The sequence below is a fragment of the Eschscholzia californica genome, unplaced genomic scaffold (assembly GCF_041429995.1).
Source record: "Eschscholzia californica isolate CP2 unplaced genomic scaffold, dmEscCali1.0.p SCAF_4, whole genome shotgun sequence".
Lineage (NCBI taxonomy): Eukaryota > Viridiplantae > Streptophyta > Magnoliopsida > Ranunculales > Papaveraceae > Eschscholzia > Eschscholzia californica.
In genome coordinates this window covers 9,284,270-9,412,892 of record NW_028238461.1, presented here as the reverse complement: position 1 = coordinate 9,412,892, position 128,623 = coordinate 9,284,270, and the positions used below count along the sequence as shown (strand labels likewise).

The 128,623-nt window shown below is 36.3% G+C and overlaps 16 protein-coding genes and 1 non-coding gene across 22 annotated transcripts; 7 read left to right on the top strand and 10 right to left on the bottom strand.

The window, feature by feature from the left end:
* Positions 1–2,939: 2,939 nt before the first annotated feature.
* On the bottom strand, positions 2,940–4,658 carry GILP (GSH-induced LITAF domain protein). The gene is made up of 3 exons (XM_086637486.1): positions 4,145–4,658; positions 3,397–3,523; positions 2,940–3,243 (listed from the first exon to the last, which is right to left on the bottom strand). Exons 1-3 carry the CDS (start codon positions 4,420–4,422, stop codon positions 3,160–3,162), a joined length of 489 nt encoding a protein of 162 aa, XP_086493612.1. The 5' UTR covers positions 4,423–4,658; the 3' UTR covers positions 2,940–3,159.
* A 13,945-nt stretch (positions 4,659–18,603) lies between these two features.
* On the top strand, positions 18,604–22,270 carry LOC147542407 (uncharacterized). Of its 2 annotated transcripts, none has more exons than XM_086634293.1 (4): positions 18,604–21,055; positions 21,469–21,548; positions 21,631–21,787; positions 22,055–22,270. In XM_086634293.1, the coding sequence occupies exon 1, from the start codon at positions 19,084–19,086 to the stop codon at positions 20,959–20,961; it is 1,878 nt and encodes a 625-aa protein (XP_086490419.1). In that variant the 5' UTR covers positions 18,604–19,083; the 3' UTR covers positions 20,962–21,055; positions 21,469–21,548; positions 21,631–21,787; positions 22,055–22,270. The 2 variants fall into 2 exon arrangements, with proteins under 2 accessions (XP_086490419.1, XP_086490420.1); XM_086634294.1 differs by having other exon boundaries at positions 18,876–21,301.
* A 6,452-nt stretch (positions 22,271–28,722) lies between these two features.
* LOC147542406 (protein TIFY 9-like) lies at positions 28,723–31,844 on the top strand. Its single transcript, XM_086633291.1, has 6 exons — positions 28,723–29,032; positions 29,130–29,280; positions 29,409–29,514; positions 29,620–29,743; positions 29,858–29,915; positions 31,524–31,844. The coding sequence occupies exons 1-6, from the start codon at positions 28,939–28,941 to the stop codon at positions 31,594–31,596; spliced, it is 606 nt and encodes a 201-aa protein (XP_086489417.1). The 5' UTR covers positions 28,723–28,938; the 3' UTR covers positions 31,597–31,844.
* Positions 31,845–34,030: 2,186 nt separating this feature from the next.
* LOC147542405 (Sterile alpha motif (SAM) domain-containing protein) lies at positions 34,031–35,247 on the bottom strand. Its single transcript, XM_086633290.1, has one exon. The coding sequence runs from the start codon at positions 35,148–35,150 to the stop codon at positions 34,182–34,184; it is 969 nt and encodes a 322-aa protein (XP_086489416.1). The 5' UTR covers positions 35,151–35,247; the 3' UTR covers positions 34,031–34,181.
* A 6,149-nt stretch (positions 35,248–41,396) lies between these two features.
* On the top strand, positions 41,397–45,013 carry FUS3 (AP2/B3-like transcriptional factor family protein). The gene is made up of 6 exons (XM_086634292.1): positions 41,397–42,015; positions 43,258–43,347; positions 44,020–44,120; positions 44,222–44,268; positions 44,381–44,457; positions 44,556–45,013. The coding sequence occupies exons 1-6, from the start codon at positions 41,671–41,673 to the stop codon at positions 44,847–44,849; spliced, it is 954 nt and encodes a 317-aa protein (XP_086490418.1). The 5' UTR covers positions 41,397–41,670; the 3' UTR covers positions 44,850–45,013.
* Positions 45,014–46,592: 1,579 nt separating this feature from the next.
* On the bottom strand, positions 46,593–52,028 carry LOC147542403 (Glycosyltransferase family 29 (sialyltransferase) family protein). 2 transcript variants are annotated; one of them, XM_086634953.1, is made up of 12 exons: positions 51,697–52,028; positions 51,508–51,584; positions 50,769–50,858; positions 50,492–50,569; positions 50,202–50,302; positions 49,634–49,826; positions 49,450–49,540; positions 49,308–49,372; positions 48,567–48,721; positions 48,405–48,486; positions 47,841–47,950; positions 46,593–47,140 (listed from the first exon to the last, which is right to left on the bottom strand). In XM_086634953.1, exons 1-12 carry the CDS (start codon positions 51,782–51,784, stop codon positions 46,951–46,953), a joined length of 1,320 nt encoding a protein of 439 aa, XP_086491079.1. In that variant the 5' UTR covers positions 51,785–52,028; the 3' UTR covers positions 46,593–46,950. The 2 variants fall into 2 exon arrangements, with proteins under 2 accessions (XP_086491079.1, XP_086491078.1); XM_086634952.1 differs by having other exon boundaries at positions 46,593–47,143; positions 51,697–51,976.
* On the top strand, positions 52,021–52,093 carry TRNAK-CUU (transfer RNA lysine (anticodon CUU)). Its single transcript has one exon. It is a non-coding gene; the product is annotated as a tRNA-Lys (tRNA).
* A 3,193-nt stretch (positions 52,094–55,286) lies between these two features.
* LOC147542401 (uncharacterized) lies at positions 55,287–58,249 on the bottom strand. Its single transcript, XM_086634291.1, has 8 exons — positions 57,380–58,249; positions 57,074–57,253; positions 56,799–56,864; positions 56,642–56,710; positions 56,287–56,370; positions 55,974–56,174; positions 55,626–55,727; positions 55,287–55,549 (listed from the first exon to the last, which is right to left on the bottom strand). The coding sequence occupies exons 1-7, from the start codon at positions 57,887–57,889 to the stop codon at positions 55,638–55,640; spliced, it is 1,200 nt and encodes a 399-aa protein (XP_086490417.1). The 5' UTR covers positions 57,890–58,249; the 3' UTR covers positions 55,287–55,549; positions 55,626–55,637.
* A 1,639-nt stretch (positions 58,250–59,888) lies between these two features.
* On the bottom strand, positions 59,889–67,217 carry LOC147542400 (mitochondrial phosphate carrier protein 3, mitochondrial-like). The gene is made up of 6 exons (XM_086634290.1): positions 66,792–67,217; positions 65,638–65,999; positions 65,497–65,540; positions 64,278–64,492; positions 64,047–64,171; positions 59,889–60,277 (listed from the first exon to the last, which is right to left on the bottom strand). Exons 1-6 carry the CDS (start codon positions 67,071–67,073, stop codon positions 60,199–60,201), a joined length of 1,107 nt encoding a protein of 368 aa, XP_086490416.1. The 5' UTR covers positions 67,074–67,217; the 3' UTR covers positions 59,889–60,198.
* Positions 67,218–69,880: 2,663 nt separating this feature from the next.
* LOC147542399 (protein NETWORKED 3A-like) lies at positions 69,881–71,062 on the top strand. The gene is made up of 2 exons (XM_086635300.1): positions 69,881–69,968; positions 70,215–71,062. The coding sequence occupies exons 1-2, from the start codon at positions 69,881–69,883 to the stop codon at positions 71,060–71,062; spliced, it is 936 nt and encodes a 311-aa protein (XP_086491426.1).
* A 2,879-nt stretch (positions 71,063–73,941) lies between these two features.
* LOC147542398 (coiled-coil domain-containing protein SCD2-like) lies at positions 73,942–81,173 on the top strand. Of its 2 annotated transcripts, none has more exons than XM_086634288.1 (18): positions 73,942–74,670; positions 75,319–75,488; positions 76,107–76,188; positions 76,394–76,435; positions 76,527–76,589; positions 76,938–76,987; positions 77,068–77,095; positions 77,315–77,389; positions 77,503–77,613; positions 77,698–77,758; positions 77,880–77,996; positions 78,155–78,276; positions 78,489–78,558; positions 78,939–78,980; positions 79,673–79,713; positions 80,232–80,358; positions 80,544–80,702; positions 80,778–81,173. In XM_086634288.1, the coding sequence occupies exons 1-17, from the start codon at positions 74,326–74,328 to the stop codon at positions 80,681–80,683; spliced, it is 1,686 nt and encodes a 561-aa protein (XP_086490414.1). In that variant the 5' UTR covers positions 73,942–74,325; the 3' UTR covers positions 80,684–80,702; positions 80,778–81,173. The 2 variants fall into 2 exon arrangements, with proteins under 2 accessions (XP_086490414.1, XP_086490415.1); XM_086634289.1 differs by having other exon boundaries at positions 73,983–74,670; positions 76,113–76,188.
* Positions 81,174–85,014: 3,841 nt separating this feature from the next.
* Positions 85,015–87,491, top strand: LOC147542397 (transcription factor ICE1-like). The gene is made up of 4 exons (XM_086634287.1): positions 85,015–86,402; positions 86,646–86,870; positions 86,960–87,130; positions 87,251–87,491. The coding sequence occupies exons 1-4, from the start codon at positions 85,269–85,271 to the stop codon at positions 87,332–87,334; spliced, it is 1,614 nt and encodes a 537-aa protein (XP_086490413.1). The 5' UTR covers positions 85,015–85,268; the 3' UTR covers positions 87,335–87,491.
* Positions 87,492–89,164: 1,673 nt separating this feature from the next.
* On the bottom strand, positions 89,165–94,228 carry LOC147542396 (auxin response factor 2A-like). 2 transcript variants are annotated; one of them, XM_086634285.1, is made up of 15 exons: positions 93,775–94,228; positions 93,542–93,654; positions 93,251–93,346; positions 93,105–93,161; positions 92,838–92,993; positions 92,681–92,765; positions 92,278–92,368; positions 92,029–92,193; positions 91,747–91,866; positions 91,544–91,619; positions 91,296–91,464; positions 90,262–91,169; positions 89,990–90,180; positions 89,669–89,851; positions 89,165–89,518 (listed from the first exon to the last, which is right to left on the bottom strand). In XM_086634285.1, the coding sequence occupies exons 1-14, from the start codon at positions 93,929–93,931 to the stop codon at positions 89,698–89,700; spliced, it is 2,538 nt and encodes an 845-aa protein (XP_086490411.1). In that variant the 5' UTR covers positions 93,932–94,228; the 3' UTR covers positions 89,165–89,518; positions 89,669–89,697. The 2 variants fall into 2 exon arrangements, with proteins under 2 accessions (XP_086490411.1, XP_086490412.1); XM_086634286.1 differs by having other exon boundaries at positions 89,674–89,851.
* An 8,621-nt stretch (positions 94,229–102,849) lies between these two features.
* Positions 102,850–104,562, bottom strand: CCL (CCR-like protein). The gene is made up of 3 exons (XM_086634283.1): positions 103,416–104,562; positions 103,175–103,336; positions 102,850–103,046 (listed from the first exon to the last, which is right to left on the bottom strand). Exons 1-3 carry the CDS (start codon positions 103,589–103,591, stop codon positions 102,971–102,973), a joined length of 414 nt encoding a protein of 137 aa, XP_086490409.1. The 5' UTR covers positions 103,592–104,562; the 3' UTR covers positions 102,850–102,970.
* Positions 104,563–105,746: 1,184 nt separating this feature from the next.
* On the bottom strand, positions 105,747–107,859 carry CRN (Protein kinase superfamily protein). The gene is made up of 2 exons (XM_086634282.1): positions 106,460–107,859; positions 105,747–106,216 (listed from the first exon to the last, which is right to left on the bottom strand). The coding sequence occupies exons 1-2, from the start codon at positions 107,365–107,367 to the stop codon at positions 105,907–105,909; spliced, it is 1,218 nt and encodes a 405-aa protein (XP_086490408.1). The 5' UTR covers positions 107,368–107,859; the 3' UTR covers positions 105,747–105,906.
* Positions 107,860–109,898: 2,039 nt separating this feature from the next.
* Positions 109,899–119,214, bottom strand: SFC (ARF GTPase-activating protein). The gene is made up of 19 exons (XM_086634281.1): positions 118,320–119,214; positions 117,353–117,429; positions 116,602–116,702; positions 116,409–116,479; positions 115,850–115,912; positions 115,092–115,136; positions 114,894–114,959; positions 114,754–114,801; positions 114,532–114,627; positions 114,396–114,437; positions 114,076–114,291; positions 113,728–113,862; positions 113,387–113,614; positions 113,151–113,237; positions 112,686–113,024; positions 112,434–112,579; positions 112,266–112,359; positions 111,153–111,649; positions 109,899–110,702 (listed from the first exon to the last, which is right to left on the bottom strand). Exons 1-19 carry the CDS (start codon positions 118,362–118,364, stop codon positions 110,588–110,590), a joined length of 2,511 nt encoding a protein of 836 aa, XP_086490407.1. The 5' UTR covers positions 118,365–119,214; the 3' UTR covers positions 109,899–110,587.
* Positions 119,215–120,084: 870 nt separating this feature from the next.
* Positions 120,085–128,083, bottom strand: LOC147542392 (putative alpha-mannosidase At5g13980). 2 transcript variants are annotated; one of them, XM_086634279.1, is made up of 29 exons: positions 127,605–128,083; positions 127,428–127,511; positions 127,245–127,333; positions 126,980–127,154; positions 126,774–126,893; positions 126,556–126,642; positions 126,390–126,461; positions 126,112–126,225; positions 125,585–125,685; positions 125,395–125,488; positions 125,126–125,293; positions 124,951–125,040; positions 124,749–124,814; positions 124,599–124,655; positions 124,076–124,295; positions 123,821–123,966; positions 123,593–123,649; positions 123,381–123,440; positions 123,234–123,305; positions 123,043–123,090; positions 122,778–122,897; positions 122,393–122,458; positions 122,185–122,297; positions 121,965–122,049; positions 121,737–121,847; positions 121,559–121,654; positions 121,237–121,284; positions 120,581–120,649; positions 120,085–120,477 (listed from the first exon to the last, which is right to left on the bottom strand). In XM_086634279.1, the coding sequence occupies exons 1-29, from the start codon at positions 127,803–127,805 to the stop codon at positions 120,274–120,276; spliced, it is 3,033 nt and encodes a 1,010-aa protein (XP_086490405.1). In that variant the 5' UTR covers positions 127,806–128,083; the 3' UTR covers positions 120,085–120,273. The 2 variants fall into 2 exon arrangements, with proteins under 2 accessions (XP_086490405.1, XP_086490406.1); XM_086634280.1 differs by having other exon boundaries at positions 123,821–123,960.
* Positions 128,084–128,623: the final 540 nt, after the last annotated feature.

Below are 128,623 nucleotides of genomic sequence, written 5' to 3'. Positions count from 1 at the left end.
TCAGAATACGAAGTGACACCAGCACCTATCATATTCAACTTTGGTCTAACCTAGCCCTCCCCACCATCTACATTGGGACGTTTTCACATTAGAGTGTGACAATTCGCAATGCAACTATGGTGTCAAATTTTATTCAACATGGAGAGACCTTAACACAATAAATTTGAACGCACACGTATAATTCAGACTCCCAACTATCTCTCAAACAACGTGAGACTATTACTGGTTCAAGAATCTATATATATACACACGAGTTTAAAGTTAGATCAACTAATCAAAGCAATTTAACTATTGTTATACCGGGTTCATATTTTGTGGTTCTGAGACTGGGATGCTTTTGATCCAGATCTGTTTTGTTTGCAGTACAAAATGGCACCGGATCCAAATCCTTAGCTCACATTCCCAAGCACCAATAATGCTAGTATAGCATTAGTTTATAAACTTCTTAGTTAGCTCCAATATTCTGAGCATTTCTTCTATTTGATCCCTATATTTTGATTGTTTTTTTTTTTTTTTTGTTGAAGATGATTGTTTTTTTTCTTGTTGAAAGTATATTTTGATAGTTGATTCTTGATTGTCTGAGTTTTTTAATTAACAAATTTTAAGGAAATCTGTTGATTTTTTGAACTTCTAATTTTATCCCTTTGTACATCATTAATTATATTAAACAATATATTTCAAGATCTTTGAGATCTGACTTTTTACAAATGATTTACGCCGACGGGACACCAGTAGTTTTTTTTCGTTGAAAACGCGGACAACCAATAGCTAGTGGCACCTTGTTAAATTTGGACTTTAGAACATCGTTTAGTTGGCCTTTAGGCCTCTTCTTGTTAAATTTGACAATATCGTGCTTATCACATCTTTGATGTATCAACGCTATTGTATTGACTATCTTACATCGTAATCACTTTCCAGAAAAATAGCTAGTGTGTAATAAAAAACAATTAGTTTAAACGAAAAAAACATTTTAATAATTTGTTATGGAACAAGATGGTCATCAATATATAGTATATTTATCCAGTGGCAAAATCATATCCAATTGTAACTAAATCTAGTTTTAATTTAATCTTGGCTTGGATCTATAAATTTTGACATCTTTTGAGATAGTTTTTATGGTAACTTGAACAGAAGAAAGAAATATATATATATTAGAGAAGTTTGAGGGCTGACAGCATGGGATCACAAACATTCTTCAAATCACTACTACTACAATTTCCCATGTTAATACATGACCTCACAAGGTTTAATGAATCTCTTCTTTACCTCTTATCTTCTTCCACTATTATTGGCTAAGTAATACCATGTGGTTGTTTGAGCCATGTCATGCCTCTCCTAAATTTAGAGAGAAATTCAAAGAATCTCATAGAAAGATTAAGTACCATTAAGAACACCTCGTAAGTCATAAAACTTTTTTTTTTACTGTTAACAAGTTAAAGTTCGACTGTCTAGTTGATTATCAAAATGGTAAAATCAGAATGTTAATTTTTCCAATAGAACAACATACATTTTGCCACTCAACTAAAGTAAGCTTTACAGATTTCCTTCGTATGTAGTTCGTAATTTATTTGCAGTGTCTTTCCCCGTGGGATTAGGCTCGCAAGATTCTCCCATGAAATGAAATAAGGGGAATCAAATGTGAAAAAGTACATCCCAAGTTAAAAAAAGATGGATGAGATTATGTCACATTAACTATGCTCCATTGGCATATATGCAAAAGCAAGTGTTGACTGAAAAGAATCCAATTGACAAAAGTGAGAGTGGCCAAGAGCATGGACACTTGACACATCCACCTGTCCACCATTCCATGAAGATCAAAACAAAGTACAACTTATCTCTTCTTATTCCCCATTTCCCATCAAAAAGAGAGAGGGTATAGAGAGGAACAACTAAAGGATATAAAGGTGGTGTGAAGGGATTGATACTTGAATGAACTCACACACACACACACACACACACACAATGAACAAGTTTGGATGACATTAGATTTAGTATAGATGTTGTAAGACTAATCCCAAAATTGACTTCCAATCTAACACTAGGTGCATGCCAATTGGTGGAATAGTACTGCCTTGGTGATGAAACTTGAAAGCAAAGTAGGATTGATAATTTATCATTCTAACTAATCTCTTTCTTAAAGGGTACCCTTAAGTCAACAATAAACAACATTCTCTATTAGCTTCCCTCTCAAGATTTTGTTTTAACAAGTCAACAGTTATACACAGGTACCTGGCAGGAGGGAATGTCAATATACCTATTCTGGTCCATGCAAATTGGAGATGATTAAGAATATCAACACATTCTTTGACATGAGATGCTTATAATCAATGTGAAAGAAGAAAGTAATCTGAGTACTATAAATAGATGTAAATGGCCAAACTGAATAGGTATCTCAGTTCAAGTTCGAATTATAGAGCAGAAGAAAGAGCAGAGGCCTTACATGAAGATAAAGAGCTTTAATTCGTTTGGTCGCCAAGGATGACTTGCCTATATCTTCCTCCCATTCCTCTCTCTCTCTCTCTAGGTTTTTCGAGAAAGACTTAGGGGGGTTGTTATATATAGGTGAGCATCCTGGCGAATCTAACTGGCTCTTATCTTTCATGCTAGACCAACTACTCTTAATTGCTTAGGACTCGGTTGAGGGTCGGCCGTTATCTATCTGGATATGCTACCTAGCCTCTGAATCATAAATGTCAACTGGAAAGGTAATGATTTAGTACTCAATTTCTATCAAACTAACAAAGATCGATCTTTTATGGGCCGGGGGAGCAGAAGGCGACCTGATGGCCGAGTTCACTGTCGAGAAGACTCGGCAGGGCTCTTAGGCTCAGGAGTCGGTGTGTCCCGGGTTCTCAGTCAATGGTCTTCGTAATTTTTCAAGAACCCAACTACTTGGATAAAAGAGCAGTAAACACAAATTGCATAACAAATTGAGCATATAATGCAAACAAACACACTGTATAACAAATTTATTTCAGCTTGTAGTTTCAATCACTGTACGCATGTCAAATTTAGCACTTTTCACACTATGCAAACTTCTATATTAAGAGAACAACTTTTTCTACATAACTTCTCAACAATACTCTTTTTAGCTATCTCAAGAAGGAAAAGTAAAGAACAAGAAATTACCGATCACATTTTTTAACACTGAAAATGTATCTAAGCAGGCACTGCGAAACTTGGCTGCTTCCAAGATGTAGCATCAACCACCAAGCATGGGTCTGATTTCTCGAAATCAGCAACCTATGAAGAGGTAAAGATTTCAAATGAAGTTTCACTATAAAATATAAATAGCTTTGAAGTAGTCATTCTACAATCTACATTACCAACTTACTAATCGAAAACATAAGTGGGGTGGAACGAAACGAAACGAAAAAAGAGATGGATTATTGTTACCTTTTCGTTGCAGTGTGGGCAGTAGTGATATTTATGCCAGAGGCAATCCATTGAAGGACAAAGGAAGCATACTCCGAGCATGAACGGCATCATACAACCTACAACTGCTGCTAGACTTGGTTTTGACCTGTCAGTTCATCATTAACTCGTACCATATCAACACCCACACAGGTAAATTGGGATTACAAACTATCGAAGAAAAATCTGAGTGAAACTATAGAACGAGAACTATAAAAAGATATAGAGCATGGAACTAAAAGAAAAGCAATTTAAACAGATTTAGTTGATAACATGTCAAGAGGCTAATCTAACTTACAAACTCTCCGACGAGTTTATGGTTCAGAGGTTGAGTAACATAAAGATGTTAACTTGCAAGTCCAATCAAAACCCTTTTTTTTTCAGAAATCAAACACATCATCTTCCACAGCAAAAAAAGTCTCATGAAATTGGTCATCAAGTTAATTATGTTTAATCTCAAACTTAACACTGAAATCTCCCTTTAGAACAATAAAAGCCCAAAGAGAATCAACCTTCAAGAACTCTCTACTTAATGGAAATCCTACAAGATCTCAAGTGTTTTCTCAATCCTAATTTTGTGAAGACTACTAATTATGTTATAATTCCCCCAAAATTTCAGTAAAAGTTTATCTTTTTATGGTAAATAAGAACAAGTTAGTCTAATAATTGAAGAAAATGAAACCCTAATTGAAGTTGGAAATAAATTGGGGGAGAAGAGAAAGGTCCATACTTGACGATGGTGACACCAGAACTACCACAGTAAACGCAACAGAAAGGAGCAGGAGTATCTCTGAACATAGTCTGTTGGATCGGAATCCCCTTTGGGTCAACGAAAATGGCGTTCGGTGGGATCATTCCGACCTGGTAAGGGTTTTGGTGGACGTAATAACCTGGATGTTGTTGAAGATGAAAAGGTTGTTGCGGCACCGCAGAAGGAGGAGGAGTTTGGTAGTTCATGGCGGTGGGGTATGGGATTCCGATTGCTGGTTCATCGTACTTCGTCGTCATCTTTAATTTTTGCGGTGAAGAACGATCGATCGGAAAATCAGAAACTTTGAAAACTCTTCTGCGACTAAAACACAAAGGACAGAGTAAATTAGTCTTCTTTTTTTTAGAGAGAGAGAGAGATTATAAGCTTTTTTGTGATTAGGACCTCTTGAGTCCCATTAGTAGTCGAGTTGAGTAATTTAGAGAGCTAGATTGCTAGAAGGAGCAATTTACGGAACTCGTTATTTAAGAGGGTCATTTTGATAATCTGAGAGTAACTATTTACATTAAGAAACCTTGTTGTTGTAAGATAACACAACACTCCCAAAATCCTCACTTCTTTTCCTCGTATCTTTTTTCCAACCACATTTGCTAGCAGTAGGTGTGAACAACGATCGGGCAAGGCGACCAGATTGAACTTGATCGAACCATACCAAATAGATTTTGGGTTGAATTGAACAATGTTCGGCTCGGCTCGGCTGACAAAATGATCAATCGATTTCGATGTGGTTTGAGTTCGATTTGGGTGAACGGTAAAGGAGAAAGAGTAAGTGAAGAGAAAGAAGAAAGAGAAGGATATGGAGGGAGTGTGGATGTTGTGCATGCATCTTACTTGCCCCAAAGTAGTATTGAGCCTAACTCACCACAAAAGCTACGTCAAGAGTATTAGCATATGTATATTCTTATGTAATTTATCTTTATACTCAAGGTTATTATTGTACTTTGTAAAGCCTTCTCTCTAATATAAATATAAGGCAATACCCTAAAGTTGGGGTATCTTGAGTTCACAATATCATGGTATCTAGAGCTCTTTTCTAAAAAGATCTTCCCCTTAGTCTTTTCTTTTCTTCTTTTTGGTTTTCAGTGCTTCTTTTCTTCCTCCTCCTTTCACTTCAATGGTCGATTCTATCATTGACTCCCCTTCACACACAATCATTCCACCACCACCCTCTACCACCACCAATGTTTCTTCTCCTTCATCTACCTCTCTCTCTGCTTTTCCTTGTAGGGTTTTAAACCCTTTTACTAGTGTTTATAGCGGAAATAAGACATCTAATGTCTACACTAGTATTCCCAGGATCACATGCAAAACTAGTAATTAATCTAATGGAGATAGTAGATTACCTTAATCGCTTTTCCCTCGAACTAGTTGAATTGATTGAAGAAGACCAAGAGCTTCAAGTGTAGCTCCTCTACTTGGGACACGAGCAATCAATTTGATCTCCCACCTTGTTGTATAGCTAGCACACCAATGGTGGTTGGAAAGAAGAACACCTTCTTCTTTGACTAGATTGATAGTAATGGGAATTAGCTCACTTTCTCCTCTCTACTTGATGTGGTAGAGTAGGAAAGCTTATAGAGAAATTCCACACCTTATTCTCTGCCCTAAGAGTGTTTATATAGAACCCTAATAAGAATCCACCTCCTTTTAGGTTTCCTAAAACACCCTTTAGAATAAGATTTAGGGAAATAGTCGAAAATAACAACTATTGGTATTTTCTCAATTCCCTAAGGAGATGACGTCCAAACCCAGCCAAAATTGTCAGATTTAATTTTCATAACATAAGGAAACTTCCCTCCAAAAATCAGCCCAATCCGAGCCCTAAAAGTGCCCGAATCGGCTAAGGCCCAAAAACCCTGTTTTTGGCCTTTTTGTACTATCTTTGCCTAATTCCTTTTTAGGCCTATGAGATATGTTTATGGGACACTCCCATGATTATATCTTACTCCCACTAGTCATATCCTAGATCAATTTGTCACTCTTATGTGTAACCCGTTGTAGGATCCGATCGAAGTTAGCCGCGAATTACTTCGTAATTCGACGATCGTAGTTGGTCTCTAGCTACAACTCTACGATCCCTAAATCAATCGGACTTGATGATCTTCCACATCAATTATCCTATCCGACAAATTGTTCGCATTGTCACCTTGGTCGAAGGACATCTCCTTCAACTCCCACTTGGACTTAGAACAAGTGCAATGCCTCGATTCCCGTGTCAATTTAGTATCCCATCTGATACGTCACGTCATTCAGACTTTCTTGATATCCGAGTACAACTGTAAAAGACAAACGATTAACTTTTAATCCGTTTGAGCGCGGCCACGCATTTTCAGTTGCTACTCATCAAGTGGCCTTGAGACACTTTGTACCTAATGTGATTAGGGTGACACAATCCATTCTTGCGCTCCCACTTAACTTCATGTCTATCCTGTCCTTCCCAGTATCCGTCTTTATAACCTCCTTTTACGGTGCGGCGTTTAACGGAACCAAAGTCGGGCATTCCTTACATAAGATGAGTGGAGCACTCATGTTTTGAGGAATCTCTCCAATTGTCTTTATGAGAAGTATTGACGTTCATCACGAGTGATGTACTTCTCATTTGAGGGTTATCCAGTGTATAAACCTTTTACACACCCACGTAGTCGAATAGAATATACTATTCCTATAGCCCATGAAACTGCGTTATCCCATCGACTCCCGTGCTAGTCTTCGTGAGTCATTGTTGTCCATGCAATGACCTGGACCAGGGATTTTTTATAATAAATATTCCAAGTTCACTTAATAGGGTTTCATTCATCAGATCACGTATCTGACAAACCTATTCGGAACGTTTTATTATCGATGGACTGTCGTTTAAATACTAAACCAAATTTAGACGACTTGTGAAATAACTCTATTATTTCTGATAACGAGAGTTGTAAATCTGAGCCTCTTCCGTAAAACTCTTTTTACCCACTCAATTTTACTTGTCGAGGTTTAAATTTATACCTCATGCCTTAGACTGTGTATGAATCTCATACTATGTCTTAGGTGACAGTTTAGTTTGACTACCGTGGTAGTCGGTTTTAAACTTTGCTTATTATCAATTAATTTGAAGATTGCTAACTTCAACCTTGATAATATTTAGTAACTTTTACTAGAGTTAAGGCTTTTAATTCTTTGTGTAGTATTTGCAACAGTTTCCGGCTTAAACACTTTTAGCCTACTTTCCTTCCATGTCTGAAAGTTTGCTTCGATGACATGTTCAACTTTTGTACTACTTCATCCTTTAGCCTTCTAGGATGTACTAAGTAGTGTTTCGGTTTTCCAATCCGAATTCGGATGTTTAAATGCTAATCATGTCCAACATGATTGACTTTATGTTTTCGAACATAAATGTCTCTCTCATGCGTGCTAGCTCATCGGTGTCTTTTCAGACTCCGAGTTTTGCAACGCCCTCTGTCATGAGTTTTTGGGTCGAAATCTTTTAGACTTTCCGAGTCTTAGATTTTCTGTTTCGGATCTCAAGCATCTCAGTGTACTGAGTCTCTCTAATCCTATCATCCTTTTGATCTATGCTTATAGATCTTCAGATGCCCAAAATGGCATTTTATCCTTTTGTGTGTGGTCCTTTATTGAGTCAGTTCGTTACTATTATACAACACCTTATGTCGTACTCAATCTTTTGTATGTACTCTGCATACGGACCTGGAAGGTTTGTTTCTCCCACTTACCTTCTTGAAACTCGTGATTCAAGATTTTCTTCATTCCTCAGGAATCAAACTTCTTTGATTGCCTTTTGAATCGAAGATTCTAACTCTTGCGTGCTTTTAATCCGTCGATAGATTTCTGAAGCATGCCTATGGACATAACTTGATTGGAAGAATCTTATTCTTCTTGTCTAGTTTCGGGAAACATGAATGTTTCCATCCTTCTCAGTTTTCTATTTTGGAAAACCAATTTAGGTCTTCTGTTGACTTAAATTATCAAGCTTCATGTCTTGACGAGATATGGATTCCACGATGATTTTGGCTTCTAGCCAAAATCTAGAGTCAGTTTCCGTTTCTGCGCAGGTCTTTTATCTCTTCAGAAATAATCTTTATTTTCTGAGTCTTAAAGATTTTATTTTGACCTTTCAGGGCTTTTGAACAACAATTTGGAATTTTCTCAACTACTTTGAGATATTCCTTTAGAGACACTTTCACTCGCTTTGAGAGTTCTCCTGCGAATGACATTTGCTTTTGTGCGGTGGGTTTACAAGATCATATCTTTAACCTTTCCTTTTCCGAGGAGCCGCAGTTTGTTGCTCTTGGTCAAATTTAATCGTCTTGTACAAGTTTTCATGATTGTTCTTCATGACTCTTCATGATTTTTCTCATGATCGAATTAAATCGACTTGTACTTTTCTCCCACTTATTCTTGTAATAATTAGTGCTAATTATTAGAAGAATACTATCATGAGCAACAAACACTTTGTTCTCTTGATTGGTTATGGAAGAAGCCCAAATTTCTTTCAAAAGAAATTGCGTCAGACTTTAGCTAATTTTGTAATGCTTTTACAAGCTTAGCTGTTAGACGGACTTTGGTAAGTGTGAAAACAATCGTTTATAGAATATGTCCCAAAATATTCGGAAGACTGGCTTAAACCCATCTTTGATCGAATTATGCATAGCAATGTTCGATTACTCCCACTGAATCCACCATCCCTCAGATGTGTTCCATGGAGCGAGTTGGGAAACGTTTTCTCAACTCCTTTGATGGTTATTTAGTATTTGACTCAAGTTTTTATCACTCCAATCTAATCGGATGACTTAAACTCTCTTGTCAAAATGATTCTTTTACTTCGGTTTGTACTTTGTTTGAACCTTTCAAACATTCTGACTTATACTTTATGATTTGTACGTTTCTATACTTTATGAAGTTGTCAGAGTACGTATTTGAAGTTTCTCTCGTTAGCTTCTGCAAGTAAACTTATAGGTCTGCATAACACTGTATGAGTCCTAATAGATTACCAGTCTCTATGCCTTTTGAAAAGGGTGACTTTGTCAATTCAGTCCTTAAGACCTAATTGACAATGCTGAAGTTTAATGAGTTTGAATCTCTTGATTTTATCCATTATCAATGTTAACCTTCAGTTAATTTTACCACTGGTTTAAAACGTCATATGTTTCTAGAAGAACAAAATAATCACTATTAAGTTCTAAGCTAGATCAGTGTCTAAAAGAAGACTTTGATCCCTTTCAGCATCCCTAGCATTACTGCTTCTGCTCCCTCTTGGATCTTTACTTCTTTTAGTCAAGTATGTAATTCCCTTAAGCTACCACTGAGCCGCTCATCTGGTCTTAAATACCTGATGAAGGAATTTTACGATACTTGTTTTTAACTTTGTTAGCAAGGATACGGAACTGGAATTCATAATTCCATTCCTTTTGTCCTCCAGGTGCTAAAGGTAGTTTCCTTTTAAATGGTCTAGCCATTGTTTTAGAAACATTCACAGTAGTGAGAAATACTCTTGATCATGTACTCGGCAACTGCTTTTCTTTGATCAAATGTTTGTCTCACTTGACTGATCCTTTTGCCCTTTTGAATCTCAAGATCTCTTTCTTAGATTCTTTGTACCAAATCTCAAGAACCTTTCTTAGACTGGATATTCCCGTATGTTCTGCTCAGTTTGTTTGTAACAACCTGAGTGACTCATCTAAGGTCTTTATCAATCTTTGTTCAATCGATATTGAATTGGGTGATAGATGTATTCTGTTGTCTTCCCTTAGGATGACTTTCAGATTGCCTTGGAGGTTTCGTACCTCTCCATTTATGACTTCTGTAGGAATTTCTTCCTTAGTTTGTCTTAATGGTTATGCTAGCATTCATTACTTTTCCAAAGAGAATGTTATACGATTGCTTGCAAATGGCTTTTGACCTTCTCTTGTATGAGTCAACATTGGGATTGGGTATTCTAGTGACCTTCCTTTTGAATCTGAGAACTATTCTCGGATTCATTCTTCCATTCTAGGAAGTGGATCAGCACCTCCCTTAGGTGTGATTCAATGTTGAAATCGTTTGTGTCATCTTAAAACTACATAAAGAAATGGCAAAGTTTTAAAACTCGTTATCGTTTTTGAAAAACTTAGTTTTCCCACATTATTCAATAAAAATCGTCCCCGATTGAATAAGTGATTCCAAGACCCCAGTTCTTCGGACTAAAGCGGACGAAGGCCCTACCCTTTGACTCCGTCGTTCCGAGTGAGTGAACTACTTCACTGATCATACCTTATGACTCTCGGTTGATAGATTTCATTAATGAATGACTAATCTATCCTTTTGCCTCGAGTATCCAAGACTCTCTTGCTGATCTCGTTGAGTAGAACCATTTAGACGTGTAGGCCTCTTCTATAGACCTACCCGCATTGTCCCAAGGTAGAGGAGGTACTCTGCGAAGGCCGACCCACCTTCCTCGAACAAGGGCGCAACGAGTGTCTTAATCTGGATAGGTGATTACTCAAGATTACGTTTTGGGGACTTTTACGCTAGTCTGGCGTTTGTTATAGTGAACTATTTAGCCTAACTAACATCCACGACATAAAGCGTAAATAAGTAAGTAAATGCGCGCGAGAAAGTAAATCAAGCAGATATGGATCCTAGTATGGCCCCTAACCTAGAAGATCTAATCTCCTTTGGTTTTCTTCTTGTTTCGCCTTTTGGTTCGTCTAGATCTCCATCTTTGAACCTCCATTGATTTCTCCCACTCGCCTTTGGATTCCATCCTTGAGTTTTCTTCAATGGACTCATTGACCCTAAACTCTAATTACAAGACTCTAACGATTCGCAGATCGTATAAACTTGAAATTAAAATTAATTACAAAGCATGCACCCATCCGTGCTTAAAACAAGAATAAAGATATAAATCTATGGCCATTCTGGTTTCCCGCATTCACAACACATGCAATCATATAATATATCAAGGCTAAGAATTATATATGCATGATTATCTTGGGAGATACTTTTGTTGACATCACATGTCACATGACCTACCTTAAGTCTAAATTCGAAGAATTCGACTAATGGTGCGTTCTCGTTTTATCTCTTATGATTTCTAAAATCAACTTTAAGAAAAACTCCGTTTTGGGCTTGAGAAAGCCCGGGTCAATTTCGGAAAAAATATTGGTTCGATTCTTAATGATTTCATAAATCAATTTAAAGAGAAATCCGTTTTGGGCCCTTGGATGGCCCGGATTGATTTTGGAATTATTTGGTTGGAATCGGAAGAAATTTTGGCAAAAACTCCCACTCGAATGATGGTCCCTTTTTGTGGTCCGAAAAGCCTCGAAAAAGCCCGGGACAAGTCCTAGACAAGTCCCGGCCCAAGCCCAAAAAGGGCTCGGACAAGGTCCGGACATAGCACGGCCCATAGGGCCGGCATGTCCTGGCCGAGGCCTATCAAGGCCTGGTCTCGTCCTGGCCGGAGCCAGGACGCTAGTCCATGCACCGGACGCATCCTAGACGCGTCTGGTGCTGGACCGGACCAGCACTAGGTGTCTCGGACTAGTCTGAGACACCCAGAACCTCCCAGACGCGTCTCCAAGACGCGTCTGGTCGAGAGCTCTGGACGCGTCTCAGACGCGTCCAGGAAGCTACCAGTGCAGCTTCTGGTCGCGTCCTAGACGCTTCCGAGCTGCTCTGGACGCGTCTCCAAGACGCGTCCAGATGCTTCCATTACAGCTGGTGGTCGAGTCCTAGACTCGACCTAGACGCGTCTCCAAGACGCGTCCCAGCTGCTCTGGACGCGTCCTAGACGCGACCAGTGGCAATCTGGTTGCAGCTGCTGGACGCGTCTCCTGGACGTGTCTCAGCAGCTGCTCTGGACGCGTCCAGTGGACGCGACCAGCAGCTTCTGTCCGGCCAGGAAGCTTCCTGGCCGGACACTAGGGTTTCTAAAACCCTAGTTTCCAAATTTTTTTTTTTATTTTTTTTTGTGCAAATCTTATTTGCTAACTTCCAATTTTAAAACTCTTTCTAAATTTTGAAATCTTTTAGAACACTTATAAAATTTTACAAAACTTGTAGAAACTTTTAAAAATTTCCAAATTTTTGTTTTGAGAGTTTCCTAAAACTCAAAACACTTCTTTTAGAACACTTCTAAAATTCCAAATTTTTGTTTTTCAAAAGTTTCCAAAACTTAAAAACAACTCTTAATCAAACCAATTTTGAATCAAAGTCTAGGTTTTTGAAATTTTTCAAAGAACAATTTTGAAATCAATTTTGAAAAATCTTTGAATCCAATTCAAAATTAATCAAATTTTATGTTTAAAATCTTTTTAAACATAACTATCAATTTAATCAAGCATGGATTAGTTTGAAATTCAATCAAATTGAGACTTTTTAAAACACTTTTAACAATTTGATTCTCAATTTGAAATTCATTGAATCCCATTCAATAATATCAAATTGTGAGTTTAAATAATTTTTAAAACACTTTTAAAATACTTTTATAAACTCAATTTATTAAACTATCAATCATATCCAATGTGAACTAGTTCGATTCTTAGCAAAAACTAGTTAATTGCAAGAGGCTCTGATACCACTGTAGGGTTTTAAACCCTTTTACTAGTGTTTATAGCGGAAATAAGACATATAATGTCTACACTAGTATTCCCAGGATCACATGCAAAACTAGTAATTAATCTAATGGAGATAGTAGATTACCTTAATCGCTTTTCCCTCGAACTAGTTGAATTGATTGAAGAAGACCAAGAGCTTCAAGTGTAGCTCCTCTACTTGGGACACGAGCAATCAATTTGATCTCCCAGCTTGTTGTATAGCTAGCACACCAATGGTGGTTGGAAAGAAGAACACCTTCTTCTTTGACTAGATTGATAGTAATGGGAATTAGCTCACTTTCTCCTCTCTACTTGATGTGGTAGAGTAAGAAAGCTTATAGAGAAATTCCACACCTTATTCTCTGCCCTAAGAGTGTTTATATAGAACCCTAATAAGAATCCACCTCCTTTTAGGTTTCCTAAAACACCCTTTAGAATAAGATTTAGGGAAATAGTCGAAAATAGCAACTATTGGTATTTTCTCAATTCCCTAAGGAGATGACGTCCAAACCCAGCCAAAATTGGCAGATTTAATGTTCATAACATAAGGAAACGTCCCTCCAAAAATCAGCCCAATCCGAGCCCTAAAAGTGCCCGAATCGGCTAAGGCCCAAAAACCCTGTTTTTGGCCTTTTTGTACTATCTTTGCCTAATTCCTTTTTAGGCCTATGAGATATGTTTATGGGACACTCCCATGATTATATCTTACTCCCACTAGTCATATCCTAGATCAATTTGTCACTCTTATGTGTAACCCGTTGTAGGATCCGATCGAAGTTAGCCGCGAATTACTTCGTAATTCGACGATCGTAGTTGGTCTCTAGCTACAACTCTACGATCCCTAAATCAATCGGACTTGATGATCTTCCACATCAATTATCCTATCCGACAAATTATTCGCATTGTCACCTTGGTCGAAGGACATCTCCTTCAACTCCTTCATTCCTAACATCACCAACATTTCTCACCTTGTTTCTATCAAACTAGATAACACCAACTACCTCTTGTGGAAGAGCCAACTCCTTCCAATCCTTCACTCTCAAGATCTCTACAAATTCGTCAATGGAACTTATCCACCTCCTCCAGAGTTCCTCCCTGCTCCCTCTGAATCTTCTTCATCACCTTTGCCTAATCCTGACTTTGTATTTTGGTATAGGATTGACCAAATGCTGCTTTCATGGCTTAATGCCACCCTTACAGAACCTGTTCTTAGCCATGTTCTTGGTCTTACTTCTTCAAAGGCTGTTTGGGATTCCCTTGAAAGAAACTTTTCTTCCATTAACTCTGCTAGGTTAATGAACTTGAAACTGCAACTCCAAACCACTAAGAAGGGCACTCTCTCCATTACTGAATACCTTCTTCGTATTAAGTCGATTTCTGACTCTCTAGCTGCAGTTGGTCACCCTGTTTCTGATTCAGAACTTGTTCTTGTTATTCTATCTGGCTTAGGACCAGATTTTGAAGGATTTGTAACATCCATTACTACTCGACTTGTTCCCCCTTCTTCAGCTGAGCTTCATTCTCTTCTATTAACTCAAGAGTTTCGGCTTGACCTTCTCAAAACTCAAAATGTCCAACTCACAGCTCTTCTCACTCAACCAACTTATACTCCTCGACCTCCCACCTTTTCTTCTTCTCGTGGTAACAGAGGTCGTTCCTCAAATAGAGGTGGTTATCGAGGTTCAAACAGAGGAGGCTACTCCAACAGGGGAGGGTATTCTCGAAACTCCTCCTCTGTTCTTGGTCCTCCTCCTCATGTAGTTGTTTGTCAATACTGTGGCAAAAATGGTCACACAGCTCGCCAGTGCTTTAGCTTACCTCAAATTAATGATATTGCTCGTTCTTTTGCCTCCATGGGAGTTGACTCTGTTTCTACCGATCCTAACTGGTATATAGACTCAGGAGCAACTATGCACATCTCTTCTGATGTTGCATCCACTTCATCTCGATCAGAAGCTCCTCTACCTGAACATGTCATGGTGGGCACTGGTAATGTCACTCCTGTGTCAGGTATACAAAATATTTCTCTTCCTTCTACTGGTTTTACTCTTAAGAATGTTCTCATTGTTCCATCCTTCAAAAAGAACCTCATCTCTGTGTCTCATCTTCTTCGAGATTTTAATTGTTTTGTTGTCTTCCATCGTCTTGGCTTCTATGTTCAGGACATTCCCTCAGGGAAGATTCTCCTCGTGGGAACAATTGCTGATGATCTTTTCCGAGTCTCCCCAATCAAAGCCACTTCAACTCCAACATCCCTTTTTGCTTCATCTCTGTCATACACTCCATCAGCTACCTCTGAAGTCTGGCATCGCCGTTTAGCTCACCCTCATCACTTAATTTTTAATTCTGTCATCAAGAACAATGTATTACCATTGAAAAAGTCTGTAATGAAATCAAAATCTATTAAATGTTCAAGTTGCATTTCAGGCAAACATCATAGACTTCCTTTTATTTCTGTTGAGCATCATTCTTCTGCACCTAATGAACTTGTACACTCTGATCTTTGGGGACCATCCCCAATTACCTCTCCATCTGGTCATCGATATGTTTTGCTTCTCATTGATGATTATACTCGTTTCACTTGGATTTACTTTTTGAAATCAAAATCAGAGGTTCAAATGCATTTTCAAAACTTCAAACTATTTGTGGAAAAGCAATTTGATCATCCCATTAAAGTCCTACAGACTGATGGAAGCGGCGAGTATGTCAGCTCTGCCTTCTCTGACTTTCTTGTCTCTAATGGCATTCATCATAGACGATCTTGCCCTCACACCCCACAGCAAAATGGGGTTGCTGAGCGTAAGATCAGGCATCTGGTTGAGACATCTATCACACTTCTTCATCAATCTTCTCTTCCTCAAACCTTCTGGCCAGATGCCTTTCAAACGGCTATATATACCATTAATCGGTTACCAAGCTCTACCATTAATGGTCTTTCTCCTTTTGAAAAGCTTCTCAAGATTAAACCCAATTACAATGAACTTCGATCATTTGGGTGTCGATGTTATCCTCTTCTATCACCCTATCGAACCACAAAATTGGATATGAAATCGAAGCCTTGTATCTTCATTGGTTATAGCCCTAATCATAAGGGCTATCGCTGTCTCGATGAATCTTCTTCTCGAATTTATATTTCCCGCCATGTTCTCTTTGATGAAGAACACTTTCCCCTTTCTGTTTCCCCCAAATTCAATTTCAAAAACCCTAATTCCAACGTCATTCTAAATTGGACGTTGGATCCTCTTTTCTTATCTTCATCTGATCGTCCATCTGTCCCTCCTACTGACCATCGACGACCCACTACTTTGACCCGTACGCTGCCACCTCCACCACTCACTGGTCGTCCTGTATCTGCTGGTGGTCCCACATCACCACGCGTTTCTGCTAGCCCTAATCGTCCCACTACCACCGACAACACTGTCCATCTGTCTCCTTCTCAGCCCCTTGTCCCTTCCAACTCACCAACCTCTGACCACGTGTCAGAAAACCCCTATTTTCCCTCTGTAAACCCTAACGACCAAAATATTCCTTCGTCTTCAACCATTCCATCTTCTTCAACCATTCCCTCTACTACAGGAGCAAACTCAAATATTCCTAATGATGAACCTCATCGATCGTCTATTTCTTCATCGTCCACTCATCCCATGGTCACTAGGAGTCGAGATGGCACTCGAAAACCAAGAATTCTTCTCTCTACTGCTTCTATTACTTCTCCTTCACTGTCAATGGATGAACCGTCAACTTTTCATCAAGCTTCAAAGCATGGTCACTGGATCAAGGCCATGGAGGACGAGATAAATGCGTTACATAAAAATAGAACATGGTCTCTGGTTCCTCCTCCTACCAACATCAATATAGTCGATTGTAAATGGATATATAAAGTTAAACAGAAAGCTGATGGTTCAATCCAAAGGTACAAGGCTCGATTGGTTGCAAGGGGTTTCACACAAGAGCAAGGCATCGATTATGATGAGACTTACAGTCCGGTGGTTCGTCCGGCGACTATTCGATCCGTTCTCTCTCTTGCTGTTACAGGTAATTGGACTATCAACCAATTAGATGTTAAGAATGCGTTTTTGAATGGTGATCTTATAGAGTCTGTTTACATGACTCAACCAAAGGGCTTCGAGAACAAATCCTTCCCTACTCATGTCTGCAAGCTTCATAAGGCCATTTATGGCCTCAAACAAGCTCCTAGGGCTTGGCACTATCGATTTAGCAGTTGTCTTCTTCGTTTTGGGTTTACACAGTCGATTTCAGATCCTTCTATGTTCTTTTATCGTTCGGCTAATGATCTTATCATATTACTTCTCTATGTTGACGACATCTTGGTTACTGGTTCTTCAAGTTCGTTATTAACAAAGCTAATTTCTCGGTTAAAAGACACATTTGAGATGACAGACCTTGGTTCGTTAAGCTACTTTCTAGGAATGGAAGCAACCAGAAAGAGTGATTCATTAGTCTTAACTCAACAAAAATATACGAATGATCTGTTGAAGAGATTTGGGTTATTTGATTCCAAACCAGTTCATACCCCTGTTCTCTCTGGTACAAAGTTGTCTAAATCCGATGGTGAAATCTTGCCTAATCCTCAACATTTTCGAAGTATTGTCGGAGCTCTTCAATACTTAACTCTGACTAGGCCTGATATTGCTTACGCTGTTAACCAAGTTTCGAAATTCATGGCTACTCCGACGACTGTTCACTTAACGGCGGCGAAAAGAATCTTACGCTATCTCAAGGGGACTATTTCTCACGGTATCTGTTTCCGGCGAGCCACGTCACTACCCATCATAGGCTATTCGGATGCTGACTGGGCTGGGTCCCCAGACGATAGAAGGTCGACGTCTGGCTATAGCATTTTTCTTGGTCCCAACTTGATAGCTTGGGCTTCTAAGACCCAGCCCACTGTGGCTCGCTCGTCCACAGAGGCGGAATATCGGGCCGTGGCCCTAGCAACAACAGAAGTGGTGTGGTTAAAGAATCTTCTAACAGAATTAGGCTATAGGCAACCCAGTACACCTATAATCTATTGTGATAATCTAAGTACAACTTACTTAACAGTTAATCCTATTCTACACTCTCGTACGAAGCACGTTGCTATTGATTTTCATTATGTCCGAGAACAAGTGAAGAGTGGTACGTTAAAAGTTCAATACATTCCAGGAGATTAACAAATATCCGATATCTTTACTAAGGGGCTACCTGGACCGAGGTTTAGAGAACTCAACATCAAGCTCTCATTAGTACCTGGACATTCGGCTTGAGGGGGGGTATTAGCATATATATATTCTTATGTAATTTATCTTTATACTCAAGATTATTATTGTACTTTGTAAAGCCTTCTCTCTAATATAAATATAAGGCAATACCCTAAAGTTGGGGTATCTTGAGTTCACAATATCAAAGAGATGAGGTTTTTCCTCACATTTATAAAGTGCCACCCATCTCCTCCCACAAGCAATTTGGGACTGACATCAACAATGTTTTCCTTCACACACTGAGCTCTGGAATCATTTTTGGTGTGGTTCATGGGTTTTACTTACCCCAAGTGGTATTGGTATACTTCAGCAACATAACTTGCTCAAGATGTAAGACTATCTCTCGTCCTTATAAGCCTCTTGCCCTTTTAAGTTGAAACTCTTCTATAACCTTTGTCTTAATAACATCAACACAAAGAGATAGAAAAAAGAGGAGAGAAAGACATGGAGTTGTTGGATTGGGGAACCGTGGCCCGTGTGGACGTTGTGGTGAGTTGAAATAGATATAGGGCCTCTTTGGAATTTTCAATTTAATCCGTATAGAATTTATTTTAAGCCCTATAAATATGATTTTATTATCTAAGGGAGAATTACTGAAACCCCCACCTTTTCATAATAAACATTACTGAAACCCTCACTTTTAATTAATAATTATTAAAACCCCCACCTTTGCATAATATACATTACTAAAACCCCTACCTTTTCATAATACACTTACTCAAACCCCCACATTTTCATAAAAAGGTGAGGTTTTAGTAATGTATGTTATGAAAAGGTGGGGGTTTTAGTAAGTGTATTATGAAAAGGGGTTCCAGTAAGTGTATTATGAAAAGGTGGAGGTTTTAGTAATGTGTTATGAAAAGGAGGATTTCAGTAATTCTCCCGTTATCTAAAGAAATTTTAAGCTCTCTAAATAGCCCAAGCAGCTCTCGGAACCATAGACAATTTCTCTCTTTCAAAAGACTCCGTCTAACAGTTTTGGCGGTGAGAAAATCGTTCCAGTTTCACATCTCTCTCTCTCTCTACCATCTCTCTCTTCCTAATGTTCTAGATAGATTAATCAATGAAAATAGCTCCCACTATTAAAAATTCCCTTCGATTCCCAATTCCCAGAATTCAATTTCCCACTTACTATTCACTTCACTCAGTTTCCAAACTCCACCAACCTCACCCTAATGACCTCATTGAATCTTACTGTAAATCCGGCATGATAGATGAAGCTGTTTTTCTTCTTAACCAATCTCTAGAGGCAAAGTCCAAATTACCCTCAATCAAATCCTGTAATTATGTTTTATCTTCTCTTATTAAAGCCAATAAATTTGAAGCAACATTGTCTTTATACAATAGAATTAGGGTTCATGGGGTTTCTCCTGATTTGATTACACTCAATACAATCATGAATTGTTATTGTGAAACCCAAAGAAATGATCTTGCACGTCAAGTGTTCGATGAAATTACAGCTCTTAATTTTTCACCTAGTATAGTTACTTTTAATACCCTTATTAAGGGTTTATGTAAAGAGAATAAAATTAATGATGCCCTAGAAATTGTTCGTCGGATGAAAGCAGAAGGCCCGCTTCCGAACGATAGAACTTACACTATTATTATTTGTAGTTTATGTAGTTTGTCAAGATTTGAAGATGGTTTTGATTTGTTAAATGAAATGTTTAGGTTGAGATTAAGGCCTTCATTAACTACATTTAATATACTTTTAGCTGGTTTTTGTAGAGAAGGTAAGATTAAAGCAGGAAAATTGGTTTTTTATAGTATGGGTAAGGTGGGTATTAAACCTAATGTGCAAGCATACACAGCTCTTATAGATGGGTTATGTAAGCAAAAGTCATTTGGTGAAGCCAAAAAGCTTTTATCCGAGATGTCGGAAAATGGGTGCCGGCCTAATGTTCAAACTTACACGGCTTTGATTCACGGGTTTTCCGCTGAAAAGCATTGGAAGGAAACTACGGAAATGCTTACTGAGATGTTAAACCATGGGATTAGTCCGAATGTAGTTACTTACACAGGCCTCATGGGCAACCTTTGTAAAGGCGGGCATTTAGAGAAGGCCTTAGAATTGTTAGGTACGATGATCAGACAAGGTTTACAACCTAATGAGTTCACATACAGTACTTTGATTAATGGGCTCTGTAGAGCGGGTAGAGTGGATGATGCCATTCAGCTCTTCCAACTCATGCGAGATAGAGGACTTGGGAATAATATTGTCGTGTCTAATGTAGTAATTTGTGGGATATGCAAAAGTGGAAAAATGGAAGAAGCGAAAGAACTTTTACATAAACTTGAAGATGAAGGATGCAGGCCTGATGTCATTACTTATAATACATTGGTTGTCGGATTTTGCAAAATTGGACAGGTTAAAGATGCTCAAGAACTACTGCAGGAAATGGAACTACAGGGTCCTGCACCAAATGTAGAAACTTATAATACTCTAGTGCATGGTTTATGTCGAGTCGGGAACATTGACAGAGCTTTGGTCCTAGTTCAAAAGATGATTACTGAAGGGATGAAACTGGATGTGATTACTTGTGGTACAATTATAGATTCACAGTGCAAAATAGGGAGACTACGAGATGCAGAATATTTTTTGAAATTGATGGATGAGTCAGGGATCGAAGCCGATTTTATGGTGTATTCTTCTTTTGTGAAAGGGTATTATAACAATGAGCAATCGGAAGATTCGAAAGTGATTCTTAGCAGGATGATGGTGAAGGGTTTGCACCAAAATGTAGTTGGATATAATTCCATTTTGCAGGGATTTTGTCAGTTAGGCGAGATAAAGGAAGCAGTTAATTTGATGCATGAAACTGTGGTCAATAATGTTGCTCCTAGTAAAATTATAGTTTCTCTTTTTCTAGAGAATGTTACTAAGTTTGGCCTTCTTGAGGAGTTTGCTTATTTGCTTCCCATTGTCAGCGTGAAACAATGATAGTGCTATTATGCTGACCTGATGGATGTTCTATGTGAGGAGTCACCTTCGCCCGACAGAAGCAAAAACGAGTCAAATTTTATCCTGGATTCAGGTATAAAAGTGTTAGCTCTAATTAGATTTCCTTTGTTAAACTGGGTTAAAATGAGTTGCATAGTCCTCAGCTCAACCACCATCTAGTGTTATAAGCTAGAACTTAAAGATAGTTTATGACTGTCAACATAATCAGGAAAGTCTCATTCAACTGTGAGTATCCCTAATAATTCGAGTGAACATTACTCGATGACTGACAATCATATCCTTCTCTGACTGGGCACTTTAGATTCCAGGGTTGTTGTTGGTAAGTAGTAGTAGCAGACAATCATATTTTGACATACCAGTACTGGTTTTAATATCTTCACCATTGTCCTACTGTCATAAAAAATTGTAAACTCACCAAATGGTCTTCCAATCTGCAGTATAACAACCACTAACACTCCCATTCCTCGTCTCTTTCTCTTTCTACAGTTCTGAAGTTCGACAATTGTTGTTGATTAACAAGGCAATGAGTTATGGACAGATTATCGTGGAAAATTACTCACTGCCTGGTATTTGTCATCCTGTATATTATTCCATTAGCAATATTACGTCAATGAAGTTTGGAGCGGTAATTATTTCTATATTTTTCAGGCAATGAAGCACCTTATCCTCCACAACCACCACCGATGTACGAAACATTCCCTCCAACTGGATACCAGGGTTACTTCAGTGATAGGTCGTCCCCCCCTCCATTTCCATATCAGAAGGAGCCAGAGGAATGCTGTTGTCTATCCTTTCTAAAAGATTGGTACGTATATAAATATTTTATCTCAATCTATATCTTTTGATAGGCTTTGGTGCTCTGGTTGTTTCTCATTTAGAATAGTTTGATTTCCAATGATTAAAATCTAAATGGTGAGTAAATTGCTGCCACCATTCACCTGAATCATCTTGATATGGGTCTGAAACCTTAAAATGGATTTTAGTTTGCTGGTTAGGAAAACTGGGTTTCATGTTTCTGTGGTTAAGATTATGAGATTGATGCATACTTCTTGGTACATTTTTCTTCCAACAGTTGTGCCGCGCTTTGCTGTTGTGGCGTGTTGGAGGAGTGTTGTTGCTTGGAGCATTGTTGCTGCTGCGGGGTTTAGAATCTCTCTCTCTCTCTCTCTCTCTCTCTCTCTACATCCACCTATCTATATATGTATACATATAAATGCTTCTAAGCTTATGTAAATAAAGAACAGTTGTGTTGGAAATAAATTCTAAATAAAATTTGAACTCTTGTTCATGGATGGTTCCATTAGTATTTAGAATTACCTCATTTCGACTTGTTTGAGTAATAGTACTTAACGAACAGAACTTCACAGTAGTTAAACATTGCCGAAATCGGCAGAGTAATCCGCAAATCAACCACCATTCAACAAAAAAGAAGGTATTATCTGGAAACTCAGCTTCACCTACTGGTCTTCCTCTCCCCCCAGACTCCCAAACTATATCAACAGCTACTAACACTCGGTCCCCATATCTGCATTTCCGAATTATAATTATTTTTTACTTGGATCTGCAATTCGGAAGTTGAGAAGATGAGTTATCAGCAGATTGTAGTTGAGACCTACCCACCTCCAGGTATCATCATCATCTTCTCTTTTGATCTGCTTGGTTTTTGAATCTTATATTTCTAGTCATCTCAGTTTCAAGTTTCAATTTTGACTTTAGTCTAATTCCTTTTTTTGCTGCAGGATATTCAGCACCTTATCCTCCACAACCACCACCATTGCCGGCGTATGAAGGGTACCCACCACCGTCTGGATACCAAGGTTACTTCAGATACAACCAGCCACCCCCGGTTCCCATCTACGAGCAAAACCCAGACGATTCTGATTGTTTCTCATTTATAAGAGGATGGTATGTTCTTAAATAGTTTTATAAAGTTATAAACTAGCTTCCTGTTTTCAAAAGTTTATGATGATGAAAAGATGAGACTGACTCAGATGTTTCTGTTTGATTTATTTGATGTTTGAACAGTTGTGCTGCTCTTTGTTGCTGTTGTGCTTTGGAAACATGCTGTTTATAGGGCAAAGCTTACTTTGATTTCTCTCTCTCTCTTCTTCATTCTTATAATGGTGTATGATAATAATTTAAACTTCTATCTGTGTGAAGGATAATTTATGTCGAAAACACAATTCTGTATCGCTTTATTATTGGTCGTACATATATAGAGATTTATTAAATTTGTGAAAATCTAACTCAAAATCAACTGACAAAACATCAAAAGAGACCCTGTATAGTATATTGTTATGAGAATTTGTTATACGTTTCAATTTGAACGAATTCTGAAAAAAAGATGATAATCGATTCGAAAGAAAAAATCTGTTTTATTAAGTAGAAACGATGAAATTCTACAAAAAGATCGGGTTCTCTAAACCAGTGGGGATCCAACCCGTGTAAAGGTCGAACAGAATAACATTTTTGGTAGGGAAAGAGACATTAAGTTTGATGGCCCGCCTACTAAAACCTACCTCACTTACCACACCATTGAACACGAGAATATTTTGGTATAGAACTTCACTTTTAATTCTATTAATTAATGATCCACGAAATAGTGAGGGGTTGGGCCATTGGTCCAAAAAGGGGGCCAAAATGAAAATCCCACCCAAAGTTGCCTAAAAATGTAAAGGAGGTCCAATGTGTCAGTTTGGGGGGTCAAAATTACGTAAAGGGCCCTTAGAAAATAAAGTATTACCGTTCATGCCATCGAAAATTACAAAATTGCCATCGAAAATTCTCGGGAAACGATTTTTTTCTGAAAAATAATCTGACAACCCGTCCATCAGAATGTGTACTGTTCAGAAAATTACGAAACAACCACCGAAAAATTCCCGGGAAACGCAATTTTTTTTGGTAAATTATTTTATTTACTGGAAATTTTTTTCTGTACTAGACATTTTTGCTGGGCAGGAATTTGAAATTTCGTAAAAAAATTTGAAAATTTGGGCGGGAATTTGAATTTTCGTTTGAAAATTTCAAAACTTCGAAAAAAAAAATTTGTGACCGGGAAATTATTTTATTTACTGGAAATTTTTTTCTGTACTAGACACTTTTGCTGGGCGGGAATTTAAAATTTTCAAAAAAATTTCAAAATTTGCCCGGGAATTTGAAATTTCGTTTGAAAATTTCAAATTTTCAAAAAATTTTGAAACTTTGAATTTTTCGTGTACTGGTAAATTATTTTATTTACCAGACATTTTTTTTTTCAGGAAAACGTCAGCATGTCCCGTCCAAGGGCAAGAGGGGAATAAAAAAAAAAAACTGACATTTGGACCTGCAACTAATTTTTGGGCAAGAGTGGATTTTTTTTGGGTTTACCCCTCAGATTTTGGACTGTTGACTCAAAAATCCCGAAATAGTGGAGTAAATAATTTGGGCAGGTCAGTTCAGATTTTTTATTTGGGTTATTTCTTTAATGGCCCCCAACTTTATGACCAGCTTCCCGCCTGGCTCCTTACTTTACGAAAAATATCTATATGGTCTCCTTTCGTTATAACACCGTCACTCTCTCTCCTCCGTTTTCTCTCTCTGCCAAGTCACGCCACATCATCTGTCACACCACCTCATCACCTTCTCAGGCAGAGGTCGCCGGCCGGTCAAATTTCTGGTCAGCGACCTTCAAACTAAAAAAAAAATTCTGGCCAACGACCTTCAAACTAAAAAAAAAAAATCCGGCCAAATCTCCGGCCGTGACCTCTGCCGAATAAGGTGATGAGGTGGCGTAACAGATGATGTGGCGTAACTTGGCAGAGAGAGAGAAAACATGATGGAGGAGAGAGTGTGACGGTGTTATAACGAAACAGGCCATATGAGTATTTCTCGTAAAGTAGGGGGTCAGGCGGGAAGCTGGTCACAAAGTTGGGGGCCATTAGGAAAATAATCCTTTTTATTTTGCACCTGGCGGATTGAAGTTGCTTGCGGAGTTGCGGTGGTTGGGGGTGGTGGGTCCAAACCAGCTTTATTCCTCAGCCAAACATCTTATCTTATCTATCAAAATAGCAAGCATGACTAAAACTATCCATGATGTTCCAAAATCATGAGGATTCTTTTCCAATTTTGTATTTAATAAAAATTTGAATCTTGATCTGGCTTTCATCTTGGAGGACCTTAATTTCTAAAGATTTGAAAGCAAACAATGAGAACGATTAAAAAAGCAAACAAGAGACGAATGTAAAATTTATCAACCTATCCATGATGTTCTAGGTCACGGATCAGTCGGACCTGCCTGCTTCCCAGCCAATGTCGGCTTAAATCTGCCGGTTCCAGGTCGATCTCGACCCTATAAACCACAGTAACACTATTCTTCTTTTCTTTTACTAGTTGCCAAGTAACACAGTTCAACAAAAAAAAAAGTTGCAAAGTAACACTATTATTATTGTATTATTCAAATTTGTAGTTGGATACATAAATCAATTCTTGGAAATGGTATTCTACATAAAAAGGATGAAATCGAATCAAAGGTATACAACCTGGAATAAAAACACGTGATGGAAATAGAATTACTTTTAAAGAAAAATAATGAATATATTGACTTAATAATTAAACATACTGATTTTGGTATGTCCGTCGACAGTTGGCACATCAAACCAATTTCCCTTTCTTCTTCCCATGATAAAATGTTTCCACCCACCAAAAGCCAACTAATTCCACTCATTTCTCTCCTACCCAAATGAAATTTTTAAATAATTTATTAGTAAGACATGTGACAATAAAAATATTAACTTACAATTAACTAAAGTTAATCCTTTTATCATAATCTGATTGGAGCAGAAGAGGGCTAGGGTTGGAAAAACGATATGTGAACTTGAGATTCAAAAGTGACTGCTGGGAGCCTGGGACATTTAAAGGCCTGTGGGCAAAACGGGTCTGAGAGGGGTTTATTTGGTCTGTTAAGGTGAACTCTAATAGACGGGACTGGGGCATTAAGATTTTAGATTATGGTTGAAACAATTGGGCATTAAAATTTTAAAAGTTGACCGCCGATAGGCCCAGTAGGTCGACAGGGGGTTTACCCGATCCGTTTGATTCCCACCCCTAAACAAGTCTATGTGGCAGGGAATGCGGACATGACTTCCGCACTGGACCCTTACCAGTGAGAGGTCCTATTCAAATAAGTTGATACTCCAATGCAATATTTTCATGAACGTTGTATACTTCTACGTGGAAACGTCAGTAGTTTTGTTAGTGCTTTAAGTATATTATGCTTTGATTACTAACGGTTATGATGATCCAAAAAATTGTCATTAGTTGACTAAAATCAGTGAACTAAGAATAGACCAAAAACCTGTAGGTTAACCCGCGTCAAGTCAGCAACAAAGGTCGAATCCGAAGGAGATTCTCTACTCAAGCCCATAACTGGGGGGGGGGGGGGGGGGGGTGGTATGAACTCGACAGTTGATTTAATACTCAATATTTTAACTGCAAACGTAATCTGATTGTCTTAGGCAAAGTTTCCGAGCTCCTTGCATGAGTTTTTGCCCATGTTTCAAGGAGCAGGAACATGATTAATCGTAGGGGGGATCGACGGAGTAGATTCACTCATCAAGACTTGATCCAACATCAAGTTTTCTTTATTTTGACTAATATCGAAGTGACAAATTTTAACATCAGCAAGTTAGATTCCCATTTGCAGCAAAATATGATTTTTTTGGATTGAACTTCTTCTCTAACTATTTCATTTATATTTCATTTGCAACAATTTTTTTATAATTGATCAATTAAAATCTTCATTTATTCCCATACAACTTCTTTACTTTATACTTTCCCTCGATACAAGAAGGTGCCGTCTAAAGCTGGGTAAGAGACGCCTCCCTAGATTGTTATTGGTGTCCTTTTTCCTCACTGTTCACCTCTAAAACTTGTGTGGAAGGAGACTCCAATACAATTTTGAAGGACACCAATAAAATTGTTATTGGTTGCTCGAGTGGTTGAAAGTATTGACATAAACTCCAAAACCGTGGAGGTCACAAGTTCAATTATCAGAGGAGGTGGAATCCATCAGTGGTGTACCTAGAAAAATTTCATTGCGGTTGAGTTATAATAAACATTTATATATTGTTTGAAATCTTGATGCAACATTCAAATGAGTAATTTATACATTTCATAGTGACATTCTCAGTTATGGGTGGGATTTTGGCCTGGAAATCCGGAACCCGCTCACGACCGTCCAAGTCCGAAAGGCCCGTGCCCATCCGATGCCCAAATCGGTCCATACTGGCCCGACCAGAAGAGCTTAAGCGGACGGACGCGGGCATAGGTTCTTACCCGATGACCCGACCGAGTCCGCCCGCTTATATAGTCTGCCCGACCGAACCCGCCCGTTTATCCTACCCGTTATACTCGCATGCCTATATGATTGATTTTAAGCCTTTAGATTTGTAGGGTTAGCTACAACCATTAGATTTCAAGAGTAAAAATACATATCCCGAGAAATCACTTTTCTTAATATTATCTCTGCCTTTCTACTTCTAGTCTCTCTCTCCTCCAAAATCTCAATATCTCATCAGTAACCCTATAATCCACAATACACTGATCGTAATCCATGAGAAGAAGAATAAAACCCATCGTAATCAACGAGAAATCTCAATGATTATTTTTTAATTTTGTATTCATTTACTTTTTAAAAATTGTTAAGTGAGAGTTTAGAAAGTTTTATTTAGCTACTAAACAGTTTTAATTTCGAATAAAAATTTCTTTATTTGTTCATTAGTACCGGCTCCCGACCGATACCCGGTTTACTCGACTATCAAAACGGTCACGGACGGACACTTTGTTGGAGAAAAATCTGAAATGGACACTTAGGACTTCTGTCCGTTTCGCCCGGAACGGTTGAGTTAGTGTCTGTTTCCCGCCCGTTCGGATCGATTCCCACCCCTATTCTCAACCAACGCGGCTACCACAAACTTGTGAATCACGTTGACGACAATGGAAATGAAAATGATCGATCTTATACACATTTGAATTATATAAAAAGAAAGATGTAAACTCTATGCCAAAAGAACGAGAGCGATTTAGGATTTGAAAAAAATCACAACAACTTACGTTCATAACAATTTTAGAAAAAGAGTGAGAATATATATGCAAATATACATACAGAGAGAAAGAGAGAAATGGAAGAAAATATATAAGAATAATATGGAGAAAAAATGACTAACAAATTTTGAGCATAATGCGAGTCAAAACAATTGTAGAATGGAAGAAAGTTAAAATCAAAACTGATTTGAAAATGGTATTCAAAAAAGAATTTGTTAGTGTAGGGACTTGAACCTCGGTTCTTACGGGTGCGCAATTTGGTTCCAATTCAACGGACTATTATGCGTTACTTAAAAGATGAGATGTTCTCTTCGTCACAGTACTTCTATTTGACATGAAAGAATGGTCTGTGGGGCACGTTCTCTCAGAGGCCCCATGTAGATATGATCATAGAATGCATAGTTTATTGCATTTGAGATATTAAAGATGTAAATAATGTAATGAGATGGTCTTTAGACTTTTTATTTCTGAACTTCCGGCCAGTAATTCGGTTGGACTTTAAGTCCATTAATTTTAAAATTTAATTCGACAGTTATCACATCTTTGATGTATCATATTATTGTAATAACTTTGACAGTCACTTTCCACCAAAAAAAAATAATAATAATAATAATCTCTGAACGACACTCGATCACACTTCGAAGCCACCCCCGCAAACTAAACCAACGATTGGACTGGTGTGAAGGATTTTGTTCGGGAAAAGATAAGGGTATGTCGGTAATTCTAATTTCTGATATCAAAAGCCTCGTGATCTCTCTCTCTCTCTCTCTAGTTTTTATCAGTCAACCTCCTGATCTTCTTATATATGAAAGTACACAAAATAAAACCCCCAAAAACAAAAAGTAGTAGCGAGAGAGAAAGAAGAAATCAAAAAACATGAGTGGAGAAGGAGCATCAGTTGAGCTTGATTTCTTTGGAATCGAGAAAGGAACCTCCAAATCTCAGTTTCAAAAACTCATTCAACAACGATGTATACTTTTTTTTTCCAAGATCTCATCATTCTCATTTCTATATTTCATTCTCGTGATATTTTTGACCTAAATCTTGTTTTATTTCATTTTTTATAGCTGTTTCAAAGATTAATCCTCAAATTCTGAAAACTGTAATCAATTCCGGATCTCCGGTTGCTAATTCCGATGGAACTTCACCGGAAAACAACGAGTCCAAATCCAAAGTGAATCATCAGAACGGTCTTCCTGTTTTTAATCATGTATTCAGGTTTATCTCATCAAATCTTTTTAATTAATTTCTCATCTCAATTGAAATTCATTATCGATTATGATCTTCTTCTTCTTCTTCTTGTTCTTATTTGAACTGTAATTGACTGAAATAAGTTTTTTTTCTAGGGCTCCGTCTTCTGAGAGTTCAACACCAGGAACAACAGCAACTACATCTCCGTTCACGATTTTCTATAATGGAACTGTTTCTGTCTTTGAAATTCCTCATGATAAGGTTAATTTTATTCTTTGATTTTGATTTTGATTATCTTTCATAATGAGACTCTAAAGTTATTGAATCGGTTGATGACTCGGTTGTTGAATCAATTTTTTTTATTAGGCGGAGATGATAATGAAACTTGCAGAAGAAGGAAACACAAAAGTTGTTGAATCGGTTGATATGAAATTGATTCCTTCTTCATCTTCAAGCAACGCTCCCAAAATACTTGAGAAACTTAACGGAGGTTAGTTCTTCTACTTTACTGTTTTAAAATTAGATTAACGGCGTTACTCTCTTTAGTATTAATAAGAAGTAAAGTTAACGGCAGATTTCTAACTGGTTTGTTTTTTGGTTTCAGACTTGCCGATTGCTCGAAAGAAATCACTTCAGAGGTTTCTTGAGAAACGCAAAGAGAGGTAAAAACTGAAACTAGTAGTGCAGTAACTATTTTGATTTCAATTTAGAGTAAAACCTATCACGGGAAATAACTGAACTTGTGAAAGAGAAAACGTCTCTTTTTTTTCACTCTCTTTTTTGACTTCTTCATCCACCGAAAAAAAACTAATTTAAGCACGTGTTAGAAATGAATATGGATCTTGTGCAGAGGCACTTTTAAAATTTGAATTATTTCAATTTGGCCCCCAATTGGCAAATTTGACCCTTATATTTGCCAACATTCCAATTTAGTCTGTAATATCACGATTCCGTTAATCAAACTTAACCGTCATCATCTATTCCCTTCTTTCCAATTATCACCATCACAAACTGTAGTCATCATCATTATCACTCTCTCTAACTTCAATCTGATGAAGCTTCAGATTTGAAGTGAAGCTCCAATTGAAGCTAAGAGAGAGATGATGATGGTGATAGTGGTAGTGGTAGTGATGATGGTGGTAATAATGTAGTGGGTGGTGATAACGTAGTGTGGTTGGTGATGGTCTTGGTGGTAAGAGGAAGAAGAAGAAGAAGAGAAAAATTCGTTGAAAGTTGCCGACAATGGCAGGCCGGTCATTGCTTGCGGAAAGAGGAAGGGAATGAGAATAATAGTGCTAAGACAAAATGTAAAAATGAAAAAGTAATGACTGTTAAGTTTGACTAGCGGAATCGTGGTTTTAGTGTCTAATTGAAATGCTGGTTAAATATATAGGCCACTTGATGATGGGAGCCAAATTGGAATTAACCTTATAAATTTTCCTAAATAGTTTATATTGAAAGCTTCTATAAAATTTCTTAAGTAGCTTACGTTGAACACTTGATGATATCGGATAACATTTTTCTAGTAAAAATAGTATATTATCTTTCTAACATTGCATTATGTACATCTCCTACCTTCCATCACTAGTTCGAACATATTACAAGGATAAAATATGTTCATACTTGTCAGAGATCAACATGAAACGTCGATATACTGCCTGCCCTAAAGGCCATTTGTTGTCTGCCAAATAAGTTTTTTTTTTTTTTGTTAAAAGGCCAAATAAGTTATTATTAGATATACTATATACTACTGCATACAACTTTATTTAGTCCTTTGAAGTATATGAGATAAATCTTGAAATTAAACTACTTTAATTTCAAATAAATCTTTATGTGAATTACACTCAATTAACTTAAATAACTCATGAGCATTTTGTTTTATTCATTTTTTATTTCGCCTGCATCTTTAATCGAGTCCAACCGCCCTCTGGACAACTTGAGATTGGACTTTGGTAAAATCAATAAAGTATTAGGCTTTTGAATATCTGAAGTTGATTTATTTTAAGTTCATTTGGTTGTGGAAGGATAAGAAGGGGGACCTCTATTTGTATATGCAATGTTAAAAACGTGCTTGAAATTCCTTCCAAATTGCCAAGTTAGGAAGATTTGGTTGCCCTAGTTGGCTGGTAATTGTCATTTTCAGTAACCTATCATGTTCCTCTATTAGTTTTTCACATTGTGGTGCTTAGAATTCTTCATTACCTAAAATAATTCATAATAGGTGTTATAAAACTTCAGTGGTCTAAAAACGTCTCGATTTCGGATTGTAGGTTGGCTACAGCAGCACCATATGCCAATGGAGGAGGGTCTGAATCTGGTATGGAGAAGAAGCAAGAGAACTAGTGGTAACAAAGAGTACTAGAACACTGAATTAAGAGGCATATAAGTGCGCGATTAAAAGGTGTTTTTATTGTGTTTAAAAGTATGTTAATTCATATATTAGAATTATGTATTTCGGTAACAAAGCCCTTGTGGCGAAACAATTGACAGTTAAATTTATATATTTTTATTACGAAGCAAGATTATAGTCTGATTAAGACTATGATGTAACATTACACGCTTGAAATATGTATGTCTATTGTTTTTCCAAATTTATAATTCTTTATTTCCTTTATTGTTGTTATAAATCAATGGGTGTCACTTTCTATTCATTTAGTTTCTATAGAAGAAATCCATGCCACTACATTGTTATCCACCTTTATTAGACTCTTGTATAGATGAGCTTCTAATTTTCTTTAACCACATAATATGATATCTATAAGAAAAATTTACAAAAGAATATTTTATCCGGTATGTGGTTAAGTAATATCAGATCCACTTATATAATCTCATCGAATAAAAGATCCACTTATATAAGTTGAAAAGAGAAAAGAAAAAAAACTAGGGCATACGATCTCTCCATCATCTCTATCAACATACATCTCTATCAACATAAATCTCTATCAACATATATGAAGTGTTGATTCATTGTTAACGGGGGTAAGGTTTTTCCAATATTCTGAAAAGTGAGGAGGAAATGAGCACAAGAAAACCAGGTACCAGATCATTGAACAGAGCATTTCAGCTCCTGGGATCAGAATAAGGGAGCCGCTAAAACACCCCTTAAAAATGTTGTTAACCCCCTGGTGGTGGAGATTGACCAAGGTCAATCTTTTTTTACCACAAATCACCCGCCGAAATTGTTGTATACAGATTGACCCATCCGAATTACGGTTCGGATTCGGACCAGTCTGATAGGTTTCGGATTGACTAGTCTGAGCCCTTGCTCTGGGTTTCAGACTGACCAGTCCGATAGGTTTCGGATTGACCAGTCCGATAGGTTTCGGATTGACCAGTCCGATAGGTTTCGGATTGACCAGTCCGATATGCAAAACTCAGGAAGCAGATAACTAAAGAGACTTCTGCACTTAACAGATATAAATGTATCAGAGAGGCAAAAGCAAAGATTATCTTCTTATTCAGTGTAATTATGCACTGAACAAAGATAGAGAGAGTACTTCACAGATTAGACATAACATAGCAGTGTCAAATGTCGGGTTAGCTGCACTAAAAGCAAAACAAGAAGTAAAAGTAAACTAGGTTGTACATGGGGAGGGGAACGGGATCGGCTAGCCCATGATCCCAACCCCCTGTAATGCGGTCTGCTTGGGATCGTATTAGGATTTCGATCGTCTATGCTTCAACCATGTATATATAAACATATTACATACATTATATATAAAATTGACTTAGGAGATCCGCATGGGATAGGCTCGGTGCCTGATCTACCCACCCATTTCCAAACCGATTCACGAGTTACTTGGGTGGATAGGGTGTTCCACGCTGCATAGTGGACTAGTACAAAAACCAACTGAAATACTCTAAAAGGAGACCACAAACTAGGTCCAAGTCACTGTATAATCGCATCTCGACAACTAATAGCAACTATCTCTTCACAAAACAGGAAATCAGATATTACACCTCTTATGGGTGGTTTAACAGAGTATGTGGCAATTTTTTTTGGAAGATTTTGAATTAATATAAAGGGAAAATGACTTTTTTGTTAGGTACACTTTCTCTTTGGGGTGATCTAACTCTTGCTTGCTTTTGGTTAAAAGACGAGATTCTTAAAGATAGCTTGTTATAATGAAGTGAGACACTTGACCATTTAATCCGCGGAAAAAAAATTGTATAGAGTATTTGCATTCTATTCATGAGTATATGAAAAGTATGATATAATCGGTAAGCAAGTCAAACAGCAAGGAAACAAGAATTGTAGCTACTCGAAGCCATAAGAGAAGCCACTCAACAAACAATAAGACATATCAATCACTTAAAGATGGATATTTTTGTCAGCTAAGCATCATATCAAAATTGATACTGCAACAAACAGCGCATTGATAAAACGGTACGAAAAGCATGATAGATCACAAGAAGGTTTACCCGTAAGGGGCTACGATCATTAAAACAAAATTCACCATTTCCATTTCATCGATTCTCTAATGTACTATAGAGTGTGTTTTTCCTATAATTAGCAAATCTGGTACAAGATATACATTAAGGAAATGGATGAGATAGTCCGACATCGCTTGGGAGAGCATAAACCTAGGCTATAGGTGTGTGCTCAAGCTTAGTAAGGCCTTTAGAGTGGGCTAACGCCTTCGCCGGGAACAAAACCTCGCACCTGTTGGGCTTGGTTCCGGGTGTCAAAACCGAGTACCATATCGGTAACTACTAAGGCCTTGGGGCGTTACAACGACATTCGATGTTTAAAGCTACATATAGAAATGGTAAAGATAAAAAAACATTATTTGATGATGAACACAATAGAAACCAGAACAAGGTTGTGTAATCAAACTCTCTCAGACATGAATTTATTCCTTCCATGGCTGACTGTTTTATGCAATTACATTTATCACTATAACATAATAACATATAGTTCGAAAAACTTACAAAAATCCCTTAGCAAGCTTTTGAATAGCACAAAACAATTTTCGCCTCGAGCCAACTGCATTTATCCCCATATCTCTAAGATCATCCAATGTCAAAAGTGGCAATACTTCTTCATCCACTTCATGTATCTCAAAAACAGGAACGTATTGACCTAACCCTAATCCATTCAACCAAGTTTGAACTCCTTCTTCAAGTGACCTACATCTTCCTCTTTCTCTAACACCATTTTTATCTGAACTAGTCCCACACCTACTATGAGAAAGTGAAACCCTAGTTCGAATAGGTCTCTTTTGCCCTAAAAATGTTCCTTCTCTCTCATTATTCCCTTTATCTGAATTATGCCCTAATTCAGTTCCAGTATTTTCTAGAGAAAGATCAGGACTATGTTCTTTCAAAGGGGGGCTTTCAGAACCCACTGGATCAAAATCTCTATACCATTCATTTCCATCATTCCCACCACCACTGAATTTCTCATCCCCTTCTCCAATTTCTCCACCTTCATCAACCTTATTAGAAACCCAATTCGTTCTTACCCTTTTTGTTCCTCCAGCAAAAGACCCACCTCTCTTTCTTCTTCGATTCCCAGTTCCTACTAACTCCAAATGATTACCCACACCGGATTGATTTTTATCTTCTGAATCTAGGGTTTCATTACCATTACCATCGCTACCACCACCGTTGCTCAAATTCAATAAAGGTCGAGTCTTTGAAGAAGATTTACCAGATAAAACATAATCCCTCTGATTATGTCTGAATTTGGGATCATTCAATTGCTTGGTTCGTCGATTGATGAAGGTTTCATAGGAGAGAGTTGCTGGTTGATGGCCGATTTCACCTAATCGGACACTGGGACGACGTTGTCTCTTTGAAGTAACTAAATTTGGAAGTGGGTTTTCAGGTGGAAGAGAATCGACGTTTGTGGCACCGTTAACGGTGGTTTCAAGTGGTTGCGGCAACTCTGCCATTGATCGACGCCAAAGACTATGAGAGGAAACTCTTTACATGTGTGTATGCAAGCGTGTGGTATGAGGTAAATTAGAGAGAGAGAGAAAGTAAAGGGGTGCCCACAATAAAGGCACTCTGGTATCCCAATACACAAATATGCACTTCCATGACCCGAGTTCACAAAATTCACCCAAAATTGTGATACAATTTAGTTTACCGGATAGGATATAGGCATATTCGTATCCGTTGTCTGATAAGTTTTTCGATATTCGATAATTATCGGATGGATCTATTAATATTTGATTTCCGAAAAAAAAAATTTATATTTTTAATTTTTACCATTAGATCTAAATAATAAATCTCAACCATCCATTTTATATGTTATTATTGATAAAATTTATATTTTTATTATTTTTATATATTACTTATCGGATCAGATGTTGGTGTATCCGTATCCGATAAGTAGATATCTGAATCCGAAATTTTAAATAATTTTTTTATGAAATTATATACTGATACGGATCTGATGTCGAATGTTCGGATATCCATTGTCAGGTTTAGATACAAATTCATATCCCATAAAAAAATGCCAACATTTTTTGCCAAAAAAAAAAACAATACGCCAATACTTAAAATAAAATACCGACTCTGAGGATAGATACTACCGTCTTTGTAGTATATTTAATTTTTAAAATTTATGGTTGTCTACTGTGTTGAAGTAATTCTTTTGTTCATGAAAAACATACAAAACGATAAACGAATGTGAAAAAAGAAATACTCAAATTAACAAAAAAAGTGACTTCACCAGCTACAATATTGGGCATTTAAATAGTGAGATGTTAACCCAATGATTTGGGTTGTTGAATCACTGTTAGTTGTTTTCATCTTTTACTTTTCAATTCATCTACAGTTAGTGTTCTAAATACAAAGGGCAAATCCAACTCCAGTCGGACTGAGGTTAAAATTTCAAAATTTTGGTTTAAGCCCGACTGCCCAGACACAGTCGGCTGGGGTGGAGCCCCCCGTCCCAACCGACTACTTCAACCGGCTGAAGGGTCCCTAACATGACCGTTGGGGACTCCCAACGGTGGTCATGTTGGGATGATCTTGGTCATTGGATTATCCAACAGCCGGATCTTCCTTCTCTTTTTTTTGTAAATTAAAAAAAACTTAAAAATAAAATAAAAAACATTAATAATAAAAATACATTAAAACAAACCGACTTTTACATAAATAATCCAGCGATCAAAACACATTACTAATAATTCAGCGATCAAAACACATTACTAATAATCTAACGATCCAAAATATGGTGATTGGACGGTTAGAAAAGATGGAATTTCAAATTCAAATTTTCGACCTCCAGAGAGGCTGAGGCTGGAGCTAAATTTTTTAGGCTGAGCTGAGGCTGAAAATTTTAGGTGAAAAAGTGGTTTTTTCGGCCTAAGACAGACTGGGACTGGATTTGCTCTAAGGTTAGAGTTTGACATCCACTACTCTAAAAGTTTGATCTAAAAACTCAATCGCAATTGGGCTATCTTTTGTTAATTAGAATACATGTGTATTTCTTGTAGAATAGATTTATGGTATAGGTTAAGCCTTAAAAGAGACAATTGATCGGTGGTTAACAATTACATTTTGTAACTCTTTTACTCTTTTGCAGTACGATTCTTTTCCCTATCAGTTCCAGTTTTGCTCTCCTTTACTCTTTATCAACTATTTATTGTAGGGTAAATGACCCTCGCTATGATCAATTACCAATCATCTGGTTGAAGCTAGAAGGTGCTCAAATATATTTCCCGTCCAAAAGGGAAATTACAAAGAGTAAACGAGTGTTATTGTCTCGACTAGTCTAAAATCAATGGACTACGTTTCTTTATTGTATCCGAGTACCAAAAGATGGACAACGAAAACGTTATCGATTGACTGTTATCTCCCACAACAAAAAGACTTCACTTAAACGGTAACTTAACTGCTATGAATGGAAGATAAAGATAACAATTTATAAACTTTAAAATGTATTCTAGTTCAAGAGAAAAGGGCCGACTAAAAATGGAATAGTTAAGGTTAGATTGGAACCCTTTAAAACTCGTAAATAGTCGTAATGTCAATCCTTTGTAATTTTGACAAATAGACTCTTACAAATTTTAAAAGTAGAGACCAAAAACGTAAGTTGGTGAGAACATGGGAGCCAAACCGGAATTAGCTCCCTCCAAAGAACCTGGCAGGTAATCCAAAAACTCCAACTTCCGTCAAGTTACATGCCACATTTCATGACCCCTGGTCCCATTCCTTTGTAATCTACGTCCATGACAAAACTTCTGACTCACTAAGGTGGGGGTAGTGGATAGGGATTTAGGAGGACATTCGTGGACAAAATGTCTCGTAGACATTTCGAGACATTTTAAGACATTTGTCTGTAGACAAAATGTCTTTATAGACATTTTAAGACATTTGATTCATGAACAAAAAGTCTTTATGGACATTTCAAGACATTTGGTTTATAGACAAAATGTTTTGGAGACATTTCAAGATATTGAATCCATAGACAAAATGTGTAGTGGATATTATTATTATTATATTATTATTATTATTATTATTAATATTATTATTATTATTATTATTATTATTATTATTATTATTATTATTATTATTATCTCATCATGGATGACAATTGGTAGGCATTTATTATTTTAGTATTATTATTATTGTCTAACCATACAAAATAATATATTTGAACTCATATTTTAAAAATATATTTTTCGAGTTTTGTGGACGTCTGTGGATATCTGAGGACATTTATGGACAATTGGTGGACATTTATTTATTTAATTTTATCATTATCGTTTAATCATATGAAATAAAAATAATTGTACCATTATTTCGAAAATATATTTTTCGACTTTGGTAGCCATCCGTAGATATCTGTGAACATTGATGGACAATTGGTAAATATGTATTATTTTATATAGTATACTAATATATATAATATGATAATAATATAATATAGTAATATGATAATAATATCATTATTACTATAATATAATATAATAATATAATAATATAATAATACAATAATATAGTAACATATAATAAGATAATAATAATATAACATAGTAATATAATAAGATAATATTATAAAATATAATAATAATAATACAATAATATAATAATATAATAATAATAATACAATAATATAATAATATAATAATATAATAATAATAATACAATAATATAATAATATAATAATAATAATAATACAATAATCTATTATATAAAACAGAAGGGAAAACGGTGACTGGGACAAACATCCTTATTTAATTATGCATATTGTCTAGAAGCCCTTCTCAAAATTTAAAATATAGTCCTTCGTAGAAATAAAGTTACCTACTTAAAAAACAATAATCGTTTCATTCTTAGAAATAAAAATTCTAATGTAAGAAAAAAAGAAACAGAATAAATTTCAAGGGTTAAAAAAAGAAATAAAAATCTCTCTCTCTCTCAATAAAATAATAACTAATTTAAGAGAAAATAAACAAAAAAAAATAATACAAAAAAATAATACAAAAAAATAATAACTAATAAAAATCTCTCTCTCTCAATAAAATAATAACTAATTAAAATCTCTCTCAAGTGTCCGTGCCCTAGGGAAAACGATGATTGGGACAAACATCCTTATTTAATTATGCATATTGTCTAGAAGCCTTTCTCAAAATTTAAAATATAGTCCTTCGTAGAAATAAAGTTACCTACTTAAAAAATAATAATCGTTTCATTCTTAGAAATAAAAATTCTAATGTAAGAAAAAAAGAAACAGAATAAATTTCAAGGGTTAAAAAAAGAAATAAAAATCTCTCTCTCTCTCTCAATAAAATAATAACTAATTTAAGAGAAAATAAACAAAAAAAAAAAATAATACAAAAAAATAATAACTAATAAAAATCTCTCTCTCTCAATAAAATAATAACTAATTAAAATCTCTCTCAAGTGTCTGTGCCCTAGGGCACGGGATATACCCTTAAATAATAACTAATTAAAATGTATAATAGTTATTTTCCTTCTTAGTAAGAAAATAACTAATTTAAGAAAAAAAAGAAACAAAATAAATTTTAAGGGTTAAAAAAAATTAAAATCTCTCTTTCTCAATAAAATAATAATTAATAAAAATCTCTCAATAAAATATAACAATAAATTCTGTAATATTTGATTGATACAAGTGTCCGTGCCCTAGGGCACGGGATATACCCTAGTATAGTAATATAAGAAAATAATGTAATAATAATAGGATAATAATAATATAATATAGTAATATGATAATAATATCATTATTACTATAATATAATAATAATAATATAATATAGTAATAATATAATATAGTAATAATATAATATAATAATAATACAATAATATAGTAACATATAATAAGATAATAATAATATAGTATAATAATATAATAATAAGATAATATTATAATAATATAATAATAGTATAATATAGTAATGGCAATAATATCATTATTACTATAATAAAGTATTATAATAATTAATATTTTTATATATTATTTATTATAAATTATTTAATCTAATTTGATAATAATAATTATTTTTATATTTCTTAATGAAATGTCCACAAGTGTCTTCCATATTTTGAGAGACATTTTCTCTCCAAAAGCTCTCCAAATTTACACTAAAATGTCCTCACATGTCTCCAAAACCAATTTGTCTTGAAATGTCCTTAATTTCGTGTCTCTAACGAATACCACAGACATTTCAGGACATTTGAAATGTCTCAAACGAATAACACGAACATTTAGAGACATTTTAAATGTCCCCAACCAATAACACAGACATTTGGGGACATTTAAAATGTCCCCAACCAATAACATAGGATTTGGAGGGACATGGCAATGTCCCTCCAAATCCCCAACCACTACCCCCCCTTAATTTACTTCTGACCGTCGATTTTATTTCATTCTAGAAAGTGGGCTTATGGCCCATGTCCTTGTAATCTAAAATGTAAATTTGCCCTTAAGTATTTTGTAGAAGGCAATATGAAGTATCAATCCAAAAAAGTTTATCTTAGTGTGAAACCAATCCAAGTAAAAAAAAAAAGAAATTAGTTTATAAAGTCAGACGAAAGTCTAATATATTAGGTTGCAACCAAAAAGTCACTTCTCGGGCCAATAGGTAAATGGCGTTATCACATTGTTGTTTAATGTCAAACACACAATATCATAGGACTCGACATATTTTGAAAGATGCGATATGCAACCATATTTGTGTTCGATAAGTGAAATTTGTGGCTCGTATAACTGTTTAATACACAAACGACAAATTTTAAAAAGTAAGAAAAAAAAAAAACGATAGTCATATTTTTGTGAATTAATGGCAGCATTAGTATAATATAAAGTACGTCTTGTTAAATGGACATTGCGTCTAAGAGCATCTCCAATGGGACACTCAAACTCTAAAACTTAGAGTGTCGCTTAAGATTTATTGGGATTTAATGAGACACTATACTAGACACTCTATGGTGATGTAGAACATTTGTTAGAGCATCTCCAATGGGACGCTCAAACTTTAAAACTTAAAGTGTCACTTAAGATTTATAGAGATTTTATTAAAAAATCTTCCCCAATGGAACACTCTGCTGACACTCTATGATGATGTGGAACATTTATTTTTTTAGTGTCTCTACACTGACACTTAGGAAAGAGAATCTTCATTGACACTTAACAACTAAACCTTAAGAGTATTTAAGAGCCGTAGATATCTTTCAGACGATAGTTATTGAACTTCTTCATTTCAGGATGTAATACATTCATGATACAACCATGTCATATAATGACTCTTCACTCTATAGATATAGAAAAGAAAAAGAAAGAAAAGACTTTTTGGATCTTTTGGCCAATCCGGTTGGTAAGAAGAGGGTCGGAGTTAGATAGTTATTTTACTCCCAAAACAGGTAATCAAAGTTTCTTCCCGCGAAACTAAGAAAGAAAGGGGTTGATATAAAAGGGCGGTTTTCTTGTTTCCTGTTTTCAAATTCAAAAACCGCTGCTCTATTTCCAATTTTCCATCTTCTCTTTCTCTCTCTAAAAATTTCGAAACCCTAAACGCCATTAGTAGTTCTCCAGAGCTTTTCTAACACCTGGAACCCTAATCTCACAAGATTTCAGCAACCAATTTTGACATCTGTTCATCATTCTGTGGTCAAAACCCCTATCTTTTTCTCTATCCCTCAAAACTAAAAACCCTAATTTCTCCGCCGAAGATTATAAAACTCTCACCCCAACGGCCAATCGTAGTAAAAAACAAAACACCAAAAAGCAGAAATGAATGCATTTTTTACAAATGTCATTGAATTCAGAGGGTGGAATCACCTTCAAAAAATTTTCCCCTTTCTTTCCGTCACCACCATTTCGCTATTGCCGTGCGTCGATCAGTCGATTTCACCACCACCACCACTACCCACCGCCATCATCATCATCAGGAGTACCAGAGGAAGAAAGGGTTTCAGGAAATCGAGGCGTTTCGGAAAATGGCAGGTGTTCCTTCCAAACTGAACTTTGTCACTTTAATGGGAGACAACAAAGACGAAGACGAGTCAGATCGGATCGGACCGATTCGTCACCTTGTTACTGCTGAGTTTCGTGGTGCTACTAGTTTTTGTGGAACCAATCGGAAGAAACGTATGGCTAGGCAACGACGAATCACTGTTAACTCTTTCCCTTTTGTCGATTCTCCTCCACCGATCCCGATTCCGATTCCTACTGTTCCTGCTTCTTCTTCATCTTCTTCTTCTTCTTCTTCGATCTCACACGTGCAACCCAGTACGATCGTTCCACCCTTGCCTTCTTTGATGAACCCACTTCAACCCTTCCCTGTAATCCTCTCTTTCTCTCTCTCTCTAGAATTTTATTCTCTCTCTATTGAATGATAAATTTGGATTTTTCTTTGGCAGGTACTTTTTGATTTATTCTGATACTCTGTTTTTGTTAGTCTTTAATGGGTTTATAGATTCAAGTCTTGATTTTGGTTTTTAGTGAAGATAAAGATGAATGTTTTTTCCATTGGAAGATCTGAATTTCCCATGAAACTGTGTTCTATATGATTAGTCTTTTATGGATTATAGACATAAATCTTGACTGTCCTGTTTAGTTTCTTCTATACTAATAGATTGAATCTAGGTAAGTTCTATGATTGGGTAGCTTGTGATAATGCTTGATTTTGATCTGTTTCTTTTTTATCACTTTTGTGTTACTGTGAGCTAGTAGAAATCCGATTTAAGTGTAAGATCTGAAGTTTTTTGAAATGTGTTTGATGATTTTAGATATCTTTTTTTGTTCTATTCCATTGTGGTTGATATATCTAGCAGAATTATATCACTTTTCCTTTATAGTCTTGTTTTGATTTTCGTCAATTTTTGAAGTCTCGACGATTGTGAAGTTTCTGAAAACAGAATTTGAAGAGTGATGTTTCCTTAGGTCGGACCTTGTTAAGACGTTAGCGAGGATCTAATATTGTGTTTTTGATCCAGAAACAAATAGCTTTGGAAACCTTTCATTTAATCCTTCATATTTGTTCTTTTGCTCATAAACAATGTGCAAATCCGCGGTCTAGTTTTGAGCATCTTTATACACGTTGTGCTTTACTATGTGTGTATTAGGTAAAGCTGGGGAATCATCGATGTTCATCCGGACGCTTTGAATTCCACAGAGAAAAGAGCAAAGCGACAACTTCTCCTGACATAGTTGTCGTTTCCCTATTTTGTCGACGAATGGGTTCCTTTTTTGCTGAAACTTTGTCGTGTTGTAAGCGTAATTTTTAGTTCCAAATTGGGTATGTTGTTGATTATTGTAGTTAACGGGCTGTTATTAAGCAATCAACATAGATTTTGTTTCATTATTCGAACTTGTCTTAATCTTGAAGGAGAGGGTGGAATAGTACCTCACAGATATTGCTATTTGATGTGAAATTAGTGGCGGGGGATGTTTCTGAATTATGTGCTGGCTATTTGTGTTTCAAAATGTATTTCCTCGGATTGAATTTTGTCACCTTGATTGAAGTTTTCTGTAGTCTGATTTGAATGTGAGTTAGATAATGTCTAATACTCTTATTTTTGTAGGAAACTGAAACAAGGAGGTTGAGATTTCTTCTTCAAAAGGAACTTAGGCATAGCGACGTTAGTTCTCTCGGGAGAATAGTACTTCCAAAGGTTTGCATTTAAGCTTCCATAGTTTAAACATCTAGCTATTGAACTGATACTGTTGCTTTTGCCGGAGAAACTACTAGTCGTTTCCGAGTGTAAGTGTTAGTCCCATATTGGTTGTGGAAGGGGGAGGTTGTCACTTTATAAGTGTGAGGGAGGGCATCACCTCTTGAGCTAGCTTTTGGGGTGAGAGAGACTCAAGACCACATGGTGCAAGAAAAACCCAAAGACTACACCCTCAAATGGGTATCAGAGTTCAAGTTTCCCGAAGTCTTTCGGATCCCATTGGACCCATGATAGTCTTCCAAGTCCAATGTGTGAAGGGAAAGATTGTTTCCGTTGGTCGCACATTGGTTGTCGGAGGGGGTGGTGATCACTTTATAAGTGTGAGGGAAAACCTCACCTTTTGACCTAGTTTTTGGGGTGATATAGGCCGAAGACCACTTGGGGGCAAGGAAAGGCCGAACACACCCACACTGAGTATCACACACATCATGATTATGGCATTCTCTTGGCCGTTGTCATTTATGATATTTTAACATTGACGATGAATTCATGGTAGTTTGGTACTGTATATTGTAAACCCATTTATCTTAATTACAATAATATGAACCTATTCCATGACTATATATCCATTTAGTCTTCGAACCTTGGTAATGTGGGTTTTTTGGCTTCCAGAAAGCGGCAGAAGCTTTCCTTCCTAGACTTAGTATCAAGGAAGGTATTTTTATCAACATGGATGATATGAATGGCATGCGAGTTTGGAATTTCAAGTACAGGTTTGAGTTCATTCACTTCACTACATTACGCATGAATCAATTTATTAACTAACATACATGGTTATATTCAAAGTTGTTTCATCCATCTGTTCTATTTTCAGATTTTGGCCTAACAACAATAGCCGGATGTATATCTTAGAGAACACCGGTGGGCTCACTGTCATATCTAACTATCTTTAGAAAAAACACTCCATTGTTCAAATTGCTTATTGTTGTTAGAAAAATGGGATCATCAATCGTTCTTGTCTTGAATTTCGCAGGAGAGTTTGTTAAATGTCATGACTTGCACACTGGAGACTACATGATGTTGTATATAGATGATCAAAGCCAGAAATATGTAAATTGTGTTATTTGATTTCTATAGTCTTCGTGCTCATATTTTATTCTGAATCGGCAACTAATTATAGGATTTCTTTTTCTATCGCCGCCTCACAGATAATTCGAGCTAGAAAGGCAACCGATCAAGATATATTTTCCGATTATAGTGGGAATGGGTTATCTGAAAGCAAAATTCAACTTATTCCCGATTCCGAAGTAAATAAATCAAGCTACTATTATGTGAATTACCCGACAACGGAGGAGATGGGGATGTCATACTTTTACGAAGACACCATTCCAGATCACTTTCCGCTAGAGGTTTCAGGTACAACATTTCCAAATATTGAAAACTTGGAACCAGTGACAGGCTTTGGATCCGTTGAGAATCTCTCTCTTGACGACTTCCCTTGACGGGTTTCAGCGCTCTTTTGTTGTTAAATTAATAGTTAAGACATAATATGAGCACCACTATAAAGGTGACTTCTTCATGATGTCAGACTGGTATGTTATATAATATATGTATATCCAACTTATCATCGTCTGTCTTTGATAAAAGTTAGTAATTTAGACATAAATCTATCTAAATTCTCTATATTGCATTTTTCAAGTTCACATGTCATTACTAAAATCATCATCTATATATGTGGCGTTCGATGCGTTTAGTCACTTGCATTGGTCTGTAAGTTTCTCTCTGCTTTCATGTGCCTTCGTCGGACCCAGAAGTCTCTGTAAGTTAAAATGTTTTGCTGTTGAAGAAGTGATATAGAGTTCTTGAATTTTATATAAACTTTCCATTTTTATAGGACACACTCTCCGTTTGCATTCACAACCTAGATCGTTTTTTACCTTCATACAATCACTTCTCCTACACATAAACATTTTGCTCAAAACTTTCTATCGATAAGATGATTACTAGAGCCAGTTGAACTAAATCGAAAACATGCCTCTGACTTAAATGTTGCCTTTTGATACTCATCTAGCAATATTTTATAAGGGCGACTCTTAGTCTTACGGTTACCTACGCCTAACCGAGACTAAGTCAAAATGTGTACATTTGCTAGTGATGATGAATAAGTCAACTTAAACAATCTCGTGGGTTTAAAAAATTATAGCATTTGGGTCTAGGAATGATTCCTTCCACAATTACCCAGTCGAGGTTTTCTACTATTGAACGAGTTGCTTGAACTGCTTACACAGACAATGAACTTGTGTAGTCCACCTGTAAACATGTTATAAATCTCTCCTGGTTTTCGAACACTTCCTCTCTTTAGAACCTCACGACCACATCCAATTTTTTTGAAATTTTAGTCCACGCCTGGGCTCGTATAAAGCATAAAATGTTCCATAGTCAGTAACAAAGTTTATTTTTTCAGGCCTAATACCATAGTTCAATCATCCAAAACCGAATTTTGAAAAAATTTAGTGAGCTATAACCTTTTCGAGTTTTTATAAGAAATTTCACCGATCTCGAAATTCCATGAAATTTAGACAGTTCATGTTAAACTTCATTTTAATCAATATTCGTTGTTTATCCATGGAATTTTATTTTTCAAAGCTGAATTCCATAGTTCAGTCTGTTCAGACATTCAAACAGGTATTTTCCAAAAAGTCGTAGTATTTGTTTTGTTTTGAAATAAATTTTGCAGATCTCGAAGTCTCATGTAAAGTAACGTTCATATCAGACAAATCAATATACGACAAATCAATATACTATATCAGACAAATCAAGGATATCGGCAAGAAGTTTGAGAATATCCAATTCACATATACAGCACGCACTCAGAATACCCAAGCGAACAAACTGGCAAAATGGTCATGGAAGATGAATAGAACTAAATTCTGGAAGTACATTCCCAATTTTCTGTCTGATATGCATTGTAACTATGCGCTTTGTGAATTAAATGCGATGTATCTTTCAACAAAAAAAAGTAACGTTCATATCAATATGAGACCAAAGATTTTCATTTATCATAGGCACATAAGCATCATTTGACACATTTTGTAATTGGACCTCTATTTCAAACTTTTCTTTGTAGTCATAATGAGTCTACTCTTTTTCAGCCCATTAATACAAGGACCCAATTCAGCTCCATTTTTTATATATTGAAAAACAAGCATAAATCTGAATTAGGAAATTTCGTATTTGAAAAATATAAAAATAAACACAACCTTAGAGCTATTATTTGCTGAATTTCAAATCAAATGTTAAAATTTCCAAAACAAAAAACAAAGAATAAGCACAACAGTTAAATAAAGAACGATCAACTTCTTTTTTTTCAACTTCTTTCTAGGTTACATCGACCTTCGCCTTTTCTTTTGTTCAATCAAATCTTAAATTACCCCCATGATAGAAACTACCTTTGTTAGAGCACTTGGTGCTAAAAGCACAATTGGGGCACCAAAATTTCGGACTGGCGAGACGAAAGGATTTTTTTTATAGCAAAACTCCAATTGTCTCCGAGCCTTGTCGTCAATTGGTGAAAGAGAACCATGAAATTTTCCGACTATAGAGCTAAGGAACTGTGCAAAGCATTCCATGGCCAGAGCTATGCTCCAAAGGGTATAAGGTTGCACCTTTGACATACTTTTGATGATCTTTAGCTGCTTTTCTGAGATCAGTAAGCTTCATTGTGTTTCCCTTGTGTTGCTTCTTTACTATAGAACAAGCCCTCAATGGTCCATCCATCCCTGCTCCTATCCTCCTTCTCAACATTGAAAACAACAAAATGAAAAAACTTTCAGTATATGGAGATATTGTTGATGTTAGCTCCACATTGATTGTGGGAGAGGGTGGACGTCACTCTGAAGTGTGAGGAAAAATCTTACATCTCTTTAGCTAGCTTTCAAGGTGAGATAGGCCCAAGACCACATTGGGGCAAGTAAGGCACCCACGAATGGTACCGCAGCCCAGGTTTAACCAAACTCTTGGCTCCCACGACGAGGGGAAGATAGTCTTTCAAGTCCAATGTGTGAACCGAAAGATTGTTAGTGTTAGTCCCACAATAATTTTCAAGTGTGAGGAAAAGCCGCACCTCTTGAACTAGCTTTTGGGATGAGATAGGCCCAAGACCATTTCAGGGAAATAAGGCCCAAGACCACTTTGAGGCAAATAAGGCCCATGGACCACACCCATAGATACTCATTTTTTGTTCAACTAATACTTCAGAAAGAATGGAATGAATGGACTGTTAAAATGTTTTTAGGTTAATGTCGGCGGGTTTTATGGATCACCAATGTAATGACTGGATTCTGGCTCAGTGGCTCAAGACCAGCAAGGCAAACTATAAGAACCACAATGGAGGTGGAGTTGACTATTTCTATTTCGATTCTACTCAAACGAATGGTTTAAATTGCATAAATGAAAGAAGATAAAGATAACTAGAGTAAGAATTAGATATTTACCTCAACAGTTTCTCTGCTGCAATTCTTGCGGCATTGATTGTACTGCGGCTAGGTAACCACTTTACTACACGGTTTGGATCCGCCCGCATAGGGGAATGAATTTTGACAAGCTTTTCAAAAAGAAGGAAAAGTTATTAGATACAATCTCATAACTAAGACATACTAACAATCTCAAGAGTTGAAGAGAGAATGGATTCATGTCAATGAAGATAGGAAGAAGCTGCAGTTCATATGGCCCCTACAGAAAGGAGAGCAAGCCATGAATATATACAGGTCTTTGCCGAGTAAATCTCCTAGGCAAAACCTTGTCTTGACCAAATATGTTGATCAACTCATCCATCTTATCTAGAAGGTCAACCGGCTCTAACGATCTTCTTTTCAACAAAAAAATTAGCTGCAAGCCGCAACTAATCTAAGACTCTACAGTCTAAAGAATCTAGATATGTGCTAGTGTTATGGTATCCAGCTACTGCACCAGATTGGCAAAGTAACAACTTTAATCAGTATCGAGGTTCATTTTCCTTGTCTCCGAAATTTTAGAGAGGATTTCTTAACAATACTTACTCCCAAACATTCCATCATCTGGTAGTATGCCCTGCCGTGAAGAGGGGTATGCCCCTGCCGAGATTCAGAGAAGTATCTGGTCCTGCAGCAAAGCAATACTCTCTCAATATAAGTATCATTATCATAGTTGCAGCATGAACATACTCAGAAAGCATTATTTACCATTCTTCGTAACCAGGATCAACTGTAAAACCGTACATATCAACACTGTCACACATAGACAATGCAAATTCAAGAGCCTTGAGTCCTGTCCCTTTTGCAGCTGACCCAAATGATGCACCTAACATGAGATATACCGGATTATCAATTGGGATTTCCTGCAGAGAACCATCTTCAAAATTGTAAACCAGAGAAGTGGTAAAGAGGGTGGTGATTTAAGTGGAATCTCAAACTACTGACAAGAACTAAAGAAACAAAATACGGAGTTTTTTGCTCCCTTAATGTAGCAAACTTTTTCAAAATTGAAACCAGTAGTAACAAATAAAAGCAAGAAACGTAAGTTGAACACAATAAGACGCACAGTTGGAAAACTCATTTTAGAGATGTCAGCACATTATTTGCATGAGCAGAACATACATGACTTTCATCGGAAAGCAAATGTTATTATCCACATCCTTTTTCGTAATTGGAACCCAAGTATATAAAGCAACTCAGACTGATAAGTCATGGAGTAAGATTCAAGTTAGACTACTTCAGTTAACTTGATAGAGTGGTTCTGGATCATCCTGTCGGGTAGTATCATGTTTCTAAAATCCAAATCTGGAAGTAAAGGAGTGTATTAAGCTTCTGAAACGAAATTACCGGAAGCAGTGTCATGTAGCTAAATACATCCATGGCAACAATATGTCCTACAGGAAACAAAGTATTGACACTGATGCAAATGGAGAAAAATAAAATACAAACCCGAATCATTTTGCTCATGATGTCATGAATTGTGGTTTTAACGATCAAAACTTCCTTCCGATTTTCTGTACAATACAAATCTTTAGCATTCTTCCAACTACAATTTACGTGAACTTCAAATTTTATTGAATGGTGCTCGTACCATCCAACTCCACAACTTTATCTAGAGCCTTGGCAGATCCCCTATTAAGAAGGCGGAAGGTACTCTTCCGGCCCACGAACTCGGTGTAGTTCTGCAGTTTTATAAAAATGATAAGAAAAACAATTCACAAAGGAAAGATAAGAAAAACAGTTTTATTTGATTCAACCACAAGTGACAGCAAGACCTGGATAGGAGCGCCATTTTCTCTTATTACAGCATCATAACCATCTATTTCCTTCCCAAACTTTGTCTTCAGAAGATCACCTGAGTTACCAATAACAGCACATCGACCAATTTGCCTTGGAACAAATGGTGGTCTTTCAGGGAGAACTAGTGCAAGCTTCTCCATGCAGAGAGTCTTATTCTCACAGTGGTTTCTGCAGAGGTTTAAATTTTAAAATCAACGATGGCCATGAGTTTCAACAGAGAGACAGAGACTATATTAAACTCTAATTAAATTTCGCAACACATTGTGATTTTGTGAGAAATGACATTCTAGGGTATCAACTTTTGGAAGGATTTTCATTTCTTACCAATCAATCCATCAGACCTCTCACAACGGAAGGTTCAAAAACATACAGGAAGCATTTGCAATAGAACTCCCAGATAAAAAGATACTTCTTTTTTAAACTTAAATAAGATTCATTTGCTCATCATTTTCATCATATTTTTTATTTTATTTTTCCCGTAAACAGATTATCTTACCCTATTGAAGACTTATTTATTAGCAGGTACAGATAAAATATGCTTACAGATTGACACCCTTATTGATCCTGCGCCAGGCGTAGTCCTCCCATCCATTTGGCAAGGCATCAATGAACTCCTTGGTCAATATAGTGGTGCTATTCCTCACCTGCATAATTTAACCAGTAACTGTGAAGTACTACTAGGAAGTCTGCCGAAGTAACAAAATGAAGAAAGCGCAACCATGAATCCATGAGAACCCCATCTTGCTAACATATAAAGACAGTACTTTATATAGAGATTTTGGTGCATAAAATTAATTGAATAAGTCACAGCAACGTGAGAATAGCAAACTTACCTGCTCCCATGTAGCCACGGCTTCACAAAGATTAAAATCGTAAAATAATCCTTCCAGCTCTCCTGATTTAGGATCTTTCTGTTTACATATTTGCATTTCAAACACAACAGTTAACAAAGAAATCCAACGATCTATTATAAATTATTAGAGTATGTAGTAGTATGAACAATAATACATTGGGATTTCAAGGATAACCATAACTAGAAAGCCATGATCTAGAATATACTACGATAATATTACAAGTGAAGATTTGGAATATATACGAGAAAAAACCTACCCATTTAGGAATGGTGTCTCTTGGAAATTGGATTGTAACTTGGCAATAATCTCCTCCAGTCCGAGCTTCCAGACCTAAACCATTTGCACTCTGCACAAACAAAATAACGAAGGCAATACATCAAAATGTGAACAGATAAAATTTTGTGTACTAGAACTGTTCGACCAAGCTGCACTGTTTTATTCTCATGAGGTTCGGCCAGCATTACGAAGTTATGTTCCGCCTACCTCTGTTGGATCCTATGATCCTATCAACTAGTTGGATCAATGAGAAGATCATTTACTACAATGTCTATGTTTAATTCTCTAACAAACTTCAGCCATGATATCGATTTAAATCAATGTTTCCAATCAACAATAAGACCTACATACGATTTAAAACTTCCCCGTTTATCCCCCAGACTCCAACTGAGTAGATTCGATGTCCTCTATGAGAACCTCAATTCTAACTACTTTCCGAAGGTGATGCTAAAACAAGTCGTGAAGTTCAATTTCTAGGTTTCATATTTGAAACTATACCACCAAATTTATCTTATTGCCATTTTGTATCACATTATCACTAAAAATCAGTTCCTTGAACAGTTCAAATTGCACAAATAAAAAATTTCTACGACAATCAAACTTATACAAAAAAAAAGAAAAAATCATAACGACATGGAAGTGATCTAAGCTGCCTAAAATGAATTCAAACTAGAAACACAGTTTCATAAGTCAATTAGCTCAAATTTTAGTTAACTCACCACGCACTTTTCGAAATCTCTCTTTAAGGAGATCAATGCATTGATATCTTCATCGGAAACCCTAGATGTGTTGTCATCTGTAGATCAAACCAAGGAAGAATGAATTTGAAATCAGATCATGTAAAGAAGAAGTTGAAAAGGAAGAATGAGATGAGAGAGAGAGATAGAGATCTATCTAATATGACTTACAGAAATTGGATACTCCAGTTATGTAAATGAAAATTGCAGTGAAACCAGATAATAAAGCAGTTACTAAACCTAACCGCAATAACTTCATCTAAAGAAGAAAGCCGAAACCAATATTTTGTATAGAGAGAGAGAGTGTCTGTTCTGTTCCTATAGAAATCTAGAGAGAGAAAGAAAGAGTGTTTGGTTTCGATTGAAATCTAGAGAGAGATAGAGAAGATCTTCTTCTTCTTTTTCTTCTTCAAGTAGAGAGTTTTTTTAGAGAAATCAAATTGAATCACCTGAATTTAGGACAATTTATTAAACTGTGAAATAATAACAACAAAAGCCCGTCTAGCTCAGTTGGTAGAGCGCAAGGCTCTTAACCTTGTGGTCGTGGGTTCGAGCCCCACGGTGGGCGAATTATTTGAAATTTTAAATACACTCATCTTTTTTGTTATGTACACTCACTTTTTCTTTTTTGACAGGGGTTTCCGAGAGTTATCATAGTCATTATGGTCATCGGGTAGATTTTGAGGACAAAGTAATTGGAGAACTACCAAACAAACTCCTTTAGGTTACACAACCGCACAAGGTAGAGGCAGTGACGTGGCTGAGATTTTGGGGGCCTGATGCCATATTTTAACCGGAGCCTTCATAGAAAATGAGAACAATTTTTTTTACATGCAACATATTAGATAAATATTGAAACAATTTAATTAAAAAGAATATTATAGTGACAAAAAAATATTTATATAAAAGTATCAACACATGCAATGATTGTAATGCCAATAAGAATATGTTAAATATATTTGATGTAATTAAATATATCCACGAACACAATTTAACTGAAAATTTAAAAGACACAATTATATAAATTAAAGAAGTATTCGTATAAGCGAAAATCCGAATTCAACAACAAATACTAATATCTTTTGCATAAGAAACTAGTTGCATAAGAAATTAATTGGAAGACAAAGAAAATATACACATTTAGAAAGAAAAAAAAAGACATATAAGCCTATTGCGTTTTAGTAGCTAAGATGGAGAGAAAACAAAGAAAAACAGAGAGATGATCAAAGAGAAATAGAGGAAGAGTAAGAGAGAAGAAATGAAAATGATAGAGACGAAGAAAAATAAAAATATAAACAAGCAACAAAAGAAAGAGATAAGAGATGCCTTTAAAATAAAGATTAGACCATAAAATCATAAGACTATTGGTCTTATACGTTAGGGTGGAGAGCTCTTAAATATTTGAATCCTATATAAAATATTTAAAAAAAGTATATGTTTTGTTGCGAGTGTAGGGCCTCAAACACTGGACCTTTTGCGCACTTGGCAAGGTTAGATACTAACTGGGCTGCTAACTCTTTTGTTGTATTGAACAACATTTAACTTTATATCTAGACAACCATAACAGTATTAAAAATGGGGCCCTAGAAAGAGGGGGGCCGATGCGACGGCACCGGTTGCACCCCCTCTTCCACGCCCCTGGGTAGAGGAGAACTGCTCTATACAAGGTGTGATATAGCGTCGCAATGTATTATAGTTGGTTGTTTAGTTCCTTCTCCAAACAAGAACTCTTAAATTTTGCAGATGCTGATGAGTATATAATATGAAGAATTGAATAAGCCCTACAATTGTCATCAAGACGTCTTGGACTCTAAATGCTAGCTTATGGGGCCTGGAAGCCCATTTATTTCTACATCTACTTCAATAAAAACCCTTTATAACAATATAACACAAACCGATAAATGATAGATTTCAACGTCAATCGAGTATTAAACTTGTGACCTCCAGACTTTGGAACAGATGCACACCCAATAAAGTCAATAATTGTTTGCAAGTGTATACACTACAGAAACTAAAAAGATAATGCTTCAAACTCTTTTCAGATATCATGCGATGGATTGTGATTATGTAAAATCAGTAGTTATAACATAGATCACGGGTAACGCCTATTTTTCATTTAGATAAATACTACATTGGGTGAACTTTGAAATTTTACTAACTTCAATTTTATTGAGTAATAACATGTATAGTTCTTCTATTATAAAAAAACCATTTTCTAAAAAGAACCTTGGATGAAGTTCGTGAATAAAACAAGAGAAGCAAGTGAAGGTGTCCCAATCAAATTGGACAAGGAAACAAAGACAATAGTAAGTTAAAGTTCAACTAGAATTATAAAGTTCATGTTAGACAAAACATATGGTACAAACTACTTTCTTCCCATCCTTTCACAATGGAAGGTAGGAGCAGGGGCGTGGGTGAGGGGGTGCGAGCGGTGCGACGGCACCGGGCCCCCCTCTCCCTAAGGGTCCATTTATGGAAAATTTATAGAGGGATAACTTTATAGACATTTGAAACCCACTTTAAGAGATATAAACGAGATAGCTCAACTGGTCTGTTGCTGGGAACTAGCCTTAGGCTACGGAGGTCGCGGGTTCAAAACTAGTGAGGGAATTCCAATTTTTTTTTTTTTTTTTTGTGTTTTTTATAGCATGGACCTGATGTTATTTTCTTTATAGGCACTTTAAGGCCCAATGTTATTTTTTCTTGTAGGCAGACCTGATTTAGGATTAATGGTTGGTAGTCTAATATTATTTTTTTGTTGGTCGCTACGAGAGGTTTTTAAGTAAGGGGCCCCGATTAAAATTTCGCACCGGGCCCCTAAACTCTCAGCCACGCAACTGGGTAGGAGGAAACAAATCTTGAAAAAGATGTATATAGTCTAATCTAAGGTCAAACACTTGACCAAGATGGGTTCCATATAACACCTATCTAATCTTTATGATTGTCATTTCTTTTCTTTTGGAATTGCTTGAGGAAGTGAGGTGGTTAGGATATTTATGTCTTCTTTATTTCTTACTTCTTAGGTGGTTCAAGATTTAATATACCAAAGGTCTTCTTATGAATCTAGTAATTCACTTAACTAAGTAAAATCAAATACTTGGAGGTGATGCAGATAATTCTTTACATTGTGGTAGAACTTATCAAGTTGATCTTCGCTACTTCTTCTTTATATGCTTTTGAATAAATAAAAATTAAGAAAACGAGTATGTAACAGATGAAGTCCCATTTTGTTTTCTGTATAGCACATGGCAGATTTTATACATGACTTGGAACTTGGGTATACAATCGGTATGCATTTCATTCTCTGTATAGCACATGGCGAATATTATACATGACTTGGAACTTGGGTATACAACCGTACCTACTTATTTCAGATTTTCATGAATTCTACCTTGTGTATGTTGATCCAATAGCTCGACAAATTGCAGGCTGTCTTAAACGGTGCCCAAGTCTTTGCCATGCGCCCATGCCTCTCTCATGTAAAAATAACCTGTCTAAGTTCGGACAACCCGTCCAATTATAATCATCTGCGAATCTGCGACAGTACCATGGTATATAATTCTATATGCCTTGTATGTCTAGTTGTAAAATAATATCCGAGTATTATATGTTATTACCACCTTATATGTTTATTTCATTCTTATAATATACCCATTTTTCTATACCCACCCATTTTATAGAGAGATGCACATGAAACCACCCAACCAGAGTGAGTGCGCAGCAAACTCCATAGCTCCATATAGAAATTACATATAACAAAATGCATAAATTATATGATGCTTATTTTATTTTATTTTGCTCCAAGACACATTACAATTCAAAGATAACCACCACAAGGTAATTGAAATTTTGTAGTCAGATTCCAACAAGCTAGTACTAAATGTTATCTCTCACTATCTCTTAATTACACATTTCTCATATTCAAACAAAGAAACCTCAAACTCCATATCTATATAGCCTTGGGTGGTTACTTTTCTATCATTTCTTCTGCTTCTACTTCTACTTCTGCTGCTGCCAAGAAAATCTGGAACACAGAAAGCATAAAAGTCAAGAAACCTACTTAAATTGGGTATTTAATGTATGTTTGAGAGAGAGCTTACCACATTGATTGATTACTCCAAAAAACACATATTGGTGGCCCCTAGTTGATTAATGAACCTTTGTCTCTGGTATCCCATATGCCATAAAAGATCTTCATTTCCCTGAAAATGATTTTAGGTTTTTAGATGATTCTTTTTCATCTTTTGTGATATTTTTATATCAACAGTTTCTTGGCTCGAAAAAGTGGTCCAACCACAGCCACACAGTTGATGCGGTTGGCCTAGATTGGCCAGGCATCTTAGAGATAGAGAAGATGTTGGCTAATCTGGGTCGACTACATCAGCCGTCGGGCTGTGGTAGGACCACTTTTTTGGGCCAAAAATCATTTTTTTGCTTTGTAGTAGTACCTGGTTGTGTGTAAAGTAGTCACTAGGTCTTTGTTCTTGTTGAAGTGACAAGGAAACTGATGAACTGTTGTCTAGCAGAGGGATGTTGTTTTTTGTTGAAGAGAAACTAGATGTATTATTATCAACAAAAGCTGTCGATATGATGGCATTAGACTGTTCTTGAAAAGATGAAACTTGTGATCCCAAAATACTAAGTTTCTCCTGTTCCATGTTTCAGACATGCACATTCAGAACCCATCAGCTCCATAAATATAAGAAACTATAACCATAAAGAAAGATGATCAAGTGAGGTTCGTAGTTTTTTTTTTCCTACCTCTGGTTCAACCAAGAAGCCATCTGAATCCAACCCAAAGCCATAAAACATTGGATTCACATAAGCAAGCTTCATAGATAGCATCTATAAGTAAAAGGGAATCAAATTTCAAAAGTTAATGCTTGATCATATCAGAGAGAATGAAAATAGATCGTCTGCCTACTTGATCCCCTACTTGAACGTATAAGACAAGGGGAAATACATGGAAAATGACCATATTACCCTCAAATTATTTCCCCCTCGGCTCTTGTCTTATTATTTAGACGGTGAAGTGAGGGGTAAGTAGGCGGACAACCTAGCATCGTTGTATCAGAAAAGGAAGAACACTTCATTCATCATTTTCTATCACATATACCTCAACTTGAAGTTGCAAAGACTGAACATAATTGATTATCTCATCCAGCATAAGGGCTTTGCTACCCACCTACATATATACATATTATATCAGATTCAACCCATGAGACTACCATCGTGAAAGTATTTTCTAGATTACATATGGTTTCATAGATTACCTTATCACACCCAGGGACAAGATCTTGCAGTACCTTCAACCTCTCACTAATTTTTTCTCTTCTCACCTGTTAAATAGCTTCCAGTATATGTGAGATGATACAACCAAAAGAGGAAAGAACATAAGTGAAATGATATGGAAATTACAAACTTGGGTTCTTTTCTGTTTTTGGTGAGTCACTTGGTACAAACTATTCCTTAAATCTTGCTTGGTTTTCATAGATATAGTTTTATTAATGAAATCAAGTGTTTGCTCGGAGTGGAACTGTTATAGTACCCTTTCTGCTAGGCTATGACTATCTGTTGCCTGACCTCTCCTTGCTCTCACATGAACATAATCAGTAGTATTTTGTGGATCTTTCTTGACTTTTGAGTGATTCTTCTTCTTATCAGCTTTGCAGGAGCCACCCAGATTGATTTTCCTTTGTTTCTTGGTTGCTTTAGCTCTCTTTTCATCCTAACAGAGTCATGAGTCATGAAAACAAACACCATATTCATCAAGATATGAGAAAATAACAAATACCCACAACCAAAATTCTGAAAAGATCATAATCATCACTTCAAAAAAACAGGATATTGTTACCTGTTTGGACTGATGAAGAGTAGAGTTCATGCAAGATTCATTTTTGTTCTTCCTCTTCTTTCCCATTGATGTAGTAGTACTGATCTTTTCTTGAATACCAATTACTTGATCACTACCTTCAAAATCCACTGGAAGTGATGGAGATTCTAGAGTAATCATTGTCTTTTCACTCAAACTAGGTTCACTAATAATCTCTTGAGGACTATTAACAACAGTGGAAGAAGAAGAAGAATCAACTGATGGAATATGTTGAAGATAATCAGATTGAGGTAAAGGAAAAAGGATTGGGTTGCTATTGTTAATGATATCTCCTCTTTCAGCCAATGAATCAGACATCTTAAATACACAGTTTGACATAAAAAGTGAGTCAAGATGAAAAGGTTGGTATTGGTGTGTGAAAGCTGCCATTTTGAGAGCACAATTAAGAAGAAGTAACAAGAGGGAGAATTGTAGAGAGAGAAAGTAGCATTTGAGAAAGTGGGTTTGTATGACAAATAACAGGCTAGGCATATATAGGAAGATTAAAGGAGAGAGAAAGTAGAAAGATAGAGGGCACTAAAGGCTATAAACTTACAAAAAAAAAAAAAATGCATGCATCTTCTTCCATATTGACTGGTCTTCTTCATTTTTAATCTCTTTCTCTGTCTTCAAAATTCAAAACATACACAGCAATCGAGATGAATAATTGAAAGGGTGGGGGTTTACTGAAAAAATCTCATTTCATTTATGATTTCTCCACCAGCATTTCTTTCAGAGGTAAAAACATTCCACAAAATTTAATGTCACACCAGAACCCTGTTTTTTACCTCTAAAACTTTCAAACTTCAAAGGGCTGGTTCTTGCTTCTTGGGTTTGGACTCTGTGACTTGTAAGGGTGACTTTCAGACTTCAAAAGCATCAAATGGTACCTGCAGAAGCAAACAACTCTCTCTCTCTCTCTCTCTCTCTCTCTTCTTTATGGTGGGAGCTTCTGACAGTATCTTTATCATTTACTTCTACTATAACGTACTGTCCTATCACTGAAACCTGACCTCTGAGTAGGTTTGTCAGCTCTTGGACTACTCTCATAACAACTATTCAATTCTCTGGATCCTTATATGCATAGAGAGAGAGAGAGAGAGAGAGAGAGAGAGAGAGAGACCAAGATTCTCACTCTTCTCTTCATCTCCCCTCTTCCCATGGTTCAAGATAGAGATACTGTCTCCACAGTAACCACTTTTATCATTATAATCAGCACCACAAGTTTTACCTCAAAATGACACCCAACAGAATTGAAGTGGAATTATCTAAACTTATAGACACTAAATGAGGAACCATAAAGATGATAGTTAAGAATACAGTTTACATTAGACTATTAATAGTTAAATTGTTTTTTTTTAATTGTCGTGCCTCAAACCCTTGACTTCTAGAGGGGAAGACAAACCTCTTATCAATCCTATCAAGGGTTGTTGGTTTAATAGTTCAATTGTTGCTAAGCTCAAATTTACAGTTTATGGTGAATTTTGGAAGGCCTTTGACATATATCAAACACAAAGTTTCAAGTTTTTTATAATGTTCTACCTAGGGGTGGGAAGTGGCCAGTAGAGCCCGTTCCAGCGAAAGCCAAAGGAAAGTGAACTACCCGAAGCCCGAGACCCCGTGTTCTTTAGCGTAATATGTAAGGAATAACTTAACTCTTGAGCAAGGAATGAAACTTCCCGAAGTTTCACCGAAATTTCGCGAAACGTTTCCTAAAATGAGATTAGGTGCACGAAATAACACTTGCAACTATTTCCTGCATAGTTTCCACCGACATGATCGAAATTTCCACCGAAGTTGTGGGAAATATCGAAATTTCCACCGACATGATGGAAATTTCGACTGACATAGTAGAAGTCTAGCAAAAAAATCAGAGAAACTAATACTAGAAAAATATCAATTTCTTCGTCTTTTTCATCTTCATTTCTCTTAGATCTTTTTTGATTTTTATGTTATGTTTTCCATGGTTTTTAAATCTATTTGAATGATTTACGACTTGACTTAACTGCCTAAATTGATTTTATCTCAGTAACACGTCTAATATAACTGTGTAATTGACGATACCTTCTCAAACTAACATAGTTTGCTAATTATTATTAGTAAGAATGTTATATTTTGGGTGTTATAGCCAAAAAATTATTCAATTTACCCCCGGAAGTAACTGTGTAATTGTTAATACTCCCTCAAACTAATAGATAATGTTTAACATCATTTTTATGCTTTATTATGGTTTAATAATCTTGTTATACATGATTGCATCATATTTCTATCATTTCTGTAGATTTCTAAGATTTCCACACTGACCGAAACATTTCTACGAAACGTTTCCACTTTTGGACCGGCCGAAATTTCCACCGAAACCGAAATTTCATTCCTTGCTCTTGAGGTCTTCTAGGAAAAACACAGAATCAGAGTATTAACAGCTATACGGATGAGATAGAGAAGTAAAAACAAATCAGTTGGTTTAGATCAACAAAATGCACACAAGATTGGACAGTAAAACAACAGCACCATTTGTTCATTATTTTAGATTTCTCGAAATATCGATATAACTTATGCTTACTTTGTTCAAAAAGGGATTAGGATCAAAACTATTCTTCAATGAATAAAAAATAGCAGCAAAAATCAAAATAAACTTAAAATCCTCGCAGTTTGTATAATTAAGAATGCAACTAAGCATCACCTGGTGAGCAGATTATTGAACGGGCCTCTTATCCGCGTGTTGTGTTATTAGCCTCTAAGAAAATCAGGGTTCGTCTTTTGCTCGCGGAACCGTAAGAACATTCAACTTTTTCTGATCATTAGGCTGCTACAGAACTTGCAATAGGAAGTATAGGGGTAGGAGTAGCAGGAGAGGAAGAAACACCACCTGTGGTTGGTCTGTGTAGTGTAGCAAAAAAAAACACAAATTGATGTTAGATACAGGATAAAACAGGAATAGTAATTAGTGATATTGATGTAGATTGTTGCGGAAGCGTAAAAGTAATGGAATCCACCATTGTTATTAAACTAAACTAATGAAATAAAGCTGATGAAATAACGATAAAAGCAATAAAACGATAAACTTGATTAATAATAAACGATAAACTTGATTAATAATAAACTTCATTCATAATATTCTCTGATCTGAATAACAAGGACAGACCTGACTTCCTTTTATAGGAACTTAGAAACTTCTAGATAGACTCAAATTAGGATTCCTAAATATCAAAGATACTCAAATATAGAAACTTCTAAACTTAGACTTAGTAGGAAATACTAAAACATGGAAACTCCTAAACTCTAACCCTAATGGACTTGGCCATGAGGCCCTCTAACTAGTTCGGCCGTGAGGCCCGTCTTGATAGTCTCCATCATACTCCCCGACCGAGAACGAACTTGCCCTCAAGTGAGATTCAACAATGCAATCCTTAATTCCCACTTCGAACGAACGGTGCATTGGAGTCGAAGGACACCCACTTGGATGAAATCACTAGCTTCAATCTCATAGTGCAAAGAATCTTGAAAAAATAAATGTAGGAAAGAAACTTCCAACAAATTGCAACATCTCCCATCATCTTTTAATTTGATGAAGAAGACTACAAACACCACATAATATTTTATGGAAAAATCAACCTTGAATTTCTTAATCCACTTCAGCACTTTCTCTATTACTTCCCGCCTAAGAATAACTTGAATTAACTTCCCACGCTCATCTTCGTGACGCTTATAAACCAAAACTTCATCATAAATTGTCAAGTTTGGAACCACCTTAGCCAATACATCACCAAAATTCAGTTTTGTAGTAGAAGTATTTCGGGAAGCAAGAACCAGTGTCCTATTAACTTCTTCCTTGAATGAAAAGACTCGAGTAGGTGAAACCCCATCAAGGGACATTGTATCGAAGATGTGATCGATATATTTCAATTGGTTCCATGAATAAAACCTAAAAGTTGTAATAAGTTCACGATAATGAGGAGGTAACACCAATGATGACACAATTTGATGTTGAAGAATTTTGTGATTCGAAACAACAAATTCTTCTCCCGTAATTTTATACGGATCAAATAAATCGTCGGAGCTTATGGTATCCAATTGGATCTCTTCTTCTTTATTAGTCTCGTCGAATTTTTCTTCCTTCTTGGAAATTAGTTTTTCTGACCGATTTTCAACTACAACACGATTGAAGTATGTATGTTGTCTTGGGCGATATTTGACATTCCAATAATCCTTTGAATCTAGGTTCATTTCAACACCGACCCCGAATACTGTGTCTCCATCTTCCATTGCTCCCATTAATTTGTTAGCCATGAAAACTATGGTAACTTCCAGATGCGTCGATTTTGATCTGATTGCTACCAACTTTTCTTCACTCTCTCCACGGTTATCCAAGCGTTGCACACGCTTACGCGATAGGTGGGCGTGAATTTCCCTTGGACTAGCCTTAGCTTTGAATATATGAATTTGCTTCAAAATAACATCCCAATATGAAACAAACATTACTGTACCAGAACTCAGTTGTGACTCAATCTGGGTTTGTAATACTTTTAACTCATCAACTTTGCCACCTTCTATTGTTATAACCTCACAAGAGTGTTCAAATTCACCTGCATCGGGTAGCCATTTCGTCCATATACCCACTAATTTATATTCATTAATGACATGATTGTATCCAAATCGATAAATGGGGTCGAGACCATGTGTTTTTCCTCCTTCCATCAATAACGGTGGAGTAGGCAATGGTGATTCTTCTCGAGTACTGATATTGGATAAACGAATAACATGGTCAATCATAGAACCATATAAATCGAAGTCAATAAAACAAATCAAACCATTAATGGAATTTGTTATTATATCAGCATGACATGTCATTGTGGTATATATGGTGTGAATGGAAGCTGACGTTTTTCTTTCTTCTTCTACTTCTTTTCCTGTGTATCTTTCAATCAAATCACCTGTCAATATTTTAGATTGCCCTTTTGGTGGTCGAACCCGGATAAAGAGACTAGGGTTTCGTGATTTTGATCGGGTAAGAGGGAAATCAATAAAATTTCTATCTTTTTGTATCATAGAATTCCACTGTTTGTAGACGAGTTTGAAACGAGTGAGTGATTTAACTAGTAATCTGGTAAGTATCTCGGGCACTACTACATCGCCATCAATAACGATATCACTAATAATATTAGAAGGAGGGTTTGAAATAACAATACCTCTGTTGTTTTTCTTCTTTCGCTTCTTGAATTTGATGTTGTTGTTGTTGATGATGATAGAACTGAGACTAAATTTAACAGGAAAAGAAAAAGATGTCACCTTCATGTTGGGCTTCCTTGATTTCTTTGAGTCAGTTGAGGGTTTAACTGTAACAAGACATTTTGAAGGAGTGGAATTATGTTTTCGATTGCCTTTTTCTGTGGGTTTCTTGGATTCATGGGTTTCACTATTGGCTGGGAAAGCAATAAAAGATTGAGAACCTGATTCAGAACCAGAATCATCTTCAGAAGAAGGTTTAAAATTTTTTGGTGGAACAGTTACCTTATTTTTCTCTCTAGTCGATGTCGAGTTTTCTTCAAGCAGAACAAGGATGACAAGTTTCTTATGCCAAACAAACTCATAAGTATTATTACGACTTCTACGTACGGCATCAACATCGAGAATCCAAGGTTGTCCTAGGATGAGATGACAGTTCTCCATGTCAACAACGTCACAACAGAGAGTCGCGGTAGTAAGAACCGATGGAGAACGTAAATATGCATTGTTGGTGAACCGATAAATCGCTTTTGTCAGAAATCCAATCGAGTTTATACGGACAAGGGTGGTCGTAAGTAGGAAGACCGAGTGCTTTGACGAGGCGAAGTGATATCATGTTTTCTTCGCTACCGTTGTCAATAATAAAGTCACACACCTTATTGTTGATGGTGAGTCTTGATTTGAAAACGTTATGTCCTTCCGCAGGATTCAGAGGTTTTGGAAGAAGGGATGAAGAATGGTGGAGAGATGAAGTCGTGGTGAAGGGTTGAGAAAAAAATTTCTCGTTTTTTGTATCAAGATTTTGCGGGCTCATGATACCAGCTGATGTAGATTGTTGCGGAAGCGTAAAAGTAATGGAATCCACCATTGTTATTAAACTAAACTAATGAAATAAAGCTGATGAAATAACGATAAAAGCGATAAAACGATAAACTTGATTAATAATAAACTTGATTCATAATATTCTCTGATCTGAATAACAAGGACAAACCTGACTTCCTTTTATAGGAACTTAGAAACTTCTAGATAGACTCAAATTAGGATTCCTAAATATCAAAGATACTCAAATATAGAAACTTCTAAACCTAGACTTAGTAGGAAATACTAAAACATGGAAACTCCTAAACTCTAACCCTAATGGACTTGGCCATGAGGCCCCCTAACTAGTTCGACCGTGAGGCCCGTCTTGATGGTCTCCATCCGATATTTTTTCTTGGTTTTGACACCATTATATTTTGTCATTAGAAGAAAATATTCATATTGGGCTAGAAAAACTAATGACTTTTTTGTGGCTGAAATCGAGTACCTCCTAAGCAACACTGTGTACGAAGGGTTGAACATTTTCTATTTAGCAAACCATGAATAAGACAAACAGAAAAACAAGATAACGGATCGAGGCTTGGTAATAGAAAAGAAAACTCACAAGCCAACGAAAACTTTGAAAGCATCATAAATACCCCACTGAGCTCCAGTAAGAGTTCCAATCATGACAATACGAAGAGGAAGGCCACGAGTAAACAGACCCATTAATCCCATTTTCTTAACAGCCTGCAGAACAAACATGAAAACATGTCAAAAGACCAGATGATGAGGAGAAAAAAATTAAGACAGAACATGACTGAACTATGCACTATTGGAGAACAAGGCGACTCACATCGCCCATGGTAGCTCCCTTGGCATTGTTGAGGAATGAAACAAGATTGTCAGCTGGATGAGAAACTATTGCACAGAAGACACCGGCAACATATCCACCAGCAAAGCTAACACCAAGCTGTAGAGATTTAGTGCATTGTTCCTTCGGCATAGGAATTGCATACTTGTACAGCATCTCAACAATGGTCTCAAAGGATGCAAATTTCATCATAGTATCTGTAAAATACATTGCCGATAAATATCACCACAAGCAAAAAAATAGTAATATCGAGACAAGTCCCTTTTTCTTGTCAAGAACTACAAATATGTAAATCTTTACTGGATAACATTTTACACCGGAGTTGATCCTGTTTGAGGGTTATCTGCCTGTGTGCCTACCCTGGTTTACTGTGCAGCCAAGGCATTCACATAGATGCAAATATTTAGAGTTGCATGCCATATTGATTGCATTGCATTGATCAAGAACAGAATCAAATGGTGGTGGTGTCATACGTTAAACATAAGCATTTACGTTTGTTGGAATTGGTTATACCCATAAATTAATCTCACCAAAATTATGTACTCTGTTTCAGCTTGGTTTGGTAACCTAAGGTTTTATGAAAGAAGACTAATGACTATTATAACGTTATCATATTGGACAACTTAAGGAGTGGATATTTTCTTATGGTGGATTCTTGGAGTGAGAGTCAATTCGGCCAACAGGCAATATAGTCCCGCTAAAGATATAAATCTACCATCATTTATCAAAACAATAGCTCTGAGTACATATCAAACTAATAAACACTAGTGATGATTTATCAAGAGGTTCAATGAAATATCGGGTAATCTAGGTTATACCTCATTGGCATAAGGTACATCAGCAAAAAAATATAAATAGGAGATACTAGCTTAAGAAACAACAACACAAAAGCATTAAGAAAATATTTAAGCTAATGATAAGCCACGAAGGCTTTCCAGTAGGCACTAGCTACTTTGTTGATCATTTTCCTCCGTTCTTTTTTTACAACTATACTTTTACGTGATTTTCAGAACATGTAAACCACAATATGTTATAAATCGGGACATAACAAATATCAAATGGGAAATTTCAAAGGCACACCCCCTGTAAGTGTTAAAGGAGACTCCCACAAGGCAAATATGAGCCGGAGTGTCATGGAAGGGGCACCTTTAACAATTAAGGGGGGCACATTTGAGACTTCCCATGCAATGTTTCTTCTTACATGGAATCTGACGTCCCCAAAGAGGAACAAGCCCCTTGTATAACCTGCAAAAATTTTGAGGCCATCAGACAGACATTTCATTAAGTCCTAAAATGCTATAATTACGACATGAAAAACAAACAAATAGTATGTGAACCATACCCAGCATAACCTTCAGATTTGACGAACTTGGGCAACCCATCCGACAACCCTCTTGCAAAACCAGGCTGAGTTTGAACCCGAACCTTTACTGCCTCCATGGGGCAGAGGGCAACATCAGCAATCACTTCAGCTGACGCAGAACCAGCAAGGTAAATCAAGGTCTTGTACTTGGTTGCATACTCAGGACCAGCAATGTCGGAGTAATACTTCTTAAAGAACTCATAGAACCCAAATTTACAAGCACCCTGAGCACTATAACCAAGCAAAGTAGGCACCCAACCCCTAAAGAAACCTCTAACTCCTTGCTCTTTGAGCAAAACCCCGAATCCAGATGAAATGCTTTGATATTTAGTAGGATCAATCTGGAAACAGCCTAAACCATATGAAATAGCCACCAACAACTAGATGATATAAATCACAAAACAATAACTAAACCAAGGAGTACTTCATAAGCATTTTTCATGGAAACTAGTCGCAGGACGAGACGTCACAAAAAAAAAATCTATACAAGAATCTTTAACAATATGCACACCATTTCAAGATATAATACTCAACCTATACCTAATGGTCCCACATCCCTTGGGATAGTGTCTGAGCCTAGGCTATAGGTGTATGCTCAAGCTTAGTAATTGTCGAAGCCTCCAAGTGGGGAACAAAATCTCATACCACGATGGTGGTGGCACGCGAGGACAAAATCGAGCTTTGTGATTCTGGTCTTCGGGCCTTCCTTGCCCTGAAGAGAAGTCTTAGGCCTGTTTCACCCCAGAATCTAGTTGAAGAGGTGAGGGTTTCGCTCACACTGATAAAGTGACCATCACTCCCTCCCACAACCAATGTGGGACTAACACCAACAATTGAGTCCACAAACTCGCTGCCTACTATGACGGGTAGGGTGAATCTTGTGTCTTCGCCAATGTCGAGGCCTTTTGGATAGGGCTAATGGTAATGGAGCCTTGGGCGGGAAACTCAGTTCCGGTTGGGCTTAGGTCTAGGTGTCAAATGCGAGAAAAACATTGAATACTGCTAAGGTGGCTTGGGGCAAACACAAAATCGATCAAAAACAGAAATCAGAAAACAACAACAGAAGCGTAAAACTGAGGCAAACAAAAAATCGATCAAAACCTATAGAAGAAATTGAGTTTAAAGAATCAGACCTGCATATTGCATTTAACAAGATCTAAAGGAGTAACAGTCATATGAGTAAGACCGCAACTAGCAATTCCACCGGCAGTACAAGCAGCGTAGAAAGTTGAAGAATACATTTCGATCTTACCAGACTCACTTGGAGATTGGACGACGAAGTTCTTCCTCTGAACTTCATTTGAAGACAATTGCGTTGATGAAGATGAAAAATGATTCTCAAATTCGAAGTTCGAATTTGAATAAGATGTTGAGTAAAGGAATATTGGAATGAGAGATGGTCGAGAAATTTCCATTACTAGGGTTTCAAGTTGTGTTATAGAGAGAGAGAAGAAGAGATTCTAAATGACGATGAACTTTTTCTCTCGCTCTTCTCCAATTTTGGTGGTAAAAGTAGTTCCCAACTCCCGCCTTTTTCTTCGCCTAATTTATACGGAGTCGGGTAGACGAAAAGGGTACTCGATATTTTATACTAGGCTAATTCTGTTTTGGCTCCTAAAGATGACCAACTCATCAAAATGGACCCCCAGATGAAACCAACTTCAAAAATGGACCTCTAACTAGCTATTTTGTCAGATTTTTCGGATGGTGTGTAATTTTAGTTCCATTTTTACCCTTTTTATTTTTGACAGATTTTATGTTTTGTCAATAGCGAGAAACAATAGAGATAAACCATCTATTCATCTTTATCCACAACTATCTTAGCATCTTCATTTTGCATTATTCTCTCCTCTACCATCATCTTCATCCCTACCACGTTATCTTTTTCTTTTTGTGATTTTTTTTCTAACTAAAGAGTTAGATCTATTTTTGAGGACAAAATCCCAAAATCAAGTTTGTTTGGTTAGAGAGGAGTTCAAATGAAAATGGAATTAAAACTTAGTTTTTATCGGACACTAATGTTCACATCCTGTCTTTTGCTTTCTAAATATTAATACTTCTCTTTAATTTATCTCCCGCACCATCTCAACAACTAACTTTTTAAATAAAAGTGAATATTTCGGGTTTTAAGTGGAACTCAACATTTTTAACTGCTTCACTAAACCAATCACTGAACTTCATCTTCCCCATTTAATATGGGGCTTCCAAATTCTATTTCAACAAGTAAATTTACTGAGCAATGATTTGAAGAGATTGAACTGTGGAAATCACTTGTTTAGTGCAATTTGGGTTAAAGTTTGATTTGGGGGAAAATACATTGTATGGGATGTCAAAAGATAGCGTATTTAGAGACTGAACTTTAAAGTTGGAACGCAAGAATCAACAAATTAATCTCAAAAGAATTCCAAAATTTGAAGGTGATGAAAAGTTGCAACTTTTGACTTCTGCGATAACTCATTAACTGTAGATAACAATCGATGACACATGGTATAGGGTACAATTGTTTCTACATCACAAAACCTTTATCGCTCACTACTTATATTTCTTGGAAGAAAACGATGATAAATTTAAACACGAAGATTTTAATATTTTACAATCAACACATGAGTTCACGAAGGACAAAAAACCCTCAAATCCAGTTTTCTGGTTTTGGATTCTCTCCCAAATATTCTTATGTTTTTAAAATAAAGAGAGAGAAAAATAAAGGGAAAGATGATGGGTCGGAGATGAAAATGACGAGGGATGGAGATAGTTGTGGATAAAGATGCAAAAATGGTTCTCTCTCTAATGTGTTTCTTTCTCCTGTTATTACATATTAACTCTAACAAAAACATAAGAAGGACAAACCTAAAACTCAGTTTGCATGTCAAAAATCTGACAAAAAACTGGTTTAAGGGGTCATTCTGAAAATTGTTCGTCTTTAGAGAGTCAGTCATTTTTAGGGGGGGCAAAATGGAATTAACCTTTTAATATTTGAATTCATTCTCATTTGGAATGAACACTCCCTTCTAGCCCCTTAAATTGCCTGAATACTCTTTTCAGCCCCTGAAATACACAGAAAAGGGTAACTTCTTAATTTTTCTAGATTTGTTCTCCACTTTTTCTTGCTCTCTCTCTCTCCTCTTCGCTTTGTTCCTTATTTTTCTTCTTTCTTCTTTTCTTCATTGGTCTAGGGAAACAAACTCCTAAGAAGGGGAAAAATATAAAGGTAAATGTATTGATGTGACCATACATCTTCACAATAGGTACATTTTTTTGTTGTTGAAATTCACAATAGGTAAATAAACAAATAAACTAAGAAAAGCCCAAAATTTGGGCCTAAATACGAAAAAAACCCACTTAGGAATAATAATGTAAAACAAACCTAATATATAAACTGTTGGCAAGACTTTTGAAACTGTTGACAACACTTTTGAAATTGTGACAACATATATAATTATGTTCTTAATTATGTGTGAACAAAAACAAATTTGTTCGTACATTTACAAAATTGTTGAGAGCAAATACAAAATTGTTGAGAGCAAACTGTGTTTTGTTCAGAAATTTTCAAAAATGTTTTGTAATTTCAACTTTTGGGTTCTTTTTTACATTATTATTCCGGGTTGGACTTCATTTGATATTTTGACCCGAATCTTGGGCCGTATAATTTTCCTCTCATAAACAAATTCACTTTGTACAGTCATGAGTCAAACTTGGTCCATGGATGATTCGATTACTCAAATTTGGATATGAAAATCGGTTGTCAGCTAGGCAAGACTGCCTAAAATTTAAAGCACGAGAATTAATATGGGAGATTTTAAAGGGCCCCCTCATTTTTGTTAAAAGGCCTCCCCTTAGTGATAATATAGCAAGTAAAATGGTTCATGGGGAGGCCTTTTAACAAAATTGGGGAGGCCTTATAAAATTTCCCAATTAATAATTGGTCCATGGATGATTCAATTACTGCCTAAAATTTCAAGCATTCCCATCCAACGGCTAATAATCAAGTACATATATGGCAAAATGAGAAAATTTTGGATATATTCTTGCATAAAAGTAAATGATCATGAACTTGGTAACTTATGGAAAGCATATCAAAGTCAATAAGGAATCTATTTGTATTTAACCTAAAAAAACCTATTAACATTCTAAAACAAAATTCCTCTTTTACCTATTTCCACTAAAATTTGTCTAGTGGACATTATTCTTTTCTTCTCACAAAAGAAAAAGAAGTTGAGTTTAAATGGAGAAGAGCAGTGGTGGATATCATTGGTGGTTGACTAACCATAACAATCACCACCAATCCCCATGGCTTAAGGCTACTCTCACAGGTCACTCTATCTCTCTCTAGATATAGAGTAATACTATAAGAACAAGAAAAACTAGTCAGACTCTGGACATAATTTTTACTTGGTTTATTGTGACGATGGTTCAGTGGATCAGAATCATCGGAAACATCAATCATGACAAACCTCATAAGATTTCTGCCTAGAATCTGTCTTGTTTTTCTTCTTTGCTAGCATTTTTTCTTAGATTTATACCATCTTTTGATTTTTATGCTCTGGTTTTATTTGCAGATTTAGATGAGAAAACCAAGTCTATTGTATCACTAATTGTTCAAGAAGACGGCGAGACATTTGCTCAAAGAGCAGAGATGTACTACAAGAACAAAACAGAGCTTTTAAATAAGGTAGAAGAATTTCATAGATCTTATCGTTCATTAGCTGAACGATGTGACCAATTGAAATCTGAATCAGCTCGAGTCAGTCGCTCAGGACCACCGTCTTCGAACTCTTTCAACCACATCGAAAATCTTCCAAACAGAGAATCTAATATAAGCATTAGTGATTCTAACCCAAACCCAAAAGTTGAAGAAATCACCAAAGAAAACTCAAAAGTGGGATTCGAACACGAAAACTCTAATGGGGTGGAAGTGGGTGGAGTTGATGTTCTTGTTAATGATGAGAAACAGGAGGAGCAATTTGAGATGGGTAGTTCAGAGAGAGAAGATTTTTGGTCTTGTGGGTCTGCTGAAATGAATTTTGAGATTTCAAAGCTAATTGAAGATAATCAAAATCAACAGTCTGAGTTAATAAGAAGAAATAATGAGAAGAGAGAAACCATTAAAGATCTTAGCTTAAAGCTTGAAAAACTATTCGAAGAAATGAAAGATCGACGACCTAGCTTTCGAAGCCGTTCAATGACTGAATCTTTGATAATAAGAGAACCTATTCGATCTCAGAAATCCAAAGGGTTGATAATAAAAGAACCTATTCAATCTCAGAAATCCAAAGGGTTGATAATAAAAGAACCTATTCAATCTCAGAAATCCAAAGGGTTGGTAATAACAGAACCTATTCAATCTAGGAAATCCAAAGGGAAGGGAGGATTAAATTTTGCGAAGATCTTGGGATGTTCACAATGATAGAACAAGGTTGCAATTCTCAATTTCAGTTTTTTCATTTTCTTTCTTCCTAGAGTAGAAAATACTATGCTTTTTCTTTTTCAAAAAAAATGTGAGGTTTGGGAGGTTAGTTATGTACTTATTCCCTAACATTTCAAAAAATGGGTAAGTTATAAATAAAAATGGTGGATGGAACTCACAACATCCTCATCCTCATCTCCATACATTCTTGGAAAAAAAAAATCATCTCCATGCCTGTACAATACTACCTATGATTTCTATATGGACTTACCTTAGGGATCATTTATATAGATTTCCGTATTGTTGGAAATGGAGCTGATTTTGGCTCGAACTCTCTCATCAAACTCAGAAACGGATTGCACCATTGCGTTCGTCTCGTCGAGCTCTTTAACTTAGAGTCAAGATTCACTCAATTCCGATTCCGGATGAATGATAAATTTAAGTTTAAATTTTGAATGAAGATCGGTTAAGGACTAAAACGTCAAAACGAACAAAGTTAGATTTAGGGCCATCTGAGTGAAGCAAGCACATCCAGATATGGATGGCTCGCGTTCTGCCCGAGTGCATCAAACGGTTGCGCGTTAAAATCCTTGGGACAACATTGAGACGAAGCCAGACGCGTTAGATCAGCGAGATCCAACGACGCGCGTCTCCTTTGTGTCAGGCCAGCTTCGGGATTTCAGCAGATTTTCATCTAACGGTCACTTTCTTGATCTGTTGGGAAGAATTCAGTATCCATCCAAGGATCATCTTTCACCCCGCGAGATTGAGCTTGATCTGACGATCCAGAAGCCTGGCGACAAAACCAGTTAAGTAACTAACTCTTATTCAAGGGTTGTGTCCCAAAAAACCAAAGGATGTATCCCTAATAAATGTGCCCATTTGAATCCTGTATAAACAACCCAAAATTCATCCAATTCATTCTCTTCTGAAATCAGTATTCTGGTGTGTCTGGAATATTATTCTGATTCTAGAAACATTCTAGTATATCTAGAATTCTGAAGAAAGAAGTCTCCGATTAAATTTTGTCTATTTTATTCTTTTCTTCTCTCCTAAAATCAATATTTTGGTGTGTCTGCAATATAAAATTCTGATTGCAGACATATTCCGGTGTGTCTGAAATTCCAAAGAGAGAAGCATCCGAGTGAGGTTATAATATTCAAGTGTCTAGAAGATCTATACGCATCAGACTAATAACTCATATTATTTACGAATGTTCATCCGCTTTCAGAATATAAAAGTACCATCTTAAATTCTAAATGGATGGTCGTTGTATCCGAAGGCATACACCCTAACCGTTGGTACTATTACGGGGGTATAAAATGTCTTAAGGCAAGAGAATTTATTATCGCCTCGACTCCATTAATTTTGTTTATCTCGGTTAATCCGAAAGAAGGATTATTGATAATCCGCTTATTGTCTATCTCTCTACAACTTAGAGAAAGGAAGTTCTTAGCTTCAACCCAGACGTTGTCTTAATCAAGACAATACAGAGATAAAGTGAACTTGATCCATAACCAGAGGAGCAACACATACATCTTTCAACAAAAAAATGGATTTCCATACCTAAATCACCTTGGACCACGGGGAGAAGTGAATGAGCTCCATACTTTTATACATCGTATTTCTTTGTACATAATATATTTATGCGCATTTACTGTTTGGTCATTTGGGGTTGTGCATCTACATGCTCCTAAAATAGCCATAAGCTCAATGATTATAGAGCATAAATGGAATGTACATTCGTATTATTTTGGTTCTCGAAAATACAAAGACAATTTCTTTTCCATAATATATAATATCCTTCAGTAATAGCTAACCCAGGAGGAAGTGTGTTTGTAATTCACACCCTCCTAAATAGTTTTTATAAAATTTATGGACTAAATAACCCTTTGACCTAACATTAAATTACTAACGGATTCATTGAATTATGTATACGAATTTATTAAAATACCTCAACATATTACGCACAATAGAGGTTTAATATTTCTTTTTCTTTCGCTCTCTTTCTTCATGTCCCTGTCTCTTTCTCTCTTATTTTCATTTTCTTTCCTTAGTTTCCTCTCTGTCTTCTCTACTTCTCATTAATTTGTGTCTTTGTATCTACAGGTATCCATTTTCTTCGACAGTTAACAACAAATTATTTTTCTCCTTCTCAATCATTTTTTTTTTTATTTTTATTAATGATTTGTAGGCAATATACATTATGCACGCTATTCATATATCACATTTTACATACTCGATTTTATGGATCATATCATGCATTATTTTCATTATTATGAACATTATATTTTTCATATTAATTCTTTTAATACTACTTAAATTTGTGTGTCACAATACCTATTTTATATCTACGAAGTTTAAACAAAGTTGAAGTTTAATCGTAGTAATAAGAAAAACTACATTGAAATAACAAAGTTGAAGTGCAACCTGCGTAGTTTAAACAACTGTATAACAAAAATTTCACCAAAAATTACATTTTTATTCTTATGTGAATCAAACATCAAGTTAAGAATCTGTCATGAATTGTATTATCATTCCTAGTTAAATCAAATGTTAATCTAAATACTTAATCACATTCCTACGAATCACGACGGAAGAATGCGATACCTCGTAATCACATTTTATTTTCGCACGCCAAGGATATTTTGTACAACATATTTTTTATCCTATTGTCTGAATCGAACTCACCTGACTCTTTATATCTGAATTTTTTTTGTTATTTTATGCTGAAACACTTTTTAGACAAATTCCTTCAATATTGATCCAAATGAGATATTATTAGTGAAAAAAACCTACAAGCATCCACTTGCTTCATTATTTATCTATTCAAACAAGTCTAATATGTAATTACACTCTAATTATGCTTATGCTTAGTTGTTACTTTTTGTTGATATATATACATTTTTTAATTGTGTCTCAAGTTTGAGATGGTGTGTGCGTCCCTAATGAACAACTTTCTTCTTTATGATGGAAATAAAAAATCCCCAAAACGTACCAGATCCATTGTTGTCTATGAAATGAAATATTCTCCCGCGGACCATCTTATATAATCAATCATCCCTTCTGTTCATCGTCTCCTCCTTTTCTTTCTCTCTCTAACTTCCTTCCTCTCTCTCCTACGCACAACACCGTTCCCGTCAATCTCTCGATTCGAAGACTCCATCTTATTGTTTTCTCTCTCTAGAGAAAATCTAGGTTTGAGAATTTATAGGATTCTCTCTCTCTCTCTCTCTCTCTTGATTTTAAAATTCAAATAGTTAATGGATCGGATACGAACTGGAAGTCCAGGATACTCAAGGCAAAGAAGTGGTTCAAGTACTGGTTCATCTTCACCGTCCATGTCTCCGGCTCACCACCACGCTCGTTCTTCGTCGGCAATCACCGGTATGTCTAATATTAAAAGAACACAGAACGTCGCTGCAAAAGCTGCTGCACAACGATTGGCTCGTGTCATGGCTTCACAGACAGCTGATGATGATGATGACGACGATGATGATCTTGGATTCCGGTATCCTGCTCATCCACCTCCATCTTATTCTAACAACAATAGTAATAGTGTTCCTGTTGTTTCTGCTGGTAGACCGACGAGATCTCCTTCTCCTGCGGTAATTTCCATATCTCTATATGTTTCTTCTTCTTGTTCATTTGACGATTTGATGTTTAAGCCTGTTTATGAAACAAGTTAGATTAAGCAAAAATCCTATCTGGAAGTTGAATTGAGAGTTCAGTTTAGTTTGATTGCTGTAATTTTCTAAGGTTTGAGTTGGTACAAGAGATCTGATACACTTTTGCTACTAATTGGCAACTAATTTGTTCTTAGCATCTGTTACACTGAGTTTAGGGAGACTATTGATATTATCTAAGTATCTAATTGATTTGGATTTGGTATGTGACATTTGTTCAACTGAAGTTCTGTTATTTCTAGCGAATTGGGTATTTTGTTTTGGTGGATTTCTGGAAACTATTAGGAGAGCTTAACATTTGCAGTTTGATCTATAGCAACTACACATGGAATTTTAATGTTGATATTTGGATCTATTTTTGTAATAAACAACAATCATGGGGAAATTAGATGCTTATTGTCCATTATATCTTTAAAATCCGCTGATTATGTGAGAAATTATGTTCCTTTACTTTCACCAAATTGGTTGAGGATGTACCGCTTGCATGATGGTTTGCATAACAGTGTGTATATATCTTAGCTAGATATCGATTGAATAGGCTAATTGGATTTTTTTTCATGTATTAATTAGTTAGGTCGAAACTTTGTAGAACATATACCATCGGTTCGTTCTACGTCCGCTGGAAGGCCATCAATATCTGTTCGTTCGACACCGCTTGTACCTCCGACTAAATCGTCACTGAGGACACCAGTTCCGGTACCTCCACTGGACCCTCCTTCAAACAGTCAAAGAGAGAAAAGGTACGTTGAATAAGTCTGTTGGGATTGGTTGATTTAGATGTACTATAGATAAGTGCACTCGTGCATTTCGTATGACACCACTCCGCTCTCTCTTAAGAATTACATGTGAAATTGATGCATGCACTTAAATGGATGGTGAGTAAGAAGATTACTGAATTGACATATGAAATAACATACTTCTAAGAGGACTTCGAAGAATTAAGCACGAGAGAAGTCCATCACAAAAAAAGAAACTTAATAAAACAGCGTAGAAAGATCTGGTAGAATACTACCTTGTGTCCGGTTATGTTACATAGACACACTTCTTTCAAATTTTGTTTAACTCCATCTATTAACATAATAAGAAGTTGATGTGGATTTGATCCAGTCAAACTTTTGCTGCATGTCCACATTTGAACTTTTGTTGCATGCCCACTATTAAACTTTTCCTAATTCGACCATTATGTCAATGGAAAAGAGTTACTGTTTGTCTGGATTATCCTTCTCCTTCATGATATCCATGGGCCGAATGTGATTCTGGTAAAATGTTATCACAGTTTAATAATCTCACTATATCATGTGTGGGAATTGAGTTACTCAGTATTTCTTTTATCTGTTAAATATCTCAACTACCTTAAGTTTTAGGTTTACTTCAGACATGAGGCATCTGAACTTAAAAGATTCAGGAAATCAGCGTGAGGCATCAGCACTTCGAGATGAGGTGTGTATTTTCAGTTTCTTTTGTGCATTTGTTGTTAGAATTACCATGAGAACAGGCTAATGAAAGCCGATTCTAGTTCAATCTCATCAATCCACAATCTTTTTTTGATGGATAAAGCCATGTGAAGTGAAATCTGTAAATTTTCGGCGTGTGTATGACAACCATTGAAATTTTTTTGCTAATTTGATATGCATGTTTATTGCAGCTTGATATGCTACAAGAAGAGAATGACAATATTTTGGATAAGGTGTGGTGCTATATTTCCAGCAAAGATAGCCTGTTCAGTTATCCATTTTGTTATTGTTGTTTGTAATATTAATTTGGAATATGCTTTTAAGCTTCGAATTGCTGAGGAGAGATGCGATGAAGCAGAAGCCAGAGCCCGAGAGCTTGAAAAACAGGTATTTGTTTGTGGCTGTTATGTTTCTTTTGTGGAGTGAAATACAGAGAGATTTGAGCGTAGATGTGGATGAAATCATTCATTTAGTTAGAACTTATATGTTTGACATCATTCATGTTGGAACAAAATCTCTTTCTCTATTTACTGATTGGGAGAATATGGTTCTATGCAAAGAAATTGAGTGTAAGCCTTATGCTACGTTACTATCTCTTTTCCGTTCTGAACCATTACTGTATGAACTAGCATTGACAGAGATAAGATTCTGTCCATAATCCATATGCATGTTCATACTCTTCTTTTTACTATCATTATCTTCAGTGGTTCAATGTTTGATTTTGGCGTCCCATAGGTTGCGTCTCTTGGTGAAGGTGTATCATTGGAAGCAAAATTGTTGAGCAGGTAATTTAAGGATTTAGATATGAAGTTGTGTCTCATTGCTTTAATCTCCAATTATGACATTTCCTCTGATTGATCTGCAGAAAGGAAGCAGCACTGAGGCAAAGAGAGGTAAGTTATCAACAATCAACTTCCTTTTCTGTTAGATAGGTAAATGAATATGAAGCATTTGCTAAATTTGTTTTAAAATAAAGTTCTGAAACTTAACAGACTGAGGATTTTAGTTGTATCATGTTCTAAATGTGTTGATCCTGTGGTCAGTATTGCTTCTCCAGTCTAATACTAGCTTACCATCATGTTTTGACATTTGAACATGGATATTCTATTCAGGCTGCTCTTAAAGCTGCTAAACAATCTAAGGATGGAAATGATGAGAAAATTGGATCACTTCGGTCTGAAATTGAGGTAAAATGCTATAACCATTTCGTATATTACGCTTTACACTCATTCTCTGATTTAATTGTTTACCTCTTGCCGCGCAATGCTATTCATTACTTTCGACTTGGTACTTGATTCAGAATGCAAAAGAAGAGGCTGCAGTTGCTGTAGAAAAGCTTCGAGAAGCAGAGTCTGAAGCAAAAGCACTTCGCGCAATGACAAAAAGAATGGTCTTGACACAAGAAGAACTGGTTCGTACTTTCTATTTTTAGAATATTATGCCTGAGTTATAATATCTCGTTTGAGATGTTTCTTATCATAGAAATGTTTCTCAGGAAGAAGTTGTTCTCAAGAGGTGTTGGCTTGCTCGCTATTGGGGTTTGGCTGTACAGCATGGTAACAACTTTACTGGTGCATTCAGGAGCAGAATTTTATTATTTCCTGTCATTACTACAGAATTTTTCGGGAGTGCCATGTTGATTCGTTTCTTTGCATTTTGGTTTTGTCCTTTCTGCAGGTATCTGCCCAGATATTGCATTGTCAAAACATGAACACTGGTCATCATTCGCTCCTCTTCCTTTTGAAGTCGTCATTTCTGCTGGACAAAAAGCCAAGGAAGAATCTTGGAGTGGAGGTTGGTTGTAACAAATTGAGATCTGTAACACTTTTTCCTCCTTGCGAAGAAAGCTTTGTTATAGTTGACTTTTTCCTTCCTGCCATTTTTTCTTGTACTTAAGCTGTAAAGTTATTAGTTTATACTAATAGTTGTGTTTATCATTGATATCGATGCAGGTAATGACGATCCAGATAACAAGAGCAAAGTTACAAGGGATTTGAATGATCTAACTGGAGAAGGCAACATTGAGAGTATGCTTTCAGTTGAGATGGGGTTAAGGGAACTTGCTTCTCTAAAGGTATCTATTTTTATCTTTCAATTTTTTCTTTTGGTCACTCAAATTGTTCCAAGGCTTCTTTGTTTTATGAGCAAATTCTTATTTCGAGTGCTGGATTATGGATATCTATCTTGTACTTTCTCTTTCACGAATTCCCCCATATTCTATCACGTATTCTGATAAATAATCTCGTAGATATACTGCTTATACTTGTTATCATTGTCGTTTTCAAGGTTGAGGATGCTGTTGTATTGGGAGTAGCCCAGAACAGGCGCCCAAATTTGGTTCGTCAGTCTATGTCAGGTTTGTCTTGTTACTATCCTGTGAAGTGTGCTCCGACGTCTACCCATATTTTTCTCTCTTCAGTTGTTTACTTCTTTGTCATTACAAATCTTGCAAATTTTATGTTTGTCTTTTTTTCATGGAAACAAAGTGGTACACCAATACTTGGATGCGTTTGTCAAATGAGTCCAGATGGATTAGGATTATTTTTTATTTTTCGTAGAATAAAACTATTTGATTTGTCGGTACTAAAATATTTTCTTCTTCTGTCTGACGATGTAAGTGTATTCTTATTGTAATGTACTGACACCAATATTCCCTGTTTAGTTATGCCTCTGAGAGGATCTACTTGTGCACCGTCACACTCTAATTTTAGTTTTGTCTTCTTTTTTTCGTACCAGATCCCAAGTCCCCTGGTGACCCAAAGTTCATGGAGGCATTTGGTAACAATTCTATTTTCAGTTCGTACTAGTTTGTGACTACTGACGTGACGTCATGTGCATATGTCAAAAGCATTTTACAGAGATAATCAGGAATTTCGCGATATTTATCGCCCACAAACTTTAAAATCTTGCTCTTGAATTCAGATCAACTTAACTAAGTACAAAGTACTGGTTTTTTAATATTTAAGAATATAGGCATGATCATCAACTTAGGTTCATAATCAGTTAAATAATGGTTGACAAGATTGGGCTGTTGTTGGCGATCATCCATTTTCCCAAAAAGTTGGAAGAAATGGATGGCTACCATAAGAAAACATGGCAACGATGAAAGTTTGTTCACATGAATCTCCACTCATCTGATTTTGGAGTGATCAGGCATATCTCCTAGTCCTATGCTGGTAAATTGACTATATTGCTTCTTACCACCTAAACATGGCATTTGTGACACTGTTTCATAAGTAGGCCATCCTTATGGCCCACTGAGCAGGTATTTTGATTTCTTGATGAAGTTGGTGCCTTTCTTACCTTTCATGCTGCGGTTCTTGTTAGCAATGGGCAAGGAGACCTAGTGGACTTAGGATTCTTCATGTTTTATTTAAATTATAGATTTGACATTTATGCACGTTTCTTTCTGAAACAGCAACTTTAATCAGGTGACTATAGATACTAAGATTCTTCACATTTTCATGCAGAGTTGAGTCAAGAGCAGTCAGAAGATGTTCTTTTCAAGGAGGTAAAGCACTAACTTCTTTATAGCTCAATCTGGTTACTATCTATGCTTTACCTCTCTCAGGTGGTGTTCGTATTTTTATTGTCCGAGTCATCCAAAGCTAACTAGTCTAAGTCTGAGTCATCCGAGTTTTGTTAGTTTTGAGCAAAGGCGCAATAGTCATTTGAGGTTATTTCAGACAATGGGATCTTGATTTAAAATTATTTTATGCTCGTCTCCAGTGGACTCAATATCAGCCCAAACCAGCCATTCAGATGAGTTAGACGCACGATGTAGATAAAACAAACATTATGAAATCTGATCTGAATCACGTCAAGTCTAATTCAGTATTTATCACAAATAACATCATCATTGAAAAGAAACAATTACCACCTTAATTTCAGTATATATCACAAATAACATCGATGTGTGACACGGGTAGTTAGTCGGGTACACAAAAGCCTAGTGTTTTGATTAACATTGGAAGACATTCAGACCTGTAGTTATCACGATTTATAACGAGTTATCACTTCCTATTGTAGGCATGGCTTACCTATTTCTGGAGGAGAGCAAAAGCTCATGGTGTTGAGGAAGATATTGCAGAAGAAAGACTTCAGTTTTGGATTAGCCGTAGTGGTCAGACGCCAACTTCACATGATGCTGTTGATGGTAATTCCGAACTCCTTATCCATGACACTATTATGATGATTGTTGGGAAAATCTCCCATCTTTTAATAAGCCATGAAAGAATAAAACTACACATTATCAAGCTCTAAGCGAGACCCAAACTAACCAGATATACGCAGAATCGTAAATAAAAATAATTTAGTGGAGGGTTCCTGTTTGTTATTCAGTTGAGCGAGGCCTGATGGAGTTGAGAAAGCTAGGGATAGAGCAGCAGTTGTGGGAAGTATCGCGAAAAGAAATTGATCAAGCTACCTCTGCTTCCGTTACGAATCAAAAACCAGCTGCAGATACAGAGAGCCCCCCTTGACAATACCCTTTTTCCTGAGGTATGTTCTCTTGTTTCTTTCTTTCGTTTCTCCTATTTTCCACTGGCTTTATCAACCGTATCTTCGCTTCTCCAGGGTGTCCACCAACGCATATCATCTTCTGTACAACTTTATTAATAGGTCGGTGTTATCAATACCGAATTTGGGGAAATGCTTTCACGAATTCATCGGTTTACAAACGATAAATAGGTTTCTTCTGTGCCTGGCTCAACGTCTCGTTCTTCAACGTGTTTGTATGATAGAGTGAGTGCCCCAATTTTATACAAACGGAAGTCAATTGATGAAGATTAGAGAGCTTAAAAAGTGAACTGTTTCTGCAACCGTTTTCAGTTTTCCTTTTTCTTGGGGGGATTTTCCCTTTGTTAAATTGCACTTGTTTTGTAAAATGAATGTCAAAAGTTTTCATGGGTTTCTAAATATGTATTGGAATGTGTTCGGTGAGTTCTCAAAGATATGACTTTTATTTAGGTCTCTCTCTCTCTCTCTAGGTTATTCCCCTGTTCTACTACCGATGTTGTAATTTTGAAATGACCATCTTTTAGTATGAAGCTTGAAACCTGAGGAGGCAAATTACAGTGCCAGAGTTGAAAGGGAAAAAATATTACCGGAACAAGGAAGAAGTAAAAAAAAAAAGGTTCTTTCCTTGTTAATTTTTTTTGTTCTTTTGGCTGTATTTGGTTTGAACCACCACATTTAATGAGCCTAACTATATCAGGTACAACTTTGGACCAAAATATAGAAACAAACGAATAAGATGGGACTAGTATTATGTATAGTAACACAGCAAACAAAATCAATTTGTTTGATTTGAAATTCAGTGGCATTAGGTTTAGCAAAAGAGACGATTGGATGGCAACCAACTTGAATTAAAAGCAAGGTCATTGGTACCTGAGATATTGAGAGCTATGGGATAAACGGATAAGGAGGGTTTGGTTTCGAAAACTATATTGTCATCCAGAGAGAGATGTATATATATTTATATCACTAGATTTTGAAACCATTAATGGAAGGGCGGGGCATGTCTTTTTCAGTGTGTCAGCCCCCTATCAATGGTATCACGAGATACATGAGAAAAAAATAATCAGTCTAATCGTAGTTGTACTCGTTCCTTATCAAACTTTGTAACCTCTTGCTTAGATTACGAAAATCTATTTGGTATATGTCTTGTTTACATCAAATGGTGATGATCTAATTACTATCAGTATGTAGCTCAATGTTGCAAATAATGTATGCCCAGAGAGTCTATTTGTCTAGGAAGAAAAATAAAAATGAGAAAGGAAATAATTAAGCAGTAGGTTTGCATAAAATGTTATCCTAAAGTTTAATTTTTGGAGATTTAAGGTGAGAAGCTAAGACAAGTAGTTCTCCATCTATCTATCCAAGAGAGAGAGAGAGAGATTTGTAGATGAGTTGTCTTCTTCAAGTCCTGCAGCAACTAACGAATGGGGCCCGGAGTCTCCTACCACTATTCATGCAAAAGAGAGAGAGAGAGAGAGTTGTAGTATAGGTTCACGGGAAACTTGGGAGGGTATTGCATGGAAGACTCCATTTTAAACTTTAAAAACTTAAAATTTGTATTTTTTTTTTTTTTTTGTTAAAATCTCATATATTTGTATTTTGTTCCGTTAAAAATCTAATATTTTTACAAAGTTGTTGCAAGGTGTTGTAAAGTATTGAAAAGTTGTTGCAAATTAAAAAAAATATCTAGGGAACTGAAGACTAAAATTGCAAAAAATTTGTAGGAAGTTTTGACCAAGTTTCCTTTTTTTTTTTTTTTTTTCTTTTTGGAAATTGAGTATGAGAGTCATTTCGAAGGCATTAATACATCAATGTGTAAGCACTGTAGTCGCTGAATTTAAACCCTTGCAGGAACGACCTAAAGCCCAACTAAACTACTGGCTTAAAGTTCAACTAAACTAATAGCCTAAAACTCAACTAAACTAATGACCTAAAGCTCAACTAAACTAATGACCTAAATCTGAACTAACTACTTTTGTTTATACTTATAATAGCGAAGTTCAACAAACCATATATTTCACCTCTGTTTGGAAACGAACTTGGGACCTTGAGGGTTTTGAAGTACATGCACTACCAACTGAGCTACCAGGTGTTGACAACGACAGAAGAATTGAGATGGCAATCCCGTTTTGACCATTTTGACAAATTTATCGCTTTATAAAAAAAGTCACTGTGGTGAGAAAACAGAAAAAAATTGACGGTAAATTTTTTTGAGTGATATCTTTTTACCTTTTTTTGTTGTCTTTTAGTAATTACAATCCCATCACCATTCTTTCTCCACTCTTGTCTTTATTTATTTTTTCCTTCAAATCGTTATCTCTTCTATACTGACCACCACCTTCGACCCTCATGACCACCTTAATTCACAAAATGACATTTTCCTTTTACTCGTAATTACATTAAATAACCACGATGTTGGCAAGTTAAACTCCAAAAGTCTCAATTTTAAGATTAGACTCCAAATACCTTTAACTAGTTTCACTAAAATGGATAAAATGACCCTCTAAAGATGACCAACTCACGCTAAAGTAGTAAACCAACATATACTACTATTCTTTCAAAAAAAAAAAAACCTATACTACTATTTACTACAAACCCTAGACAATGAGACACTCAGCATGCTATATTTTGGGATTTTTGAGTGAAATGTCCAATTTTTGGGGAGTAAAACCAAAATAAATCCAACCTTGCAAAAAACTGAGTTTCCAGTCCAAATGTCAGGACAACTCATCGTTTCCTGATTTATTTTATCCCCCTCTTGCCCTTGGACGGGACATGCTGACGTTTCCTGACAAAAAAAAAACTGGATTGTAAATAAAATAATTTTCCATACACGAAAAAATTCAAATTTTCAAATTTTTTTGAAACGAAATTTCAAATTCCCGCCAGCAAACCATCTCTTCCCCGTAAATAAAATAATTTCCCGTACACAAGAAAATTCAAATTATTAAATTTTCTTGAAAATTTGAAATTTTCAAACGAAATTTCAGATTCTCGGTACAAAAGTGTCTTGTACAGAAGAAAATTTCTGGTAAATAAAATAATTTCCCGGTCACAAGAAAATTCCCGGTACAAAAGTGTCTAGTACAGAAGAAAATTTCCAGTAAATAAAATAATATCCCGGTGCGTCAGACAATTTTTCAAAAAAATTTCGTTTCCCGAGAATTTTTCGGTGGCAATTCCGTAAATTTCTGAACAGTACAGATTCTGATGGACGGGTTGCCAGATTCTTTTTCAGAAAAAAAAATCGTTTCCCGAGAAAATTTCGATGGCAATTTTGTAATTTCCGATGGCATGAACCGTAAATACTTTGTTTTTCAAGGGCAATTTCGTCATTTTTTTTCCCACCCTGACTCTTTGGACTTGCTTTTCATTTTTTGGCTACCTAGGATGGGAAACATATTTCCTCCCTCATTTTGGAAGGTTCACCCAATCCACCTATATTTTGAGACATCAAAATTCAAACCTTACAAATTAAGAAGAAACATTGCCCTAATTCTCCTTCAACACGCTTTTCATTCTCAAAAGAAAAAGCCAAAAATGTTATCATCAGTCTTGTAAGTTGCAAGTGTTTTAAGGGTAAAAGTTCACTTAGTTGTTATTTATGTTATCATTTCTTCTTACTACCTAACAAAATAAGAACATTTCCTTTCTGTTTATGTTGTTTCTTTTTTCTCTTTTTGTGCACTTTTGAATTGATTACCCTGAATAGTAACAGTTGAATTATTATCTTTAATATTGGTGCGTTATAATTTAGAGGCTTAACAACTAAGATACCGTTCAACAAAAAAAAAAAACACAACCAAGATACCGCCATATTTGATCCTCTATGTTACCAGTACAAAAACAACAAACTCGTATTGAAGCAAAGAGAAACTATCTGACAGACTATTCGGAATATTTTGATTTTTAATCAATTGTGAAAATTTTAAAATACTGTAAAGAAAAAAGAATTATGTGTTACAATGTTCTAAAAATCTATATTACATGGTTTATTGGTAATTTGCAGGAACCAATATTTTATCTCTTTCATCTCATGTAATTTGGACAATATATACTCTTTCATCTTGTCAGACTTTAGGACTCTTTCATTAGGTCTCTTTCATTATGGTTTAAATTAGACAGTTATCGTGTTCATCATATCTTCATATTGTATCAATGTCTTGTAACGACTAACGTAGATCGTTATCGATTTCTCGAAAAGAAAAAATAATTATGGGTAATATTGGAATAAAGAAAAGGGTTTTTATGTAATTTAAGTTACTGTTATTTACGTTATAAAATTGCTAAAATCAAAACCAGCAGAAACCAGTGACAGAGATAAAACAGAGAAGCTATTTCCTCATCATACTCCCCCTCACCAGAGAAATAACCTTCGTCTCTCTCTCTCTCTCTCTAAAAAGTTATTCCCCTTTTCTCTCTCTGGAACTAATCCTTCTCTCTTACCTTTTGCTGTTTCTCTATCTATTTATATTTTTCTTTCTCTCTCAAGATATCTCTATTTGCTTTCTCTGTTCCTTTTCTTCATTTAGAGAGAGAGAGTAAGAGATGTTATCAAGGATAAATGGAAGTATTTGGGAAGAAGAAGAAGGCACCATTCCATGGACAAGAAACACTATAGAAGGAGGAGAAAATCATAAAGATGAAATGGGTTCTCTTACTACCTTCAAATCAATGCTTGAAGATGATAACTGGGGGTACATTAACAGTACTAATCAAAACCCATCATCTCACCATGATTTTCAATCCATTCATAACCACCATGAAATCATCAGAGACTTACCCTTCTCTTCAAATCCCATTTCTTCACAACATTTACTCTTACAACCCCCATCTATTGATTCATCTTCTTCATGTTCTCAATCTTCTCTTTTCAATCTTGATCCTTCTCAAGTTCAATCATTTTTATCTCCCAAATCTAGTTTATCTTCTCTCTTAAATGTTGTCTACAATAATAATAACAACAACAACAACAACCCATTTGAGAATAGTTTTGATTTGAGTTGTGAATCTGGATTTCTAATGGGAAATCAAAACTCATCATCAAATTTGACAGGATTAAGTAATTTAATCTCTCAAACACAAATGGGTACTCCTGATTTATGTTCTAATAACCAATTTACTAATACCCATTTGACAAATTGGAGTGAAAATGGTAGTAATATTGGAATTGGTTCAAATTCAACAACTGGTTTTGGTGGTTTTGGAAATCCTGCAAATTCTGATTTTCTTAGGTCCAAAGTTTTGAAACCTCTTGAAATTCTCCCTCCTGTTGGTTCACAACCAACACTCTTTCAAAAAAGAGCTGCTCTGAGACAGAATTCATCCGGTAACGATAAAAATGGGAACTTGGTGGGTTTAATGAGTTTAGATGAGAAGGGTAAGAGAGAAATGGATGAACAAGTAGAGAAATGGAGGAACACTTTCGAAGAAGATGAAGGAAGTATTGATGGGTCAGGTTTGAATTATGATACTGATGAAGCAATGGAGAATAATAAGTTTGAAGATAGTATCAAGAACGGCGGAAACAATTCAAATGCAAATAGTACTATTACTAATGGAGGTCAAAAGGGGAAGAAGAAAGGACTTCCAGCGAAAAATTTAATGGCGGAAAGACGGCGAAGGAAGAAGCTTAATGATAGACTTTACATGCTTAGGTCTGTTGTTCCAAAGATTAGCAAGGTATTAGTCTTTCTATGAATGGGTGACTATAGAATCTATAGTGCTTAGTGTTATTAGATATCTCCTTGAATTATTTAGACCAAAATGCTTATTCGGTTTTGTTAATGTTTATTGTTATGTTTATCACCATCCAACTCAAAACCAGTTGGCAACGAGAGGAGATGTCCAAACCTGGTTATTATAGTTTTTGTTAATAGAGTACTTTTTTTTCATGTGGGACTATTCTCACACTTACTTCAACAGATGGATAGAGCTTCGATCCTAGGAGATGCGATTGAGTACTTAAAGGAACTTCTTCAAAAAATCAATGACCTTCACAATGAACTAGAGACTACCCCTCTAGGTTCTTCGATCCCACCTTCTTCGAGCTTCCACCCTTCATCACCAACACCAGCTACTCTACCCTGCCGCGTAAAAGAGGAACTATGCTCGAGTTCATTATCAAGCCCGAATAACCAACCTGCAAGGGTAAAGTTTCTAAACTTCCATTTTTTTCACGTCAGATTCTTAGAGGACTAAAACGAGTCGTGTTTGTTTATGGTTTTCGAAATTTGTAGGTGGAAGTCAGGGCAAGAGAAGGAAGAGCTGTGAACATACACATGTTTTGTTCAAGGAGACCAGGTTTGTTGCTCTCGACAATGAGAGCTCTAGATGATATCGGAATCGATATCCAACAAGCTGTTATTAGCTGTTTTAATGGGTTTGCACTAGACGTTTTTCGAGCTGAGGTAAAATGCTTCTCATCCTTGTTTAATCTTGTATCTATTTTTTTTTACGATCTGAAAACAATAACCTATGATACATCTTAAACAAGACACGGTTTTAAGTCGCTCTTTTCGTTTTGACAGCAAAACAAGGAAGGGATGGATATTCCACCTGAAGAAATCAAAGCAGTACTCTTGAGCTCGGCTGGTTTCGTTGGTACGGCGTAGTGCTCCGCTAGTCTCATACTTTGCTCTTTAAGTTGTTACATACAAAATCAAGAAACTGACAAAACTTTGTATGTTGGTCTGAAAGACTTGGAAAAACAGAAAACAGATTTACTTTCAGCAAATTTTAGTCTTCTAATAAATTTTTGCTTTTAATGGTATCTCTTATTATTAGTCTCTACTAACTTTTGGGCTTCACTCAACTTCCATGATTTTAATGGTTGTGGTTTTGGGACATTCAATATATCTCTATTTGTCAATTAAATTTAACTTAAGAGTCCCATCATCTCCGACCACCATCAACTCTGACCACCCTCATTCTGACCACCACTTCTCTCTCCTCTCTATCTTTTTATCTATCTCCTCTCCTCTATCCATCTGTATTTCGTCCCTCCCTCTCTCCCTCCCTCCCTCTCTCTCTTCTCTCTCTCTCTCTCTTCAGGCGAAGGTGAGCCTTCGTCGAAACAGGCAATCTCAAACACCTAGTTTGGGAGAAATTCTCGAACAAGGTCACGCCCTGATTTATGAGATCTACCCCAAACTAGGTTACGAACTCGTTTTCCCCCAACATCAAGAGGAAGAGAAAAGTGACGGTGGTGATGGGGGTGCTAGTGGTCAGAAGTGGTGGTGATATTAGTAGTCGGAAGTGGTGGCGGTGCTAGTTGTCAGAAGTGGTAGTGATCTTAGTAGTCGGAAGTGGTGGCGGTGCTAGTGGTCAGAACTGGGGGTAGTGTTAGTGGTTAGAAGTGGTGGTTGTGGTCGGAGGTAAAGTAGAAAATGAAAATCAATGAGCAAAAACTATAACATTTCGCGCTGAAGAAAAAAGTCCCTCTTCCTCTCCCGATAACCGTTTTCTTCTCTTGAAGAGAGAATCAAGATCTTGTAGTTTTCCTATCCTCTTTTTATTTGGTTTTATCTTTTAGATCTACTATTTCATACTCCACTCTGAAACCCTAATTTTCACTGACACCCTCTCTACAAATCTCTATTTTCATTCACTGTGTGCAATTCATTATCTTTTCAGTTTCCCCTAATTTATCAGATATTAGGGTTAGTATTAGTTTCATTTATATATGTTGGGAAGAAGAAATTAAAATTGAAGCAGAAGAATAAAAGAAAAATGGGATATAGAATATGTATAAAATCGAGGAGAAGGTGTTGGATCGAAGTCACATATTGCTTCGCTTGATGGTAAATGGATCAATAATGCCATAGATAAACAACTTGAGAAATCATCACCGTCTACTTCAAAAGAAGCAGTTACTGACGATCTCTCGTTACTTCAACACTTCGCGATTTTATCATGGATGATCAATCTACTACTACAATGGAAGTCGAGAGGGATGTAAATTAATATTTTCTATATTATTAGTATAATAAAATTTCATATTGTCTACCTATAGGGTCTTTTCATTATCGATCTTAGGGATCTCTTTTCTCAACCTTTAGGGTCTTTTCTTTGAGTCTGAGTCTTGTCAATTTCTTTCCCTCCATGAGGCACTTTATATTCGAAAGTTTTGTGTAGAACTTTACTTATGTAACTCTCACTTAGTTCTCAGAAGAATAAGAAATATCTACCATGTAATTTTGTGATCGTTATCACTTATGAATGAAATTGTGGTTTTAATCAAAAAAAAAAAAAAATCTTAAATAACTACAAAGTTAGATGTAATTTAAAAACACCCAAAGCATGGAATGTTTCCTTGAGACTTGCGTTCCCACTTTCTTATTTCTTGAATCTATTCTTTCATATGTACAAGCTTGGATTGATCCTCTCACCAATCATGAATAGCAGCTAAGACAAAGTATGTGGATAAGGGTAGGCAATCAAAGTTGTGGGAAAATTGAGATTCTACTTGCATAAAATATTATCAATTTCCAAGTCAGTGTCCAAACGGTATCTTACGATTACATCATTATCATAAACACAAAACGAGGAAGAGATCTGTACATAGAAGTTCGCTAACACCAATATAATGCCGTACTAATATTATTTATATAGGGCACAACCAAAAGGCGTGGAATATATGGCAATACTGTGAGAAAGATGCACAATAGATCCAAAACCGTGTTGCTGTAACACAATACACACTTACAAGCGCCTTAACATGACAAGAAAGTTGATCTAAAAAACAACTTGCGAGCTTCCTCCAGAAAATATTCTAACCACATACCTGTTTTCGTAACCTGTTGACAGAGTAGGAGAAATATAAGTACTTCCTTTTCCAATATGATCATTTAAGAAGCATAAAGTGCATTGGTTCTGTATCAACAACTTCGTTAAAAGTGTATTGAATCGGTTATGCGGACAGAAAGTGAAGGAGTTGTAGAACTAACCTAACCCAATCTGAAAATTAGTGCACTTCTTAAGATGGAAGCTGCTGTGATTCCTTGGGACTTTCTCTTTCCTCGACAGGGTAGGAGGTCTCATCGTTGTTCGAGTTTAGAGTAACTTTGTTCATCCTCTGGACCTCCTCCCTAGTGTAGATGAATATCTTTCTTACCATATTACAGAACTCACTGTTACAGGGAAATAAATGGTTATTTATATTAGAACGCGCATTAAAAATTACTTCGTATTTGGGTAAAAAGGAGTGTATCAAATGAACTGATGATGAATGATAAAAGGAGATGAAGGTTTATGTGAGGTGAACTTACTTCCATGGGTCATCCCCAACGAGCATCATATCGCCCTCATTATCTGTATATACCACCAGCCAGTTTCTGCTAGGAGCCATTAGTTCACCATTGAATTCGAACATCTTGTCCAGCTCTGCTATTAGCTCGTCATAATCTTTGAACTTGATTAGGTCCACGGACCTCCCAAGAGCGGTTCCCTGCTTGTGGACCTAAAACCAGTACACAGAATCAAAACACGCCCATCGGGTCCAACATCCAAACTTGGAAAATGGTAGAGGAAAAGGGAAAACCTTTGTGCAACTCCTAGTTGAACCACAATGAGCTTTGTTTTGAATATCTACGGAACGCTGTTGACAAGCTGGCGAAGATTTTTCCTGCTCATTTACCCAACCAGCAGCATCAGCTGGCCTGGGAACCTTTGATTGCTCAGACTGCTGACTGGAGTCCAAAGTCTCACTGTTGTGCATCACTGGACGGGTATTAGCTTCAGTCCCCTGGGGCATATTCATTTGTGATGCTACTGTTTCATACACCACGGGGTTAGCGGTCAAGGGAACTCCGAAGAGCTTGCATGCATCACTGTTGGATTTTACAGCTTCATATTGTTGCAACAAAAATGAGTGCGACGTAACCCTTCCTTGATGATCTAAAGCCCCCGAGTGAGATGGTGAGAGTAAAGGTATTGACCAGTTTCCAGAATGCTGCTCAACCCCGAGTGACTGCATCACAGGGTACCCACCATATCGAACTGTTCCTAGTTGCTGATAAGATAGCTCGCCAGCTTGGGATGGAATTTTTGTGCTAGAGTCCACACTCGCATAAGGGCTTCCAGACATCATGGACCATGATCCTGGAAGCAATTTAAATTTTCCTTCCTGGTCTTGACTGTGCTTCTTTGATGGGCTCATACCATCATGGGTCAGGTCAACAAAGGGGGAGGAGAAGCCAAGATTGGATTCATTTGAGGACCGGAAACCTGATAGCAAATCTGAACATGTAGGCACATGCCTAACTAGTGGTACCCGGTTATGTGATCCAAATATCTTCTCTCTTGGAATCATGTCCGACTTTTCTACACCTGCAGATTGAGGCCATACGACGGGCTTTTGAGCAGTGTCAGAATCTTTCTCAGCAAGAGTGTCTCTCAATGTCAAGGCTTCTGAACCTTGCAAGGCCCTCGAAAAGACACCGACTGAACCTGAGCAGACAAACAAAAAATTATTATACTTCCCTATATGCACTGAAGCTAGTTATGACAAATCTGAGGTACGAAGAATTGACAACTCTATACAGGATGTAGTAAAAGCCCTTTTGGTCCCGATACCTTCTCTGGTGAGGACAGAGGAATCAGGGGATGAAGGCACCATGTTTGAACGGGATCTCTTTGGCCTAGATACTGGAGTGGTATTCAGAGTGGGAGCTACAGCAGGTTCTATTTTCCAAGGTGAAACTCTCTCAGGACGAGGAAAAGAGCAGTGTTCATCCCATCGCACCTAAAAGAAACAAGAGAACATCAATAAAAAGAACTCGAGAGTTGGAGCACAGTACAACAAAGTTGCGAAGCTTTAATACCTGTAGAGATCTCCATTTAGATGATGGCCACCTATTAGGATCAGAATCTCCGATGCCGACTATGGTTCCTGTAAACCTGTTAGGTATACAAAGAAAGATTACAGGCAATACAGGAAAAAATTAAAATTCATGGATGAGAAGTATTCAATTGGAACAACTGCAGTATGGCTACCAAATGCAAAGTTTCATTGACGCAGTTATACCTCTGCTCTGCAGCTTCTTCACCTTCAAATCTCATCTTAAACCTCATTCCAATTGAATGAGTGTTCTTCACAGACTCCATATATTGATCAAAAGGAATAATAAACTCAGCAGGACTGGTCCTGTAAAATGAAAATTAACAAATATTATATCTGGTTGGTAGGTCAAAGTAATATTACATCAACATCCTCGCATAATAAGGTTTGTTTTCTCCGCTACTAAGAAATGACGGAATTCAGTGACCATAGACAGATCTGAATTCACTCCAGTAGCAGCGAACTTACCGAGGTTTGTAGTAGACATTGAACATAGTACCCGTTGAGACAGCATGCCATGCTGTTGCAAGGACACCAAGGTGCATGCTATGACTTGATATTACTGAAGACGGTACATTACTCGGTTGTCTCATAGCACGTCTTACTCCAACACGAAGTTCCCCATTTTCACCTCTTTATAAATTATAAATAAATTAGCTCTAATAGACATAAATAAGAGAACCACGCACAATTTTAGACCCCGATGAAGTGACAAACCTCAGAAAAATGAAAGCATCCCCTGCAACAAGTCTTTTGGAGCTAACAAAGACACTCCACCCACTCTGGAGAAGGTGTCTCCTTGGTTGACCTGCATTCCAATATATACAGAAGTAATTTATGATGCCACACTTGAACTTGAGGCTTCATGTAACAAATCTAACTGAAACAGGTGGGGACGCCACAAAATGAAGATAATGTATGTCAAACTATCAGCAAATACACACAAGTTACATAAGTTGACTCCCGATGAGGTCAGAAAATTATGACAACTTCCTAGCAAATTCAATGTCTATGGAAGTGCTTCAAGCTGGTGATTAACGGCTCCTAAAGAAGCAACAATGATCACAGCTACTTAGAGTACCAAAAGATAAGATAAATACACAAAGTAAACTACTCTCACCCCGAAAGATATGGCGGAACCGCCATTCAGTTCCATGCAAATCCTTCGCAACCAATTCCTGAGTTGGAGGTTGTCTCCACATCTCCTGGAAAAGAAGATGTTAAACAAACATGGTGCACCTGTTTCGAACAAACGAGAGAGAGGGAGAGAGACCAACCAGGGGAGGTAAGCATTCGTCTGCATGGCGGCGTAACACAGAGAATCCACCATGGGTGCTAGTATCAGAGGCTGTCAAAGTTTTGCAAAATGAATGCACCTTAGGACGGTAAACTGGGGGTGGAGTTGGCTCTTTCTCCACCGAACTCTCGTCTTGCTGATAAAAACAGATTAAATAGTAAGTATTTGTATTCCTCCATTTTCTCTCACTCATAATTCTAATACTAGTAGTAAAAAAACCAAAGGGATGATGATAAATGAACAATACATTGGCTTCTGGAAGCAAAGTCAGTTGTGCGAACACTTCATCTGTATCTGGCTCCGCCTACAAATATGATCGAACAAATAACATCAACTTAAACAACGAGTTGGTACACCAGAAGAACAGTTAGGGAAGATGATACCAACTTATACCTTTAATTCGATGTTAATTACTCGGCAAAGGATCTTCCATGGAAGATCACAAACCGGCATTTGCCCATCCGCTGCTTGATTTGTCGACGCTTCTACCTGGATCATGCTCAACCAAAGAAAGCAAAATTAATAGTAAATAGAAATCATCTCTAAAAGAAGCAGGATTTGAGATTAAACTTTATCCTCTTAAATAGGCGATTGAAAAAATGCAAGATATAGCTAAATCATGCAAAAATGAGCTCTAAATTACTGTCAAAACAAAGAATCGTGAAAACTTAAACAGAAGATTACCTGCTCAATGTGACCTTGAGGAAAATAAAAAACTCTCTCTCCTTCACGCGGCACCGTCACCAAAGGACCAGCACAAGCATGCCAAAGCTCTGTATAAAGAGCATCTTCTATACCTAAACCATTACAAGCACCAGTAAATCTCATAAATCAGCATCATAATCTAACACAACCTCATAAATCTAACATTTCCGGCAAAAATATGAACATTCCAGCAAAAAATCGAAGTAATTTACCTTTAGCTGTGATCGGATAATTCGAATGACTTCTAGGCGTTTCTGGAACTCCATTTTTTGTCATTCCTCCGTCGTTACGATCACTACAACCTGAACTTAAACTATCTCCACGGCTATTACTGCAATTAACTTTATTTGAAACATCTGAAGAAGCCATTAACGCACAGATCTATAATATCCAACTCTTTCACTTCACTTTTCGTAAATCCAGAACTCGAATAACTTCAAGAAGACGAATTAACAAACATAATCAGTTGTGAAACTTCGGTTTGGTTAGAATTCTCTAAAACGCTACTTCTGAAACCCTAATAACTGTAAGAATCGACCTTTTTCTGGTATTAGTGAGCGTTGTTTTATCAGGATTTATGAATTTCTTTGATCTTTTTTTCATCCTCTAGGACACTTTCTCTCTCTAGAAATTTTCTCTCTCTTCTGTAAGCGAAAGTGGTTTGGGCACGAGCTTGGTAACAGTTTGTTTCTCAGACTTAAACCATGAGTCAAAATCAGGAAACAATCATTTCAACTATGGTCAAATTTTAACCAGGTTACAGGTTACAGGTTACCTGTAATCACCGGTTGTTCTTTCTCACATAGGTAAAAGCTTAGCCGCTAATGGGTTGATAATGTTAACATAAACACCAAAATGGTCTCAGATTCGATTCCCAGATGATATAGTATTATGCTCTATGTTGTTGCCATTTAGCACTAACGCAGATCGTTGTCGATTTCTCAAAAAAAGATAGCAAAACGTTAGCCTCGTTCGCCCGTTTTATGACCATGTAGTTGGATGTTCGAAATCTGACGGAAGTCAGAATACACGATACCATATTGAAAAGGAAAATTACGGGTTTACTTTGTAAAGTAGAAGGCCCATAAGTGGATATATATACAGTAGAGTAATAGAGCAAGAGAAAACCTAAACATTTTGAGAGAATTTTAATCAACTGTAAAAATTTCCTCGTGATTTGAAAAATTGATTAAGAAGAAATTGACAAATCAATCTCAATAGTTGATTTGGGATTTCTTCCCCAATTTTCCTAGAATTTATATGCTAAATCATTTTCCTGATATAAAATTGGTTCTGACATATTATCTGCAACCCAAATAATTACAGTCTTGTCTGGGTTGGGTATCAAAATTGTGCACTCGTTAGGATACTCGCCCGGTTCTATCTGACCTAATTTTAAAATCTTAATTTCCGCTTTTATACCCAATAAACATGGCAGGGGCGGCCGACTGACTGGCCGAGTGAGACATATATAGAACACAAAGGTGAAATTTGAGTTTTCGCATTCACTGACTAGTGGTGGCCAACGGGCCGTGCCGTGCCGGCACGACCCGTTTGGCAGCCGTGGCGTGTCAGACACGCCACGGCCACGCCAGGCACGGCTTGAGCCGTGCCGTTCCGTGTCGTGCCCAGACCACAAAGGTCTGGGCACAGAAACGGCCCATGGGAACGGCCCGGGCGTTCCCGTGGCGTTTCCGTTGCGTTTCTGACCGTTTCTGTGGCCGTTCCGTGGCGTTCCCGTAGTCGTTCCCGTGGCCGTTCTATAGTGTTCCCGTAGTCGCTCCCGTGACTCCGACCCATTCATAAATATTTTTTACTTGTAAAAAAAAAGTAATAAAAGAAATATTACATTTTTTTTCAAGTAAAAAATTGTGATGTACAAAAACTTTAGAGTCTATGTCATATCTTTGTTTATTTTATTGGAAAAGAGTTGTATAAAGACTCTCCACATTTATACTTTATATTTTGTGGTTTAGGTGTGGGACTATCTTTACCACTTTATTTGTTTATTTTTTTGAAAATAAGTTTTAGTTTGTTTCAAAAAAAAAAAAATCTAAGTAAAAAAAAAAAAGTAAAACCTCTTTTGTACTACACCAATTACTAATAAATGGGGTGGGAGTGTACAACACCCTCAAAAGAGAGTGTTGTACACCCTAAGTAACTTTTTAAAATTAAAAAAATTAAAAGTGTTTTGAGGATGTTAGTACACCCTAGGTAATGCTTAAAAATTCAAATAACTAAATTGGCCCGTTGCTAGCGTGTCGTTGTTGCCGTTTCCGTTCCGTGTCGTTCCGTGCCCACGGGTCGTGCCGTTTACGATCCGTTCCGTGTCGTTCCTGCGTGTCTAATGGGCCGTGTTTAACGGGTCTGGGGCTCTAAAATCCTAGCCCCGACACGGCACGCCAGACCCGTGACGGGTCGACACGGCACGGAACAGACCGTTCCGTGCCGTTCCGTGTCCTCAAATAAACGGGTTGTGCCGGTCCGTTTCTGTGTCGGCACAGCCCGTTGGCCACCACTATCACTGACACTAAAATACAACAAGTACAGAGATTGAGATGAAGATGTGGACAAATATAAAATATAGAGTACAACAAGCAAGAAGATAGAGATGGTAGGGAAGAAGGTTAAAGGAGACCAGAGAAGGATGATAAGATGAAAGAAAATCTTACGACGTATGGTTCTTCACAGATAATACAGAGATCCAATTTTATTGACCGATAGTGGTACTTGGTCGGATAGTAGTTGGTCAGGCAAAATAGTCACGTCACTCGATCGAAAGTCCTTGTCGTGTCCCAAAAGCTAACTACTCGCCTGACAAACCAAGACCCTTGGTTCATTGGGGACTCGACAAACCGACCTGAGTATGAGGTATCTGATCTTTTTTGTGACCAGCAGTGAGGCATATGGTTTTAGCCTTTTAGGCCTTTAGAACATGAAACCCTTGGTCCCAAGCCATAGATATACATACACTATGTCGTTTAGAGGGATTGGTTTTAGCCTTTTAGGCCTTTAGAACATGAAACGACTAGCCATAACATTTTTCAATACGCGTGCAGGAAGAAGACAAATGTTGATACTTGCAATGACGTAGACATTATCTACGCTGGGGAATGGGTACGTTATCACAAGTACTCGGAACAAAGAAAAGAAACGCTTATTTTGGTTTCATGGTTTCAACTGTTTTATCTGTATCACCACTCTCACGTTTCTCAAGTTTTTCTTCTTTTGTCATTTTGTTTTATGATTGTTATACCATGACATGATTGTAGAATTTATTTTTTCACAACTCAACTCAAATTCATTTGAAAATCTAAATTACTTTTGAGATATAATCTGAACGTTTTCTATTTTTTTTTTTATTTAGTGATTTCTAAACGGATTGAGGGGTTGAGTTGATTTGGTCTTCTACCTATGTTAGTCAGATGATTTTGTGGAGAGACACAACAATCCAATACATCATATATAAATGCAATTGGATCTAGTAATCTATAGCAAATTTTTTTTGTTGAAATCTATCTATAGCAATTTAGTAAGAGAGAATTGCACTCTGAAATAAAAAAGACCCGATAGTACTTTTTTTTTTGTTAAGAACCCAATAGTACTTTTTTATTTTGTTAAGAACCCGATAGTACTTAAACATATACATACTTACATATGCTTCACCGATCTACTTATGACATTTCGCTCTCTCTCTCTCTCTGTATCCAACATGTATCTAAGTCAAGTGAAATCTATTAGTATATTTCGTGATAATAGATTGTGTGAAAGGTGGCTGGTTTCACATAACTAATTCAAATTATCTTTTATTTTGGTTGATTGATTGCATCCTTCTCAGTCCATAATATATATAGATATATATGATGCGGTGTCCCATCATTAATGAAACAATAAGGGTTAATTTCATTTTAGCCTCCTAAAGATGACCAACTCACCAAAATGGCCCCCTAAAGATGACCAACTTCCATTTTGGCCCCCTTTTTATTTTTTCCGTCAATCAACTTTAACGGATGAGTTACCTTTTCCTTTTCTACCCCTTTCTTTAAAACTCTTTCCCTTTCTATCCTCTGTTAGTTCCTTCTTGTCGGTCACCAAAAGTCGGTCGGCGACCATCATTTATATTAACAAGAATTTATTCTTCTCCTTTCTCCTTTCTCCCTCCTCCCACCACAATCGCCCCTTCCTTCGGTTGGCCACCATGATTTCTCTGTTTGTCCTTTTCTTTTTCATTTTTTGTGTTTCAAGTTTCAAATTAAAACAATAAAACCCCTAGAAATGAACTCTGAATCACGACTAAAATTGGATAGAATACAAGTTTATTTGAAATTAAAATGGAACCCATCACACCAATTACAGTGACCAACATAAACCATAACAAAGATTAAGATAAATCAACTCCTTTAAGATATAAGTGTAAATAAACATCCAGTATTACCTGATTCCATCAATGCACAAGATTAAAGATGAGATTTTTAGCACTAAAAATACCACAATAATAGATCTAGAGAGAGAAAATATAGAGAGGGATTAAATTTTGTGCCTTTAAGTTTCAAATTGGTAACCCTAGAAATGAACTATGAATCGTGACTGAAATTGATTTTAGAAAACAACTTCATAGATTAAAATGAAACCCGTACACCAATTACAAAGACCACATCAACCCTAACAAAGATTAAGCTAAATCAACTCTTTAAAGAAGATATAAGTGTAAATAAACATCCATTGTTACCTGAGAACATCAATACACAAGAATAAAGATGAGATTTTTAACCCCGAAAATACCACAATAATAGATCTAGAGAGAGATGGAGATTATCCAGAGATGTGACCACCGATGGCGATGAATAGATGATGGTGTGAACGATAATGGAGACCTCACTTGTTCGCACGTTTCCAGACTCCACCACTTTGTTCCTACAAGATAGCTGAAACAACAGTTCCCACGTTAAAAGCACGAAATCGCTATAACCACCGACCCCTATTCCTTCGTTTCTCCTCCTTCCTTGATTTGTTACCACCTCTTGTTCTTGCCCTAGTAGAGGTTGATACCAGAGAAGATAAACACTAACCCAAAAAAAGTTAGAGAGAGAAAGGGTGGTGTTTAGATTCGGGGGCCCTGGATTTCAATTCACTCTTTTTGAAGACAGAGTACAGACTATAGTAAACGGAAGATAAAAAGAAAAAATAATAATGTTGGTCGATGGTTGCCGGTCACCGGCAACCACCGACCTACGAAAAGAAAGTGACAACTGATGGAAAGGGATAGAGTTTTAAAGAGAGGGGTAGAAAAGGAAAAGAAAATTCATCAGCTAAAGTTGACTGACGGAAAAGATGAAAAGGGGGCCAAAATGGAAGCTGGTCATCTTTAGGGGGCCATTTTAGTGACCTGGTCATCTTTAGGGGGCCAAAATAGAATTAACCCAAACAATAAATATGAAGATAGTAAAATGAAAATCTTAATCCAAACTGGTATGACTCTATTATTCTTTTATTGTTTCCAAATACTTTTTTTTTATGAAAGTTATTCCCAAATACTTATGAAATGAACAAAATTGTTAGGATGGAGGATGGAAAAGTTTATTCTTTTAGAGGGAAGTAGGGACACAATCGTTAACAGTAATGATAGATCAAGAGAAATTCTAATCTCAGAGGTAATTTTAATCATCGGCCATAATTTTATTTTGATTCAGAATACAAATAAATAAAAAATTGACAAATCAATCGTGTGAGATTCCCTCCCAAATTTTCTTACTGTATATTAGAATTGAGGGTCAAATATGTGGTATTAAAACCAGCAAGACACACAAAAAAATTAAAATAATGATCTAAGGATCTCTATAACCGTTTCCTAAAAACTCTCAGGCAGATCTATACTTCTCCGGTAAAGGGAGGATTCCCTTTGCCGACATCTCTTTTTCGAAGGAGATGGTTACCGTATTAGTTTTAATATATATCCCAAGTATTTTGGAGTTGAAAAAGGTGGAAGAGTAGAAGGCAGATGAAGTTGTTTCATCATGGAGAAACAGACACTACAGTTTGTCAGTATGTAACGAAGAGGTGGCATAGCACAATATTATCTTCTTCGACGTCAAGATGACTCAAAGCATAGGTGACATTAAGAAGAAAAATCTCATCTTCGATCAACAACCTCAATTCACAGACTCATCAATTCTCCAATTTCCCCACTATTTGCTATGTTAGATGTGGCGTACTCTAAAATCCAAGTGGTCGTGGATTCGATTCATAAAGATGATCTTCATTATTCTTATGTAAAAAATCTGTAACGATATAATATAAATAAATGAAGTTCTTTAGGTCTTCTTATGGCCTTTAAAAGTCTTGGTATAGCCTTTTAGGATTTTGTTATGACCTTTAAAGGTCCAAGCATCTGTAATTATGACAATAAAAGTGCTCTCCAAATCATCATGATGTTCTTTACTTTCGTATTTAGACGATGTAATCAAAGTCACGTAAAATGTTTGGATTTTACACTAAATGAACTGTATTTTTTTTCTTTGGGGGGAAAAAAGAACAGCAACACATGAGAGATCAAACGAGTGGGGGCGAGAGAGAGAGACTTGTGAGAAGTTCAACAAAAAAAAAGAAAAAAGAAAAAAAAGAGAGACTTGTGAGAGGAGAAGGGCAATGAGGGGAGTGGGGGCCTAGAAAGAGGTAGAGAAGAGAGAGGTTGTAGTTTATTGGAGACACATCCTGATCTGACGCCTGACCCCCAGACAAAAAGCAGCATGTCCTTCCCCTTCCATTTTCTTCCTCTATTTTAATCCTTAATCCACGTCGTTTCTCCATCATTCTCTATTACTTTATGCTTATTAATTTACTTCAAATTAACAAGTGTTCAATTATATTTGAAGTAAAAACATTCCCATTTACACCCTCCACTAGAAATTCTATAAAGTGGAAATTCAATCATTTATTGATTCGTGTTAAAAATGATGTGATTCAAGTTTATTGGATAATCTTAAGAGTCCACGTGTGATCTTGATTATAATTACATGTCATCGTTAAGTGAGACGCTGACTTGATGATTTAGCATCTAATTACATTTTTAGCATATTTCATCTTGATATTATCATTGTTGTCACAACTACATGATCGGTATTTCACGATCATGATATGACTTTTGAAGGGATAAAAGTAACAAAACGGGGAAGATTTTTATTTTTAATTTGGGTACCCTAAATGTATACTATTTTTTTAATGCAACAGTAACACTCAAACTTCATTTTTTTACGATAATGAAACATACATGTCACAATATTAAACATAAGAGATAGTGACTTACTACTGTTGTACTTTTTTTCCTAATTTAAATATTTCTTTTTTCACTTCAACCTCGATCTACCAAACGCATCATGAATTGAAGATGTTAACTAATGGGTCAGGTTAAATCGAGTGCTCTAACCCATGTATATATTTGAATATTTGATGTAAGCATATGTCAACGCGTGTTAGGTAGATAGAACTCGAGGCAATGTTTGTTTGACACGTTGAATCCGAGGATAGAACTAATCAATTATTCTAATAAGGAGTATGTCCGCTAATTACCTCATTAGGTTAGACTTTGGAACCTTATGTGATGACAACATAGTTGGTATTAAACTAACACTAGCTTTATTATATTTGTTATTGTTATACTAATATATATATTTTTTTATTAATTAACTAAATAAACTTTTAGACTATATATGTTGGAGAAAACGAAAGCAAATGGTAAGATTGGCGTGTTGAAGCGAAACCCAATGGATTATGTTTTGAGGTTAGAGGACAAGGGTTCAAGTGGTGGCCCCACGTAATCCCATTATTAAAATACTAGTAATAATTGATGATTTTGGATTAGGGGAGTCTTCTAACGATTAATTAGGTTTAAATTCTATAACAAAATGGAGTTGAAAAAGAAAGAATAAGTTGAATGTGACCATTCTTCTTTGTTCATACTTCATAGGCAATATGGCAATGGCCTAATGGGATAATAGACATGTAAATATACATATAGTTTGTTGTTGCAATTTCTTTTATTCAGTGTTTTGTCTTTCTTTCCGATCTTCATTCGTCTATCTTTCCATTTTTCTTGAAATCGTCTCCACAAGTCTTACTCGTCTTTCTTTGAATTCCCCAAAAAAAAACATCAGATGTTGCCTTCTTATTTTTTCTTTGTTAGTAGTTTTTCATCCTACGTCAGCTCCTTTTCATCTTAGAAAAATAAGGTATAAAAATAAAAAAATGTGGACACCACTTGACAAAAACTCTTTAGTTATACGCCATATGGGTTTTAATACTGCTCAAATGTCGAAAATGAAAATTCTATATCCGTTGTGGCTATAGACACTTCGTATCGCCTCTAATTCTGAAATGGAGACTTCCTAATTTGTTAATTTAGATGGAGCTATGGCTCTGTCAATTGAAATGACCACCCATCTTACTGTGGGAAATAGGCCAACCCAAGTCAAGTCCTTTAACGGTGCCTCTAGCCAAAATGTAAGCCCACTGAAAAATCACCTCTACTTTTTCAAAAGGAGTTCAAGGTTATAAAAGCAATTTGTAAGTCTATTATTGAAACTCCTAATACTATGGGAATCAAAGTCCAGAGGGATTTCGATTGAATTTTTGAAGATAATTTCCAGGGTTTCACTTTTGTCTGTTGAGAGTATGAGCATATGGACTTTGCCTTTTGGTTGTTAATGAAAAAAAAAATCCCATTTTTGTTTAACAATAGTATTTGAATGTGTGGGGGTATGGGTGGAGAGCCAAATGGTATGTACAACTAGTTTTCAAACTATTGAGTTGATGATTCATTTGATATTTTCTTTAGTTGGAGATCAAATTTGAGTGTGATTATAAATGGTTAGGGATTCAATAGATTTATGTAATTAGTTTGTAGAAGTGATCTTCATTTTGATGAAATTTGCACTTTTTCTTCACTCGTTCGATTAAGCAATCCAGTTGTATGTGCAATAGTCCCACATGGCTTGAGATAGAGTCCAGAGCCTGGGCTATAGGTGCAGACTCAAGCTTACGTCAATGCCTTTTAGGGTGGTTGGACTCGTGGAGCTCCGCTAGGAACAAAATCGTGTATTTGTTAGGCGTGTGTTAGGGTGGTTGGACTCGTGGAGCTCCGCTAGGAACAAAATCCCGTATTTGTTAGGCGTGTGTCTGTGTGTCAAAAAGTGGACAATATTAATAACTGCTAAGGCTTACGGCGTTTAAATATGAGTATCCATTCCTGCGAAGGAAATATCAGAAAGAAGTAAGCTGCGAAAATTTTGATATTCTAGTTGACAATCTCTGATCATATCTTATTTAATTAAACTTTTAAGTACAATATATATACAAGAAAACAGAGCTAAGATGAAGATCGCCTATGTCAACAGCTACTAGGTTAAGATTTTGTTAGTAAACACCCTTCTGATACTCAGGTTCACAGAATTCTCCTCCAAGATCATCACAAGCCTCTGCTGGAAAAACCCTATTGACAATCATCAATAAAATGTACATAGTTAGACATGTTTCTTGTTCTTAAGAGTTCATAAAAATCAATATCTAAAAACTGTTAGAAATGAGCAGCAGTGCAGGTGGTGAGTTTTCGGATTTTACGTCTTAGGATCATTGTATTCTAAGTACTCTCTATCGACTGAATCTGAAACTTTCTTCTTCTCTGTGGTACTTTTATCTTCTGGTTTGAGCTTAACTTCTGGATATATAACTGCATTACAAGCTTCTCCACCTATAGTATCACAAGCTTCTGCAGGAAACACACTGAAAGGAAACAATGTCATCATATTATTTCTAAAAAGTAAGAAGTTTAGGAGAAGTTGATGAAGGTGAAGAGATTTACGAAGTCGTGGAGCTATAATCGAATGTGGAAACCTCATCGGGCGTGGCTTTGATTGTGACACATCGGTAAACAAGTTTTGTTTGTAGCTTATGACGAGTAATCAATGGCGTAAAAATAGGTTTGTTGGTTTTTCGAGGTAGGAGAGAAGGGGTTGAATTGCAAATACTTGCCTGCATTTTTTATGGGATTATATGAAATTGGGCGATTCTTGGATATGATAAATAGTGTTTAGTTAGTTGAGTAAGATGTTATAGTTATATAGGAATGAAGGTTGAGGAAATTGGAGATAAGATGGGGAAGATTTTTTGGAAATATTGGATAAGGTTTATGTGAAGTTCTTCATAAAATGAGTGATGGGTAAGTGACTAAGTGTTAAAAGCAACCTCAATTATTCAATCGTACAAGTAGATTTTTATCGAAACATCCGTTATTAGTTCCTGCCAATTTCATTACGAGATTCTATCACGAACAACTCAAGTTCACCTTATCCTAATCCTTTTTTTTGTTGGGTTTCTCTCTTGATTTTTGTTTTAAATATGAAAGTGAAACATCGGAATAGTAGTAAAATACCGCCTGATGGACAGGATTGAGAGAGAGAGAAATCATACCTCTTTAATGTTCGACGTTCACCTAAGCCTGTTGGGATTTTTGTTTTAGTCGGCCTAGGAGTCAGAGTAGAGTATAGTTGTCATATATAAACACTTGCCCAAGTAACCACTAAATTAGTTGAGTGGCTCATAAGATGAAGGTTGAAATGGTTTTGGACTAAGCCTTTGGGAGAAATCAAACAACTAAGATCTCTTTTAAAATTATATTCTTCTCTCCACCTAGTATAAACAATCGATAAAGATAACTAATCTTTGCCGAAAGGAAAAAATAAAGTGTTTATTGTTTCGAAAACCATGCTTCGTGAAAATGCAAATAAACAAAGGTAGATAACAGCAACAACAACCATCTCTTTTCTTTTTCCTCTCAAAAGCACCGTCCGTGACTCTAGTAAAGGCTCGTCTTTCTTCTTTTCCTTTTTTTTCCCTTCTCTTTTTCTTCATTTGTTTATTTACTAAAAGAAGAGTTTAAATAGCTAATTTTTCTTGTTTAGAAGGAAGCAAAATGGCAAATAAAGTAATGAGATTATTCCCTCTGCAACAAAAATCATGAATTCTTCTACTTTGCAGTTAAACACTTGGTGCCTTTCTTCTCTCTTGTTCTGTTTTTATTTTTTGAAATCACACACAATTGGAATGTCTAAAGCTTAATTTTACTGTTATGGGGCCAAAAAGAAAAGCATGACCCACCTACTTCAATCCTACAGTTTCACTCCCATACTGAAAAATGATACTTTGCCGGACACATAGGCCGGTGGAATCCCCACCAGCTTCGGAGGACGTGATGGATTCAGAGAAAAATGAATCTCACTTCTCTCTAAATCCTGACTACTGACTTAAATCGGTCGGGATTCTGCTTGCCTAGCTGCCGGGTTACAGGTAGACATAGCGATTAAATTAGTTTAAAGATATACAACACAACCAAATAATAAACCCCGCAAGACAATCTCTTAATCCTCAAATGATTCAACACTCTTCAGTTTGAAAGCACAAAACCTTCTCTTTTAGCCCACACAAAAGAAAAGAAAAGGAAAAGCAAAAGAAACCAATGAAAGATAAACAACTTGAAAGTTTGACACTGTCACTTCTCTCATTAAAGCTTTGTCTGTTAATAGAACAGTTCATCCAAACCTTTAAATCTTCTTTCCCACCCTAATTCTTTGTTAATTCAAGTAAAGTTGTATTTGGCTATACCCCATGATTTGAAATTCTAAAGTACAGTAAGTAAAGGAACTTGAAGTAATAAAATATACACAGTAAAACTCAGTAGTAGTGAAAGGAACACAATAATTCAGATGTCTCTCAACAAACACAGTTTTTTGATTGCATAAATGTCTCATGTTTGACCTTTCTTAGTGAAATCTTTCACAGGTTAAAAAGTGTCTTAAATACGAGTTGATATCTGACCAAATTCTACCCCGATCATTTTACTTATGTTTGCCTTTCTCTAATTAATGGTTGTCGGCAATGTAAGGAGGGTGCCCCGGTTTAGAGTTTTGGGGAGAGAGGTAGAGGCGGTTGAGTGTTATGGTTTTAGTGAGTTACATATGCTAAACCCTTGAGAAATCTGCGAAAGCCATTGCGCTATTATTCGTTATGGAGTAGGAGTAGCCGAGTAGGTGTCGTCAACCAAACCTAAATGTGATTGTTTACTGATTTCATTGTTACTTTTTTGGTTTCTTTAGAGCTTCCTCATAACACTTCACATGTAAAAACTTACCACAAATGATACAAAAAGGCAAAACTTTACTGATCAAAACATCAAATTCTCTTTACAGTTAGTAGAAAAACAGAAGACTCAAATTTCTCAAGAAGTAAGAAGGTTAACCATGAGCACCAATAACCAAACCCAACAATCACCAAAACAATGAAGACAAGCATTACCTTCAAAAACTATGCAATTGGGTAAGCATAGGAACAAGCTCATCGCTTGAAGGTCGATCAGCTGGTAAATCTGATAGGCAAACAACTGCAATTCTCACAGCCATAAGCATCTCATCTTCTTCTACTTCCTCCCCGAGAATACTCTCATCGAGTGCTTCACGTGCTTCCCCCGCTTGCTGCAAATGGCGGAGCCACCGTCCCAAACTTCCGCCTTCTGGCGCTTCCCCAAACAATGGGTCGGAAGGGTCTCTACCAGTTAGCAGAACAGCTAGAATAACACCAAAACTAAAGATGTCGCTCTTCTCCGTATACCTATCAAGAATTGAAACATAATTCATATAAATAACTTCGAAATCGGGGCATTTGACATGATAATTTTGCTTATTAACATTTCAAATCATTGATTCCAATACTAATGTGGGTGGAGATTCCACCCATGAAAGTTTTTCGACGAAAATCTTAAGATACATCATAAAGGGTTGTAAAAGTATCAATTAGTACTATAAATTCCATAAATTTTTTTCACTTTCTAACACAACAAAGTTAGAACAATACCTGCAATCCTGAAAACACTCTGGAGGAGTATAACCAGTAGCAATTCTCCCCAAGTTAGGCATGAGATGAGCCAACCCACAATCTGCTAGCTTTGGCTCGAACTCGGAATCCAACATGACATTACTAGGCTTCAAATTATGATGAAGAATTCTTGGGTTACAACTACAATGAAGATAATCTAAACCCTTAATCACTCCAACAGCAATTCTATGTCTAATTTCCCAACTTAGGTGCAACTGTCTTGACCTTACTTTATTCATGGTATCTTCAAGGCTTCCACTTGGAACATGATCATAAACTAAAGAAAACCGATCAGATTCGCGAATGTAAGCCCTTAAACTCATCAAATTTCGGTGTTGGATACTTGCAAGAATTTCTAGTTCTTGTTGTATTCTTCTCTTCACTGATTTGCTCTTAACTTCAGGAGAACTAATCTCGAATGGTTCGAGTCTCTTGACAGCTACAATTAGCCCATTATCAAGGACTGTTCTATAGTATTTCCCGTTCGGGCTCGAACCAAGTAAGTGGTTTTCATTGGTAAGGGCTAATTGAAGTGTTTTAGGAGCAATTTTCGGCGAAAAAACAACAGGGCCTTTGAGAATTGGGGTTTTGTTCAAGTATTGGATAAGTAGTCTGATTAAGAAAGCAAAAATGATAGCAGCAACTAACCCAGATAAGCAACCAAAGAGAACACTTAAGATAATCTTTAACAAGTTGTTCTTGAGTTCAGGAACCCTAGATGAAGATGGTGAATCTGCATATATGTGTTCTTTAATGGGTTCTCTGCATTTAACAGTATCAAAAGAGTAAACCCAGTACAGAATGAGGAAAATATGAGTTAGGGTTTTCTTGTTCAAATAAAAGTTGTAATTTGAGCTGATTTTTTCCATTAATGGGGAAGAAACCATGAAACTTCTGAAACTAACAAAATGTCAGACAAAAAGGAAAAAAAAAAAATCCAAACCCTTTGAAGAAGTTCAAACAACAAAAGAGAAAAAAGAATCAAACTGAAAATAAATTTCTTCAAACATTTCTAAGAATGTAAAAATGGGGACTAGTTCAAATCTTCAGTTGGTTTTTTGATGGGTTTTGAGACAAAAAAAAAGATTTGGATTTTGAAGAATGAAAAACCTACTGAAATTAGAAACCGTTAAAAACCCAAGCTTTCAAAAAACTAAACTCCAAGTTTTTGAGGTAGCTTGTTGAATGTTTAGAGAAATTTGCAGCAGACTCCAGTAAACAAACCCTTCACTCTCAAAATCCTTTTTTTTACAAATAAAACTGAATACAACTGTTGAGAGTGAGAAGAGAAAGAGAAGTTGGAATTCTTGTGTGGGTCTCTTTGGGTTGGATTATGTTAAAGAGACACTCATTTTTGTTAAAGATACACCTATTTTAAACAGATCATTGATTTATATTTATATATATATAGTAATATAGATACCAATTTTATAAATCAGTCAAAAACTTTCTAAAATATTATTTTCAAAAACCTATGTTCGTACACGGTTACGTATATGACTCCGGACCTCTCATATCCCAACCTCATTTTTTTTTCGACAAAGAAAACACTACAGTAAACATTTATCTGCTTGACTGCTTCAGACAAAATTTTTGTACTGGCGTAAAATGTCACCGATAATAAATGTCTTAGTTAGTAGAGATGAAAAAGATGGTGGTAATGATATTGGTAGTAGTGCACGGGATTAAAAAGATGAAGTGTTTTTAGAAAGATAATGAAAAAAAAAAACGGATTAAGGATGTTTTTTTTTGAGAAATCGACTATCGACTACGATATACGTTAGTCTTTACAAGGCATTGATACATCATGAAGATGTGACGAACGCGATAACCGCATAATTTAAACCATCATAATGAAAGGAGTCTAAAGTCCGACAACATACGAGAGGTCTAAAGTCCGACAAATTTATTAAATTATTTACTTTATACATTGCCTAAATTACATGAAATAAATCTTGATGGCAAACTGCTTCCACCGAGACTCGATCTCACAACTCCATGACTTTAAGAGGAGTGTTTAACCATTGCACCAAAAATTGAATGTTTATATAATGAAACTGGATGTCACTTTAACAAAGAATTTCAAGTTCTCTCTTAACAAAAAAAAAAAAAAAAAAAAAAAGAATTTCAAGTTCTCTGTCTGGGTAGGTGTGGGTTTGTTTGCTCAGTCTCTCTCTCTCTACTATCTATCTACTCTACTCTCTACTTTAGTTTCTACTACTATCTTGTCTAAAATTTTCACTTTCTTTTCCCGCTACTTTTTTTTGTAGCTGCCCTAAATTTATGATAACCGTACGTCACATAAGGAGGGGGACCCGCAGCCACATCTATGTCATTGTTGTTTATTTTGTCCGCCTCTCCCGGCTTTGTCCTCCTGTCAGTCCTCTCTGACCCCCCCAATATCACGAGCCCCCGATAACAACAACATTGAAACTCGGGAAAGTACTTCCCTTCCCTAACCTCTCCTCTCTCATCTTCACCCTCTATTTTCTTACATTACACCTTCACCTTCTATTACCCCAATAATTTATCTTCAACTAAAGTAAATGGATATCATGGAGGGTTAATTCTGTTTTGGACTTTAATTTGTGATCGACTTACTATTTTGATCTCTGGCATTTCGATTTCGCTTCTACGGACAAAAATAGAATTATATATAAAAAAAAATTAAAAAACATAAAAATCACTTAATCTTTCCCTCTCTCCTCTATTTCATCACCTCTCTCCCATTTCATATCTCTCGCCACCTCATCACCTTCTCCGGTGAAGATCGTTTGTCGACCAAATTTTCCGACAACTTTCAAACTACTTATGTGACATAGTTAATAGAGATTCTCACTCCTAAGTGGCGTTAATATAGATTATTAACTTTCTTATGTCTCCAATGAAAAACTCTAAACTTATCTTATTTACTTATGTGACATAGTTATTTTTGTAAATAAATAATTAGTTATTTAAAAAAATATATAAGACTCGATTTCTATTGGTTGAAAATAAAATATTGATGAGTTGGACAATTACAGATATCTCAAGAGGACACTCTAGAAATAGAGTGTCCTCTTGAGATATCTCTATTCCACCCTCGACACGTCATCTTAGAGATCCAAATAGAGTGTTGCATTGGAGAGGATTTTTAATCAAAAACTCAAAAAATCCCAGATGGCACTCGGAGTTTCTAAGATTGAGTGTTGCATTGGAGATGCTCTAAACTAATGAAAGTACTTCATTGGTTAACACACAGAGAATAAAAACCTTGAGAACCTACCAAAGTAGAGCTCCTTTACCACTTATGAAGATTAAGATTCTAATTCTTCATCACTAATAATCCCCCACTAAAAGTGTTGTAATCCTACTCTATTGCATTCCACAGTTTCTGATTCGTAAGCATCATATTCATATAGTTCAACAAAAAAAAAAAAAGCATCATATTCATATAATCAAATCACAAAAGCTAATATCACAATCTACTATTACACCCAACCAATTTGCAAAAGTAGGTCCTTTTATGATATAAAATAACACAAAACACACCCAAAAGAAAAGATTCCACTGGAATCACTTCCTTGACAAGATACCTGAAACTCAGTACAGGAAGATCATACCATTAACTATACATAATTTCGATAACTTTCTGCTTACCTACTTAACTGTCTGCCTTAATATCCATTCTTTGATGGATTAGATGAACCGACAAATACTCTACGAGTATGGCACACAAAAGAAACTACACAGATTTTGGATTCCTGGAACTAATAATATACATCCATCACACAAATCCTGCACTTGGAAAACCCTAGTTTCCTAACTCCTTTCAAAGAAGACAGACAAACCAAAAAAGATAAACAGAAAGAGCCCCGACAATGAGAACATGCAGTAGAAGCAGTTCCTGGCTGCCCTAGAACTTGCGCGTATTTTCAACTTCAACTTGTGAAGTTTGTGAGCTGATGGTGGTGCTCTTTCAGATCCAACCCAAACTATTTTTTGAATGTTTCCTTCAGAGAAATCATCTTAATACGTTACCAACTTACAGAACATTCCTTCATAGAAACATTTGGGAATGTCTAACTTCTATGTGAATTTGCCTTCCGATCCTATTTGAAAGTGATTCTATCTATTTGTGTCCGTTAAAAGTATGAGAACCTCTTCATCACTGAAAGATGAATCTGCTGCATACTGCAAAGCAGTTTTACCATTTATATCTATAGCCTGCGGATCCGCACCCCTGCAACCATACCAGAATAGTGTTAATGAAACACAAAATTTTGTTTATCGAGTAGAGAATTAATCATTTAATAGTCTTAACCCCAGGAAACTTCACTCTGAAAAGTAGCTCAGCAACGGATATGCAGTACGTAATAACCCCAAATTGCTTTGAGGAGCATCTGAAGTGCGGCTAGAGGTGCAAGCTTAAGTCTAGTACGTTTCTAGGCCTTTGGGGTTGGGAGGGTTCACGGTGCCTCTGCTGGAACAAAACACTATACGCATTGGGCCTAGTTGTCAAAAGCAAGGACAGTATCGGTAACTACTAAAACTTGGGTAGTTACATAGTACAGGTTCAAAGTCCATAAAATGAATACAGCTTTAGTTAGTCGAACATAGAGATGAATATCACAAAAAAGTGCTGAACTACGTATAACTGCCACAGCGTAGAGGTGAAATAGATGAACGTTACCTCGTAAGGAGCAACTTCGCAAACGCAGTTCTGCCTCTGAGGATGCAATGGTGGAGCGGAGTTCGGCCTCTTGTATCAGAAGCATTTATGTTGGCACCATACTGTAAAAGAAGTTCTATCATGCCTATATCTGAAGTTTGGCACGCCAGATGAAGTAAAGAACAACCCTCCAGACATTCCTCCACATCCTGGTCATCGCTTGTACTTTCAGAATTTAAAGAGCTTGCTCCTGAGGTCTTCTCCAAAGAATCACGTGGAGGACATTTAGAGTCTCCGCCGAGGCTTGGTTGTTCTTGCAACTTCATTACTTTAGCTAGAGTTAAAGATGTACTAAATGATGCTTGTCCATGCACTGCATTAACATCTGCATCACTATTAACTATATGGCGGTATACTGCTTTTTTGTCGTTGGTGCGCACGCTCTCCCACACATCGTAGGCTGCAGAGAGAAGATGTTGATCTGCCTTTGCTTTCCGTACAAAGAGCTTTTCTTCATACTGCAAATAAGAAGAGACATAATCACCTCATATCCAACTATTGCATCCACAGAGAACCGTACGGAACAATGGTCAACCTGAAGTAAATCGTATCTGAGACCAGAACGAGGTGCATCAGACACAGTTAAGAGGAAAACAATCCAGCACAAGGATATGACTAAATATTTTACTGTCTTAGTTAGCAGGAGCTTTATTGTTCACTTGCGAACTTTTTGTTTGGATCCAATTGTTACGACTTACGTGATAGATGAAAGACGTAAACCTAGAGATGTAATTTATGGTCCTACCACAATATGAGCATGGAACTTTTCAAATTATATCTATACCCGCTAAAGTGTAAGGGTGTTTGACAAGAGTATGCGAGTGTCCCGCGAAGGAAACACTACAAAAGAGGGTTCACGTATCACAAAAAGTAGTAAAATCTCCACGAGGTCCTGAGAAAAAGCTGCAAGAACGGCAACTAAAATGCGCACCTTAGAGAAGACGCCAGATAATTAATGTTTCAAGGATTAAACCCAGTTTCACCATAGGCATTGCATTTAAAAATAAGAAAGAAGCCTTTCTAAGCTAAAAGATAGTTGCTTCAAGTCAACTCATCAGAATCTGTTACTCATACCTTGGCATGAATAAACTTCTCCTTTGTTGAAATCGGATCATTATGACTAGGTTTACTAATAGAAAGCAACTGCTGCTTCCCCGACCTAGATGTTCTGCATCACAAGAGTATAAATGTCAAAACATTCACTGGGCACATTTGGAAACTGACAAGTAATATAATCATTACCTTGTTGGAGTCTCATCGGCCTGAGAACTACTTACTGACTGCAATAATTCCTCCCAGACTGAGTTGGCAAAGGTATTTCCGAGTGACTGAAACAAAGTTATAACAGAAGGCTCCCAGACTTTCACATCAAGCATGAGCGACCTTACCTACAAGTCACGAAGTAACCTATTATTTTCGAAAATAGATCGGCTAATTGGACAGAAGCGATAATGCTAACAGTCATATAAAAGAAAACAACCAAACTTTGCTCACCTTAGAAATATGTACACCAAGATTACGATGAACACCCGAACACTCAATGCAGACAAGAACACCAAGGTTTAAGGATGCCCAGTCTGGCTCAGGAGCACCACAATCAGCACATTTATCATTTCCACATACTCTTCTCAGAACATCTATTGGTTTCTCACTTTTGACACCACTTCTTTGCTGTTGTGAGTTTTTTGGGCGTTCACGATGGCCAGAGTTAAGGGTCCTCTCAGATGTGTATTCTTCAATTCCTACTTGATCAAAATCAGTGGAAGTCTCCAACGAACTACAGTCGCTAGCAGTTAGATGATGACCACCGCCCATTGGGTTAGAAGGCAGACCCTGGAAAACAGTACACGTGAAATGGGGAATAGAGCTTCATCAATCACAAAGAAAAATTTATCGTTAGTATGAAAAACACTAGAGTTTTCGTGGATATATAATAGTAAAACTAGTACTGATGTTTACTTGTTCAGGTATCTGGGAACTCAGGAGTGAAGCGATAACGCCTGTTATCTTTTCGATCCAATCCATTTGATCCAACGCATTCTCTGCCTGCAAATATACGGTAATACTCAATTCAACTTCAGGATCTACAGCAACAACGTAAACCCAAGAGTGCCAAGATAATTTCTAAAATTTTGTGATCAGTGTTAAGTAACAATAATATAAGTAAATTAATGTGCTGACCTCTAAAATTCTACCTGCAAAGTGTAGTTCTTCGCCGGGGAGATGATTCTGAAGCAGAATCTTAAATCTGACTGGTCTGCATCAACTTTTATTGTTGAAGTAAGCAGATTTACAGTGTGATGAGCAGCAGACTTTTCATCATGTACCCCACCATGATAATGAGAAGAAAGCCACCTGCTCAACAGCCCAGACCCAATTTCAGAGGGGTTCGTTCTTTGGTTTGAAAGTTGACCCCCAGATCCCTACAAGAATATACACAGGCTCTAAATTAGAACCAGAGGTAGATCTAAACTAAACTGACTAAAAACTTTTAAGAGCAATATGTCATGCACAATTTTTGCAAATAATGACTTACCGATGGCCTGCTGCTCATTTGCTTCCGATAGTAGTACAACATTCCTCGGCTATCAAGAACGAAAAACCTTCTTTTCCAATCACCTCTGAGATTTGAGGAACGCTTTGAAAGGTAACCTTGCCGAATGGTTTGAACCTGGCATGTCGTGTATTTTCATGTGATGTTGAAGTTAATCCAAGACTTGAAAAGTAATGAACATTATAGAAGGGGATCGCAAATCCCATACTTTTTCTAAATATTAATTCAAATTGGGAAACATTAGACCTATCTAGCTACTTTAAGCTTTTCCAAAGATCTATCACAATGAGATGAAAATTGTTTAATAGTTTGAAAGTCCTTAGGAGATACCTTCCCCCTGGAAGCAGATTGCATAACTGCTTCTATCATTTTATGCGAACTTCTACCAATTGATTGTACGCCATCCCGGTTGGGAGAACCATATGCAGCATTTGATGACCACCGACTTTCTCGATCTATCTGTCTTTTGTATTCTTGCATCCTTTCGGTTAGAGCTGCTTGCTCATAGTTGGACCTTTCTCTTGATTGTTGTGCATATGTCAAGACCTTCAGAGCAGAATTTGAAGGTTCACATTTCAAGGAGAAACTTGAGATTCAAATTAAGAGACCACATTAGCCACCAAATTATAGAAAGTCAAGATAAAAAAAACCTGGTTAATATATGGCTCCATTTGATGTAATAGTTCATAACCCTGAATTCAAACCCAAAGGAGGAGGTCAGCAGCAGGCCAGATGCATAGAATAAAATATGCACATTGGGTAAGAAATATTCCCCATAAAACCAACCTGCTTAAAATAACGAAGATGAGCATCCATTGTTCCACTAACAGCTTCCAAAAACTCAAACTTCTTTTTTGCTTCAACATTAGAAAGAGCAGTAACCTAGTAAGACAAAAGAAAGCCAATGCTAGTGAACTCATCTACCAGTGAAGTGGTAACAAATCTGCTCTGGTATCTCATGTAGGATGGTACTATAGAAAGGAAATGGTTTCAAGCTGTTCAAAATACCAGACTGAAGCGGGCTTGTTCAAATGTTGACCTCGCATTGTGAAGTTCCTGCAAATTCTCTAAACTAAATTAGAATTTTGTGAAGGATAACTAATAAGTTAAAAATTAGACTTCATTCAAAGATATTGTTTAGGCAGTACCTCTTCTACGACGGTGGCTATATCCATCTTGGTACCCTTCCTCAGGGATAAAAACTTCTCGCGAGCCTGTAACAGAGTAGGAGCATTCACTTACCAAATTCAATCTTAAGGATATTGGGCTTTGAACATCACTCATCAATCAACTTCTTGTATCATCCCTCTTTTCAGAAACGATGAGAAAAAAATCCTTAAATATACCTGGTCGTAAATAAGGCTAGCCTTGTCGAAACGCTTCCGTGCTTCCTGCAGCAAGTCAACATTTCTTAGAGCACAAACTTAATCGTGAAACCGGAGTTGTATAATACAAGGGGCTCAAAAGAATTGATGGTTGATGCATATTAAATGCACCAAGATATGAAGGCTAGCCTTGGTGACACAGAGTTTTCAACAACTATGAACACATGCACGTCGAAATAAGATAGTAGTTAAGGTTGCTACTCTGGAGCTACCTCAGGTTCTGCTGTCAATTTTTTTTTTTATTTAGTTTGAAATGTACAAATGCTTATAAGTATAACGGCATATTTACAAATAATAATATTATTTTGAAATGTACATATTGGTCTATGAAGAAACTTGCAGTAGGCAATACCATGCTCAGATGTTTGTCTCGCTCATATCAATTTCCCATATTTCTACACCAAGATACGAAGGCTAGCCTCGGTGACACGGAGTTTCCAACAATTATGTACACAGGCACATCGAAATAAGATAATAGTTGCAGGTTGCTACTCTGGAGCTACCTCAGGGTCTGCTGTCAAATTTTTTATTTATTTTGAAATGCAAATGTTTGCAAGTATAAGAGCATATTTACAAACAATGAATATTGATTACAAGTTCATATATAGGTTTATGAAGAAACTTGCAGTATCCAAGACCATGCTCAGATGTTTGTCCTGCTCATATCAATTTCCCATATTTCTACACAAAGAACGTCAAATAAGTGTAGAATATAGTACCTTTACATCGTGCAAATCAATGTTAACAAACTGTTGCAATCTGTCATTTAGCATGTGCTCAACCTGAAAAAGACAATTGAATTAGTAAAATGTGAAAGACCTAGAGCTAGATGACAGATAACTGTCACATGAATTTTACAAAATAAAGCAGGTTAACTGCTCAATTATAACTGCATAAAAGAGTCCAAGAAAAAAAAACGCTGATACAAGTGAAGACTGAGTCAAATTACACATAGCATCAAATGTAACTTTTCAAGTATTAATTTTCCATAACTTTTTATGGAAAACCTCAGGTGAAGCTGTAGAGGAACCAGATTCTGAAAACATGTAAGTTTTATACTATACATACCCCACAGCAACAGCAATTTTGTGGAGTTAGTCAATGCATAAGTAAGTTATGGCCAAAATTAAGAACTTCTCAAGATCCAGGGAATGTGGTTGATAAGAGCACTTCCTTAAATTCACACAGATGACATTTCGTTTTATGTTATGTTTTGTTTCTTTTTAAGATCTTATTTGCCGGATGTTTTCATGGCAACATAACCAAGATAAACTTTACCTGGGATCGCAGAAGTTCCTTGTATGTCCCAATTTCTCTCAAAGCAATTGTTAATTTGGTCATAACAGGGCCTAATGGAAAATATATTTGATTAGAACAAGCACCAAATTATAAATCATACAAAAAGAAAAAGCTAGGGTTGGAGGTTTCTTAATCACAATCTATAATTTCCCAATGGGACCTCTAGTATTACCTCCAAAAGCAACACTAATAGGATCATTATGCCCTCCGCCGAATGTTTCAAGGGCACTTGCGAAAGCTATGTCACCATCATACGCCTCTCCAAGTCCCTCTCTGCAAATAGAAGATAAACTTATATAGGCGAATTCGCTAACACTGATGTTCATTAAGTTCTACAGAACTCGACTATACTAATTACTCAGCAACGGTCCACACAAGAATGTGATAGGGACTTTTTGACATTTCTCTAACCAGAAGAAACATATCAAAACATTTTCAACCAAAAGCCGGATGGTATTACGTGTTCTTTTACATTTTATATGATATAATAAGAAAAGCTAAAAATATGTATTCGCTAGTCAGTACAAGTTGTGTTCTGGCTAAGGCATTGATTCAGACACTAGCAAGTTAGTAGGTATATCTGCATTTCTTCCATGCATTCTGCAAGTTTATGTGCTGAATTTATACAAGTATTATTAAAACTAAACATGGTCCACGTTCAAGAAAATCCAATATTTTTTAGAACAGAGTATGGTGTGACAGGCTGACACCTAAAAGATATCATAAATTATTTTGACAGCAAAGTCTTCAACACAGTCAGATGGATATACTATATTAAAAATTGTCAACCACTAGACTTTTTTCCTTCTTCTTTTGTATTATATTAGGTTTAGTTGATAGCTAGATAAATGTAAAAGTTGACTGGAAACTCAATATCAAGTAAATCTAGAAACTGAAGACATAATCAGGCGTAGTGGGCATACGTGTATTTCCTACATCCTTTGTGAAACTTTAGGCTTCTTTCTCTCAACGACTCGGCAGTTTCCTCCAGGCACTCAAGCTGCTTCAAAGAAAAAGGAAAATCAACAATCACTGTACCATCATATAACTTCAGAAGTTCAAGGAATCAATAGTACGGAAGTCAACAACATCAATTAAACTTTAAATACAAGATTTGGGGAAAAATACAAGTTTCTTGGGTGGATAGTGACTATGACCATGTCAATACGTCAATGAAGAACATCACTACACTCCCCAAAGCAACACCGAGAAAACGTAAACACACTTACTGTACACTAATATAAGAAATAAGATCTTCTAATTTATAATCATGTAACGTTTGGACGTAGGATCTTGAGATTATTTTCTAATCCTAGGGCCGACCTCTGGTCTTAAGACTGTGAGAATCTTGCCTTTGAATTACCACTTGAGACCAAGTAAAACATACAGAGTTCTTCCCTCGGGAAAAAGTAGGGCACAACAATTTTAAGGAATGTCAAAGATATTAAGAAGGTACTCTTTGACGCATAAATCGTATAAGATATATAATGATGAATCAACTTCTTAATCGACACCGATTCTAGCATTTTGCAGATCAAGTAATACTGTGTATAATATTTATTATAAGGAGAATGAATCAACTTTGGAACCAAAGATAAACAATGTGTTTGCTACATATATTGTATGATAAACCATTGTGAAAGGTAACCCAATTGAGACACACAGACTAATCCTAGAACACATTCTTCGCAATCAATAACGGAACTCTAACTAGTTTGCCCTAAAATCAAAATGCTACTGCTTCCATCAACTTTTCAAGCTTCAAGCAAAACAAGTAATTTTGGTTTCCTCCCAAAAATCTACACAAACAATAACAATGTAATAGTGTTGTTCTCTTATGCATCTAAAGTTTCCAAATTTGCATTCTAAAAACGAAACAAACAGACCGACCTGTTTCCGAAACATCGGAGAATCATCGAGTTTTGTGAAATGCATGATGAAGAATCGGTATTTTCCTTCTTCTTTGCCAAATCAAAACTTAACCTAAAAACCATTCATAAGTCTCGACGACGAGATCAGACTTTCTTCTGGTGTGTAAAGATAATAATAACTAAGAACGCAAACTTGTTGAATCTGATCAGCAACGATAATGAACAAAACTGTATAAAATTCCAGGTTTCCAGCTAGATTTCCTCGTTGTTTCAGGTTTATTCAACAAAATCTCCTGAAACTGAAACCTCCACCACTTTTCCTACTTAAGATTCCAAGAAGAACCCTAACGAATGAAAAAGATCAAAGGTTACGGATAGTGTTTATGGATTCTTTTGAGAGAATGTGAAAGATCAAAAGATCGATTTAGGCGTTTAGATGTTTAGAATCGTCGTAATCCAAAAAGCAAAAAAATCGAAAAAAAAAAAAATCAGAGCTTTTGTTTTCTTTAACTTTAATCTTGCTTTAATTTTTGACCGGATCAAATACGAAGGAAAACTTTGTTGTTCTTAAACATCGGAATCTCTGTGATTGACAGTCGCTCAAACAAAAGGTACCCGACCTGAATCAAACCTCTCTCTCTCTTTCTCTTGTTTCTCTCACTACTTTCTCTCTCTCTCTCCAGAAACCCGACAATGTTTTAAAAGAAGATGCTCTTCTTCCTTATTAATGTAAAATCGTGCATAATTTGGTTCTTTATTTAATCAATACTCCTAATTAACCCTCTCTAATCTTAGTTTGTTAGGATAGTAGTACTAAATGAATATGAAACTTTGATGGGATGCTCAGTAGTTTAGATTTTTTTTTTTAAAAGAGACATTGAAATCATTTCGTCTCGGGAACTTTTTACCCGTCCATCGATGGACGCGGGACCCATCCTAAAAATAAAGGAGAATTCCCGCGCTTTCGAATTTACTGTTTTGACCTTGAGTCCTTAATCAACTTTTTTTCCGGGTGTGTTTGGTTTTGTTATGTTTTGTAAAGAGTTTTTAAGATATTTTCTTTTTTTTTTGTCAAGGAAGTTTTTAAGATTTTATTAGGTTCCATTGTTTGATACTGATAAGTCAAGAAAAGACAATATAAATTTATGACATGAATAAATATACTAAAGATAAACCACCACCACCCGGGATCGAAATCTCGACTTAAAAAAGAATGGAGATGCAAAGTAATTGATCATGATAATTGAAAAGTAATTAGTGTGGCGGTGATTGAAATGAATCTATTTGTTGAATTTTTTTTCCTGTTGAGATCTATTTGTTGAATTAGAATTAATTTATGATACAGTTAGGGAATTGTATTTCGATATTTTGTTTTTATGCCAGGAAGGCTTTGCAATTGAGAGGAGTCCATATAATAATTGATATGTACTAATTTTCTATAATGATGGGATTTAGAGGATTCAAGTTAATTTGAACTTTGCTACAAAGTAGCCTACCTACCAAATAGCAGAGTATCAATTAGTTTAGGTAAATTTGCCATAAAGCAAGTTTCTCCAGCAAAAGCTACTCAACCAAACAGACCCTTAGTAATTTCGGGGATTTCATCATCAACCATAGGCAGCTGTTGGATTTTATAACCCTAGAATTACAAATGATCTAATGGCCCTAACCTCTGTCTCCTTCTAGGACCAGGGAAAAAGGGAAAAAGGTAAAAAGCAAAAAAAGGAAAAGAGAGTAGGACCAAGGGACTCTCAGTTGACAAATTGTGACCTATTTGCTTTTACTTTTGACTAAATTGTTATATTGGATTTTGCTAAAATTGATTTTTTCCAATTCCTATACCAAATCACCAACCTTATACAAACAATTCACCCAAATGCCCAAAAACCAAGAACTAAATACCTTTTGAATCCCCAAGAAGCAGGTCATTTTAACGACCTTTACAAAATATGAATGAATAGATGAGTAAGTTGTCAAATTCGGTCGAAATCTATAGTGAAAGTTCGGATTTCCATCGGGCCTAGTTCCAAAACCAGCGTCGCTTGATCAAGTGGGCGGCCCCTTACTACCTTATGTTCATCGGTCGGGGAAACTTCTACTTTCCAGACCAATCTCTTTCTCTCCATTTCTGCTCTTTCTTGATTAGCGGATAAGCTCATCTCTGTCACTTTCTTGATCTGAAGAGACCATAAAAAGTGGTTAACACAATGTTAGTATGATCGAACTGTACGAACTATGAATACAGAAGGTGAATTTCATAAAGATACCCGTGGTTGTTACCTTCTTGTATGGGAATAGCTTTTTTAGTTCCACGGTTGCCATTACTGAAAGGTCCTTGTCCTCGTCCATCTTGCAAAAAGAAACAGATTTAGAACAATACAGACACATGATGAACCTTGGGTGGTCGGAAACAACGAAGACTGGTTGTTTAGCAGTTCGCTACTTGGCCCACTAGGCACTCCGAAGACCTATGTTTTGGGTAGCACAATCCTCACTGCGGTACATAGGTGTCTGACATCATTACTCGAGGGTCCAGGCGACTAAGAACCTCGGGCCCATAAGAACCAGATTATCTATAAACGCATCCTGGTCCTGGGACCTCAGTTATATGTGGTTAGATTAGTTAAAGGCCTCAGAGCACAACAAGATCAGAGACTGAATTTCTCCATGTAAGAGACTCAACTGATGCCACTGGGAAAACCTTTCATCAGGTAAAGGGTATTGCGAGCTTTTGGCTATACAATTCATGTAAAGTTTGCATTTCCACAAGTGAATAAGCTGATTCGAGTGGAAGTGAGTGATTGGAACTTTTTGTCGAATTATATTATATATCTGATGCTAATGTTCCAAAGAAAATTATGAATTACCCTAACGAATCGCCTCTATATAGAACATGAAAGTGTCCAATAGCTAAATAATAATAGGAAGTAGAATACCTCATATAGGTGAGCCAAGCGAAGGAGCACCTTCCCATCCTCAAGCTCCTAAAGAAAGAACGAAAGTAAGACAACTTCAGTTAACATCAAATGACCAGAAAGATAAACATATTTTAATAGAAGTACAGAAACCGACTATTGCTTTAGTACTTCAGAAAGTTTTCATCTGGTGATCATAATCTCTAATGAAGAGAGAAAAGTTCAAGCCATGGAATGTCGCAGGTGGTGAATTTTTCATTTCTCTGCTTTCATCTGAAGATTCCGAATAATCAATTCGGACATGATGAGTAGTGTTTTCTTTGCAAACTGAAAATTTCATTACCTGTAGAGTTATGATTGCAACATTATTGGGTAAACTGTAGGAGGAATCCATCGCTGAGAAAGTAGTCACATGAGAATTCGCCCAATTATCTCCATCCTGAAAACAGAAATTACATCATATTAGTTTTACAAAACATAAAACATTAAGAACATATGGGCTTCAAATATTTCCTTTTAACCTGTTCAGTAAAGGCTAACAAAAATGGTGAATATATCTCTTGGCCAAATGAACGACGCCACTTAGCTCCTTCTCCTAGGGGGTCAATCCTGAGATAGAAGTTACCACGAATCTGCAAAAATGTAGCCGAATCGTAAAATGCTCTAGAAATAAATTCTTTGTTGATTAAAACTGCTTCCTACACTCAAACAAAAGCTCAGTGGGCAAGAGTTATGTAAGGTGTACTTACTGTCAACCCCCTGCAATCATTTGACACACAGACCTTCTCATTCAGTGGTTCTTCGACACCTTTAGAATCATCATATAGCAGCCTCCTATTTGATACAATAAATTAGTTACGAACGTAAGGTTGTGAAGTTAGCGAACTTTTGACATCGAGATCTCCAATTGGAAGATGAAAAGAGCTAGTTAAGAAAACTAAGTAATATTATCAGCAAGGGAAAGGAAACCTATGGAGCATAAGCTCTATTTGTCCATCCATTAAGCTGGATCCACCTACAGATCGATCTACCAAAACTGATACCTCTTCTTTGTTGTCTTGTACATACATTCCGAGATTAATCTAAAAAGCAAAACTTTGTTAACATTTTTCTTTTTAGAAATAAAAAACAAGCTAAAAATGAAAAGATGGAGAATGAAATGAAGTTTCACACATACTGGATAATAGTTTCCAGCAACTGGTTGGTTTACTTGAAGGTTCCAGTCAGTTCTGTAATCTCGTACCTGCGAACGAAACAAAAGTTTCAGATTAAAACAAGTTTGACCATAAACTAGATGGACCATATGGAATTACTTGAATAAGTTAATCTACTGCATTTACCAACTCTTCTTGTCTATCTTAGTGCTTAAAATTTCTAATTCTAGGTTTATTTTATCATCCAATTAAGTTACACAATCAGGGACAATAAAATAGAAGCGTAAAACATCTCCATCTACATGAAAATATCAAAGTTACTATGTCGAACTCGAACACTAAACTTTCAATATCATTATCGGATAGAAATAGGGGTATACACCCTTTACTTTTAAAAAGACAACATACCCGTTTAATGAAGTCACGCCCATTTGAATCGGTGTAAAATGTTTTATTTGTTTGCATGTTCGCTGTAATTTTTGTTGTAAGTTCTTTCCCATTCCCATCAACAATAGGTATAGGTCCAACCTGAATGGAGGAGATTATCATTAATAAGTACATATTCAACCTTAAATTATTGATAAAGATTGTATTTTAGTATGATCAGAGAATAAAATGAGGTAGGAATGGCAAATATATATGGAATGAAGTTTGGACCCGAAAATAAGCTTACCGTGAATTCCACTTCAGCGTGCTCCTTTGTCTTGTACACTCTGATGATCTGCAAATGTTTAGACAGTTACCTTACCTTACAGTGCAGAATCAAGACAAGATAAAACAAAAGTAACAGGAACCTAGAAATATCAAATTTAAGTGAGTGACCAGTATCACTAATTAAATAAAATTCTTGACTTGGAATGGCACCTGATATATCCATTCGTTAACCTGCTGATGTACTTCATCCAATATTGGTCCTCGAAGAACAGTCAGAGGAACCTGAAGAAGATAACACATAAGAATTTTGAACAAGTATTAAAATTAGAAAGCAACTATTCGGAAGGTATCATTTACCTGTGACTTGGGTAAAATTGGGAATTCATTATTCGGATGAAATATATATGCTCCAGACGCCTTTCGACAAAAGAAAAAAACAACACTAACTTTACATGGGCACTAACAACCAATAATTGGGAAAAGAAAATTTTAACCAAGAAAACAATTGGAAAGAGAAAGGAGGGAAAAAGCTAAAATAGGAGAAAACTGTCTCATGAAAGCCTGTTCACCTCAATTCTTTGGGATCCATAGTAGAAACTGTATGATTGTTCCAGGGGCGCTTTAACCTTAATGGTACGGATAGAAATTATTACATATGCAAGAAAAATCGAGGAATAGGGGACCAGTACATAACTTAAGAAGCTTGAAAATTTTCAACGAAAGAGAGAAGGAAATAAATGTTTCTTTATGCAAGAGATAATGTTCATTTATGCAAACGACAACCAATGACAACGTACCGAGCTTCTTTTATTAATATAGTGAGTAAGTTTTTCTTCATGGACATCATAAATTAGCCTCAAGTTTCCTTGCCCAACTTCTATGGTGCCATTTTCACTTCCCTGTGAAGTATACAGAGTGGAACTGGTCGACCCAGCACCTGCAACTATAATATTGTGATAGTACGGAATGGTCGTCAACAACTTGCGGCATAAGGTTATATTTTTACAGTTTCTAGGAATATAAGCACTATAGTAAAAACTTGGTCAACAAACCTGTCCCCGTTGCACTAGAGATGATGTATGTACTGAAACCAAGAGGAGGTACAGATGCCAAAAAAGCAAGCCAATACTTAGGAGCATCTTTCGGAGATTTACCCAAGTATGCCTTAGCATAATAATTTCTTAAGCTCACGGAAGCATTGACCAAGGGTAGTATCTGGGACTCGATCACATTTCCACTTGAATCCCGAACAGTAACTGAGTCACTGATAACCTGTGACAAGTTGATTCATGTAATGATGTAACTAAGCATGGGGAACCAGAGAAGGGAGAACCGGACAATCGTGAATACTTTCTGTTGTGTTTTTGAACTTTTCAAGTCTAGATTTCATGATTGGACTCGAATATCAGAGTGCGGCAAATAGAGAATACTCAGTTTATTGCCGTTGCTGTAGCAGAAGATTGAGGGGTCAAGCGTGGATTCTTAAAACATTGAAAGGGATGAGAATTAAGGACATAATTTTGACATCTAGAGGAAATATGGTGGGCCCAATGGGTGGAGTAGAGAAACACTTACAGGAATTCGAATTACATTGTCCCTTCTCCATCCAAGAGCATTATAGACAACAACAACCTACAAAGACACAATGCCGAGAAGTTCAGAATGTAACTGCAGTTTGTTGTCTTCTATTGGTGCTAAGTAACCCATCCGGAGGAAATAACTTACCAAGCTTTTCCCAGAAGACAAATCAACTTCAGCTGGAGGACAGTAACTTATATTTAGAAGAGGACACTGAAAGAAATAGTAACAAGTCATGAGACCCCTGTGCATAATATCAGATAATAAATATATGTTTCTTAGACAAGAATTTAAAGAAGAATGGCTTAACCAAAATAAAATACAAACTAAAACTAGTTCATCAGATTGCCTGTTCAAATTTAGTCACATGTTTCCCACAAGTTTGATTGTTCGCTGATTCCACCAAGCACCCAAGGGAAGCTGCAACCAATTCCTCAGCCTGGAAAGACATTGTAGTGAGATGATATTATTTATCTTAAAAGAACATATGAACACGTAGAACAACAATATATGTGCATCTTCACCTCCACGTAACCTATTGATAGTCGTTTTGCATAATCGTCAGCAACATGCTGCTTTTCTGTTCCAGTGATTGCATCGTGATGTTGAACAACTGCCAAAGCATCTGACAAAGTGTCTGTCTTGGGCCTCGAAATATTCCTCCCCCTAAAGAATTCCAACTGCCTCGCTGCCTGATTATATATCAGAAACTTGTAAGTTACAAAGTTTTTTAGAACTTAATTCTGGAATTAAGGTAAACAGCTAAAGTGATACTGTGATACAAGCATCTTACCGTATAGTAACCACTCAACATCCTGATATAGCGTTTGAAGGCTGGCCTACTTGTGAAGTACCCTGTCCAGTATGAATCTGCACGATCAGCATAGCTGATACACATGCCTCAATTCGTAAGATTAGGTCAAAATAAGAAAAGAAAAGAAAAAAAGTGATAATTGGTTCCAACTATAACATGTTCAACTCACGGGAAGAAATCACCAGTCTTGAGTGGCCAGGACTCATTTGCTGCATATTTTGCATCAGTGTAAATGGATGGGGTTGAATATAGGGCGTTCACACGCCCATCCTGTGATCATGATCAACCAACATATTTTAAGAAGAAAGAAGATATATTAAGGCACTTTAAGATAATAAGATAAACGATGTGAAATTGTGAAGGACACATCATCATCCCTCCCCCTCAACAAAATAAGAAAAAAGGCAGTGCCTAGTCAGAAAAAGTTCAAGAATGAAAAAGTAGCCCGAATACATTGATGAAAACAACAATGAGCACTCTGAATCTGGCACATGGAGATGATCCGAAACCCCAACCTTTTACGGGATACACATAGAAATGATCGAAGGACTGACTTCTGGCAAAGATAATGTGCTCACCATGCTCGTCGTCCTCACCAAATTATCAACATTTTTATTCGAATAAAAGCGAGGTAGCACAATCAATCAACCAAATTAGCAACTGTGACATATTAAAAAACATTCTGAAAGAACTTACAATATTGACATAATGAATGAACTTGTCCATCTGCTTGAACCATGAATTTGCATATTGATATTTAAAATCTGTCCCCATGGTCCACATTATATGATTTGTGCGAGTTTTGTTAGCCTGAGTAAAAAATGAGATTTGCTAGTAAAGCATCGACGACTTATATGGTTATTGTAGCAGGTCAATGAAGCTTGAGATATACTTCACATAACAGGGCATTTAAGTATACTTATTTTTCAGATGAAAGTAGACACTCGAGGAATAGGAAACATTAAGCAGTTTACCTGTGATACTGCAGCAGCTACAAATTCATCAACTCTTTCTTGAACATTGTAGTCAAACAAATCAATGTCGTCCTTCATAAATAAAAAATAATATAAAAATAAAAAAACTAGATGATTTTGTGAACAAAAGAATATCTTGCTTTAACAATACTTCATTATTATTAACCTGAAATATTGGGGAGAGGGAATCAATATCAAAGTAGAAATTCGCACTGGGAGGTTCATAATTCTCGGGGAATGCACCGGCGAAAATCTACAAAAATTGGAAACAGAAACAAGGGTTCAAAAGATACTACCTAGAAAATGTAGAATAATCGATCATGGGCAAGAACAATATAGTAATAACTAGATGTGATATTAAGTATTCCAATCTAAAATGCTAACCTGGGCAGATGAACCAAATGTCTTAGAACCCTGCCATATAAATTCAAGACTCTTTTCACCTATACGTTTAGCTCTATCTTGGTAATCAATCCGACCAAAGAAAATCGAGTCGAATCCAAGCTACACAACAACAACAAAAATTCGTTATGGCGAAGAACAAAAACGTGAACATATATATAATAACACAATTTGATTATGATCACAACCTCAGCTCCAAGCAAGTAAGCTTGAACAGCCGAATGTCCAAACGTATCGATTTGCCAACCAACTCTAGGAGTCTGATTAAACTCTTGTTTAATAAATCGATGCCCGAGTGTCATCTGATCGATCAAATCAACATAATACGTTGAAGCCTCATCGTGCATCGTCATTCCCCCATTTCTATGAAAACCAAAAATTCATTACCCCTAAAACAATCCATCTTTTATCAAAAAATCAAACAAAAGTATACAAGTTTAGTAGTTTATGTACATTAGTTCAAGTTGACCAGAGTTGACTAGCTTCTTGACTATATCTTGAATTGTTTTGCTTTGATCTTTCCACCAACGTTGGAAAAACGCCTATATCAATTAAAATCAAGCCTAACCAGTATAAGAAAACCTCAAATTGAGCAAAAAATGAAGATTCAAATTCAAACTAGGTTTTCAATCGTACCTGTTCAACGTAAATAAACTTTCGATTCTTATCAGCTAACAGAGCTGGAATTAAAGAATCCAGAACGTTCTGAACACAAGCTACCTGAAGAAATCAATCAAAACAATGACGAAACTCAATTTGCAAAAGAAACACCAAGTTCTATAGAGAGAGAGAGAGAGAGAGAGAGAGAGAGACCTGGATGGAGTTCTTAGAACCTTCATAGTACTGATCAATCGTTTTAAGCCAACCAACATCATCGTGAGAGTGAGGAACCAAATGAACGTTGATTTTATCAGGAACAATTCTAAGCGTAGTATTGTACGCGATGTATTTGGATTCAACACAGAAAAGAGATGCGAGAAAGAAGAATAGACAAGGTAGAAGAGAGGTCGCCATTGATGTTGGAGGTCGAACGGTTTCGCAGGTTTTCTCATTGTCTGCAATGGCAGATTTCTTAAATAGTTTTCTGGTTATTGGTAATGATTATGAAGGAAATCACAAGAAGTGGGTTTATAAAGTAAGAATTTATGATTTGAGATTCTTGTTTACAATCTTAGTTATACAGAGTAATTAAGGAGGATGATTACGGGACTGTATTAATTTATTTTGCATATTCTGACAAAGTTTAAATCAGAGCAAAAGTAGTAGTAATTAGTTATGTAAAACTAAATCTAAAAAGTATTTTGTTTTTGATTTTCTAAAATCTAATTAGTTTCTTTTTTTCAAATCTAATTAGTTTTTATTTTAAGAAAAAAATTAAAATCTTGGTTCGAAAATAGCTCAAATATTTTTCGTACTCCCACAAAAAACCCACACAAGCGTTTCATGCTTGTACAAATTTTGGGCCTCAAAAGCGGCTGGGGTTGGAGCTGAGTTTTTTCGGCTGAAAATTTTGAGTGAAAAAAATAATTTTTTCGGCCTAAGACAGGCTAGAGTTTCTCTAAAAACAGTCAAATGTAGGGGTTCGGGCTCCCAATTTTGAGAGCCCTGACTTTTTCAACTCCAATATCGGGTTCCCAACGGGGGCTCTCAAATCCAAATTATGTACATGCGTGGTGTGGTGTACTTGTGTGGAATCTGTGTTTCGATTTTCAATCATGAAATTATTTACTTGTGTTTATCTGTATTTCGGTTATATGTTTTCAGGGGAGCTATGTATTTTGGCTTTTCAATCGATGAATCATTTAAAAAAAATGCAATTAAAAAAAATCTAT

Excerpts from the sequence above, each read along its gene's own strand:
- GILP (XM_086637486.1), bottom strand. The coding sequence starts at position 4,422 with ATGACGACGAAGTACGATGAACCAGCAATCGGAATCCCATACCCCACC. Across the intron at positions 3,524-4,144 it reads TCTGGTGTCACCATCGTCAA|GTCAAAACCAAGTCTAGCAG; the intron begins GTATGGACCTTT and ends ATGAACTGACAG. Across the intron at positions 3,244-3,396 it reads GCCCACACTGCAACGAAAAG|GTTGCTGATTTCGAGAAATC; the intron begins GTAACAATAATC and ends ACCTCTTCATAG.
- LOC147542407 (XM_086634293.1), top strand. The coding sequence starts at position 19,084 with ATGAAAATAGCTCCCACTATTAAAAATTCCCTTCGATTCCCAATTCCC.
- LOC147542406 (XM_086633291.1), top strand. The coding sequence starts at position 28,939 with ATGAGTGGAGAAGGAGCATCAGTTGAGCTTGATTTCTTTGGAATCGAG. Across the intron at positions 29,281-29,408 it reads GTTTTTAATCATGTATTCAG|GGCTCCGTCTTCTGAGAGTT; the intron begins GTTTATCTCATC and ends TTTTTTTTCTAG. Across the intron at positions 29,515-29,619 it reads TTGAAATTCCTCATGATAAG|GCGGAGATGATAATGAAACT; the intron begins GTTAATTTTATT and ends TTTTTTTATTAG.
- LOC147542405 (XM_086633290.1), bottom strand. The coding sequence starts at position 35,150 with ATGGCAGAGTTGCCGCAACCACTTGAAACCACCGTTAACGGTGCCACA.
- FUS3 (XM_086634292.1), top strand. The coding sequence starts at position 41,671 with ATGGCAGGTGTTCCTTCCAAACTGAACTTTGTCACTTTAATGGGAGAC. Across the intron at positions 43,348-44,019 it reads GGAGAATAGTACTTCCAAAG|AAAGCGGCAGAAGCTTTCCT; the intron begins GTTTGCATTTAA and ends TTTGGCTTCCAG. Across the intron at positions 44,269-44,380 it reads GTATATCTTAGAGAACACCG|GAGAGTTTGTTAAATGTCAT; the intron begins GTGGGCTCACTG and ends TGAATTTCGCAG.
- LOC147542403 (XM_086634952.1), bottom strand. The coding sequence starts at position 51,784 with ATGAAGTTATTGCGGTTAGGTTTAGTAACTGCTTTATTATCTGGTTTC. Across the intron at positions 49,827-50,201 it reads ATCAATAAGGGTGTCAATCT|AAACCACTGTGAGAATAAGA; the intron begins GTAAGCATATTT and ends AAACCTCTGCAG. Across the intron at positions 49,373-49,449 it reads TAAAGTTGTGGAGTTGGATG|AAAATCGGAAGGAAGTTTTG; the intron begins GTACGAGCACCA and ends TGTATTGTACAG.
- LOC147542401 (XM_086634291.1), bottom strand. The coding sequence starts at position 57,889 with ATGCCTAGCCTGTTATTTGTCATACAAACCCACTTTCTCAAATGCTAC. Across the intron at positions 57,254-57,379 it reads CTCTTCATCAGTCCAAACAG|GATGAAAAGAGAGCTAAAGC; the intron begins GTAACAATATCC and ends TGACTCTGTTAG. Across the intron at positions 55,728-55,973 it reads ACTACTTTACACACAACCAG|GGAAATGAAGATCTTTTATG; the intron begins GTACTACTACAA and ends AATCATTTTCAG.
- LOC147542400 (XM_086634290.1), bottom strand. The coding sequence starts at position 67,073 with ATGGAAATTTCTCGACCATCTCTCATTCCAATATTCCTTTACTCAACA. Across the intron at positions 65,541-65,637 it reads AAATCTGAAGGTTATGCTGG|GTTATACAAGGGGCTTGTTC; the intron begins GTATGGTTCACA and ends AAATTTTTGCAG. Across the intron at positions 60,278-64,046 it reads TTCAAAGTTTTCGTTGGCTT|ACCAACCACAGGTGGTGTTT; the intron begins GTGAGTTTTCTT and ends TACACTACACAG.
- LOC147542399 (XM_086635300.1), top strand. The coding sequence starts at position 69,881 with ATGGAGAAGAGCAGTGGTGGATATCATTGGTGGTTGACTAACCATAAC. Across the intron at positions 69,969-70,214 it reads GCTTAAGGCTACTCTCACAG|ATTTAGATGAGAAAACCAAG; the intron begins GTCACTCTATCT and ends TTTTATTTGCAG.
- LOC147542398 (XM_086634288.1), top strand. The coding sequence starts at position 74,326 with ATGGATCGGATACGAACTGGAAGTCCAGGATACTCAAGGCAAAGAAGT. Across the intron at positions 77,614-77,697 it reads TCTTGACACAAGAAGAACTG|GAAGAAGTTGTTCTCAAGAG; the intron begins GTTCGTACTTTC and ends AATGTTTCTCAG. Across the intron at positions 77,759-77,879 it reads GGGTTTGGCTGTACAGCATG|GTATCTGCCCAGATATTGCA; the intron begins GTAACAACTTTA and ends TCCTTTCTGCAG.
- LOC147542397 (XM_086634287.1), top strand. The coding sequence starts at position 85,269 with ATGTTATCAAGGATAAATGGAAGTATTTGGGAAGAAGAAGAAGGCACC. Across the intron at positions 86,871-86,959 it reads CGAATAACCAACCTGCAAGG|GTGGAAGTCAGGGCAAGAGA; the intron begins GTAAAGTTTCTA and ends CGAAATTTGTAG. Across the intron at positions 87,131-87,250 it reads TAGACGTTTTTCGAGCTGAG|CAAAACAAGGAAGGGATGGA; the intron begins GTAAAATGCTTC and ends TCGTTTTGACAG.
- LOC147542396 (XM_086634285.1), bottom strand. The coding sequence starts at position 93,931 with ATGGCTTCTTCAGATGTTTCAAATAAAGTTAATTGCAGTAATAGCCGT. Across the intron at positions 93,347-93,541 it reads CTCAAGGTCACATTGAGCAG|GTAGAAGCGTCGACAAATCA; the intron begins GTAATCTTCTGT and ends AGCATGATCCAG. Across the intron at positions 92,369-92,680 it reads GTTCCGCCATATCTTTCGGG|GTCAACCAAGGAGACACCTT; the intron begins GTGAGAGTAGTT and ends ATTGGAATGCAG.
- CCL (XM_086634283.1), bottom strand. The coding sequence starts at position 103,591 with ATGCAGGCAAGTATTTGCAATTCAACCCCTTCTCTCCTACCTCGAAAA. Across the intron at positions 103,337-103,415 it reads GATTATAGCTCCACGACTTC|TGTGTTTCCTGCAGAAGCTT; the intron begins GTAAATCTCTTC and ends GTTTCCTTTCAG. Across the intron at positions 103,047-103,174 it reads GAATACAATGATCCTAAGAC|GGTTTTTCCAGCAGAGGCTT; the intron begins GTAAAATCCGAA and ends GATTGTCAATAG.
- CRN (XM_086634282.1), bottom strand. The coding sequence starts at position 107,367 with ATGGTTTCTTCCCCATTAATGGAAAAAATCAGCTCAAATTACAACTTT. Across the intron at positions 106,217-106,459 it reads GAGTGTTTTCAGGATTGCAG|GTATACGGAGAAGAGCGACA; the intron begins GTATTGTTCTAA and ends AATTCTTGATAG.
- SFC (XM_086634281.1), bottom strand. The coding sequence starts at position 118,364 with ATGCATTTCACAAAACTCGATGATTCTCCGATGTTTCGGAAACAG. Across the intron at positions 115,137-115,849 it reads TTGATTTGCACGATGTAAAG|GAAGCACGGAAGCGTTTCGA; the intron begins GTACTATATTCT and ends GACTTGCTGCAG. Across the intron at positions 114,960-115,091 it reads CTAGCCTTATTTACGACCAG|GCTCGCGAGAAGTTTTTATC; the intron begins GTATATTTAAGG and ends ACTCTGTTACAG.
- LOC147542392 (XM_086634279.1), bottom strand. The coding sequence starts at position 127,805 with ATGGCGACCTCTCTTCTACCTTGTCTATTCTTCTTTCTCGCATCTCTT. Across the intron at positions 124,656-124,748 it reads TGTCTTCTGGGAAAAGCTTG|GTTGTTGTTGTCTATAATGC; the intron begins GTAAGTTATTTC and ends GTGTCTTTGTAG. Across the intron at positions 122,298-122,392 it reads TTGCTGGAAACTATTATCCA|ATTAATCTCGGAATGTATGT; the intron begins GTATGTGTGAAA and ends TTTGCTTTTTAG.